The sequence below is a fragment of the Odocoileus virginianus genome, chromosome 4 (assembly GCF_023699985.2).
Source record: "Odocoileus virginianus isolate 20LAN1187 ecotype Illinois chromosome 4, Ovbor_1.2, whole genome shotgun sequence".
NCBI lineage: Eukaryota > Metazoa > Chordata > Mammalia > Artiodactyla > Cervidae > Odocoileus > Odocoileus virginianus.
In genome coordinates, this window is record NC_069677.1 from 12872008 (window position 1) to 13016186 (window position 144179).

At 41.1% G+C, this 144179-nt stretch overlaps 3 protein-coding genes across 10 annotated transcripts; 2 read left to right on the forward strand and 1 right to left on the reverse strand.

Moving 5' to 3' along the window:
* Positions 1 to 525: 525 nt before the first annotated feature.
* FYTTD1 (forty-two-three domain containing 1) lies at positions 526 to 31236 on the reverse strand. The gene is made up of 9 exons (XM_020893614.2): positions 31022 to 31236; positions 26543 to 26671; positions 19063 to 19211; positions 12911 to 13023; positions 9709 to 9805; positions 9245 to 9306; positions 7787 to 7861; positions 4560 to 4686; positions 526 to 2909 (listed from the first exon to the last, which is right to left on the reverse strand). The coding sequence occupies exons 1-9, from the start codon at positions 31125 to 31127 to the stop codon at positions 2811 to 2813; spliced, it is 957 nt and encodes a 318-aa protein (XP_020749273.1). The 5' UTR covers positions 31128 to 31236; the 3' UTR covers positions 526 to 2810.
* Positions 31237 to 31754: 518 nt separating this feature from the next.
* Positions 31755 to 92567, forward strand: RUBCN (rubicon autophagy regulator). Of its 7 annotated transcripts, none has more exons than XM_070466139.1 (22): positions 42512 to 42762; positions 55429 to 55582; positions 61859 to 61942; positions 64559 to 64718; positions 65579 to 65685; positions 66738 to 66891; positions 67530 to 68063; positions 69449 to 69493; positions 71595 to 71690; positions 72402 to 72517; positions 73445 to 73652; positions 74165 to 74269; positions 76312 to 76386; positions 82891 to 82951; positions 83817 to 83949; positions 84829 to 84974; positions 85552 to 85616; positions 86667 to 86905; positions 87429 to 87490; positions 87941 to 88094; positions 89420 to 89513; positions 89743 to 92567. In XM_070466139.1, the coding sequence occupies exons 1-22, from the start codon at positions 42698 to 42700 to the stop codon at positions 89919 to 89921; spliced, it is 3036 nt and encodes a 1011-aa protein (XP_070322240.1). In that variant the 5' UTR covers positions 42512 to 42697; the 3' UTR covers positions 89922 to 92567. The 7 variants fall into 7 exon arrangements, with proteins under 7 accessions (XP_070322239.1, XP_070322240.1, XP_070322234.1 ...); XM_070466137.1 differs by lacking the exon at positions 76312 to 76386 and adding an exon at positions 51427 to 51479 and having other exon boundaries at positions 42595 to 42762; XM_070466138.1 differs by lacking the exons at positions 42512 to 42762; positions 76312 to 76386 and adding an exon at positions 31755 to 31847.
* A 25775-nt stretch (positions 92568 to 118342) lies between these two features.
* Positions 118343 to 131650, forward strand: MUC20 (mucin 20, cell surface associated). 2 transcript variants are annotated; one of them, XR_011487133.1, is made up of 5 exons: positions 118343 to 118484; positions 124135 to 125529; positions 127859 to 127950; positions 130174 to 130416; positions 130685 to 131650. XR_011487133.1 is itself a non-coding variant. In XM_020893586.2 (4 exons), the coding sequence occupies exons 1-4, from the start codon at positions 118385 to 118387 to the stop codon at positions 130240 to 130242; spliced, it is 1656 nt and encodes a 551-aa protein (XP_020749245.2). In that variant the 5' UTR covers positions 118343 to 118384; the 3' UTR covers positions 130243 to 130533. The 2 variants fall into 2 exon arrangements, 1 of the variants encoding a protein (XP_020749245.2); XM_020893586.2 differs by lacking the exon at positions 130685 to 131650 and having other exon boundaries at positions 130174 to 130533.
* The last annotated feature ends 12529 nt before the right edge of the window (positions 131651 to 144179 follow it).

Sequence of the window (144179 nt, forward strand, 5' to 3'; positions counted from 1 at the left end):
ACCTAACTGGAATGAAAAGTGATGAAATCTCGTAACTATCACCAGCAGAGTGTATTTACCTACCATGTTACAAATGCTAAAGGATGGTATTACCATTTCTTAGATATCTGACAAGCCACACACCATTCCACTACTTTCTGTGGGTGTTCCATTCATGGAGAATTAAAGATCTAAGCTTAAAAAGTGACTGGAGCTGAGTATCACTCAGTGAGTATCACTGAATCAAGATGTAAAAAAAAAAAAAAAAAAAACCTGGATGATCTCTAAAGGTTCACTCAGTCTAATATATTGCATTCTAAGAAAATTTGATTCTCTATTCTAACTCCCCCTGACTAGTTCTTGTTGGAGCTATAAGTGAAGTGGTCAAAAGATAGTTAGTGGGATGTCAATATAAATTGATCTACCAATTTAATTGTTAGGCAGCTTTTCAAATCCTAAATGTTATAGTCACTACAAAGTTCTTTGTAACACAGAACAATCTAAAAACCACAACTCAATCTTTTTAGCTAAGAATAAATCATGAGAGACCTGTAATATTTTATTTGTTAAAAAGGAACAGCTTCAGAGCTAAAGGTAACTTTTCCAAAAAACACCAAAAAGTACAGTGTAAAGCATCTCCTCATTAAATACAAACGTTCATTTTGTGATGCACTGCATCAATGTTTTTTATACACCTTGATGCAAAGGGAAATTTAAGTTGCATCTTGTTTAAAAAAAAACTTTTAAGAACTGAAAAAGGATGACTACAACCACATTCTAAGAAAGGAAAAATTTCCTCCAAAAGAGCATATTCTTTTGTTTTTATACAACATGTTAGCACTCAAGAATTATAATTTGGCTGTAACAAAGGTAAGATTTTCTATTTAAAAAGAAAATGAAATTACAGATGCATGAAGAGCAAAAGTTTAATATACCAAAGACATTTTGTTTGATGCACTTAATATCAATATTTGGAGGGATTTTTAAGATTTAAAAAGAAGGCATTAATAATAGCTCTGTACAGTAATATTTAAAAGAACAAGAAAATGAAAACATCTTTATACCATATTTTCACAAACTGCTCTAAAGACAGCAAACTTGTGCTCAGTTCTTTTTCCTTTGTTTTAAAATAAGTTATCAATAATTCTAAACCAGTCTAAAATGTATTGTTCATGAGTCAAATCTAAGCATTCATACTTGCAAAAATGTTTTGCAATTAGTCCTTGGCCTACAGAGAGACTGGAGTTTACTTTCAAATTGTATGACTGGCTTCCAATAATCCCTTATCAGTAGACTTACAAGCAAAATACCAGATATTAAGGATCAGATTTAATTCTTTGGTATAAGCATGAAACTGTTATTGATAGCTTTCCGTGGCTAGCATAAACCAAGTAACCAAAGGACCATGAGAAACAACAATGAAGTCTAGTATACCCTGCAACGCAGGCAGGAGCCATAACAATGTCTTGTGTAACAGGGAAAATCAACACAAATAATACACTGCAGGGAAAACTAACACCTACTTAGAGGTTTTAACATTACAGCAAATCAAAAAGTTAAGCTTCAAAATGACCAAACTTGTAAACTGTAGTTTGAATATTTTGCTGCATTTTGGTATTATACCATAACTTAAAATTTACAGCCATCTGAGGACTTTCAGCACTAGCTTGGCACAACAAATTAACTCCTCCTAACCCTCCAGAGTATGAGGGGGGGAAATCCTTTTCTCACCACAAATGCCTGAACTTTACACAAGAAATCAGAAGCAAAGGTACAGAACAAGGTCATAATAATGTTAACTCTATTATAATTTTGCACTTTTTACCTTGTGACATGTACATTTTTTTAAGAGCTGTATGTATACTGTTCAACTTGGTAAACTTAAAATTTAACTTTTTCAAATAAGAAGTCCAGGACTTTATGGCTAATTCTCCTATCAAAATATCTATGGAACTCAATCCATTTTAATTATAATTATTCTAAATATCATCTGAAGAATACTTTGTGCACACTAGACTCAAAACTACACTAAATCCAAACAGTATACCTATGACCTAGATTTTAAAGTCTTCATCTCAGTTACCATCTTCCACCTGCTACTTTCTCTCCACACAAATTACCAGATTTTTACTCTGGACTTTCCTCCAATTAGGCTCTATCAGATAACTCTGTAAACACCCACTTACAACCTTTAAACACCAAAATTTTAAACAGAAGCTAATGCCTGGAGTCACATTTCTTGTTAAAAAAAAAGTTCAGCATTAAAGATTTACAACTCTGGAGGATTAACCTAATCTTATTTGAAAAATGAACCAAGTTCCAGATACCCCCATAAATCTTAAACCCCCAAACTGAAATTCTAATAATTTTTTATATCCCTAATGAAGAAAGTCAACTGCACTTATTACACCAACACTATTAAAGTAAAAGTGACAGCAACAAAGGGACCTACTTCAAATCTTGAAGACCAAGATTTACCACGGCAAGGTGTAAAAAATGAGCAAAGGTGATGAGATCCTAAATACCACTATCATAAAATAATCAATTTCTATCTTTCCACATTCTTTCTGCTGCATGAGGAATCAAAAAAGTCAAATACAGAATTGCTCTGTCTGGGCCAACCATGAAATCTTTAAGAACATATAGGTATATTCCCTGTTACTCTTTCAGGGCATTATTTATACATGTTTAAAAAAAACTTCAAAAATAAAATTAAGAGTTATTTAGCCTTATGAATATTTTGAAATAAAGTTTCTTGAATTTCTGTGATGAACTCTTCAAGCAATTATATTTTTAAGAGTCATCACTCAAAAGTTCCTTTGACATAGGATCTATCCCACGGTTACAAAGCGGCTTCCTCCTTTGTTGAAAGTGAGAGTGGCTCTTTGTTCCTTCAGGATCCCAAATCGTTCATTCAAAGTCATTCCTGTCTAGAGAAAACAAAACAAAACAAAAATTAACAACTTGACTGTAAGCTACATTTGCTTTGGAATAATAATGTGATCATAATGGTAATTCACAGCAACAATACCTAACATTTCCTGAATACTTATATATATATGAACTCATTTAAATTCTAACAAACACCCATACAAAATAGGTGAATTCAGTGAAGTTTAGAGAAGTTAGTTGTCTACTTGCAGGTCTAGAATTGAAACTGAGTCAGAATCCCTAAAATGGCAATGCCAAAGAATGTTCAAACTACCGCACAACTACGCTTGTCTCACATGTTCGCAAAGGAATGCTCAAAATCCTTCAAGCTAGGCTTCAATAGTATATGAATCGAGAATCTCCAGATGTTCAAGCCGGATTTGAAAAGGCAGAGGAACCAGAGATCAAACTGCCAACATCTACTGGATCATAAAAAAAACAAGGGAATTCCAGAAAAACATCTACTTCTGCTTCATTGACTACACTAACGCCTTTGTGTGGATCACAGCTAACTTTGAACATTCTTAAAGAGATGGGAATACCAGACTGAAAGGAAAGTAACAACTGACAAAATAAAAATAAGCAAAATAAATTTGGTCAAATTTCTGTCCATACAGAAAACTTTATCTTCACTCCACAGTTGACATTTTAAAATGTCACACATTCATGATAAAAATTCTCAGCAAATTACAAATAGAAGGGAACTTCCTCAATCTGATAAAAACAGCCTACTAACATCAAACTTAATGGTGAAAAACAATGCCTTCTCCTCAAGTCTGGAGACAAAGCAAGCAAACATGCTCTCAACATAGTACTGAATATTCTAGCCATCATAATGAAGAAAATAAAAAGATTTAAAGATTGGAAAGAAATTCAAAGAATGACATGATTGCTTACAAAGAAAATCCTAAGTAATTTATAAAATTATTAAAAGCAGAAAGTATATTTTAGCAAGATTACAAGGTTAATACAAAAACTGCCAAAACCATGGTGAGATACACCACTTGACATGCATCAGAATGTCTAAAATCATATGACAGATAATAACAAATGCTAGCAAGGACATGGAAAATTTCAGAACTCTCTTACATGTTGGAAGGAATGGTACTGCAGCTACTTCTCTGGAAAACAATTTGGTACTTCCCCAAAGGTTAAACCCAGAATTATAATATGATTAGCAATTCCATTCTTAGGTATTTACCAAGGAGAAATAAAATACACTCACACAAAAACATGAATGTATAGGTTTTTGTGTGAGCATATGTACATGAATGTTCAGAGGAACATTATCCACAATAGCCAAAGAATGGAAACAATCCAAATGTCCATCAATTGACAAATAAAATACAGTATATCCATATGGTGGAATGTTATTCAGGAATAAAAAGAAATAAAATATTGATATACACAATGGATAAACCACGAAAAAACTATGCTAAGTGAAAAAAGCTTCACATATTATATGATCCCATTACATGAAATGTCCAAAATAAGCAAATTCAGAGACAGAGAACAGATAGACCAGTAGTTTCCTAGGGATGAGTATAGTTAGGACATCCTATTTAATTCATTATACAACATTAGTTTTGTTAATTAAAATATTTTCCGTCAATGGCCCAGAGAAATACGGGGCGGGGGGGGGAATTTACCTGTTTTCCAACACTGTTTATGTCAAATTGTAGGGGGACACCTTTAGGAACTTTCTTTACATCAGATTGATCTCGTTTTGTCAAGAATGAGGGCACAGCAGTACGAGTTAATCGTGGTTTCTGAGTTCTATTAGGAAAAAATTAAAATAAGACCAGTTAAACAATGAAAAGAAGAGAAATAAATCACTTGGTTCATAAGACATCTTGACTTGTACACATGTTCAGCTATATGAAGGCTACTTTATTTACATTCTCAATAACCCTGCCAACCCAGTTCTTTTATTTTTTGAAGTATAGTTAATTTACAATTTTGTGTTTTTCAGGTATATAACATAGTGATTCAGTATTTTTACAGATATTTCATTATAGGTTGTTATATGATAACGGGTCTAATTCCCTATGCTATACAGTAAATCCTTGTTGCTTATCTATTTTATATATAGTAATTTGTATCTATTAATTCCATACACCTGATTTTTTCCTTCTGCTTCTCTGCCCTCTATGTAACCACAAGTTTGTTTTCTATGTCTGCAAGTGTGTTTCTGCTTTCTATATACATTCATTTGTATGATTTTTTAGATTCCATATATAAGTAATAGATAGTATTTGTCTTTCTCTGACTTATTTAACTAAGTATAACATTCTCTCAGTCCATCCATGTTGCTGCAAATAACAGTACTTCATTCTTTTTATAGCTGAGTAACATTCCATTGTATATACACATATATATGCATATATATATATATATGCCACATCTTATTTATCCATTCATCTCTTGATGTATACTTAGGTTGCTTCCATGTCTTGACTACTGTAAACAGTGCTGTTATGAAGAACACTGGGGTGCACATATCTTTGTGATTTAGTGTTTTTTCATTTTTTTCCAGATATACACCCAGGAGTGGAATTGGTAGTTCTATTTTTAAGAAACCTCTATCCTGTTTTCCACAGTGGATGAACCAAGTTACATTCTCACCAACAGTGTACATGGGTTCCCTTTTCTCCACGTCCTCTCTGACATTTATTATTTGTACACTTTTTGATGAGAGCTATTCTGACAGGTGAAGTGATACCTCATTGGGGTTCTGATTTGCATTTCTTTAACAATTAGTGGTGCTAAGCATCTTTTCATGTGCCTGCTAGCCATCTTTATGTCTTCTTTGGAAAAATGTCTGTTCATGTCTTCTTCCCACCTTTTGACTGAACTGTTTTCATATTGACTTGTATAAGCTGTTTGTATACTTTGGATTTTAACCCATTGTTGGTTACATCATTTGCAAATACTTTCTTGCATTCTGTAGGCTGTCTTCTGATTTTGTTGATGGTTTCCTTGGCTGTGTAAAAGCTTTAAAGTTTAATTAGGTGCCATTTATTTACTTTTGTTCTTATTTCTTTTGCCTTTGGATACTGATCCAAGAAAATACTGCTATGGTTTATGTCAGGGTGTGACCTCCCACCTTCTTTCTTTTTTTCTCAGAATTGCTTTGGTAATTTGGGGTCACCTGGAGTTCCATGTAAATTTTATCTGCTCTAGTTCTGTGAAAAATGTCCTGGGTATTTTGATAGGTATTGCATTAACTCTAGAGATTTCTCAGTAATATGGTCATCTTAATAATATTAATACTCCCAATCCAAGAGCATGGGATTATCTTTCCATTTCTTTGAATCATCTAAAATTTCCTTCATCAATGTCTTGCAGTTTTCAACATACAGGTCCCTTCACCTCCTTGGTTAAGTTTATTCCTAGGCATTGTGTAAACACAATTTTAAATGAGTTTTCTTTTTTACTTTCTCTTTCTGATATTTCATTATTAATATATAGAAACAGGTATTAACCTTGTATCCTGCAACCTTGCTGAATTAAAAAAAAAATACTTGGTTCTTGACAGACTAATCTAGAGACTAAAATTTATAAACTGCTCACAGGACACCTCTGTAAGTAGAACTACATACTTCTCAACAACTTGGAATGATTGGTCATTTCCAAGTCTTGATCTTCTACTAAAATAAAGCAACCTCTAAAATTTTAAAGAGACTTACCTGATGTTTTCATCTCAATTATTAAAATGGATGTATAGGTAAAACAAAAACTCTGTAAACCTAGGAATTTTTTTAAAAATTTTATTATTTTTAAAACATGTTCATCACAACTGACATAACTGATTTCATAACCTACTAATGGGTCATACATATTGACACAGACATTTTCCTCTGCTGTGTTAGCTTGAGTATGCCTGCATGAAGTTCCAAGAAACTAGCCAATCTGCTAGACCACTGGCTGACACGGGACTTTCATTTATAAGTACACAATGTAGATTTTCATTCCTGATACTTTTTGATGGCAAAAATTTAAGAGTGCCAGTTACAGTGTGGTCTAGTGAGGATCCAATGAGGTTTTTCCAAGGCTCGGTCAATTATCAGGTTGAATTTGATGATATGGTTTTAGAACTTTCTTGAAATGGATCCTTTACCTCCAGCCCAGTGCTACAAGTCTCACATCTTGCCTGTGAAATCAGGGTTCAGCTCACCACCCCCCACCCCCGCCCAGGCAATATCACTTCTGGGTTCAACCTAGGAAGTTTATAATGCAATAAATATAATGGAATGGTGAAGTTAATTAAGGTCATTTAAATAAGGGGCTTCCCTGGTAGCTCAGTGGTAAAGAATCCGCCTGCCAATGCAGGAGACTTGGGTTTGATCCCTGGGTCAAGAAGATCCCATGGAGAAGGAAAGAGCAACCCACTCCAGTATTCCTGCCTGGGAAATCCCATGGAGAGAGAAGCCTGGAGGCTATAGTCCATAGGGTCACAGACATGAATTAGCGACTAAACAACAAAAATAAAAGAATATACTATGATGTCTTTAAAAAGAAGGTGGATGTGTATGTAATGAAGTCCAAAACACGTAACTTTTTTAGTTGTTTTTGGCTTTTTTGTTTATTTGCTTGTTTGCTTTGGCCATGCTGTGTGGCTCATGGAATCCTAGTGTCCTGTCCAATCAGGGATTGAATCTGGGCCATAGCACTGAAAGTACTGAGTCCTAACCACTGAACCACCAAGGAATTCTCTACTTTTAACTTTATATTATTTCCACTTTGTATCACTTTTATCCTTGTCTCAGTTTATCCTAACTTGGACATCATACTCTTGAGCAGAGTCAAATATTTTTCTATTATCTTACATACTGAAGGTTATAATTTTTGCCAAAAAAAAAAAAAAAAGACTTACACTGGGCACTGCACTGCTCCTGGATTATCAATGGATACAGTCAAAATTCCTCCATTTGTGGTGGAAGTTCGCCACCTAGTTTCAAAAAACCAAAAATTTCATTAAAATGAAAGGTTTATAAATACTACCGTGTATTCTACATAAAACATATATTTTAAAGTAGCTATTACTTTTTCCAAGTTTTCAGATTATAGATACCTGGGCCCCAACATGATATAATTAATCAGCATATTGGTTATAAGAACTGGACACTTGAATTTATAAATATTTTTCTGTGTAACAGATATATGCACATTAAAAAATCAAATAATCCAGAAAAGCTTCTAATAAAAAGCAACAATCCTTTACTCCACTGTTCTCCCTTCCTGCTCCCCAGAAGCAGCACTTTTAACTTTTCCTGATTTTCTGCTTGTTACCTCCAGAGTTCACTAAACAAGATACTTAGGTAAGCAAGTATCTTGCTATGATAAGGATTCAGCTCATCACACTATCCTCTGGTTTCTCTTCCTACTTTGAAACATTTTGATGGCTGTATCACTATTTTACTTTCATTAATTTTAACACTTGAATTTCTTTTTCCAGTAGTATCTCTTGACATTTTCCCCTACCCCCTTTGTAAGAAAGGACAATAGTATTTCTAATTCCTTCCCTCCACCTCTTCATCCACGTTGTACCACCCATTTTCTATCAGCTTTACTTTTATATTTATGTAGGTCAAAATCTGACATTTACATTACACTGTTACCAAATTAAGTATCTTGTGCTTTTTTCTACAGGTTGATCCTCAAACTCCAGTGCAATAGAATACTATCAGCATGAAGTTCAAATAGTTGCCATTCTTATACTCCAACTGCTCAAAATCATGCCTATTCTAGATGGCATCATATCTGAACCATGATCATGTGATATATGCTTTGTTTTCTAAGAAGTAGCCATAATTTCAAATGATTTAGTTTTAAACTCTGGTCATACTGATGGAATGTTACAACTCACACTTGCAGTGCAATTCTAAGAGACAAAAATATATTCTTAAAATACCTTCATGGGGTAAGGAGAAAAAAAGCAGTATGTAAAAAGAAAACACTGTATTGTTTTTTAAAATTTATAAATATTCTAAAAGCTCTACTGGATTTTCTTCTACTTATTCCATGAACTGGTTCATTTGTATAAAGCAATTATAAAAAAATAAAGAGCTATTTCATTAAAATGGACTAAACAGGAAAAAAAATACAGAGTAATGCATTTGCTGCTAAAATGTGTAACACTGCCATGTGAAAATGCCAACTGTTTTGGAGGGAAAATCAACAAAAACAAAACAGAATTTACTTATTTCAGGCTCAATGGTTAATTCACTCTGGGTCTCATTTAATTTCTTTTTAACTGCCGCACAAAGTAATTTAGGTCACTACTATTCTGGGAGTTTTGAAATGACATCTTGAAAAACAAATTGAAACTTACTGACGAGTTCTCTTTGCTACTACATCGTCTAGCAGTTGTTCTGAGTTCAACTGGGCCTGAACCTGAAGGGGAAAAAAAAAGCAGTAGATCCCACAGAAAGCAGAGGATTTGAATCCAAAGAGCTGTCCTGTTCTGTAACTTTATAACCCTGTGTGGTAGGTTTGAATGCAGGAGAGGAGCATGTGCCTATTCTGATAATACCTCTTTCTTGGGGTTCCTGTATCAGAATAAGTAGTAAAAACAAATTTATTCCTAAATAACATGTTAAATTCTTATAAGACACTGCCATTGATGACAACAAAAGAGAAAAGAGGGGAAAAAAAATTAACCTAATGTCATGTTCTCCATATCCTAAACCCAAACCCTACCTTGATCATGGGTCATGTCTATAATTGATGATTACTAAAGGTGGATATTCAGGATCCTTTGTGTAAAAAGAAAACACTGTCAAGGGTTTTTTATACCTTCAGGCCTCTTCTGAAAAGAAAAGTTGCCTGTCGAGTGTCTTTCTGATGACTTAATTTATTTCCACTCCTGGTAAAATTATTTGGAATGTTATTTCTGCAACAACAACAAAAAAACACATGTACCATGAGAAGTCTGGGCCACTTAACAACTCTGAAACATCTTGAAATAATAAGCAAAAATAGTTAAATTCACAGGCTAAAAATCTGAGGTATGCTAAACACAAAGATTCAATTATATTGTTTACATGAAGCTATTGAGATCTGATTTACAGATATCATATAACAATCTGGTTAATTTTGGAGCTAATTTATCTTACAAATATTCAACTGTCTAAAAAGAATTAGTACAAAGAAAATCACACCTAGGTACATCACTGTCAAACTGTTAAAAACCAACAATCAAGAGAAAATATTGAAATATAACATATTCTCCAAATTTCTCTCCTTCACTCATATACATTGCTCTCCTTCACTCAGAATACATAGTAATATAAATAACACAAAAACTCATACTGTTCCACTGTTTGCTCTCTCCTGCACAGAATATTGTAACCTTAATTATGTTTGACTTTACTTTCACCAATTTCTTTCTAATTTCTATAGAAAGTTGGTAAAAGACAAATTTTCACACTTATCTGCTTATTTCTATACATAAATGTTTAACATGTCACCTCATCTTACCTCCAACCTTATACAGGTTCAAATGCATAATTTCCCTAGCCATTTCAATTAACAAGGGCTTATTAATGGCTCAGGTAATTGACAAATTCTTGAAAAGTTCCTCTTTTCCAAAAAAAAAAAGACTCCCAATTGATTCCCAAAACACAGAGATCATAGTTGAGTGAAGCTACAAATATAGCCATTCCACATACACAAAAACTTCGTTTTTTTTTTTGCTTTGAAATCTTCTATAAGAGATGAATAAATGGTATTTGTAACTGAAATAATAAAACTTCACAGCTTGTCAATTTCTACTTTATCCTTACTGAGAACAGAGTACCATAATCAGTTCAGTTCAGTTCAGTCGCTCAGTCATGTCTAACTCTTTGCGACTCCTTGGACTGCAGCACACCAGGCTTCCGTATCCATCACCAACTCCCGGAGTTTACTCAAAATCACGTCCATTAAGTCGGTGATGCCATCCAACCATCTCATCCTCTGACGATCCCTTCTCTTCCTGCCTTCAACCGTTCCCAGCATCAGGGTCTTTTCAAACGAATCAGTTCTTCACATCAGGTGGCCAAAATACTAGAGTTTCCTCTTCAGCATCAGTCCTTCCAATGAATATTCAGGACTGATTTCCTTTAGGATGGACTGGTTGGATCTCCTCGCTGTCCAAGGGACTCTCAAGAGTCTTCTCCAACACCATAGTTCAAAAGCATCAATTCTTTGGCACTCAGCTTTCTTTACAGTCCAACTCACATCCATACATGACTACTGGAAAAACCATAGCTTTGACAAGACTGAACTTTGTTGGCAAAGTAATGTCTCCGCTTTTTAATATGCTGTCTAGGTTGGTCATAACTTTTCTTCCAAGGAGCAAGCGTCTTTTAATTTCACAGCTGCAGTCACCACCTGCAGTGATTTTGGAGCCCCCCCAAAATAAAGTCTGTCACTGTTTCCATTGTTTCCTCGTCTATTTGCCATGAAGTGATGGAACCAGATGCCATGATCTTAGTTTCCTGAATGTTGAGTTTTAAGGCAACTTTTTCACTCTCCTCTTTCACTTTCATTAGGAGGCTCTTTAGTTCTTTGCTTTCTGCCATAGGGGTGGTGTCATCTGCATATCTGAGATTATGGATATTTCTCCCAGCAATCTTGATTCCAGCTTGTGCTTCATCCAGCCTGGCATTTTGCATGATGTACTCTGCATATAAGTTAAATAAGCAGGGTGACAATATACAGCCTTGACGTACTCCTTTTACTATCTGGAACCAGTCTGTTGTTCCATGTCCAGTTCTAACTGCTGCTTCTTGACCTGCATACAGATTTCTCAGGAGGCAGGTCACGTGGTCTGGTATTCCCATCTATTTAAGAATTTTCCATAGTTTGTTGTGATCCACACAAAGGCTTTGGCATAGTCAATAAAGCAGAAGTACCATAATAACAGGTCACATTTTAAACAATTGTCTTTTAAACATTTTAAATATCCTTAATTGGTAAAATACTTGTAAAGTTTACACTTTGGCCAGTTCGGTGGCATTCAGTGCATTCACGTGGTTGTACCATCTTTAGAAACGTTCACCTTCACAGACTAAACCTGTTCCCCTTCAACTCACTGCCCATCTCCGCCCAGCCCCTGGCTCCTACCCCTCTGCTGCCCATCTCTGTGAATCTGATTGCTCTGGGGACCTCACAGGAGTGGAATCACAGGACATACCCTTTTTAATTTAATATCAAAATAATTTCAGCTAGGGACTTCCCTGGTGGTCCAGTGGTTGAGAATCCACCTTTCAATGCAGGGGACACAGATTCAATCCCTGATCAGGGAACTAAGATCCACATACTCCAGGGTAACTAAGCCTGTGCACCACAACTGCTGAACCCACATGCCACAACTAGAGAGAAGCCCATGCACCACAATCAATGAATGATCCTGCATACCACAACTAAGACTGTACAGAGACCAATAAATTATTTATTTATTTATTTATTTACTTACTTACTTTTCACTTATTTTTATTAGTTGGAGGCTAATTACTTTACAATATTGTAGTGGTTTTTGCCACACATTGACATGAATCAGCCATGGATTTACATGTGAAATAATTTAAGCTTAAGAAGTATTCATGAAAAATCCTTTCAGATTTGCTTTTCCCACAAATAACATACACTATTCTATTAAGAGCCACTGAAGGTATATAACAAATTCAGTTTTCAGAATTTTGAGTAATTCTGGCTGAGGTGTTTTTACCAAAACAATCACCTTTTGCAGTTTTTTTCTATATGTCAAGGGAAACAGAGTGATGCTTTTCTTAAGAAGTCTATAATTAGTTAAATTCATCAACAACACGGGTTCTAAGAAATAAGGAAGCTGTAACTAAATGCTTCCATACTGAGTGTTCAAACAGACATCCCATGTCTTGAAAATGACCAGACAATTACAACATCATTGCAAATTCATTGCTTTGAACTCTCAGTATAATAAGTCCATCTTTATGAAGGATAATAGAATACTGTCTTATATTTGAGTACTTACTTTCTATTTAACTGGTTAGGTCTCTTGAGAGCTGCAACTGGTTTTCTCTGTACTTCATTTTGTCTCAGAAGGTTTGCCTTCCTTTTTAATGCTGGAAAATATCGTTCTATATTCTTTTAGAAAGCAAGAAACTATGTTAATTAGATTGCTTCATGCTCTATAACCTACTATATAAACATTTCTGAAGCAGAATGGAAAGGGACTGACCACTACTTAGATGTACAGATTAGAGAGACAGAGAAGCTAAAACAATTTGAATACTTCCAGTCTAAGTGACCAAAAAGATAACCACATTATACTTAAAATACTTGCAACAAAAGAAGAATTCAAACAGAAGAAAGAATTTTTTCTATTTTGGTATGTTCAGTTTGAAATACTCTGAGGGATACACAGGTGATGAGGAAACATGGCTTTGGAGATCAAGAGAAGAATCAGAGAGCCTGAAATGAAAATTTGGGAATCCTTCATTTAAATATGATTTTGATGTCAAGTGAAGGTATAAGAGAGCCAAGTTTCTGATGCAGTTGTAGCACCATAGTGCTGGCCAAGCAATCCCTGATGGTTTCCGTGACCTTGACTGGACTAAAGTTGACCTTTAGAGGTCAGAGGAGAAGTAGAAGAGATATGTTATCTCTCCTTTGTCTTTTGCTCTCTTAGAGGGTCCTAAGCAGTGTGGTTTGTGCTTCTATGATTCTACTGTTTTTAGTGAATTTGTGTTTTAAGCTTTGTTTGGTGTCTATTCATTTCTATGAGGTGTCTAAAGACTTTTGTGGGAACAAAATGTATTACAGTGCGCCCACAATCACTGTTTCCCTCCAGCATTTAGTCACTCTTCCTTTTAATTAGCTCCCTCCCAGGACCTCTGCAAACAGTCACTTGTTAGGGCATCCACCAAGTTTAAAAGACTGGTTAATTTCCAGACATGTCAGACTCAGCAGTGGCATAACTTGAGCTGTTTCACAAGAGGCTCTTAGACGCCTTGCAAATAGTTCTCTCAAATCTATCTTAACTAAAGACTTAATTCCTGCAGTGGGCACAGCCTAAACTCAATTGAGAATTCCATTATATAAAGAATTTGACAAGTTACAAAATGTTTACAGCAGCTCTGTTTCTTGAGGGCATTCAACAAATATCTATCAGGTATCTACAGTGGGACAGGTATAATATTAGTCAGATATACAAAGATATCTAAGTTATAGTCCTCATCTTCAAGTAATCCAGTCTAACAGACAGATGCATATTAATGGGTAATTATAATATACTGTGGTAAGTTATGTAATAGAATGATATGTGAAGTACAGTGATAACATTATAACACAGAGAGATTTGCATATGCACAAAGAGAAAGAGATACGAAAGAGGAAACTATGACTTTAGATTCTTGGAATGTAGAGGTATGTTTATGGTGGAGAAGAGGGGGTGAAGGTAACAGTGTGGAGTGCAGGTTTAAAGGTGGACATAGGCCAAATACAAATACTGCATATACTACCTTCCATGCTAAATAAAATCAACAATTTAGAATCCTTGAAAGATTTAAAACATATTATGTGATGTAAATCAGAGAAAGACAAATATATGGTATCATTTATATGTGGAATATAAAAAAATGATATAAATGAACTTATTTAAAAAAGAGAAATGGACTCACAAACATAGAAAACAAACTTCTGGTTATCAAATGGATAGCAAGTAAGGGGAAGAGAGATAAACGAAGAGTTTGGGATTAATATATACATCCTACGATATATAAAAAAGATAAGAAACAAGGATCTACTGTATGGCACAGGGAATTATAGTCGATATCTTGTAATAACCGATAATGAAAAATAATCTGAAAACATATACTTGAATCACTTGCTACACCTGAAATTAATACATTATAAATTAACTATATGTCAATACAAATAGTTTAAAAAAAAAGAGAGCTAATTTCCAAAACAAATGTGTGGGAAGGAAAAAAGGGAGGTTGTAATAGCAAAGAAACCTGAATAGAAAAACATAAATTTAAAAAATTCAATGTCATAGAAGATTAGCACATGAAATGTCCACTTTTTCTCTCTCCACAAAAATTCAGTCCATCATTAAAGCGTAATTCAGGTTTCCATATTTTCTACGAAGGCTTTTCAAAAGTCTTTGACAATATGAACTGTATCTTTTACTTAATCTAGATTCCCTTGTATTTTAAAAATATGAGCAGTGTCCCAAAGATACAGATTGAAAAGCACAAAAATTACAATAGTCTTTATTTTCATGAACATTTAGAAAAGAAGTAAATGTAAAAGCAGGAATAAAGAATATCAACCACACAGAAGAAATGCTATGAAATTAGACCAATGATAGCCCATTCCGAGCTTAATATTTTGTCTTTAATAAAAACACCAACGACCACTTTATAGGTAAATGTAAAAGTTCCTTCTATAATGTTACTGTCACATGTCATTTTCCTTCAAAATACCTGCCATATTATAATCATTTAGTTATTTGTGTGATAAATTATTTAATATTTATTTGAGTTCTCCATGAGGACAGGGATTTTCTATTGTTAATACAGAATCTCTAGCATCTAGGACATATTGAGTATTCAGTCAACATGAATTAAATGATGAATACATGGTCAAGAACTGTCAACAGTCCATTAATGTATTGGGAATTTGTGTTCATGAGTCTAAGGTTTGTATATGTGTACAAAAGTGTTTACAAAGAATATCTAGCAGTAGGTTTTCCCTACAGGATTTTGATATAAAAAATTATTCCTTGAGGGAAAGAAATTAAGATATTTAGTCTATCTGAATGTTGTTCTATTAAAGTAGTATTTTATTACTTAAGTATTAAAGTAATAAAATTTTAAGTGTACAGTTTGATGAATTTGGGTAAGTACATGTAATCAAGTAACCACATCATAACCAAGATATAAAACAGTATCCTAACCCTTAAATGTTTCCTAATGCCCCCTGCAATTTCCTTCCCTCACATGACTCTAACCTCAGGCAATGACTGATCTGTCACTATAGTTAGTTCAGCCTTTTATACAATTTTAAAGGAACAGGATCATAGTACATAATATTTTGTGTTTGAATTCTTCTGCTCAGCATGATGTTTTGAGATGTATCCACACTGTCTTTGCACATTAACATTTATTCCTATTTTACTGCTGAATTCCACAGTATGAAGATAAGGTATTTATAAACTATCAAAATCAGACAAATGATCAAAACTACCCATTAGCAGAAAGTAACTGATATTTATGCAGTTATTTTTTTATGTTTACAGAAGTACTAAATAGTTTAGTACTATTACTCCAGTTAAAAGTTCTATAAAACATAACATACCCTCAGTTTTAGGAAATTGTGAATCTAAAAGGAAAATTTTATAGAACTGACACTGACAAGGTAATATATTCCAGTCAAAAAATTCCTTAAGAACTTTCACTTGGCAGATACTTTAAGCTTTCTCTAAACAAAAGAAAAAAATTCATTCTTAGAGATGATCATTCCCTCCTAGCACAGTCATTTGCTCTCTTAGTAAATACTAGTAATATAAATGAGTATGCTATCTTTCCCACTTAGTAATTCACTTCATCTGTAAGAAAATGTACATTTTTGTTGAAATAAAATCTTACTATTTCATATAAACTGTGGAAAGGAAGAAAAAAGTAACAAAATCCCTAATTATGGTCAGGACTTTTTTTTAAGGTATAAAATTTCTAAGTATATTAAAGTATTGGGGTAATTCATTTAATGAATATAAAAGGATGGTGTAAGTTATTTATACATAAAAAGAAATTTCATAAATTGCTAGAAAATGATCTGCTTTACAAGTACCATGTCATTCCTGTTCAGATATTATTCAGATATTAATCTACATTCAGGTTGAGAAAAAGGTTCTTAAGAAACAGGAAATTTCAAACCATACCTTTTCCAAAATCTTTCAGTCTTTGAATAAAAACATCTTACCATTCAGTACATTATTCTATAATTTATAGAGCTTATAAGTATCCTATAATTTAACACCTTCAATTTTCACTATTTTTAAACAACTCCAAAGACTATACCACATGGTGTAATCTAAAATTTTTACTGGAGCAAGTTCTGTGATAAAGTTTTGTTTGTTTGTTTGTTTTTTTAGCCCCACCCTTACCCTGTGATAAAGTTTTAGAGATAGCTGTTGGTGATAGCAGAACTGAAAAGTTAAGGTGTAAAGAGAGTTGTGGTTAACCAGAATACACATTCTTAAGATATTTTAAGAAATGATTCATGTCCTGAATTTTTAAATTAAAATATGTATTACTTTCATAATCAGAGAAACCAAACAGGTTAAAAAATAGAAGAGTAGAACATTAAATTCCTTGGTGGCTCAGACTTACTAAGCATAAGAAATTAAAGAAAAACCATGTGTGAAACTATTTTAAGTAATGCTTTATTTGGCCAATTCGAAATTTACTACATTGAGATGTAAATAAAAAGCCAATTAAGATTTGAAAAGTAGTTAATTTACAGTGGGTAAATAATTACAACTCTAATTAAAAACATAAACTAGAGGAAAACAGTTATCTACCCAAGAGAAATGAAAACCTGTGTCCTTACAGACTTACAGGGATGTAAGCAACATTATTCACAATACCCAAAAAAGTGAAAACAATGAAAATGTTGTCCATCAACTGGTGAATGGATAAGCAAAATATAGTATATCAATATAATGGAATATTATTCAATAATAAAAAGAGATGAAGTACTGAGACTTGCTACAACATGATAAACCTCAAAAGTATACAGCTAACTGCCAGCCCACATACTACTGTATGATTCCATTTACAGGGATACCTTGGAGTTACTGGGGATTTGGTTCCAGACCACTGCAATAAAGTAAATACCACAAAAAACTGAGTCACAAGAATTTTTGGTTTCCCAGTACATATAAAAAATTATAGTTACACTATACTGTAGTCTGTAAGTGTGCCACATTATTATGCCTAAAAAAAGAATGTACATACCTTACTTTAAAAATACTTTATTGCTAAAAAATGCTAACCATCATCTCAGTTTTCTGTGAGTTGTGATCTTTTTTCAATAGTACCATCAAAGATTACTGATCACGATAATAAATACAATGGTGAAAGAGTTTAAAATATTGTGAGGATTACCAAAATGTGACACAGAGACACAAACTGAGCAAAGGCTGTTAAAAATAAGGCACGAACAGACTTGCTCAATGCAGGGTTGCCACAAATCTTCAGTTTGTAAAAAACGCAGTATCTGTGAAGCATAATAAAGTGAAGTGTAATAAAACAAGGTATGCCTCTATATGAAATGTGTGGGAAAGGCAAATTTATAATATATTTACAGCAAGTAGATTAGTGGTTGCTTGGGGGCATACGATGGGGTATGACTGTGAATGGACATGAGACTTCTCTTTAGAGTGATAGAAATGTTTTTCTAAAATTAATTATTGTGATGATTGTTCAACCCTAAATTTTCTAAAATTCACTGAACTGTACACTTAAATGAATTTTACAGCATAAAATTATACATCAATAACCTATTAAAAACTGCAGACACACTAATCTGTTAAAAACTGTATACACACGTGTGTGTATGGGGCACATTCACAGGAAAGTCAAGAACCTATAAAAAAAAAATTTATATTTGATAATGTGGAAGTTTAGGTATTCTTCATGAATAACAATCATTTTTATTTAATTATTAAATTTTTTATATAAGCCCCGAAGTACTACATTAAAAAACCAAAATATTCAAATAAAATGTTCTCTCAAGCTCATTCACAAAAATATTAGTACAAATAAAAGTTTCTTTTTTTTCCTTAGTTGAAATATAGTTGATTTACATATTGCATTAGTTTCAGGAGTACAGCAAAGTAATTCAGCTGTAAATATATATGTATGTTTCAGATTATTTTTATTATAGGTTATTATAAGATACTGAATATAGTTTCCTGTGACATAGAGTAAATCCTTGTTGCTTATCCATTTGTGTAGTAGCTTGTATCTGTTAATCCCATACTCCTATTTCATCCCTCTTCCCCCCATTCCCTTTGGTAACTGAAAGTTTGTTTTCTACATCTGAGTCTTATTTCTCTTTTGAATACAGGTTCATTTGTCCCAGAGTTTCTGATTCAGGATTAACCATGCTCCCTACCTTGTCACTTAGAGGTGGTCGATTCATAGGACTAACTCCTTTTCGAATTCCAGTTGCTTTCCTAGCTGCAAGGCCAGTGATAACTCCATAAGGACGTCTCTTCCCAGGCATAACTCTTCCTCTACGGCTCAGACTATTCTTACCAAAACCTGTAGAAGAGGGAAAAACAATCTAAGAATCAACTGAGTGGCCCACAGGTCACAGGATATTGTATTTCTTAAGTAGGGTGGAGGACATGAGAGTTTTTCATTTATTATTATATAATACTTCTTTTATTATTACTATATTTTATAAGCTGCACTGAAAAGGGTTCTGCTGCTGGTAATGGACTGCAAAGGACTAGAGGATCCTCACATTTCCTCCTAGCTATCTTCTCTTCAGAATTACTCTCAACAAAGAGAACAGTCTCAACTTTCCCTGTGCAGCTGCTAACCACATATGCTTCTTGAGTACTTGAAATATGACTAATCTGAATTTAGATGTAACAAAAGAATATATAATATTTCATTAATAATTTCATATTAATCATACATTATAAAGATATCTCAGATGTACTGGGTTAAATAAAATACATTATTAATAGGTGCCTCACACTTTATTTGGTGGCACTGATTTAGAGTGGAATCACTATCTCCTATTTACTTACTATGCTGCAATCTGGGTTCTTTGTTCTCAGTCTTACTGTATTCCAACTGCTTTTGCTAAAGTCTGCAGTAAACTCCAATGAATATTTTAATCTCTGCGGCACATGACACTACTGACTTCACTCTTCCATTATATATCTTACCTATTTAAACACTCATTTTCTAATTATGAAGAAGTAAACATGTTCAACTGCAGAAATCTTAAAAACATATACAGTATAAATAAGAATATAAAAGTCACCACCATTATTAGACCACCACTTAAAGATAACAACTATTAACATTTTACATGTTTCTAGTATTTTACTTATACACATATATTTCAAGTTAACACTTTTAGATTCAACTGTTTTTAAGCAACTCAAAAGACTGTATCGCATGAGGTAATTTACAATTTTGTAGTATCGTGGGCCCAGAAAGCAGACCAAGTCAATCTTCCAGCAAGCATATTTCACACTCAAAATACTACTTTGTAGTCTATGTTTACACTGTATTGTGAATATTGTGAACTACACTAGGTAACAACTGTGATATTGGCCATCCTTAATTCTAATGCCTTTAATATTCACACTAATCATTTCAGTTACTTCTAGCATTACTCTACCATAAATAACATTACAATAACACTATAGATAACACATTTTTATACACATCCATGATCATTTCTTCAGTATATAAATTTCCAAAGGCCAAAATGCTATATCAAAGAGTAAAGCAAATTCTTAAGGATTTTGATTCTTTCGGTAAAAAATCTCCTCCAGAGTGACTATATTTATGTATATTTCTAGGAACATAAGGTTGCCCATTTTCCCACATCACTGACTACTTTGACTATTATTCTTTTTAATCTTTATCACTTTATGTTTGAAAAAAAAAAATCACATTTGGTAGTTTACTAGCAATAATGAACACTTGCCACGTGTTTTTTTGTTTGTTTTTTTTTTACTATCTTTCATTCCCAAACAGCCATGTTCATAAATCAGTCTTTCAGGATCAAGTTCTAATTGCCTTTGATTTTTTTTTTCCTTTTGATGTTTTGATAGAAGAATTACTTTAAATTTATAATTAATTTTTCAAGGATTGATATCTTTACAGTATCCAGGAATGTGCTGTTTTTCCACTCATTCAAGTCTTCTTTGGTCACTAAATTGGCATGGTAAAGTTTGAAGCTTTTCCCCCCATAGGTCCTGTACAGTTCTCATTAAATTTATTACAGGTATTTCATATATATTATTAATCTCAAAAAAGATCCCTTTCTATTAATAATTTTCATACTGTCATTCCTGGGATTACAGAAAGCTACTGAGGTTTCAATGAATAGCTTCTAATCAGCTATCTCACTGAACTCACTTATTAGTTCTAACAGTTTTTCAAATTATTTTCTTGGGATTTCTGAGTGACAATCATATTACTCACAAATAATACCATCTTCTTCCTTCCAATAATTACACCTCGAATTCTTTTACTTCTTAATGCAATGGCCAGAAATTCCAAAGGACTATTCTAAGTAACAACTGTGACATTGGCTATTCTTAATTCTAATTTGGGGGGAATGTCTTTAGAATGGAATCCTGCATAATACTATACAGCTTCAATGTGATAACAGGTCTAACAACTTGCTTCACAGTCAAATTAAATAAACTTAAAATAGTTTACTGTAGGATATCTCAGGACTAATGTGTGTGATGAATCTCTTAAGTAATAATCATGTATATGTCATTCTCAAATATCTAATTCCATAATGCTTTTTGCAGTGTACCAATTTTGAGACCAGAATTCAACAAGGCAGTCAGAAAAACCTGTTATGATGGTTGAACCATTTAGAATTCATTGCCTTTACTGCCCCACTTTTGTTTCTGGAACACATATCTCTTACCGGTTGGCTTAATATGAAGCTTTGTCAGCAGAGGGTGCTGCAGGGACTCTAGAAGCTTTTCTTTCAAGTTCTAGTATGTGCAACTCAAGGTTTGTTTCTGTGGCATAGGACAGTCAGTGGCACTCATTATCCCTTCCCCCCAAGCTAAGACTATGGTGAGGCAAGAGAGGCACCTAAGGCACAAAATTTGAGAATGAATGACACCTTAAATTTTAGGCTCTAGGTATCTATCTAGATCTAGTCCTAGGTATCACTCTAACTTTGACCCTGCTCATCATCCTTCAGTAAAAACCCCCTCATCCCTACAGATCACTTCCCAGTGAATTCTATCTGCATGGCAATCAGTATGGTGGGGAATTAATGTAGATTTGTTCCTTTTCTGGGTGCTCTGCCTTAGGACTAAAAGTAATGATCTTATTACTTTTATAATCAGCAAAAAAAAAGCAATAGAGATACAACTTTTAAAAATATTAGGATCAAATTGTTGCTACTCTATGTGTGACTTCCTTCTAGAATTGCAACCAAATGAAGATCAAGCATGTTGGGGAAGCCTCTAGTTCAAATTAAATCTGTAACAACTTGCTATTTTTATTTGTATTAAATAATGAAGCATCTACTACTGTGCTAGGCACTGTTCTGAGAACTTGATGAAGCTGATGCTAACATCTCAATTTTGCAAGTAAAATAAGGCAAAAAATAGTGACTACCCAGACGTCATAGTTAGAAAATGGCAGAGCCATGATCTAAGTGCAAGTTTCTGTGGCTCAAAAAATTGAACACTTTTCCAAACAATTAAAGAATAATAAAAGGCATAATATAATCTGGTACATTTCCAAAGAGAAAAAAAAAAACCAGCTATAACAGAAAAGGCAGGCTCTGAGCTAGCTACAAAACACAAACGATGTGAATAAGGAATAAGGCAAACAGTGACAAGTACAATACAAAGACAGGCAACTACAGTGTACTGAGAGACAGTCTAGAGAAAAGGATAAGAAGTGAATGGATGTGGTAGGCACAAATAAGAGGGCTCTAAGTGGGGATAAAGACTATACTTGAACGGGAATTGAAGGGGTCATGGAATTCATGATTAGATTATATCAGTCTTGAAGCAGTATCTTATACTGAATGGAAGAAAGACAGAAGGCAGTGAAACCATTCTGGATGCCATTGCAACTCTAAAACATAACATGATAAGGGACTGGGAGAGGAACAAAGAAATCTGAATGTATTCCAAAAGAAAGAGTGAATCAGTAGAACAAACAAAGTTTAAAGAGAGCAGGAATCCATTATTATACCAAAGTTTGAGGCTTAGATGAGAAAGGCTCATGAAAAAAATCTCATTAACAAGAATAAAAAGAGGTGGAGAGAGAAGGATTGGGAATTTGGGATTAGCAGATACAAACTAGTGCATATAGGATAGATAAACAACAAGGTACACTATTATATAGCACAGAGAACTATATTCAATATCCTGGGATAAACCATAATAGAAAAGAATATGAAAAATATATATATATATATATATATATCACTGAGTCACTGTGCTGTACAGAAGAAATTAACACAATATTGTAAACCAACTATACTTCAATAAAATTTAAAAAACCACACAAATAAAAGAAGATTCTATTCCTAGGAGCTTTCTGACTATTACAGTCACTGTTCCCATTCTCATCACCTTTCTACAATCTCTTATTTCTTTTTCAACGGCTTCTCCTTTACCTTCTAACAAGCCTAGATCATCCCTTTCTTCTTCCTTTTCTACCTTTGAGCAAACTTCACTAGCAAACTTCTCAGTTTTAGCAACAGTTCTATTTCTCACCCTTTAATTGTCAAGTTTCATGCAATAGTCTTTTCTCAGTTTTCACTCATTTAGCCCCTTTAGAAAGTTCTCTTGTCTTTCCAGAGTACCTTCATTCTCATTACTTCAACTATTACCTCTATGAAGAGCCTTCCACATTTTAAGCTTCACCAGAGCAGCAGTTGAACACTAGTCATGTGTTAGAAGGACATATGGAACTTTAAAAATACCCAGATCCTACTTCTGCAGATTCTGGTTCAGTAGCAATGGACTGCAACCAGATATCAGTCTAATTTATAAAGCTCCATAGGTTCAACTAATGTTGAGAACTAAAACTAGACACAGGAATTTACATCTTTCTTTTGAATCTACAGCCCAATTCCTTCATGAATTTCTTTCACAGACATATCCAGTTGCCTAAATTAATTTCTGCAGTCAGATCACTTACAAGAAGATTTGAGGGATTTTCTAGAAAATATCATTATCACAAAGTGTATGCAATTGTATTACTGGCTCATTTTCAAATCAGCACACAAACTTTTCCCTGTCTCTTCTACATCTAAAAGAGACAGCATTCTCAACCTTTTTGGTCTCAGGACCTCTTCATCCTCTTAAAAAATTACTGAGGACCCCAAACAGCTTTTCTTTCATGAGTTTATGTTTACTGAAATTTAGCATACTATAAGGGTGGTATGCTGGTGGCTCAGTGGTAAAGAATCCGCCTGCCAATGCAGGAGATGAGGGCTCAATCCCTGGGTCTGGAAGATCCCCTGGAAAAGGAAATGGCAAACCGCTCTAATATTCTGGCTTGGGAAATCCCATGGACAAAGGAGATTGGTGGGCTACAGTCCATGGAGTTACCAAACTCCATGGACATGACTTAGGGACTAAAAATAACAACAAGAAGCCATACTACAAATGAAAACTAGAACATTTAATAATGATGCTATTTTAAAGCTCACTAAATGTAGGGCAAAAAACATTTTTTAATGAAAAACAATTATTATTTTCCTAAACAAAAAAATTTAATAAGAAGAAAGGCACTGATTTGCATTTTTGCAAATCTTTTTAGTGTGTGGCTTAATAGGAAATTTTCTGTTTCTGCATCCAATCTGTTTGATCACAAGCTGTGTAGATTTTGAAAAAGTCCACTGTACATTCATGAGAGAATAAGACTGAAAACACAATTAATGTCTTACTATTATTATAGAAAACTTTGACTGTTTACACCCCTTGAGTCCTGGGGATTCCCTAAGATCTCTGGACAACACATTGATAATCGCTGTTGTATAGTATTCCATCCCTGAAGAACATTTAGGTTGTTTGTACAAATATGCATTGAGTGACTAAATTACATTTTAGGAATAGAATTGGGAAAACTTTATTCTCTTATGTGTTCAGTCATCAAAAATAAATGATTATTTGCTAAGGGCTCTCTGCTTATTCTGTTACCTCAAGGTAACATTCTCACTGACATTACAATGTGGAAATCTGAATTTATCCAAACCAATCAGAGCTTAAGAAAATCCCGTATCTCTCTGAACATTCAGTGACAGGAGCAGCTGCTCTATTTTAGGCCCTGTCACATGGAAGTGGAGAACATACAAGCACAAATTCAATCTTAAAAGATCCTAAGGCGCTTGCAGATCTTTAGCTCAACGCTCAGATCATAATCTCTGTAAAAGGAAAGCTTTTCTGATCCTTTATGAACGAGATCCTATTTCACCTTATTGATTAAATCACCACTGATTATCTTAGCACAAAATGCCTATCTAAAATCCTATACTACAATCAGAACTTCTCTTATGATATTTCTCAACTCAAATGTTTTTCACCTTATCTCTGTCCCCAGAAGTTCCTTGAAGTAAGACTGCATCTTTACAAACCCCAACAAGCTAGTCAGTTCAGAGCATTTATCAGGTATTTAACAAACGATTAGCATAAACAAATATATTTCTGGCTTCTATGAACTCAAAAATTATTGTAATATAAATCATATTTAAATATGGAATGTTGAGTAACATAAGAAACCCCTAAACATAAATCACTGGAATTAAATATTAATTTTCTATAGCTAAATACCTGTCACAAGATTTATTCTCTTGAGTCCAGCTACCCAATAAAATTATTAGGAAAGAATAAATTTTTCTATACAGTCTAATTTTAGTTCTAGGTATATGTTGAGGATATGTTGGCATATCAGCTGTTAAATGTAGGATTAATTATGTTCAATTTATTGGCGATTACTTGTTATGTTTTTTTAATATATATAGGACAAAAATCAACTTAAGAATTAGTTTATCAAACATTTTATCACATGTGTAAAAAAGATCTTGAGTTTTAAAAATCTGAACAAATGTTTATTCTAAAATGCTGATGCAACTGCTAAAAAAGTTAATGAGTCACATTTAATTAATAGTATTCCCTTACTGCCTTAAGTTCATTTTGGAACAAGATGTTATAAATAAATAAGCTTCTAGATTACTAAAAATAACTGTATTTATGTAGAGTTCCAAGATAATGGACTACATCTAAAGCATTCAATTCCTCGTTACCTTTGGAGATTTTAACAAATCCTAAAGATGCTGGATAAGATAAGTAACCTAGAAATAATTTTCTATGCAAAATAGCAATCTCCATGTATTTAAAAGGTTTTCATATAAGAAAGGTAATTTGTTTCCTGTAACTCTATAGAATTAACAGGAAGGCATGATTTAATTCAAATTAAGAGAGTTTTCTAATAAACAGTGTCTCCAATAATGGAATAAGTTATCTTGTGAGGTGGTATGTTCTCCCATTGAATGTATTTAAGCTAGAGTAACACAGTCATCCATCAGACAGACTAACATCTAACTGTGAAGGAGACTGAGACTTTATGATATGTAAGATCCTTTACAAATCTATATCCCCCAAAATAATAAAGACTTTATATACTGAGTTTACTTTAAAATGACTTAATGTTTTTAAGACACACCAGTTAATCACCTATTTAAGGAAACATGAATTGCTACCAGATTGTAAGATTAAACAAAACCCCGAGAGAAGGAAAAACAAAAATCACTGATATATTTCCTCCATGTTTTAAGTATTTATCAAAGATAGCATACTACAAACCCATAAATAATTGGCACTTTATTAAAGCTTACTTGCAAAACTTACCAGAATTCTGTTGAATACCCCATCTTACTCTCATCCTGAACTGCCTGGCACCACTTTGCTGAAGTCTTCTATTTAACCTCGGGAAATTCTGCTTCTTTCCTTCCTTTCGATTCAACTTGATGATATCATCTGTGATAGACAAAATGTGATGATTATCTTCATTTTAACTTAATGACTCAATTACTCAGCCTCATTTTCTAGTTGACAGATTTCCTATGTCCCTAACTTCTTTTCAACTTTGGAAGCACTTCCTTAAAAGGATAATAATGCTAAGAACATAAAAGCTCAAATCAGACAATATATTTGGAGCAGTGAAGAAAGGTTTCATAGGAAAAGTTGAAGTCAACAGATGAAAACAGAGCTAGTAATTAATGAAATTTTCTATTATTCATAGTATTTTCCTAATAAATGTAAATAAGCAGAACCTGTTTACAAAAATTATCTGTATTTATCCTCTATAAACAAAGAAGTCCCCAGTTTTAAAGATGACCACCTTTCAATAAAACCATTGGCAATCAAATAATAAATCATTCATAAACTAAATTTCTAAGTTCATCTCAAATTAGCAAATCTTTACTGTGTATATATTATGGTGCAATGAATATATGTGGCAGGCTGTTCCGTAATAGAAACAAACAAAAGTAAAATATGACTACTCTCAATAAATTTAAAATTAGTGAAGGAAACAGACATGTAAATAATGAACACAAAAGACACATAAGTAAACAAGTACCATAATAAAGGTACAGTACAAAAAGAAAACACTACTGGTTCTCTGCTTGTTTAGCAAAGCAATTCAGGGTTACCTTATTTTTCTTTTTACACAGTTCTCTCTCTCTCTTTTTTTTTTTTTTGGTCATGCCAAGGGGCACATGGGATTGTGGGATCTAATTCCTGGACCAGGGATGGAAACCGTGCCCCAAGTGGAAGCTTGGAGTCCTAAGCACTGAACCTCTAGAGAATTCCCTCTGCACTGTTCTAAGTCTCATTATCTACAAAAACACTTTCAAACTGTCCCAAGGTAATTCACAAACAACACACTGCTCTAATATCACAAAAGAACAATGTGACGATAAGGAAACTAAATGTACTCCAGATCCTATTTATATATGTTAAAAGATTACTAGCAGACAAAAAATATACATTTAAGAAAATTCATGCAATTTCTCTAAAGTTCCAACTCCAATTCTGAATTGAAACTACAGCAAATAAACCAAAAAAATGAACACTGTCAACACGTCTAAATAAAATTACCAAAACTAACAAACCTGTTATTTTTTTCCAAACTGCTCTAAATACAAATAATTTAACAATTGTATCAATATAACCACAGTCTTTTCTAAAGTCAAAGAAGGATATATAGGGATCTTTTCGTATAAAGCACTACTCTATCTCACCCATCTTTCACATTTAAGACTTTAAATTACATTCAAACAAATAGTCATATAAAATAATTCAAATCTCAAGAAGAGATAAATCTTTCAGCTACAAAAAAATTCATCAAAGTTAAAGGCACTCAAAAAGTTTTTATAAAATACAAAGATTTCAGAGGCATGAACATGTTAAATTCTCAGTAAGCAGAAAGAAAATATAGTTAGAAAGCCACTACTTTCGAAGCACTACTTTCCTTTAACAAGGTGCTACTTATTCTTCATCAAAAGTCTGAAATCTCAGTCATGAGAGTATTCCCCCTCCAAAATTAATTTGGTCTGGGAACCACAAAACAAGAAAAGGCAGAGTATAATTCTGACTAACCAGGTTGATTTAAAAATAGGGCATTATAGAGTATAAACTAAAAATTAAAAGTAGCAAAGCATATCAAATATAAAATTATGTTTTATATTTAAACATTTTATTATCTAAATCCTCAAATTAAATGGAGCTACTATGACACACAAGATTCCACCAATCTAAAGAAGAAAATGGCTTTATCCTAATCAAGCAGAGACAGTAACTGAGTACTAATAAGATGGTTCTTAAAGCATGTATTCATTCAATTCTCACAATAATTCCATGAAGTAACTACTTTAATCCCCATTTTCAAATTAAGAAACTGAGTCACAATGAGGCCAGCTATTGATAACCTTGGTAGATAATTCTATGTGAACAGTCACATAAACCTGACAGAGCCACAGTTCGAAACAAAACAAAAAATTAAATTCTAAAACCTATGAAAGCCTGATAAAATGGGATATTCATTTTATCAGGGATAAAGTGGGATAGTCACAAAACATAATAATTACTTAAAATACCTGTCTCTTCATCACCTCTCTGTGAAATTCACTTGAAAAAAAAAGGCATCTGACAGAATGCTACATGTTCTTAAGGGAGAAAAGAGACCAAGTTCTAGTTTAGCTATCTATTGCATTTCATCTCTACCGTCAAAGAGAATTATTCCTCAGTTTTCTTCACTTGAACACCCTAATTACCAAACAAAATGCATACAAAAAACTTAGAAACTTAAGAAATATATTGGTTATGAAAACACACTTTTAATACTTTCTACATCTACAGCATGGTGCTCTGAAATACTGATTCCATCCTTAACCTGCTGTACAACTTGGGCAAGTTACTTAATCTCTCTAGGTTTCGTAAAACAGAAATAACAACAGTAGCTTATATAGTGTGTGTATGTTTGTAAATACGGTGCTTACAGTGTACCAGGTACTGTTCTGAGCAGTTTATCCATGCCTATTGACTCATTTAACACTTACAGCAACCCTCTGAGGTAGGGCCTCACCTTTTACAGATGAGGCACTAAGAAGCAATTTGCCCAAGATCAAATGGCTAATAAGTAAGTGGCAGAGACAGGATTTGAACTGAAACAGTTTGGGATTCCAGATTCCATGCTTTTCATCAAACAGTTATATACCTTATAGGGTTACCACTGGGATAATTTAACACACATAAAAACGCTTAGTCCAGTGCCTGGCAGGTAGTAGGCACTCTAAATATTTACTATACTTTTTCTCGGCCTTAGTTCAAAAGATTTCTCATGTCTTTAGAGGTCACTGCTGACTAGCACTAAGGCAAGACTATGATTTTCTGATGATCTGCTTAATTCATATCTTGGGTTCTAACTTATGGCAACAACAGACAGCAAGAGTTCTTGATGACTAAAAATCTTGCAAAAAAAAAAGAAACAACAAAAAAGAAAAATACCCTCCTTGGAAAAGTTACACTTCTGTATGCCCTGTGCTGTGCTTATTAGTCAGTTGCTCAGTCGTGTCCAACTCTTTGAAACCCCATGGACAGTATCCCGCCAAGCTCCTCTGTCCATGAGGATTCTCCAGGCAAGAATACTGGAGTGGGTTGCCCTGCCCTCCTTCAGGGGAATCTTTCCAACCCAGGAATCGAAAACCCAGAAAGCCCAAAGATACTGAAGTGGGTAGCCTATCCCTTATCCAGGGGAGCTTCCTGCCCCAGGAATCGAACCGGGGTCTCCTGCATTGCAGGTGGATTTTTTACCAGCTGAGGTACCAGGGAAGCCCCTCTGTATGTTCCAGAACTTTTCAAATATCCGAAAAATTGTAGGCCTCAGGCAGAGCTAACCATATCTAATGTCATAACCTAAATCCCGATAAAAACAGCATTACTTTTAAACCGATCAAGCCAAACAGACTAGTGCCTCCGTGGTGTTAGGTCTGAATTTTTAACAGAATCGCCCATCTTCCTGCTTTTTACCTACTTTGTCACCAAGCCACTCCAACTCTTCTAGGTCCTATCCTTTACTTGTCCCATCAACCCACATAAACCATCCTTGCTTTTCGCTTCGTTTTGTTCTAATTTGCTAACTTGAATGACTGAATGAGGAGAAAGTGCTTTTCTGGGCACCGCCTAATACATCACCATCCCATGAAGTCGTTTCTAAGGATCTTTTCTGTCAAGCGCCTCGCGGTGGCCTTGCCATCTGCCGCCCGTCAGAAATGGCCAACTCTAGGGGCTTCTTGACGCTTCTGTGCGACGCCAGGCACAGGCCCAAGCGCGCAAAACGCCCAACTAGCCCTTCTCTGGAACGACGGATTTAACCGAACCAGCCCGGCTCTCGAAGAACCTTCCTCAGAAAGGTTGGCTCCGTCCTATCCGTGCCCACCTCGATAACGCCCACACCGAACACGCCTGAGGTGAAACGCGCGGAGTTTTCCTCACAAAGAGCCGGGGTCACCCGCGAGTGTTAGCGCCCTTCTGAAGGGAAAGAGGGTCCGCACTCCTAGATCCCCCCAAAGTCCCAACCCAAAGCGCCCTCCGCCCCCTCAGACACAGTCCGGCTGAGGGGATCCCCGAAGCCCTCCGACTTGACCCTGACACCTGCGAGCTCTCCCCCGCCCCCACGTCCCAACCAGCCCTCGCTTGGTTCCGCCCACCCGCAAGAAAACTCCAGCGACAACTGCACCCAACCGCCCCTTCCCCCACAAACCACGGTATTTGGTTCCACCCACACCTCCTCCCACTCCAGCTCGGTCCGACTCGGCTCCTCACCTAAAGACATATCAATTTTGTCCAGGTTTTCATTGCTGCGGGCTTTCGGCGGCGCAGGCGGCGGGGTTGCGGTGGCTCCCATTAACCGGGTACTAAACCGGTTCATGGCTGGAGACGTCGAGAACAGTCAGACGAGAAGGCCAGAGGCTGAGGCCTGCCACCTCCCACTCACGCACGCAGACTATCCGCACCGCGAGAGCGCGCACGCGTGCTGACGGAGTCCGCGCCCCACCACGCGCGTCTGACGGCGGGGGGGGTGGGGGTGGGGTGGGGACCATAGAGACGAGCGGCCTGCGAGAGTGGCCCCACCCCCTTGCAGGGACTGGGTCCTAGCGCCCCTTGCTGGACAGGAGAAAACATTGCGCCCGCCGCTCTGGCTGCTAGTGAGAGCCGCCGTTTTAGCTGTTAGCCTTTCTGCCGGAATTATCCTGGACCGTGAACACCTCAGAATCACATGCCTTAAATGAGATCATGTTCTTCTGTGCCCTTCGAGTCCCCTCTGCTACAGAAAGGCCCCGTAAGCTTTGGTACACATGAACCTTTCACAGCCCCACTGCAATGCAGCCGCAGAGGCAGGGCCGACCCTGCGAGCGTGAATGGCAGAACTGCGCCTCAGCTCCCCTCTCCCTGGTCATCTCCACCTGCAGCATGCGGAATCGCCACGTCTGGACGCAAAGCAAAACCTGCACTGATAATCCTTGCGTCACGATACTAATAAAAGTAAATGCTAACGTTCCCCGTCTCTGTACCACTTCTCAGCCGGCACACTCAAAACATTTTGCACGGTACTAGCTACCTTAAAACCTCACCTTCCCTTGGGAGAGGGGTAAGTACGTCTGCTTATTTGGCTGCATTTTTCTCTAATTCACTTGCGTTGGGAATTGATAGGGGGATTAGATTTCTTTCTAAATCATCCCTATGGGAAAACTTCTTAATATTTGATGAACTTCTGCATAAGAACTTTTTTTCCCTATTTACAAAACGTGATATTCCCTCTCTTCTTACCTCCTTCTCCTCCAAAGTAACTGCGCTGCTTAAACTATCTAACACATTTGCATGTAAGAAAAAAAATCAGGGACAGGTATTCTGTTCATTTAGAAATCTCTGCCACCTTCCCCCTCTGCACTTCCTAAAATTTCTCTTTGCATAGAAACCAGCCAGTGATCTAAAGTGTCTCAAACCCACAATAGCCTGTACTTATTTTTTCCCCAAGACAAAAAATACAACCATAAGAGTAGAGTGAATCAGGTGAAGACACACCTGTGAAGGGATACAAGAAACTTAAATGGTGGAGGAAGGTTTGGACTCAAAAAGATCCAAGAACAATATTCAGCATGTCAAGGAGAATAACGTGTATGCTCCTAGCACAATGTGCTTGATTTTACTACTGTTCCACTCCGCAGCTACCACCTCTTTCCCAACTGCTAAGAACTAGGCAACTGGATTGTGGAGAAGTACAAGAGAGACCTAGGTTTTATTGAATGTTTTCACTCACTTCAGTCATTCACCTTGTGAACTTGGGAGAGTGTCTGGGCTTCATAATCATCTTCAAAACAAGAAGTAGTTATACTTGATATTTGTTAATCTTTATTATCTCTAAGATTCCTTACAGTTCTAAAATATTCTAAACACAAGACATTTTTCTACATACTATCCTTCTCCCACTAGAAATAACTTCTGCAATCACTACTTATTTGTAGGAGCAAACTACAGGGAGGAACATTGGATTAAGTTCTTAATTTTATGGAAGAAAATTAATGCATTTAGAGTATGGATACATTTTGTATTTCAGGCAATACAGGACAGATAATAAAAATCCCAAATGTGTAAAATTCTCCCCACACCAATTTATAAAGATTCCCTTTTATCCCGATCTTCTCCTCCAAACTGAAGCCCCATACCAAATCTCTTTAGCTCTAAAGGGAACATGCTCTGGGGTTTCATGAAGCAATCCTAGCTGTTGTGTTTCTCCAAGGGCTGAGGGTTTCAGAGTCTCAGAGCAATCACCCTGATTCCAAAGGGAAAAACAAGGAAACAAGAGGCATTGTAGTTAAGGGTAGATAGGCCACACACAAAGCCATACAAAACAAAAGAGCAACCTGAGACACATAGCAACAGTGAAGAGGAAGAAAAGCCAAGAAATCAAAACCGGTGCATGTCCAAGAAGTTGACCAGCCAGTTATACAGGGCTGGAGATAAAAAGTCAACCCTGCAATTTGCTGGGGCACAAGGGGCAGATGTTCATTTAATCATATATTCATTGAGCGGTGGCATTATAATAGGCCCGGAGGGTAAAATGCTGAGCAAGATAGATGTTGTCCCTATCTTCATGTAGCTTGCAAAGAAAAAACATTTTCTGAGCATGTACTGTGAACATTTGCTGAGCATGTGCTTTGACACTGAGTGGACAGCATTTGTCTTCAGTAGAGCAGTTAAGTCTTCAGACCTAAGTCAAAATAAACAGAATTTAAGCAGCTGCCCCTTTTGGAGGCTTAATTTCATACAATGTACATAAGACAATGTCTAGGATGGCCAGACAAAATACAGAACCAGTTCAATCTGATATTCAGGTAAACAATGAATAATTGTTTAGTAGAAGTTTTGCCCCGGGTTTCAGATAAAACAGCAATTTTTTTTTTTACCACAGAATATTGCAGTAATATTTAGGATATATTTATACTAAGCAATTATTTGTTGTTTATCTGAAATTAAAATTTAACTGGGAGTCTTATACTTTTATTGCTAATCTGGCAACCTTAACAACACCATACCTATTAACATGTGCTAGCTCTCTTTTCACAATGTGCATAGAGATCTATATTCTCTTCAAAGGTAAGCACAACTCATATATTTAACTCAGTTTTATTAGTTTGATATATATTTTAAGTCCCCTCCTTTTTTTAGCTTTATTGAGGCATAACTGACAGACAATAAAAGACATATTTAAAGTGTGCAGTTTGTAGACATGTGAAATATATACCTGTGAAAATACCACCATAATCAGGATAATAAATTGATCTATCATCTCCCAAAGATTTCCTGTGCACCTTTACAATCCCTCTCCCCAACCTCTACCTAAGCAACCATTGATATGTTTTCTGTCACTAAAGATTTGCATTTTTGGAATTTTATATAAGTGGAATCACATAGTATAAACTCTTTTTTATATCTGGATTGTTTACTCAGCATAATTGTTTCCAATCTGTATGCTTTTTATTATCTTTCTTGCATTATTACACTGACTGGGGACTCTAGTACCATGTTAAATAACAATGGAGAAAGTGGACATCTTTGACTCGTTCCCAACACCAAGGGGAAAGCGTTCAGTCTTTCACCATTAAGTATGATGTTAGATTTTTTTGTTGTTGTTGATGCCTTTTATCAGGTTGAGGAAGTTCCCTTCTACTCCCGGTTTGCTGAGAGTTTTAGTTATGAGTGAATGGTGAATTTTATCTAGTGCTTTTTCTGCATCTGAGATGACCAAATGGTTTTTCTTTCTAAGTTTATTAATATGGTAAATTATATTGGCTGCTTTTCAAATGTTAAACCACCCTTGCGTTTCTAGGATAAACCTACATGGTCATGGTGTCTTATCCTTTAAAAAAAAAAAATCTTTATTTTGGCTGCACTGAGTCTTCAGTGCTGCGAGTGTAGGCTACTCTTAGTGGCGGGGCACTGGCTCCTCATTGTGGCCGCTTCTCTTCTTGTGGAACACAGGCTCTAGGTGTGGGGCTCAATAGTTGGGGTGCTTGGGCTTAGTTGCTCTATGGCACGTGGGATCTCAGACCAGAGATTGAACCTATGTCCCCTGCCTTGGCAGGCAAATTCTTAACCACTGGACTACCAGGAAAGTGAAAGTGAAGTCGCTCAGTTGTGTCCGAGTCTTTTTAAACCCATGGATTGTAGCCTACCACACTCCTCTATACATGGGATTCTCCAGGCAAGAATACTGGAGTGGGTTGCCATTTCCTTCTCCAGAGGATCTTCCCGACCCAGGGATCGAATCCAGGTCTCCCACATTGCAGGCAAACGCTTTATCATCTGAGTTACAACTTCGTATCAGGGAAGTCCCTGTATTATCCTTTTTATATATTGTTAGGTTTAGTTTGCTAATACTTTGTTAAGGATATTGCTTCTTTTTTCATGAGTGATATTGATGTGTTTCCTTTTCTTGTAATGTCTTTGATTTTGGCATCAGCTCTTGCTTTTCAGAAGAGTACTTTTAGAATTCATGCTGCTGCTGCTGCTGCTGCTGCTGCTAAGTTGTTTCAGTCGTGTCCAACTCTGTGCGACCCCATAGATGGCAGCCCACCAGGCTCCTCTGTCCCTGGGATTCTCCAGGCAAGAACACTGGAGTGGGTTGCCATTTCCTTCTCCAATGCATGTATGCATGCTAAGTTGCTTCAATCGTGTCCGACTCTGTACGACCCTATGGACAGCAGCCCTCCAAGCTCCTCTGTCCACAAGACTCTCCAGGCAAGAATACTGGAGTGGGTTGCCATTTCCTTCTCTTTAGAATTCATATGTTGATGTAATTTGTATTATACTGGAATAAGGGAACTATTAATAGATATAGCTTGTATTCTATGTAGATATAGTATGTATTAGTTAGGTATGACTATTATTATTATACCTAACTCCTTGAGGCTTCTCAGGTGTTGCTAGTGGTAAAGAACCTTGCCAGTGCAGGAGACACAAGAGACATGGATTCGATCCCTGGGTGGGGAAGATTCCCTGGAGGAGGGCATGGCAACCACTCCAGTATTTTGCCTAGAGAATCCCATGGACAGAGGAGCCTGACAGGTTACAGTCCACAGGGTCACAAAGAGTCAGACATGATGAAGCAACTTAGCATGCACACAACTCCCTTAAGCTCTTGTATGTACGGTATGGTTTTCCTTCTCTTTCCTGCTCAGTTCTTTACATTACCCCCCTTTGCCAGTTTTCTGCTGCAGTCCCTTTTCTTTGCCACCTTGCCACAGCTTCCTTTTCTCTTTTGTATTGCCCTTTTCTTTTGTTCTAAGTGTTTCTAGCTGTTCTAGTCTTCTGCCTTTTAATCTCAGGATTTATTCATTCATTTATTCAGAATTTGAGTCCCTACTCTGAGCAACACACTCTGCCACACAGTACAGTGTTACAGCCGAGAACATGACAGGCAGGATAGCAGGCATGGATGGAGAAATTATTAGTCTCCAGTTCCCTGGTCATTAGTTTTCTCTGACTAGGTAACCTGCTTGGATAGATAGGGGAACTTGAAGGCGAATTCTTCCTGCACTCAGGGGTTGGAGCTCTAGCCTTCTCCTTATTAGGCCTTGTCTTCTCTGGGCAGGACAGGGGTTCTTTCAACCAAAGATTCTAGGTCAGTTCACTGAATGACTAATTGTGGAATTTTCTAAAGCTACACAAATTTACATAAATCACACAATTTCCCCCTAGTTACATAAGGATTGTTTCTTTTAAAAAATATTTCCTCAGTTTCCTCACTAGATAAATTGGTAGTCTAAGAAAGCTCTGGATAGCCAGGACTCTAGGCTTCACATACTGCTGGACAATCTCAGTAAGGTGCAGACAGCATGACTCTACAGAATGTATATCTAAGGATATTCTTTTATAAAACCATGCCAAAATGATCAAATTCAGGAAACTTAATATTGATGCAATTCTATTCTCTGACTATAGTCTATATTCTAAATTTTGCCAATTATCCTAATAAATAATTATCCTTTATAACAAGGATAATTCTATCTTCTATCTCCTTCCATCAGAAAAACTTTGTCACCCTTTCTTAGTCTTTTATGATATTTATGTTTTTGAAGGTTGAAGGCAATCAGTGCAAAGATTTTCCTTCAGTTTCATTTTCTTATTGCCACCGTATGATTAGCTTTGGTTATTCACTTTTGTAGGAAATACTATTAATACATAAGTGATGTGGGGTCCTTCTCAGTACTTAACATCAGGAGACACATGATGTTATTTTATCTTATTGGTGATCTCTGGTCACATGGTTAAGGTGATATCTGCCACATTTCTTCATTGTGAAGATACTCTTTTTCCCCTATATACAATGAATAAGTAATCTTTGAGGAGATGGTTTGAGACTGTGTAAATAGTCCGTTTCAGAACAAATTTTACTAACAGCTTTAGCATCCATTGATGATTCTTGCCTGAATCAATTATTATGATGGTGGCTACGAAATAGTGATGTTCTAACTCAGTCATTCCTCTACATTCATAAGTTGACATTCAACTGTGAAAAGAGCTTTTACCTCCCTGCTCCCTTTCTTCCTTCCTTTTTCTATTTATTTATCTATTTGCATACTTGCTTATATATACACATATAAGTTTCCATAGAAGTTCACAGATTCATCTCATGTTCAGTAACTCTCTTTTGAAAAGGAAAGGGGTGCAGAGTGTAAGGGTTGTGCTTACCTTTGAAAAGAATGTAGATATGTAAACATATCATGAATTAACTCATTTTGATGCTCCAATTGCTTTAGACTTGGCAAGTAGACAACATCCCTTAGCTTTTAAATTTTGAATATTTAAAAAAATGCTAAGAATAATTTTAGTGAATACAATAAAAACACAATATTCATTACTTTGATATTTGTTGAATATATTCAAGAAGACTATTTCTTAAAACCAAATTTTTTGGCAAATAGGTAACTGTAATAAGCTTTAAAAACCTGTTATTTGAATAAATGATTCTTGAGTGAATTTTGCTTTCTGCCAGTGGAGACATGTGTTCAATCCCTGGGTCAGGAAGATCCCCTGGAGAAGGAAATGGCAACTAACTCTGGTATTTCTGCCTGGGACATCCCATGGACAGAGGAGCCTGGCAGGCTAGATAGTCTATGGTAGTGCAAAAAAGTTGGACCCAATTTAGTGACTAAACAACAACAAATGGTACTCTAAGGCCAACTACCATTTGTATAAAAATTGCATCCTAGTAATCTTTAAAACAGATTAATCAGGATCAGTATAGTTCTTCAGATTTTTTGAACTTTAAAATATTAATCCAGCAAGCAGTTGCTAAGTAAGGTGTTAGTTGCTCAGTCATGTCCTAGTCTTTATGACCCCATGAACTGTAGCCCGCCAGGCTCCTCTGTCCATGGGACTCTCCAGGCAAGAATACTGGAGTCGGTTGCCGTTCCCTTCTCCAGGAAATAAGGCCATTATATTTATGTGACAGTTACTAAACCCTAGTGCTAGATATGCTTGCATATTTGACTTTTTGCATTTGAGTCTCAGATGTGATGCATAAAAAGTTGTTAATCATAATCCTTGGTTCATGGTATACTCTCATCATTTTCCATGCATGGCCCATTTTCATTTGGTTAGCTAATTATTTTAAATAACTTATTATAGTTAGTTATGGCTTCATAACTAATTAGATATTTTTGAAATTGTGTACCTACAAACCCATCACTCAAAACAAAAGCTAAAACAGACAATAACTCTATGACCTGGCAATTTCACTTCTAGGTATGTACCCAAGAGAAACCCTTGCTTATGTATAAGAGGTGACATATAAAAGAATATTCATAGCAGCACTGTTCACAATAGCAAAAACTTGGAAACAATCCAAATGCCTATCAGTGGAAGAAAGCATGAATAAACCAGTGCATTCACACAATGAACTATTATATTGCAGTCAGAATCAATGAACTATAGTGACACACATTTTAAACAAATCTTATCAATGTAATGTTAAGCAGAAAAAGCCCTCAAAGAATAAATATAGCTTAATATCATTTTTATAAAGTTAGAACACAAAAATTTTATGGATAAAGTCAAAGAAACTATTTAAAAAGAGAAGCAGTGGAATTATAAACAAGGAATTCAGAATATGGCTACCTGGGTTGAGGGAAAGCAGAAGGATGGGGTTGGGGAGTGGGCGCATGGCTAAAGGTTGTCATGTTTTTTAACTGACTGCTTTAAAGAACATAAGTGTAGGGAATTCCCCAGTGGTCCAGTGGTTGGGACTCCCCGCTATCACTTCACGGTGCCAGGTTCAACCCCTGGTTCCTGCGAGTTGTTCAGTGTGGACCAAAAAAAAAAAAAAAAAAAAAATGTAAACCCAGTTTTGGACATATGAGGAAATTCCTATTTTCTATAACTTTTACCACAATTTTAGCTCTAGAATTTCCTGATAACGCTCTTTCATGTAAATATATGTTAAAATCATGTGGCATTAATTTGGGATTATACCATATGCCAAGAAATGAAGTTCATACATTTGTAGAAATAGAAGGTTCTGAAACCCCAATGACCAATACTGCCCCTTTCTTAAAAAGTATAACCCTTTATAAGGAAGATATGAGAAAGTTTGAACAAATAGTATTTTTTATATAAATGGAAGTTGGTAATCACATTTTGCGTTAAAATTCTCTTCCCCTTTTAATTCACAAAAGTTTTCTCAAGTTTGAAAATTCCTAAAAGTCATGTATTATTTTTAATAGAGTAACTAGTCTTTATGTAGTTAAATTAGATCCCTCCCTAGCAGAGTAGTGCTGATTCTGTTGCCTTTCCATGGCTCTAATCCCAGCCTCCTTGTTTGCTACAGCTACTGCCCAAGTTTAGGCCTGGATTTGCAAACTAGTAACACAAAGGGTACATTTATCCTATGGGCTTTTTTTTTTTTTTTGGCTTGTGTATTATTTACCTTGGCTTCCTTGGTGGCATAGAGGTAAAGACTCCACCTGCAACGCTGAAGACCCAGGTTTCATCCTTGGGTTGGAAAGATCACCTGCAGAACAAAATGGCAACCCACTCCGGTATTCTTGCCTGAGAAATCCCAAGAAGAGAGGGCCCTTGAAGGCTATATAGTCCATGGGGTCACAAGAATAAGAGAAAGTTTGCAACTAACAAACAACTTTCACACTTAAAAAAAAAAATGTGGCCAATATTTTAAAAATTGGAAATTTTACTTAAAATGCAGATTCCAGTTTTACTAAAAACTCAGAATATTGTCAAACATTCAACTACAGCTGAGACTTTCCTTCTTGGAGGAGGTATGGACAGTCCAGTTCAGAGTTTCAGCCATTCTCCTACAACTGGCTCACTTCACTTACAGGCATTACCTGCTTGGTCTCTATAGGGACGTCCAACCTCTTCTCATATCCCTTCTTTTGCCCTTCCTACCAACATAGTACATACCCATTACTTCTTCACATTGTCAAAAAATAACTTTCTCAGTAGGTTTGATCAAATCACTTCTTGATTTGCTCATTGTTCTCAGGATAAAATCCAAACTCAGAATGGCTTCATGATTTTGTCTGCCTGCTCACTCACACCATTCTGTTCCTCACCTCTTCCCAGCTCTGATTACTACTCAGAATCAGCTGTTCCCAAACCAACTTCCTCATGTCTGTGCTTCCTCTCTTCACCTTCTCTTCCTTTCTCTAGGTTAAGTCATCAGTTCAGTTCAGTCGCTCAGTTGTGTCTGACTCTTTGCGACCCCACGAATCGCAGCACACCAGGCCTCCCTGTCCATCACCAACTCCCAGAGTTTACTCAAACTCAAGTTCATCAAGTCAGTGATGCCATCCAGCCATCGCATCCTCTGTCGTCCCCTTCTCCTCCTGCCCCCAATCCCTCCTAGCATCAGGGTCTTTTCCAATGAGTCAACACTTTGCATGAGGTGGCTAAAGTATTGGAGTTTCAGCTTCAGCATCAGTCCTTCCAATGAACACCCAGGACTGATCTCCTTTAGAATGGACTGGTTGGATCTCCTTGCAGTCCAAGGGACTCTCAAGAGTCTTCTCCAACACCAAAGTTCAAAAGCATCAATTCTTTGCACTCAGCTTTCTTCACAGCCCAACTCTCACATCCATACATGGCCACTGGAAAAACCATAGCCTTGACTAGACGGACCTTTGTTGGCAAAGTAATGTCTCTGCTTTTTAATATGCTATCTAGCTTGGTCATAACTTTCCTTCTAAGGAGTAAGCGTCTTTTAATTTCATGGCTGCAATCACCATCTGCAGTGATTTTGGAGCCCAAAAAAATAAAGTCTGACACTGCTTCCACTGTTTCCTCATCTATTTCCCATGAAGCGATGGGACCAGATGCCATGATCTTAGTTTTCTTAATGTTGAGCTTTAAGCCAACTTTTTCACTCTCCTCTTTGACGTTCATCAAGAGGCTTTTTAGTCCTCTTCACTTTCTGCCATAAGGGTGGTATCGTCTGCATATCTGAGGTTATTGATATTTCTCCTGGCAATCTTGATTCCAGCTTGTGCTTCTTCCAGCCCAGCATTTCTCATGATGTACTCTGCATATAAATTAAATAAGCAGGGTGACAATATACAGCCTTGACATACTCCTTTTCCTATTTGGAACCAGTCTGTTGTTTCATGTTCAGTTCTAACTGTTGCTTCCTGATCTGCATATAGGTTTCTCAAGAGGTGGGTCAGGTGGTCTGGTATTCCCATCTCTTTCAGAATTTTCCACAGTTTATTGTGATCCACACAGTCAAAGGCTTTGGCATAGTCAATAAAGCAGAAATAGATGTTTTTCTGGAACTCTCTTGCTTTTTCAATGATCCAGCGGATGTTGGTAATTTGATCTCTGGTTCCTCTGCCTTTTCTAAAACCAGCTTGAACATCTGGAGGTTCACAGTTCACATGTTGCTGAAGCCTGGCTTGGAGAATTTTAAGCATTACTTTACTAGCGGGAGATGAGTGCAATTGTGTGGTAGTTTGAGCATTCTTTGGGATTGCCTTTCTTTGGGATTGGAATGAAAACTGACCTTTTCCAGTCCTGTGGCCACTGCTGAGTTTTTCCAAATTTGCTGGCATATTGAGTGCAGTAGTTTCACAGCATCATCTTTCAGGATTTGAAATAGCTCAACTGGAATTCCATCACCTCCACTAGCTTTGTTCCTAGTGATGCTTTCTAAGGCCCACCTGATTTCCCATTCTAGGATGTCTGGTTCTAGGTGAGTGATCACACCATCGTGATTATCTGGGTCGTGAAGATCTTCTTTGTACAGTTCTTCTGTACATACTCATCCTTAAAAACTGCTCTGACATCAGTCCTCCAGGAAATCTTTCCCCAAAGCCTTTCCCTCCTGCTCTTCCTTGTGACACCAAAGCAACCTGAGCTCTTGAGTTGGTGAGTTCTTTATTAAAATTGTTGAGGACCCCAAACACCACCAACAGATGTTAAACCTGGGTAGGCTGAAGTGGGGTTAACCGTTCTTGGATTAAGTCCAGCGTTATTTTCGAGTCTGGGCCTCCGACCGAGTTTGGCCCCAAGGGTGAAGTGTGACAGGCGTGTTTAAGAGTCCACTCCAGTAGGAACTCTGGAGACTAGTGCAGCTTTGCTTTTCAGGCCCCTACTGCCCTTGAGGTGCACTAGGGAAAGCTAGGGGCCAGGGTCTGAAGTCCGCGGCAAGCGCAGCTTCGGCTTGGATAGGGCGGTGCATGCCGGTAGCGGCTGGGCCTTCGAAGTGCTTGCTGGGAGTTGTAGTTCACAGAGCCGGAAGTAGTGGGTGGCAGGGCTAGAAACCGCAGCTGAGGCAGCAATCAATGCTGCTGCCGTCACCCGGCCGTAGTGCATCACTCTGAGCCCACCCGCCGTGGTGCCTCCTTAATTCCCGAGGAGCTCTGGGAGCCCTGAGGGGCGAAGCGATCGGGACGCCTCTCTTAAGAGGCGACGTCGCAGCCCCGGATGCGGCCAGAGGGCGCGGGAATGGAGCTTGGCCGCTGCGAGGAGGGCTTGCCGGAGGAGAGCAGGTGGGCTGGGAAAGGTCGCGCGCGGACGGATGCGCTGAAGCCGGGAGAGGCTTGGGAAGGCTCAGAGAGCACGAGGAAACAGACAGGAGGACTACTGTTGTGGGCGACTTGTTTGGGAAGAAATTCTGAAAGGAGAGACGGGGAGGTTAGATAGGGCGGACGAGGGAACGGGCTTGGTGAGAGAGAAGGAGGGAGGATAGGGTATGTTGAGGGCGGGGGGCGGTGGAGGGCGTGCAGTAGTGGGTAAAATTCAGACCCAAGGCTGCTGCTGGGGAGGAGGTGGACATTGAGAGGTGCTGCAGTGAGATTTCATAGGCCAGAGTCTGTAGATAGCAGTAGGGGACAGGTGGGTGCCCCGACCGAAACTTGCGGTGACAGCAGTTCAGGTCAGTATTAAGGTTGAAGTAAGAATTTCTGGGAGCAAAGGTTAGGCGTTTTGAGTGGCCTAGAGAGAAGCTTAGGCAAAATGAGTGTGAGGAAGAAGGCGTGAAGGAGGGCCTGTGGATGAAAGTGGGCGATTGTAAAGGCAGTGGAATGGGAGTCAGGGCTTGCTAATGAGACTAGCAATTGCGTGTGTGCCCTTTGTCAATGCTGGATCCCTGTCAGACAGTGACAGGACCTCCCTGTATTAAAACCCGTCTCTCCTTACCCACATGGCAGCTGAGCGATTTCCCTTTTATTTATATGAAACTGCTATCGAGTTCATACCTTCTAGAAGTTAGAAAAGCTGAATGTTGGCTTGGACTCCAGCTGTACTTCTGTGTAGGTGTTGCTTCATTAATAACTCTGGTCTTAACCTCTTAAGAATCTGGAATGGACAGGATAGAGCAGGAATGTGGCTTAAAGAAGTCCTTGACTTTTAAAAACATTCAGATGTAGTTAGAGTCTCTGGAGCAGCTAGAATCCAAAGACTGGAATATTTACCTTTGAAAAAATGTCAACAGAGGAAAATTAATGAGATTTTGTACATGGGTGAAGACCTGGCTGTTTTAAAGAGTGACTCCTCTTCTATGTGCGCAGTTAGCCTGTGGCCTGCTGTACAAAACCTAGGATGACAGGACTTGGGGTTACTGCGAGATCTGTGAATGATGTGTTCAGTGAAACTGAAGAGCCTACTTCCCTTTTCCATGTTTCAGTTTCTGCTTATGTATATTTGGCTCTTTATTCTTCCTCCAGATGTCTGTGAAGTGCTTCTTGTAAAAAGTCCTACATACTTTCTAAACAAATTTTAGGATTATTTTTATTTTCCTCTATCAGTTCATGTGGGAGAGGCTAGGTTGGAAATTCAGATTTCCTCCCAGCTGAGTTATTTATTTATTTAATGTATTTAACAAATACTTATTTACTATATGCCAGGCATTGCTTAAGAGCCTTACAAGTGTTATTAAATCCTCATAAAAGCTGGGTGAGATAGGTACTATATTATCACCATTTGACAGGTGAGGAAGCTAAGACATAGGATAAATAATTTGCCAAGGTCATACAGTAAATCCTTGGTGGAACTGGGATTCAGGCAGGCTCTACTTCTAATATCTATGCTATGCTACCTCTCACTGTGCTAATATGCTGGGACAAAGAAATGTATAAGGTAATAAATTTTATAGCATTCTTTGCCTGTCGTTAACGTTCCTAAGGCTTCTCCTTTGCAGGTATCTTTTTCTATTATTCTTTCCATACTTGCTTCTTTACCAAGGAACTTTAGTCAAAACAATTTCAGCAGTGGGATTATCCCCATGAAATCACTCTTAATGTTAACATAGCCTACTCTCTGTTGGTGACTAGTTAACTTAGAATAATATATTTAGTGGGTCTTTGTGGCGCCAATGGCCTCTTTAGTTCTGGGTAGTCAAATGGTAAATAAAATACATGATTTGTGCCTGAGAATTGAGGCACTGCAAACCTGACCTTTCTTTGGCCAATAAAACACCCAATTCAGAAGACATCTTCTTGATGAGATGGCATCATTTTTTTTTTAGTATATGAAAGATAAAATAAAATTATATTCTGAAAGCAGTTGATGGAGTGAAATGTGCATAAGCTTTATAGCCAGGTAGAGCTGCATTTGAATTCTAGCTCTACTGCTTAACTTGACTTATCCAGCCTGAATGGGAAGAATGATGCCTTCCTGACTGGTGAGGATTCAGTAAGGTAATGTGCAAAAAGCTCCTCAGAGAGTGCTGATATATACTGAATGCAGAAAATGTCTACTTCCGTCCCCTCCCCAGTTTTCTTGAAATAAGATGAGTGTGTGCTCTTCCAGTTACTGATATTATTGCTTGTGCTTCCTCCTTCTATGGTTTCTCTATCCAAATTGAACAAACTGGGGACTGGGGTGTTGGCCCAGCATTTTTTTTTTTTTAATATTTATTTATTTGACTGCATCTGGTCTTAGTTGCGGCGTGTGGGATCTTTCCTTGTGATGCACAAGCTCTCTAGTTGTGGCACCTGAGCTCAGCAGTTGCAGCGCACAAGCTCGGTGGCATGTGGTATCTTAGTTCCCCAACCAGGGACAGAACTCAAGTCCCCTGCATTGCAAGGTGAATTCTTAACCACTGGACCACCAGGGAAGTCACTTGGCCCAGGTTTTAACTTCATCCTTGGAGTGGAATGTCATAGATTCCCCTATTGCTTTCCATCTAGCTAGTAATCACTAGAAAAATGCTTTAGTGCTTAGGGATGATACTTCACTTTTCCTAGACTTTCCTAAATACCAATTGTTTGGAGGGTGTCTGGTGAAACTACTGAACCGAAATAGGAATGGTTCTTCTATCATTGTTGTGTTACCCTCAGCTGAATTGGACTATGCCATCTCCTTCTGATCTTGGAATGCAACTACTTACAAAGTTTTCCCGGTTTAGTGATTCAGATAGTCAGAATTCAAGTAGTAAGATACTTTTTAGTATCTCCAGACTGAGCTCATTTCATTGACCAAAACCTGTTCCTCCTCTGTCCTCTTTCTCAGTTAATAGGGTTTTCCATTCAGTCAACCAAGCCAGAAACCTAAGTGAAATTTGATACTTCACTCTCCTTCATTTGCCATATCCAAGTAGTCCCTAGGTCCAGTGAGTTCTGTTTCTGATTTTTCTCCTGAAGCTTTTTTCCCCTCCATTTCCAAATATATTGGCTTATATTGTTTTAGGAATGGCCAAATGTAGGTGCTTAAACAAAAATTTGTCCCTGTCTGTGTGCTGTTTTTTCTGATGTGTCGGCTTCATTCTCAGCAGTTTTCTCTACAGGATAACCCTTGGCAACTTCAAGTTTAACAATCCATCCAAAAAGAAGGAAAAGAGCAATGCCAATAGGTATAGCAAAAGTGAAAAATTTTGGACTGACTTATGTTACTGTATTTGTTTTTTTTTTAATGTTACTGTTCTTGTAATCAGGGTATGAAATATGTTGCTCCATCAGGCCTAAGTTATATGCTCAACCTTGGATCCTGGCATAGGGTGATCCTTTCGTAGTACTTCATGGACCGGGTCAAGTGCCAGAGGGGTGATTTCCCTGTGAAAAATCAGTATTCTGATACCAAAAGAAAGAGGCATGAATTCTGGGCAGATGTAAACAAAATAAGACCTTTATTATTTCTCATTGTGGATTCTCCCAGTAGTCTCCTGACTAAGCTCCCAATCTGAACCCAGTCCCTCAATTCTGGATGGCCTCCACATTGCTACCAACATAATTTTTCCAGAAGCAAAGTTACTATAGTATTTTGCTCAGAAATGTTAAGTGATTCCTCACTGAAAGTAGAAAGTCAAAATTTTTTCTGATATTCAATATGAAGTTTCCAGTTACAAAACTATGATATTCACTCACTCTTACATCTCCTTCATCACCATTCTGATTCCTGCTCCTCTCCATCCCCTGCATTACCTCCTCCTTTGCCTGGAGAGCTCTTAGTCATCCTTTAAATAATGCTCCTTTAGAAGGCATCGTTGACCTGACCTGTTCCGTTTCTCACTATATAGCATTTTTTTTTTTTAATGAGTGCCTATTTCCCCCATTGCACTCTGAATACCCTGAGAGCTGAGGACTCTCCTTCTTTAACTATCATAAGCCTTGTGCCTAGCACAGTGCCTGGCATATAATTGGTATTCATTGAATATTTGCACAAGAAATGAAAACAGTAACAATTTGGTCATGCTTCTTATGGTCGGGCAGGTGTTATTGTTGCTATTGAAAGGGCCTCTTTTTTTTCCCCTTCCTCTTTATTCATTTTTCACATTTTCACGTTAATTTTCATTTTCTATTTCTTCCCGTTCTTTCCATTTTTCCTTTGACTATGCTCTGAAAGTTTATATAGCACTGATAGTAAAGCAAGTGGATCACATGATTTGCGGGCAGTCCATACTGCTAGTCCAATTATCTGTACACACCTCCACCCCACAGAAACATAACTCTGAAGCTTTGGGGAAAAATTTTATTGTCAGAACCCAGGAGCAGGAGGTGTATCAGCTGACAACAGGGACCATAAGCTGAAGCTTTTCTCAGTATCTACCATCCCCACAGCTGTTTCTGCTTTTTATAGCTACTTTATCACTTCTTCCATAAATGGAGTTTTTTTGTTTTTTATTTTGTTTTGTAATCTTTCCTTCATATACAACCTACCTTGGTGTTTATAGACCAGCTCTGTCCAACATGATAGCCACTGAGGTGATTTATGTCTAAATTAATTAAAATTAAATAAAAATTTAAAATTTTGGTTTTTTAGTCACACTGCACAGACTTCAAATGCTTAATGGTCACAGTGGCTAGTGGCTGCCATACGGGACAGCGTAGATACAGAACATTTTCAGCAACACAGAAAGTTCAGTTGCACAATGCTGCTGTGGATTTAAATCTGCGTTTTTTCAGGAATGAACTGCAGCATGCTTACATGTTTTTAGTTCCTCTGGATCGGGCTCACTTTGTAGTATAACCTCCAGTTGATTTGGAGGAGAGAAACTTTTTATCATAAGATACTTTTGAGAAAAAAGCAGTAAGAGTCATAATGCCATCCCTGTTCACCACCTTCACCTCTTCAATCACTTCAAGATTATGATTTTATTTTTGCCTCCTAACCTCCTAGAGAGTCCTTTGAGAGTTTTAAATTTTCCGAGGGTTCCCCCCCCAATTTATTCTACTTTTGTTATTTGTTCAATGTTTCATTGTTTTCTAATCAAAGAATATATTTATACTACGTCTACTTTTGAGAATCTGTTGACTTTTTGTGTGTGCCTTAGTACAAGGCCAGTTTCTATGACTGTTCTGTATGTCCTTTAAAAAAATGTTTCTCAGGATGTAGTTTTCCAGGTGTAATAGAACAACTTTATTAATCATAGATTATTCAGCTCTTCTAATCACTTTTTTACTTTTAGTTTTCATGATCTCCCATTACCATTGTTTTTTCTTTTATTTCCATTTTTCTTTTTCTTTTCTGCAGTTTTTGTTTTGTGTGTGTGTTGTTTTGCTTGATATGTTTTGAGCTCATGTTATTAGATACATAAGAACTGATGAGAGCTGTATCTTTGTTATTCCTTCTTTGTCTTTTCAAATATTCTTGCCTTGAGTTCAACCTAGATATTAATATAGTTTCCTCCTACTTTTTTGTTTGATTGGCTGTTTTAGTTGAAATAGTTCAGTTTATTCCATTGATACTTATTTTTATCTCATCTCGAGTCTTAATTCTGTCATTTTTCAAAACTGATTTTTATAATGTTCTCCTGCTGTTTTCTTTCCTTAGCAGTTTTTGAAATAGTTTAGTGTTAGTTCTCATGCTCATGCTCAGTCATGTTTATTCTTTGCAACCCCATGAACTTTAGCCCACCAGGCTCCTCTGTCCATGGAATTTTCCTGGTAAGAATACTAGAGTAGAGTGCCATTTCCTACTCCAGGGGATCTTCCTGATCCAGGGGTCAGGAGATTTGGCAGGTGGGTTCTTTACCACTAATGCCCTCTTGGAAGCACCAGTTTTAGTTCTAATGATGGTTATCTTTTACTTTAAAACTCCCTAAAACTGAGGTGACTGAGGCAGTATCTTCCCTCCTTTGCCTTTGCTATTGGAGTGCTGGTGTATGCACTGGTGTATCTTACTTGTAAAGCACTCTTCTCCTCAGACAACCTAAGATGTAACTGTAAGGTAATGAGTTTGGCTTTCTTATGTGACCCACAAAATGAACTCTGTTGTCTTTCATTCTATTCAGTAAGCAGATTTGAGCCTCCTGTATACAAGATCATCCAATATTGAGGAAGTCTTTCTGGCTATCTTGCTTCAGTGAGAGCACCATGAACATAAACAGGGCTTTGGAATCTGTGCTAAGGAGAGATTTGGCCCTGGTTTAAATGCAGTTAAGATATTCTTTGGACATTGAGCACTGTAACTAGTCCTAATTATGTCACAAGCTGTCCAATCCCAGAATTTTCTCTGAAGCAGAATGGGTAAGAAAGGTTTAGACTAGGTACCCCTTCTGATTAAAAAAATTGGGTTTGTTAGATTTATTCTAAGAATGCTTATTGTGGCAAATAGATGGAGGAACAATGGAAACAGCGAGAGACTTTATTTTGGAGGGCTCCAAAATCACTGCAGATGGTGACTGCAGCCATGAAATTAAAAGATGCTTGCTCCTTGGAAGAAAAACTATGATCAACCTAGACAGCATATTAAAAAGCAGAGACATTACCTTGCCAACAAAGGTCCATCTAGTCAAAGCTATGGTTTTTTCCAATAGTCACATATGAATGTGAGTTGGACTATAAAGACAGCTGAGCACCAAAGAATTGATGCTTTTGAACTGTGGTGTTAGAGAAGACTCTTGAGAGTCCCTTGGACTGCGAGGAGATCCAACCAGTCAATCCTAAAGGAGATCAGTCCTGAATATTCATTGGAAGGACTGATACTGAAGCTGAAACTCCAGTACTTTGGCCACCTGATGTGAAGAACTGACTCATTTGAAAAGACCCTGATGCTGGGAAAGATTGAAGGCAGGAGGAGAAGGGGACGACAGAGGATGAGATGGTTGGATGGCATCGCCAACTCAGTGGACATTAGTTTGAGCAAGGTCTGGGAGATAGTGAAGGACAGGGAAGCCTGGCATGCTTCAGTCCATGGGGGTTGCAAAAAGTTGGACACCAATTAGCAGCTGAACATTAACATTAGATTTATGCAATGGAAGTTCAAAGGAAAAGGAAAGTAATACTACTATTACCTGTTTGATGGTGGTACTTTCTGTAGATTATCCTTTATTAATCAGCTGTTCTATCTGTGTTACAGATAAGGGAACTGAAACTTAAGGAGTTTAGTGACTTGCACAGCTGTTTTGTGCAGAGCTAGGATTCACATTCAGGCTGGCCTGACTATGAAGCTTATTCTCTTTCCACTGAAGACATTTTCTGTCTGCGTATTAAAATAGAAAAGAAATAGAAAAAACATGGTCCTTTTCCTTAAGGAAATCAACCATATACCAGTAAATAATTTTTTTAAGGATTAATATTAGGAGGAATGATATAGTGACAGCATGTATTGTGGAGTTTCTAACAAAAAATTTGTAACAGGTCAGATTATTTAGAACTTCTTGGGGAAAGACTGAACTAGAGCTGAACCTTAATCCCTGATTGGGAGAAGAAGAGAATCATTCCAAGTCTCCATGAATAAAGTCATGGGAGTAGGCATGAGGTTAGCATGTTTGCAATTGAGTGTAGTAGAGACTGTCTTCAAACTGAGAAGTACTGAGCAGGATGGAGAATTTTTGAACTAAGGAGTTTGCATATCATTGGTGGTTAGGTTTCTGACATAAGGGATTTTCCTTCCTTTTGTTAAATCTACTCATTGTTAAAATTAAAGAAATCTGATGTCATTAAAATGTAGGATGATTAGTAAAGCATTTGTTGAGTAGGTATAAAGTTACACAGCTTGCCTTCTAGACATTAGGATTCCTAGACATTGAAGTTCCCTCCTAGACTTTGAGATTCTGCTATCAGCCACTAAAGGGATGGGACTACCAGCGGTTAGATTCTTCTAAGTGCATTAGCACTGAGAACTGTATAATAAATCAAGTGTGTTTTTTCTATAAGCATATTATTTATTTAAAAGCATCATATAAATATTTAACTACATACTCTACAAATTAAATACTATATAATTAAAAACAGAAAATATAGAGCCAGATAAGAAGAAAGTTAAATGCAAATTAAACATTGTAGTTTCTTGCTACGTCAGTGTTACAATACTAATTTCCCTAATTATGTTTTTCCCTGCTTTAAGAATGAATCCATTACTTCTTTCTAGGAAATGCTTTCTGGCATTAAAAGTCCTAGGTGCTTGCCTGACCACTGTCTGTCAGCATAAGACACCTTTGATACTTGAGTATTTAAAAAATCCTTTATGGTACTTTCCAGCTTCTTGTTTGCAAACTTGGTACATATTATTGACCTTTCATTAATTGCTAGCCTGATGGAAGGCAGAAATAGCTCCTCTCTTATCTACATTCCCCTTATGTAACCAAAAGTAAACACTGTTAACATATCACTATTTCTTTTAGTATATGTATGTTGAGATCACAAATATAATTTTACATTCTGCTTTTTATACTTTTACATACTTTCATTAGCTTTGGAAACTCTTCCTAATAATATGTTTTACTTGTTTCATGATGTCCCACACGTGGATGTCACATACTTCTCGAATTTCAGGGATCACATCATTATCTGACTTGGGACAGCCTGACCTTCAACTCTGTTCTCAGGTAGATACCACATTCCAATCCAGATGACTGGCATGCTGTAGATGGGATATGCTAATAAGTTGAAGCTGTTTCTTTTTACCACTAAAAAGAGCACTGAATGTAAAAGATATATCAATATATATTTCTTGCATTGAATGTCATTTTACAGTTGCACGGTACTCACTATTTACTATTGATTTCACTTATTTTTAGTGATTAGTTTTATATTGGTTTTATGGTATAACACTTCTTTAAAAAATGGCATTTATTTATAACTTTACTGTTTTAACCTGAGTGTCACTTTTAATTGTGATTTGGCATGCTTAAGACTAAGTTGGCATTTAGGGAAATGGTTTTTCTTGGGTATCCTTATTTGAGTTGCTTAAGTAATTCCTGTTACTTTTCAAAGAATGTAGTCAAAATCCTCCAAAAAGAAAATAGATAGAACTTTATTCTGCAGTTGGCTTTGCTGTTTGTTGATAAAAATAGTTCAAGTAGAGATGGATTATACTGTCCCTTGCCACTTGGGCCTAGTTCTTTCTTGACATAGGGTGAGATGCTTAGAAAGACTTGCTTTTAACTTATGGTGTTTAAAGAAGAACACTCTGTGGGATTTTCCTGGTGGTCCAGTGGTTAAGAATCCCCCTTGCAATGCAGGAGACTCAGGGAACTAAGATCCCTCATGTCTTGGGTCAACTAAGCCCTGCACACTGCAACTAAGACCCGATGCAGCCAAATAAATAAATATTTAAAAAAAAAAGAGCACTCTGTATACTTGCAGAAGTGGCTCTACAAAGGACTGCTTTGAGGCTCATCTAGTCCTTGCCTGTGCCTAGAGGAGGTTACATGTGAATGTAGGATACCATTCAAATAATTACTACCAAACAGGTTTAGCTTAGGAAAGACTGACCTCAGTTGCTAACAATCTGGGTCAACGATGAGGAGGAATATTTTACTTCCCATGGTGATCTATTGACATCTAAGATTCAAATATGAATGGATTAATCCAGCCACTATGTATGGGCTTCAGTTGAATTTAGTATTTTAACTCTCTGAAAATGAAAACAATATCATTAGGAAAAAGGATCCTAAAAAAGGCAAAGACACTAAAGAGACTGATTATGTAAATAAAAAAATTTTTTAAAGTTTACTTTTACCTCTACATGAGCATGTACCAAATATAGATGATTTGGTACATCTTAGAGTAAGAGCCACATTCTTCTGTAGCTTTGTTATCTCAGGGACACTTCATGTCGGGGAAGAGAAGTTCTTCAGTTCATCCAGAAGTTGTTAATAAATCTGAATGCTCAAGGTTTCTAGAGTTTCAGTGCTCTTTGTAAAATTTTGGGATCAAAGCCCTAGGATTTAGGGTACTTAGTGTCTACATGCAGGATTTATGATGATGCTCTTTGATGGTTAAACTAGTAAGATCAATACAGAATGAATCAGAACACAAATATGCAGAGTCACTTGAGGAACCAGACTGGCTCTCAGGCCTGCACAATTTGACTGTAACCTATTGGCATTGTGTCAGTCAGAACAGGCCAGATGAACCCTGAGGAAGCATAGGAGATGGAGAGTCACTGAAGCAGAAGTTGGCAGTCACTTGGCCTCTGTAATGGCAGTTTCTTACAGTACAACAATAAATGGCCTTTTAATGACCACCTCCGTCTTGTGTGCATCTTGTTACCTTGAAATATCTTTCAGAACTGGTTTAGAAATAGAACAGGGGAATGGCCAACAGGTACATGAGAAAGTGCTCCACAAGACCAGTCATGAGGGAAATGCAAATCAAAACCAGAGTGTCATCTCACACCTGTTAGAAGGGCAAAAGTCAAGAGACAACAAGTGTTGGTGAGGATGTGGAGATAAAGGGACCCTAGGGCATTGTTGGTGGGATTATAGACTGGGGCAACCACTCTGAAAAACTGTGTGGAGATCCCTCAGGATATTAAAGATAGAATTGGCATATGACCCAGCTGTTCTCCTTCTGAGTATATATATCCCAAGGAAACAAAATCACTATTTCTTAAAGATATCTGCATCCCCATTTTCATTGCAGTATTGTTTAAAATAGCCAAGACATGGAAACAACCTACTAACATGTTTCCTAACATGGAAACAAACACTGACAGATGAATTGATAAAGAAAATGCCACACAGACACACACATGGGAATATTATTCATAAGGAAATCTAGCCATTTTTAACAGCATGAGTGGTGGGCATTATGCTAAGTGAAATAAATCAGACAGAGAATGGTAAATAAGTATTATCTCACTTATATGTGAAATCCCCAAAACCCAAAGCCCATAGAAACAGAACAGATTGATTACTAGAGGCAGAGGATGAGGGAGTAGGGGAAATGGGTGAAATGGTCCAAAGGTACAAAGTTATAAGTCAGTTTTAGGGGCATAATATATAGCATGGTGACTGTAGTTAACAGTTCTGTATTGTGGTAATATATTTGAAACTTGCTAAAAGAGTAGATCTTAAAAGTTCTCATCACAAGGAACAAAAGTTATAACCATGAGGTGATAGATGTTCACTGAACTTATTGTGGTGATCATTTCAAAGTATATGCATATATAAAATCATTATGTTGTATGCCTTAAACTAATATAATGTTATATGTCAGTTATATCTTAGTAAAACTCAGTTGGGGGAGAAATAGATCAGAGGAGCCTGGTGACTCAAGTGTTTAATGACATAAGGTTAAAAAAACCTGATGTCTCCCCATTTGAATAAATTCTTGATCTTAAGGGCTCTAGAGTAGATCAGAGTGAGATCCATCTGGCTTTTCCTTTTTAGATAATACTTCTGTACCAGACCTAGCTTCATTCGTTTTATTTTGTCTGCCATTACTCTCTTCATCCACTTTTCAAAAATGGCTTAGAAAGTGTAGAAAATGTATGAGAAGTTAGTTTTGAGCACTGATTGAGTTAGAAAGGATTTCAATTCAGAACCCTCCTACCCTTGTAGCTATTTAAATGATACTAAAATGGTTATGGTAAAAGTCCCTTAAAGAAATTATAACCATCCCCAGGACTGTCCTTGAAGGGGAAAGAGTAGTGTTCTAACAAGATATGAAAAAACTAGGTAAAGTATATAGTGTAGCAGTTGGAGGCCCAAGAGGAGGAGTTTGATACCTCATCTCCTCATGTTTTCCTTATCCATTTGATTCTGTGCATCCAGTTCTTTTTATTCAGTTGCAGCCGGTTTTGAATTTTTATTGGGTAAGAATCTGTATTGAGAAAATGCTTGGAATCTGGGAGGAACCTTGAATACCATCTAGGGCAGCAATTTTTAGACTTTTCCACTGAAGTACTTCAGATGATCCAGGAGAATAAGCCAATAGTTGATTGACTGGGGGACGTGTCCTAAGTGGCTTAGTGCGAGCTTAGGACATTTTTGCCTCAATTTTAGCTTAAAAAATCATGGGAGAAAATCATGGGCCATTTTTATTCTTATCTGTAATATTTGTGTACAAATATATATACTTAGTACTGGAAATACAGTTAATAAAAAGTTGTTTTTTGACTTTTTGTTCAGGCAAAGGTTTCTGACTTTCAGCAAATGCCCTTCATCTCTTTATATAGTGCTCACATAATGTCATTGCCCAACTGAGCCACTGGGGAAGCCCAGAAATGGATCTTAATGGCTCACAAGCCAAGAAACACAGGGTATGGGCTACTTGTGTGAGGATAAAATGATAGTAGATGAAGACCACCTTACAGAGCACAATATGCTATGTAAATACAAGGGCTTTTTTTTTTTTTAAATTTTAAAATCTTAGTGTTCTTTACAGCTTCAGTCCTCTCAGAACTGGGTCTTACACCCAAGTAAAAAATTAATAGGGGAGAGAATGTTAGGATGCGGACAGGAGGCTTCTTATCTTAGACTTTCTGTGACACAGAATGATCGAGTACAACAAAGAAACTAACCATTGGTATAATTGATGGCCTTGCAGGAGGGAGCACTGGCAGTTGCTGGGTAATTTGAAGACTACTGTGGAGGGTTTAGTGTCAGCCAACAGCCCCAATGTCTGGTCCAAGTATGGTGGCCTGGAGCGGCTTTGCAGAGACATGCAGAGCATCCTCTATCATGGGCTCATCCATGACCAGGTATGTATACTGCTTCTTTTCTTTTTTTGCCAGATTGGCCAGATCCCTTGTTGAAAAGAAACATTTGCATTAAGTTGTTGGCAGAGAGAAGATGAAGGCAACTACCTGTGTGAGCCCTTGAGAACAGGACTGTGATATGATGATAATGAGGAGGAGAAGGACAATGTGGTGATAAATCATTAAGGTTTTCCTCTTAAGAGTATCCTAGGATATAGCTGAGAAATATTTACAGGATATTGTCGTTTATAGACTATCCTTTGAACATCATTTTGTAGATAACTGGTTGATGCTTATGAAAGATAGTTTTTAGTTATAGCTTATGTTTTTTTCTATATAAACTTTGTTGATGTTGAGTTTCTTTTCCTTATATCCTCAAACACTAATAAGCTTTGAGTATTAAAAATGAGTTAAATCTCAGTGGTTTCTGCTTCAATTCTCAATAGCTGTTACTCCATTTGCAGTTTTTAAATAAGGTTTGGTTCTGGGCAGAACTGTCAAGTGGGTCATTCGATCTGATCCTCCACTTTTTAAAAATCAGGCCTCATGTATATGTGCATAATTTGTGTTCCCAAACACTCATGCTCTTCCCTAGTCAGGGCCTAGTCTTCTTTCCTGAAAGCTTTTTCTGAGCCCGGCTTGTCTTTCTTTTTTAATCAGAGTTTATTCTCAACTAGCAGTCACACTGGGAAAAAATGAATTGATATTAAGATATTCATAGTTGATAGGATTTATTGCACTACCCTCCCTTCCAAAATAGTGTGTATTACCTCTAAACAAACTCTTTAAACCAGTTTTCTAGTAGAGTTTCAGAATTCACTGGAAAAGTTGGCTTAGGTTAGATTCTCTTTATTCAGAGTAAGTTCTGAAAGTAAGGCCCTCTTTCTAAAGAATTTTGAAGATATGAGGACAATTTCTTTTTTTTTTTCCCATTTATTTTTATTAGTTGGAGGCTAATTATTTTACAATATTGTAGTGGTTTTTGCCATACATTGACATGAATCAGCCATGGATTTACATGTGTTCCCCATCCCGATCCCCCCTCCCTGAGGACAATTTTTATCCTTTAAAGAGCTGAATTCTTCTCAATGGTCATCATTATTAAAACCTCACTCAAGGAGTTTGGATGCGACATTGTGTAGTAGACCGACAGACATCTTCAGAATCAGACAGAACCTGGATTGAAATTGCTCAGGTCCTTGGGGAAAAAAATGACAGTAGTAATAATTATGGATCTCTGAGTTAGACTGCTCTTATTTTAATCTCAGTTTCAACACTGTGTGGTACTGAGTAAGTTACATGACTGTTAGTACTTCTGTTTCTTCGTTTCTAAAATGAGGTGGTTACACTGGTATGTACCTCATAGGGTTGCTGTGAGAATTAAATGAGATAATACCTGAAAAACTTTAGAAAGTGTAAAAAGTTGTCTGTCAGTCTTAACTGTTAGGTGATGTTATCTTTTTTGAGCTTTTTCTCATCTGTTGAAATGATGATAGTATTATTTATGTCATAATGTTTGATAGAAAGATTAAATGAAACAGCATACAAATTGGCCTAACAGTTTTTAATACATAGGAAGTAATTAATAAATGTTCCTTTCACTTTTTTTTTAAGTTTCAAGTTGCATGTTGTCCTGTGGAAAAAAAATGTGAACATTGGAATTTATAGAACAAATAATTTGACCCACCACAATCTTGCTCTGCCCTTACCACTGTTGTTCTTGCTACTGAAGTTTAAGTAAGTTCGTGTTACCAAATCCAGTGCACATCTTCCCTCTAAACACTGTCTTGTGTTCTTCACTGTTGAACATCATCAGGCCTTGACTCATGTTGCATTATTATCTTCCAGTCTCATAGAGACCTCCTCCTATCCCTGCAACCACTCTTTCTTAGTTTCTTTCCCTGGAATTTTCTTCCTCTCAGATTTTCAGTTCAGTTCAGTTGCTCAGTCGTGTCCAACTCTTTGCGAACCCATGGACTGCAGCATGCCAGGCTTCCCTGTCCATCACCAACTCCCAGAGCTTACTCAAACTCATGTCCATTGAGTCACTGATGCCATCCAGCCATCTCATTCCCTGTGGTTCCCTTCTCCTTCCACCTCCAGTCTTTCCCAGCATCAGGGTCTTTTCAGTGAGTCAGTTCTTTGCATCAGGTGACCTAAATATTGGAGTTTCAGCTTCAGCATCAGTCCTTCAAATGAATATTCAGGACTGATCTCCTTTAGGATGGACTGGTTGGATCTCCTTGCAGTCCAAAAGACTCTTCAAGAGTTTTCTCCAACACCACAGTTCAAAAGCATCAATTCTTTGGCACTCAGCTTTCTTTTTAGTTTAACTCTCATATCCATACATGACTACTAAAGTAATGTCTCTGCTTTTTAATATGCTGTCTAGGTTGGTCATAGCTTTTCTTCCAAGGAGCAAGCATCTTTTAATTTCATGGCTGCAGTCACCATCTTCAGTGATTTTGGAGCCCCCCAAAATAAAGTCTGTCACTGTTTCTATTGTTTCCCCATCTATTTGCCATGAACTGATGGGACTGGATGCCATTATCTTAGTTTTCTGAATGTTGAGTTTTAAGGCAACTTTTTCACTCTCCTCTTTCACCTTCATTAGGAGGCTCTTTAGTTCTTTGCTTTCTGCCATAAGGGTGGTGTAATCTGCATATCTGAGGTTATTGATATTTCTCCCAACAATCATGATTCCAGCTTTGCTTCATCCACCCCAGCATTTCTCGTGATGCACTCTGCATAGAAGTTAAATAAGCAGGGTGACAATATACAGCCTTGACGTACTCCTTTCCCGATTTGGAACCAGTCTGTTGTTCCATGTCCAGTTCTAACTGTTGCTTCTTGACCTACATACAGATTTTTTAGGAGGTAGGTCAGGTGGTCTGGTATTCCTATCTCTTTAAGAATTTTCAGTTTATTGTGATCCACACAGTCAAGGCTTTAGCGTAGTTAATACAGTGGAAGTAGATGTTTTTGTGGAACTCTCTTGCTTTTTTGATGACCCAGTGGATGTTGGCAATTTGATCTCTGGTTTCTCTGCCTTTTCTAAAACCAGCTTGAACATCTGGAAGTTCACAGTTCACGTACTGTTGAAGCCTGGCTTGGAGAATTTTGAGCGTTACTTTAGTTTTTAATAGAGTCCAGTCCGACATCCTTATCTCCTCTTACTTTGTACATTTTTCTGAAAGAGTCTCATTCACTTGCATTGTTTTAACTATCACCTGTACACTAACAATCCCCAGCTCAGACCTCTCTGCTGAATTTTAGATCCACAAGACTACCTATCTGCTGTACATTATCATCTGGCTGGCTGTCCTACAGGCCAAGCACAGCATGACCCAAAACAAACTTATCTTCTCTCATAAGATTGCCCTTCCTCCTGATATTTAAAATACTAGTCGGTGGCATTGCCACCTCCTCAGTCTCCCAAAGCCAGGGTTGGGAACTGCACCACCAGGTTTTATAGAAACCCAATACAGATTTCCCAGACTGAGGACCTACCAGATTAGAGGCACCATCATTTAGTCATTCACATACTTGCATCTTGATAGTAAAAAAGTTCTTTTCTTGGGTCTGTTACTAATTTTGCATCATCATCTGGAGTAATCATTTTACTGTAATCACAAGACAGTTTTACCATCTGTGCCAGAAAGAGAAAATGTGTCATGATGAAATAGTGAAGTGAAATTCCTGAGTGAAAGATACTTGGTAAATGCAACACAATGTTATTGTTATGAATAAGTAATAAGATCTGTGAAGGCACTTGGTCACCAGAATGAACACTATTATAGTGTATGGCACCTACAAAATAGCAATAATATTAGTCAGTGGAAGCAGGGCAAACCAGACAGCTCTATCACACACATACATTCAGCAACTACAGGCTCAAGTGAGAAGAATTAAATACAAAAGAGCCTTACCACCTTCACCGCTGCTCTGTTCTGCCTTGTAAAGATCTAAAAATTAAAGTCTGTGTCAAGGACTTGTTTTTTCCCTCTCATTTCCTCCCTAAAGATTAAGGCTTTCAAAGGCTTCTAGCTGCTGTGTCATCAGGAAGCTATTCTGGGTGTTGTGCCCTTGGAGGGGGAAGGGATACATGATTCACGCTGGGCATATCTCTTTTGTGCTTTCCTAGGGATGAGTTATGGAATGTGAACTGTGTTTTTTTTAATCGTTCCGGGCCTTAGGATGCTATAACATCATAACCCTATTCTTGAAGGGATCTCATTTTCCTTGACATCCTGCATCTGGACTACCTTTTAGTCTTTCCGCAAGGCACAGTGTATTTGATAACCCCTTTTCTGCTGCTTGGAAATGTGGAGATGCTTAACCCCCGAGATCTCTTAGCTGACTATAAGTGCAAAGATCCCCTCTTTTCCACCACTAAGAAGAAACCTGCAGTTGGCGATATAGATGTCCCAATTTAAAAATAACAACAATAATAGAAAAGACCTCTTGTGTATGTGTATGTATATATTTGGCTGTACTCTGCGGCATGTGGGATCTTAGTTCTCTGACCAGGAATCAAACCTGTGCCTCCTGCTTTGGGATCATGGACTTAACCATTGGACCACCAGGGAAGTCACTGTTTATTTCTTTTCTGAATATGTAAATAACATATGTGTTTTTATTTGCTGAAAATTTAAAAATTATCGAAGAGTTTAGAAGAAAGTAAGTTATTACCCTGTAGATAAGGGCAGTCCTGATCATAAATCCGACTGTATTTGCGCAGAACAGAGGAGTAATCCTGTCCCTTTCTGTCTTAAATCCTCATGCTTGCTTTTCTTCCTTACCAGTAACTGTCCTCTGTGTCATTTCCTCCCTTCTCCCCAGAATAGGGTACTTTCATCTTCATTAAAAACGTGTGGCAGATAGATATCTTTTCTCCTCAATTCTTTTATTTTATTTTTTTTTTCTTTCCTCCTCAATTATTTTCTTAACAGTGTCTATGAATTTGTCTGCTGCTTCTTGGTCAGCAGCAGCTGCTTCTCCAAACCTCTTTCTAAAAATTTTAAACCATCCTTTGCAGGCATTAAATTCTCTAGCTTTAGATCCTCCACCATTTTTGCTTTCAGTTGTCACATGATGACTTTGCTTTTTCTTGAATCATATTAGAGTCTTTAGGTATGTCTTCCCTATAGCAATCCTGTACCAACATAAAAGCTGAGTTTTCAATATGTGATTAAAGTTATTTCTCAAAAAGTACAAGATTTTTGTGCCTGCTGGAGTAGCTATAGCAACAGCTTCACAAATTTCCTTTTCTTTTTTTACCATAGTCCTTATACTGGATTCATTTATCTTGAAATCATGGGTAACTGCACCTGTAGGCCTCAATCTGTGGTGTAGATTCGACTTTTTCTTATAATGCCATGACTTTGCTTCTTGGAAGCACTCCCAACATTGCTAGTGGCACTTTGTCTGGGTCCCAGAGTGTTATTCACAATCTTTGCTATTACATTAAACACAATGGAAAATACATGAGAACTGGGAGAGGTCACTTTTTACTGCAGTATATATTTTACTGAAGAGCTGAATAGCTCGTACAGATATGATTAGTGTCACATGGCATTTTGAGTGGACACTTGCAACATTTGAGCTCACAACAATAACAGGAGGTGGCTGCAAAATTATTATAGTAGTATATAATTGCATAAAATTAACTGTGCAATTATGATTTGATGTTCTTCTATATGTTTGTTTACATTGCTCTTGACTGCAAATGGCACCATGTATGGCTCCTAAGTGTTTGTGTGTGTAAGTTTTCATAAACGTTAACTTTTTATAATAGGTGTGTATATATTTTATGGTAGTAAATTATAAAGTAGGCTAGCATTTACATATATTTTATGGATTCATGAGATATCTAACTTTCCTAATTTTTTTCAATTTTTCCAAGCTATGCAGTTCATCTATGAGTTGTTTTCAAATTGTTACAAACCTTCAAAATTTTTTTCCAATATATTTATTGAAAAAATTCCACATAGAAGAGGACCCACACAGTTCAAACCTGTGTTGTTCAAGGGGTCGACTGTATAACCTTCTATATCATATGCATATATTACCTCCTTAAAAGAACAATTAGAATAGTTTTTAACAATTGACCTTTAAAAGGGTGACTATCTGTATGTGTTCCTTTGACTGCTGTTGAGAACCTTTATTGTGGCAAGGGAAGGTTAGGCTTTTCTTTTTCCTCTCTTTGAATATGGATATAAGAACTGGATGTGGTCCAAAATGGTAATGATTTGTTTACCTTATGTGTTCCTGAAATAGGTGTGTTGCCGCCAGACTGATTACTGGCAGTTTGTGAAAGACATTCGCTGGCTCAGTCCCCACTCAGCCCTTCATGTGGAGAAGGTAAGAAGTAAAGGCAACCACAAGGCTTTATTGTTTGATGTTCTGTATGCAGAGTCTCCTAGGCTAGAGGGATGGCATATGGCAAGTTTCCTATTAACCAAGAAGAGGAAATTATCCCTGTCGGACTGATTTGGAAAGGAAGATGCTTTAAAAAATAAGCCTTGTACACTCCTTGCTCTAGGCCACTTTCCCTCCTCTAGGGAAGGGGTATAAAGTTTTGTTATTTTCAAAAGATTTGCAAATATGGGACCAGAATGAAGCTTCTTAGAATCCAGAGCAAATGGCAAGAAGTTTTCTGAATGGTTAGGGGTAAGTAGGACTGATATGTGGTAACCATTTAAGAAGAAGAGGATACACCAAATACAAAAAAATGTGAGGTTCCTGGAGACCAGTGTCAAATGGAACCTAACACATTCCCAACAACTTTAGCTTCTGTTGTAGCCCTCTACTCTCCTGTTCTCTCAGCTCAGTATAGTAGCCCTGGTTCCCAGCCAGGGACAGAGCTCCAGGAGGTTAGGTAACTTGGCCAGAGTTACAAGACTAGTTCCAGAGCAATCACTGCCAAATATATATGTTTATTTATTTAACCCTGGGTTGTAGAAATTTTCAAGCATAGTCAAAATTAGATTAGTGAAATGAGCCCAAAATATCCATCACCCATCTCCAGTACTTACTGATTCATGACCAGTCTTGTTTCATGTGTATCACACTTACTGCCAGGTTCATTGCTGAGGAGATGTCTGGGAAAGTACTTTATTTTTAAATGATCAGGGAACCAAATTACAGGGTGGTCACTCTGGCTATTTTTTCTGAGAAAAGACCAGAGCACAGTGATTTTCTTACATGGATTTTTTTTTTTGGGTCCTTATCACTTTATTTTTCCCACCAAACCCCGTTCTCTTTCTTTTCTTAAATGTGTTTCTATAATCATTTCCTCTTAGAATCTACCTGAAAGTGCCATCCATACTTTTTTTTTTCCCCTCTGATTGTGGGCTATGAAACCTTGCTTGTAGAAATAGCCAGTAGGAGTATGTTTCAAATAGAGAATGCTGTGGTGAGAGCCAGAAAGAGGTGCTCAGGTGGTTTTTCTTTGGTAAAGAATCTTTGGGGGCATTTTTCCTAGATTTCTTACCCCAGGTTTTTCTTGCCTTCTTTTCTGGTTGTTGTTGTTCAGTCACTAAGTCATGTCCAACTCTTTGTGACCCTATGGACTACAGCACACAGGCTTCCCTGTCCTTCACCATCTCCTGGAGCTTGCTCAAACTCATGTCCATTGAGTCAGTGATGCCATCCAACCATCTCATCCTCTCTCGTCCCCTTCTCCTCCCACCTTCAGTCTTTTCCAGCATCAGGGTCTTTTCCAATAAGTCAGTTCTTCCCATCAGATGGCCAAAGTATTGGCGCTTCAGCTTCAGCATCAGTCCTTTCAAAGAATATTCAGGACTGATTTCCTTTAGGATTCACTGGTTGGATCTCCTTGCAGTCCAAGAGACTCTCAAGAGTCTTCTCCAACACCACAGTTCAAAAGCATCAATTTTTCGGCACTCAGCTTTCTTTATTGTCCAACTCTCACATCCGTATATGACTACTGGAAAAACTATAGCTTTGACTAGACGGACCTTTGTTGGCCAAGTGATGTCTCTGCTTTTTAATATGATGTCTAGGTTGGTCATAACTTTTCTTCCAAGGAGCAAGCATCTTTTAATTTCATGGCTGCAGTCACCATCTACAGTGATTTTGGAGCCCAAGAAAATAAAGTCTGTTACTGTTTCCATTGTTTCCCCCATCTATTTGCCATTAAGTGATGGGACTGGATGCCATTATATTCATTTTTTGAATGTTGAGTTTTAAGTCAGCTTTCTTCCTCTCCTTTCTCACCTTCATCAAGAGGCTCTTTAGTTCTTCTTCACTTTCTGCCATAAGGGTGGTGTCATCTGCTTATCTGAGGTTATTGATATTTTTCCCAACCATCTTGATTCTAGCTTGTGCTTCATCCAGCAGAGGGATCGGGTGGAGAGGGAGGTGGGAGGGGGGACTGGGATGGGGAATACATGTAAATCCATGGCTAATTCATATCAATGTATAACAAAAACTACTGTAATGATGTAAAGTAATTAGACTCCAACTAATAAAAATTTAAAAAAAAAAAAAATAAGCAGGGTGACAGTGTGCAGCCTTAATGTACTCCTTTCCTAATTTGGAACCAGTCCATTGTTCCATGTCCAGTTCTAACTGTTGCTTCTTGACCTGCATACCTGAAATAGAAGACTCTATGAAAGAACCCAGGGTGTCAAGTTCATTTTTCCTCTGAATATCCCAGAATACATGCCTCTTTGGAGTTAGAACATAAAGAGACAGATGTAGCAGCTTTGTCCTCTCCTGGAGCTGCATATTATATCTTAACTGCTTAGTCCCTTTCCAGTGGTCCACACCAGCAGCAGGGCCATTAATCTCTTCCCTACTTCTCCTTCCTCTACAACATCTAGATGCTAGCTGGAGGGCAAATACCTCTGATTAACTCCTCTGACCTTGCTCAGTTTAGTTTTCCTGTCATTAGCCTCAACCTCGTTGGATTGATCAGGATGTATATTTTGACTCATGCTTCTTTGCTCCCAGTTTATCAACTTGCATGAGAACGGCCAGAGCAGCCCGGATGGCGTGAGTGAGCGTGCCGTGGCTGAGCTGTGGCTGCAGCACAGCCTGCAGTGCCACTGCCTCTCAGCCCAGCTCCGACCTCTGCTGGGGGACAGACAGTACATCAGAAAATTCTACACAGGTAGGTAGAGGTCACCTCTCCAGGGTTGCTGCATGGACTTCCTCATTCTCCTCCACTTTACTCTTCTTTATAGACCCACTCTTACCCTGGGGTCACATACTTTTACTTGATTTCACAGAGATTCTAATCAGAAACATGTATCCAGTCTTCTCTCTAACGTCTTGTGTAAAACACAGTCACGCTTTATGCTAAGGTATTTCCCCACTCTTATACACACAGATCAATAAGAATAACTTACTATCGGGGGGTAGGAAGGGAGAATGGGGACTCAGAGTGTCTTAATGTGGACAGAGTTTCAGTTTAGGAAGGTGATGGGGAGAGAGATGATGGTGAGAGTTGCACAACAATGTGAATGTACTTAGTGTCACTGGCCTGTATAGTTAAACATGGTTAAATAGTAAGTTTTATATTATGTGGCTTTTACCACAATAGACAGCATTAATAAAAGAATCTATACTATTTACTGAGAGTTTTCTATGTTCTAGTCAGTGTTATCTATATTTTATACATACATACCTAACAGTAACTCTGAGAGTTGGGTATTAATACCCCTATTTTCTAATCAGAAAAGCAGAGCTCAAAGGAGGTCAGGTGATTGGCCAGAGTCACCCAAAGCCAGAGATTACATCTGGGTCTTTCTGATTTTTGCAGCCTCTTGTCATAGCCTCTTTGCTATCCTGCACATGACCTAGCCTCTTCTGTACTTTATTTGTCCCTGGTTTCCCTCTATCCACAGCGATATGATTCTCCTTATCTTTGCCTTTTCCCTCTCTCCTTCCCTGACCTTCTCCCGGGGCCATATAGGGAGGCTGAAATTCTCCCTAAGGGGCTCCGTCACTGCAGCAGTTTTTTCTCCCCAGATACTGCTTTCCTGCTAAGTGACGCCCACGTCACGGCCATGCTTCAGTGCCTGGAAGCAGTGGAACAGAACAACCCTCGCCTGCTGGCTCAGATTGATGCTTCTATGGTAAAGGGGGAAAGGAATTATCTGTGTCTGTTTTCTGGCCTCCTACACCTCACCATGATGCAACCCTGTGTAGCAAACTACTTCACTTAGGCAATTATGAACTGAAAGGCTCTCATTAAAAACAAACAGAAAACTTAGAAAAAGGAGAGGCGGTACCATTAAGTATCTGTTGAAGTAAAAAGCCTATTTGTAAGTAAACTTAAGTCTATTTGCGGAGGGAGTTGTCTGTTTTCTTTTTTTTTAATCCTTAAAAAAATCTTTAGTTTGAGTAAGCACCTCCTGAAGGGCAGGCTTGATAAAATGGCGGAGGGATGATTGTGAATCAAGCTGACTGTAGATAGAGCATCAGATGTAGTGTGGCCTAATGTTACGTAGGATCATTTTTTCCAAGGAAATTTTGTTATTTTGTGTTGCTTATTTTTCATTCTCCAGGTCACTCATCCCATCACTAATATCAGTGCCTCAGCTAGAATGGAATCACAAGCCCTCTTTCTTTTGTGGAGGGATCCCCTATCTCTCCTGGTTTTAAAATTTTGATTCTTGCTTGCCACCTATGGAATATTCTCTACATGCCAGTCATGGTGCTATGCACAATGCATGTATCATCTCATTTAATCCTCACAACTCTGTAAAGTAGACATTAATCTCATTTTATAAAGGAGGCAAAAAAAATAAAATAAAGGAGGCCACTGAGGGACAGAGTAGATAAATCATTTGCCCAGAGTTTGGACCAAATAACTTGTGATAGGGCCTGGCTTTGAGCCCCAGTGTATCTGACTTCTGACTCCTCGTGCATAGACTTAAGCCCTTTGCTGTATTGCCTTCACGGTAAAGCACTCCTGGTCTAATCACCGAGGATTCCAGCTGCAGAAGCCATGATGTTTGCCAGGACTTTGAGCTTTCAAAGTTGTGTGCTGTGGTAGAGGGTACCTGTGCTGTCTCTACAGGCCCTGGCTGCAGTTCAGTTTCTGCCAGTGTTTCTATAATACTGTGCCCTTCCTCTGAGGGCCACTATCCTTGATTCTGACACTTTTTTTTTTTTTTTTTAATAGTTTGCCAGAAAGCATGAGAGCCCACTCCTGGTGACAAAGAGCCAGAGCCTGACAGCTCTGCCTGGTTCCGCATACACCCCTTCAACCAACAGTGCTCAGCATTCCTACTTTGGGTCCTTCTCCAGTCTCCACCACCTCCCCCACCACAGCTTAGGTATGGGAGCAGTGAGGGATTGTGAAGACATATATCTCCAACCTTGGAAAACGGAGGACATAGTGGTTGCTTACCCACTGGCTATGATAGAGCCTCTGGTCAGTGCAGTTTGTCACACTTCATGTCTCAGTATGGAAGTCTTAAAGAGGAATATAGCAACTAGCCTAAGATAATTCCGTAGAATCATTAAAGTAACAGAGGAAAGAGATGTTTTTAGTTTCCCCTGGGTTTCTAATCCACATCGCCAAGAAGGCATTTCAATAATAATAGCTAACATTTCTTCAGTGCCTGCCACATGTCAGGCTCTGTTGTCATCAATTTGTTTATATTATCTCATTTAATCCTCAAAACAGTCCTACGAGGTGGGTGTTATTATTATTGCTCATTGAGCATTATTATTGCTCATGGGGAATGCATACTGGTAAGCAAAGAAGCCACTGTCTCAAGAGTTCATGCTTTTGGCCTAGCTGCTTCTCAGTAAATTTTACTTACTTTGAATGACTTAACCTTTTCTGAGGTGACATCATATGTCCTGGGCATCCCCATTTAGGGAGTTCAGTCCTTAGCTTCGGAGTTCATACATGCCAGCTCAAAAGCTCCCAGCTCACCTTTCCCTTCCCTTTCTTTTCATATCCTAGAAAGAAGATCTACTTCCTTTTCACTCTCTGGCCCACCCCGAAAACCTCAAGAAACCAGAGGGCATGTCTCAGCAGCAGAGGATCAAACTGTCCTAGACCCTCTACTTCCAATCACTGCATTAGCCAAGGACTCCCCCACGACCCCCAATGAGATGAGCTCCAGCACTTTGACCAGCCCCTTGGAAGCATCCTGGGTCAGCAGCCAGAATGACTCCCCGAGTGATGCCAGCGAGGGGCCTGAGTACCTGGCCATCGGCAACCAGGACCCCCGGGGCCGGACCACCAGCTGTCAGAGTCACAGCAGCAATACCGACAGCAGCAGCTCCAATTTGTTCTCCTCCAGCAGCTCCCAGAAGCCAGAGTCTGCTGCTGCTTCTCTAGGGGACCAGGAGGGAGGTGGGCAGAGCCAGTTGTCCAGTATCCTTCGCAGATCTAGCTTCTCAGAGGGGCAAACGCTCACTGTCACCGGAGGAACAAAGAAGAGCCATACTCGCTCCCATTCGGACACCAACATTGCCTCCAGAGGAGGCCCAGGTAATGATAACCACCAACCGCGTGTCAGTAAGGCGGCCTCCGAAATTTCCAGTGGAAGGGAGATTTTTTCTTAAGGGTCTTCAAGTGGCAGGAAGAGAAGTTATTTTTCTGAAGATTATAAAGAGTATCCTGCTTGTAGTGGAAAAGAGAAGTTTTTAATATAATGTGGATACCTAAATCCAAAATCTCTCTGGGGATACTTACGTTTGTTCCTTTATACATTGCTAAATAGTAAGTGTTTTCTTGGATTCTTTCATAATTTTTTAGCATCAGAGGATAGTGTGACTAATCACAGTCTAAGTTTTAAATGTGTCTCTCAGACAGAGGGGAAGTACTAATGAGCTTTAAAAATAATCCTGTTAAATTCTTTCCCTGAGAAGTTTGGTCAGAATATAATAACAATAAGAGAGAGGCAAAATGATACTAGGATTCCCTGATTAACACTAGAGATGTAGTGAGTGTTGGGTGATGGGACCTAGTAAACAAGTAGGTGGGCTGACCGCTGCATCAGTAATTGAGGCTGAAAGGCAGTCGGGTAAGGAGGCCTTGGCTCCTGGGACCACCCTCACACAAATACCAGCTGGTAGCAGAGAGCACCCCAGGCACGGCCAAGGTGGGTGTCGCTGCTTTTGCTGTTTCCCTGCCACATCTTTCCTAGGTTGTTTGTGTCTGGCAGTCTTTGGTTGGGTTTCATTTGTAAGAACATCTCCATAAAAGCAAGTGGAACATGGACCTTGGTGCTCAAATCCAGTTCTGGGTGGAAAAGCTTTGGAAATAAAATATCAAAATAAAGCAGAAAAATTAAGAGCATAAAAGGAAGATATTCTTTACAACTAGAGCTGCTGTTGATTTCTGGTTTATAATTTCTAAAAGGTGAGAGCTAAGGCCCTCATCTGAAACTTCTGAATTGCAAACTTTCGTCTCTGTTTTCCCCTCAAGAATGTGGGTTGGCTCATTGGAACTGGTTCAGAAACCAAGAAACCTCCAATTCAAAGTCTGTCTTCCCACTAGCCTTCTTAGATGTGAAGAGTGCACAGGTTAGACCCTTACTTTGCATCTCCTGGAGCAGATGTGGTGTCTGCTGTACTCCAGGTTGCTGGCCTTTGAGCATGTAAAACTCCCCTCTCCCCATTCTTGAATCTATGTGGATTCCAGAAACCACAGTAACCTGCATTGGAAAAGGGAGCCAGAGAAAACCTAAGCAGAAGGGTCTGAGGGAGTATGGGTCCTGTGCAGCTTCTCATATGTGTCATCCCTCCATCTGTACTATAGGGTTCCCTTGCAGGAGTTACACCTCCACCTTTGCTGGATAAAAAGACACTCTTTTTCTCACTCTCTGTTCTCGTTTTCTTGACTCTCCTCTGCACCTGTCTGTCTACATACAGGAGGCCCCAGGAATATCACCATTATAGTTGAAGATCCCATTGCAGGTTTGGGAGCCAGTCCTCCTCCTTTCTGTCCACCACCCCCTGCCTCCTTTTGCTCCTCTGTGACCATCTTGCTTAGTGCAGAACTTCCTTTTCCATTCTGGTGTCAATCAAGCCTGGCTAGTCTGGTCCTGTTGTGATGCTTGGACCTGGTCGTAAAATGATACCAATATTTTATGTGATATATTTTCTGCTTATGACTTCCAAATGCCTCACTCCTTCTCTCAGCAGCTTTTGGGAGGTAGAATTCTTACTAGTCAATCCTGTATTGCCTAGAGGTGAAACTGAGGCCTGCTATTTGTTAAGATACCATGATGAATCAATGGCAGAATTTTTCTTATAACTGAGTACTTATTATGACTTACTTTATTTTCCTTGAATTAACACCAGAATATGTTTTCTCCTCTTTCTGTGGTCTTGGATGTGAGTGCATGTTTTTGACTCGCCTGGACTCCCCTGTTTCCTTTTTCTTTTATTTGTCTTCCTTCTCCTGTAAATTCCACCTCCTCCAGCCCTACCCCTTCATTCCAGCGATCGAAATAGATTTTTCTAGTGACTTAAGTCTGTGTCTTTGGTTTTCACAGTGGTATTCAAACTGCATGTGTGTTCCATTCTGGGTACATAATGCATGGAGATACTGATGCTGGAATGTGTCTGCAAGGCAGAGTGGTGAGGGTGAACTGAAAATGATGAGTGGCTAAAGATACTGAGTATGTTAGCATGGCAAAGAGGTTAAAGAGAGACAAGCCTGCAAGACTTTTGTTTAGAAGAGCATTGCCCTTAAGGAGATGAGAAACTGTGAGACGACAGATTTCAAGTCATTGTGAGGAAGTTCTGAGAATTAGAGCTGATCAGTTGAATGGTCAGCATCAGGAGGTAGTGAGGTCAGTGAGCAAAGCTGGACAGCCTTTTCATATGCAGCTTCTCACACGTGTCATCCTTCCCTCTGACTAGGGTTTTCCTGGTGAATGACCAGGATGCTGGTACTGGAGTGTGTGTTGTGCCCTGAGTTTGACTCGGGACCGCCGAGGTTGTCTCTGAGTCATGATTTCTCACCATGACATCACGGTGACTGCTGGTGTGTAGTGAGGAGCAGAGCCCACTGCCAAGGCCACCAGGGGAACACAGAGTTATTGTTTACCATGTAGGAGCGTTTTTTGTGAGAGGAGCAGTTGACAAATTGGCACCATCTGTCAGGGAAATGGGTTGGATGCTGCTCATTCATTCATTCTCCCAGTGCGTCCTGCTCTTTTCCCAGGCACCCACCTGCTTTTCTGCTTGCTAGTCCTTCTGTGGTGCTGGGAAATTTTGTGTTTCCCTTTGGAGAAGATCAGGTTCCATTTCCTGCGAACTGTGCCTGCTGCTGTTCCTCCCTTTTCAGTTCTCAATGTTCCTTGAAAACTTCTACCCAGACACTTCTACCTTGCAACCTTCTTTTGAAACCCCTCCCTTCCTTCTCCAGGAAGGCTGAGTCCACAGTCCTGGGGCTGAGCCCCTTGGTTATAGGGCCATCATCCTTGGCTTCTGTAGCATTGTTTTGATGCTTCTTCTGAGGGTATTGCTGGGTGTTATTTTGTTGTTCTGCCAGTTCAAAAATAGGTTAAATTTGTAAGTATGACAAATTTATATTTCAGGTTCAAGAGAGGCCATATCCTAGTATTTTTTTAGTGACTTTAATCCTTCTGATATTGTTCTAAAGTCTAGTGTCAAGGATAAGAAAAACTGCAATGTGTTTGTGAGGACTGTTTTCTAAACTGGTTTATCAAGAGGGCAGAAATTGGCTGATATTCCTGAAACACTTGGTAAGAAGATGGAAGAGGAGAGAACCGATCATGAATCCATGTTGATTTCTTTTTCGCCTTTGTGTTGCTGCCTTTCAGGTCTCGTTTGCTCTCTTTTCTCCTTAGAATACACTGACTTCCCACCTCCCTCCCTCCGTGTGGTCCTGCATTCTTGGATTGTGTCCTGTTGGTGTGCCACCTCTCTCCTGTCCGGGAGGGCGTGGGGAATGGGAGCAGTTAGATATTGAAACTCCAAGGTTGGGAATATATGTGTTGCTCACCTCGTATGTGTGTTTTTACTCCCTGGTGGCCACTGACACTAGAATCCTGCAGTGATAAGTCGAAGTTGAGAGGCCCCTTGTCCTACTCTGGTCAAAGCAGTGAAGTCAGCACACGCAGCTCTCTGTACATGGAGTATGGTAAGTGAGCACTAGGAAGGCCAGGCTGCAGTCGTGTCTTTGCTCTGCTCCCCCCGTGCCTGCCACACTCTGAGCTGTGGCTCATCTTAGCTGTGTGGAGGGCGCACACCATACAGTCTCACCCTCCTCTTCATCATTTTCAACCCCTGTGCTAGAAATCACATGGCCCCGCCATTTTTTCTTGCTCCTCTCTGCTGTAGGAGTCCCACCGTCTCATGCTGTGAGTGTTATCACCGTGAATGTCTGGTGAGCCAGCTACAGTGGCTCTCTGAGTGGGTGAGAGAGACCTTGAAAAGAGGCCTTTGAGTGTCTGAGCCTAATGACCAGAAGATAAACTCCACATTGAAATTATCCATAGGAAGAAGACATTTGTTTCCTTGTCTGACTCGCAGCACAGGTTTTTTTTTTTTTTTTTTTTTTTTGTGGGTAGGAGGATGCCTAAGTCATCTTTAAATTTAGGTGGTCAAAGGGTGGTCTCCAGGCTCTCCCTGTTTATTCCACCATTCTCTAACCTAGGCGCTTAGTGCTTTGGGATTCTGAGATTCGGAGAAACTCCTTTAGAAGGTAGACATCTTTCTAACCTATTATTGGGAGAGACTTGTGAGCATCTTTAGCATTAAAATCATCAGATCTCTCAAAGAAGCTTGGCTGTAAAGAAAATTTGCTTTTCCAAGCCAGGGCTTTTGACATCCACACTCCATTTTCCCACAGAGGGCAGTCAGTACCTGTGTTCAGGAGAAGGCATGTTCCGAAGACCATCAGAAGGACAGTCCCTTATCAGCTACCTATCTGAGCAAGACTTCGGCAGCTGTGCAGACCTGGAAAAGGTGAGGACACTAAAGAGCCACTGAAAGGCATTGCCATGAAGGCAATGGCACCCCACTCCAGCACTCTTGCCTGAAAAATCCCATGGATGGAGGAGCCTGGTGGGCTGCAGTACATGGGGTCGCTAAGAGTCGGACACGACTGAGTGATTTCACTTTCACTTTTCACTTTCATGCATTGGAGAAGGAAATGGCAACCCACTCCAGTGTTCTTGCCTGGAGAATCCCAGGGACAGGGGAGCCTGGTGGGCTGCCGTCTATGGGGTTGGACAGAGTCAGACACGACTGAAGCGACTTAGCAGAAGCAGCAGGGAGATCCGGCCAGAGGGGTATGGTGCAATTTGTCCTAAACAGGTTTTGGGTGCACAGCTATAACGTGTGTAGACTACAGTACAGAGAAGTCACCATAAAGATAAGCTCAACAAGTTCTATCCTTGGATAACTCTTCAGGGAGCTTATGCTCCTCACTGAGTCCAAAAATATTACTGATCTTGCCTTAAAAGCTCCCTTGGGCATAGAAACATTGAATTTTAGTCACATGACCTTGACCCTGGAACCTTAGATAAAGACTGTCCCTGAAATCGGCTTCTCTATTTTGTTCTAAGGCTCAGATATGTAATAAATAAAATGTCCCTGTAGCATTTTATGGGCTTCCCAGGTGATACTATTGGTAAAGAACCTGCCTGCCAGTTTAGGAAAAACTTAACCTCTCTGTCATATTTTTATGTGAAAAGTGGGACAGGAAGGCTGGGCATGGTCAGATACAAGAGCAAAGAGAACCTGGAGCAGATTTTCTGGCCATCAGCTTTCTTTCCAGTGGCAGCGTGCATTTCCCCTGGGTGTTTCGAATGAAAGCAGTGCACATCTTGGAAGTTCTTTCCAAGAGACCAGTCACTGAGGTGTCCCCTTGTTGGCACTCTCCTTCCCCAGGAGAATGCCCACTTTAGCATATCAGAGTCTTTGATCGCTGCCATCGAGCTGATGAAGTGCAACATGATGAGCCAGTGCCTAGAAGAGGAGGAAGGGGAGGAGGACAGTGACAGGGAGATCCAGGAACTGAAGCAGAAGATCCGCCTTCGTCGCCAGCAGATCCGCACCAAGAACCTGCTCCCCGGGTACCAGGAGATGGAGCATGGAAGTGAGTGAGGCTGTGAATGCCTGTTCCTACCCCTTCAGGGTTTCTGGATAAGACATGGTACCTCGTGGGCTTCCTTTTCTGTCTTTATATGTTCATGTGAGATGTTATACCCAAGCCAAGGGTTCCTCTGCTGTCAGAAAGATTTCCTGTATTGTTTTGATTTTTTTTTTTTTCTACTAGACTGGAGTCCTGGAGTTCATCTATGTTCTTCCTCAGACATAGCTTCCAAAAAATAGGTTTCTGATATGAGGAGAACTGAGGCCACTGGTTGCAGATTCCCTTTCCAGAGAGCAGTATTTCCTGCTTATGTGAAACTTTTAAGGGGATCAAACAAGAAAGGGAAACTAGAGCTGGTTTCCATTTCCCCAGCATAACTGCCAGTTAAGCTTCTGTTCACTTTTTTATTGAAGTCCTACCAGTTTGCTTTTACTGTGACCCCAGAAAGTGTCAGACACCTCTTTCTGTGCTCTTCATTACTGTTTTTTTTTTTTTTTTTTTTTTAACGTTAACAGGCTTTCGGCTCACTTCCAGCAGCTCCCAGTTCAGTTCACGTGATTCAGCACAGTTCTCTGACTCTGGCTCTGCTGATGATGAGGTTGATGAATTTGAAATCCAAGGTATGATTTAACACTTTTCAAGGGAGCTTTCATTAACTCTTTCAATTTGGATTCATAGATGAGAAGCTTTCCCTAAATAGGGAGTCTTCAGTATGGTTCTTTATGGAATGTTGTCAGCTGTTGTAAGGGATAACTTCTCTTGCTAAAAAAACAAAACCTATTTAACATTTAAGCAGAAACAAACACTGAAAGGAAGTGTTCCAGTAGAGTGGGCTGGCTGTTGATGTCACCCTGGAGTTTCTTCCTCAATTTCACCTTTCTCTCAAACTCTTGCTCTAATTCCACCTCCTAGCAGTCCAAAGCTGGCCCACACCTACATGAAATTAGAATCCTATTCTCTTGTGCCCCATAATACAAATGAAATTGTTTTGAAGTGTTTAAAAGGAGCTTTATTATAATCATAAAAGAAAAGGAAAAAAAAGAGTCCCTGGCAGGGAAAAAGCAAACTGGAGGGAAAATGTCAAGTTTTTTTTTTTTTCAAAGTGGAGCTTTATTTTCTGTCCTACCCATGTTAATTTGCATAGCAGAATCACAGATTCTTATGAGCTTCTGCTTAGAGAAGGGGAGGGGCTCTTATCTGGAAAGACAGTTGTGTTAAATCAGGTTGACCCATGATTAGTAGGTTAAGCCATGCCTGAAAAATCATAAATTTCTTCATCTTTCTATCAGTGTAACCAACAAATGAACAAACAGAAAACCAAACAGTTCAGGGACGTAAGCTCTCACCCTATGACTGGAACCAAGAGTAATTTTCTTATAGAGGTGAATTGTGTCTGTGGATCTCCATTGTAACATGATGATGAATAGATCTTTTATTGCATGAGGCTCTGACTTCCTGTTTATACCAATTTCGAGAACCCATTCAGCTCCAGGTATGGTAGCTGGGTTTCTTCCCCATTCAGAAATAGTTTTTACATATATTTTTCCAGGTCTTTGGGAAGTCTTCCTTCTTTTTTCTCCTTAATGCATCTGGTTTCTCTTTATAACAGTTAGTCACTTAAAACTTTTTTTTTGGTATGTGGTTTTCCAACAATTCTCCACTTCTCTATACGCCAACTGAATGGCCTACATTTCAGTTCTGACACTAACTCCTGGGGTTAACACAGAGCCCACAGATCTAGGGTTCAATGCCATGGGACAGCTCCATCTTTAGATGCTATCTGCCAGTAGGGTCACCAGGCTGCCTGTACTTCTCTGTGACCAACTGGAAACCCGAGGGTTCCTACAACTCCCCACTCAGTTTTGATAATTCAGTAGAATGACTCATAGAACTCGGAGAAGCACTCTATGATTATAGTTTATTATAAAGGATACAAATGAGTAGTCACCTGAAGGGAAGGTTCATAGGGCAAGGTCCCAAAGTGTCTTCAGCTCAGGAACCTCTGTCTCCATGGAGTCAGGGTGTGCCACTCTCCCAGTACCTCGACCTGTTCACCAACCAGGAAGCTCTCCCAAACCTCATCATTATCAAGGTTCATTAAGTAAGCATGAATGATTAAATCATTGGCCATTGGTGGCTGAGTTCCTGCTGCTGCTAAGTCACTTCAGTCGTGTCTGACTCGTGAGTTCCTGAGGTGGGGCTAAAAGTTCTAATCTTCTAATTACCTTTTTCTTCTGGCAACCAGCCCCTTCCTGAAGCTGTCTAGGTGGCCCCATGAGTCATCTGATTAACTTAAACTCAGATTTAATGGAAAAGGGCTCATTATGAATAATAGACATTCCTATCACTTAGGAAATTTCAAAGTTTCTAAGAGCTCTATGCCAGAAACTGAACAGAGACCAATATACATATATATAAATATATATATATTTAATATATATGTATAATATGTAACAATAATAGCAGTATAATATATAACAATTTATATATACATATATAAATCCTAACTGTGGATGTAGATTTCTAAAAACAGTGTCAGCTAGCATTTGGAGCAAAAGTCAAGTCCTGATTCCAGGAACATGTGGTATAGAACTGTCATTCTCATGAATTTACTTCCTGTCTGAATACTAAAGGGCCCCCTTTTATAATCATTATTACACAGATGGTAGTGAAGGATCTAACCTGACTCACATGTCAAAGAATGGACTCTCAGTGTCAGTGGCCTCGCTGTTTTCAGGTAGCCTGTGTTAGAAGCGTGGGTGTGCTCATACATGCATGTATGTGAATGTTTGCACTAGCTTTTGTACATACCTGTGACTTGTCAGTGTTATGAGAACCAAACGGTCTAGAGAACTGTCTGGAGAAAACTGAACTTAAGCCAACCAGGAATGATTCACTTCTTTTCATTTTTTAAAAATTTTTATTGGAGATAGTTGATTTAAAAGCATTGTGTTAGTTTCTTCTGTACAGCAGAGTGAATCAGCTATACATATACATATAGCCACTCTTTTTTAGATTGTTTTCCCATACAGGTTATTACAGAATACTGAGTTCACTGTGCTGCGTGATAGGGCCTTATTAGTTACCTATTTTATATATAGTACTATATATGTGTCAGTCTCAACCTCCCAGTTACCTCTACCTCTACCCTTTTCCTCCCAGTTACCATAAGTTTGTTTTCTACATACCTGTGACTCTGTCTCTGTTTTATAAATACTTTCATTTGTACCATTTTTTCAAGTACTCCTTTTCTTCTTCCTCCTGACTCCAGCAAGCCTCCTCTCTGAGATGTCCTTGTTGATCCTTCTCTATAGAGATTCTTTTAGATTAATGGTCATTGTGGCTGATGGAGGTAGTGGACAATGTAGAAAGAAGTGGTCAGGTGAAGAAATTATAATTCAAACCGATAGCTAAGTTACTGACACACATTTAGACAGCAGAAGTCAGACAGAATGGTATAGAAGAAGCTTAGGGTCTTTAGAGTTTTGAATTCGCAGAGCCAACTTTCAGGAAGCTACCTCTTCTGCTACCTTGTTTACAATGAGGACTTACTGCTGCAAATGTTTGGTCTTAGTAACTGCTTTATGATTCAAACAAGTAGACTTTCTGTAGATGGGGTTAACCGAAAACAAATAGTAGTTGTCTGTTCAAAGTGGCTTTAAAACACACAAACAACAAAATTCAGGCTTTTATTAATTAATAGTTAATTATTTTATTAATTTAAAATTTTAATTAGCAGTTTAATAGCCACTTGAGTTTGAAATAACTGTATGTATAAGATTAAATTAAGATTTAGAGAAATAAAAGTAATTAGGTACCTTTTACTTCTAAACTGTTAAAATTTATTCTAACATAGTCTTACTTGAGAAGTAACAATCCTAAGTCACATTTTATTATTTTTTTGGCCACGCCTTGTGGCTTGTGGCATCTTAGTTACCTGACAGGGATGGCACTTAAGCCCCAGCAGTGAAAATTCTGAGTCCTAACCCCTGGACTGCCAGGGAATTCCCCTAACTCACTTTTAAACTGATTTCTGGGACTTCCCTGGCGGTCAAGTGGTTAAGATTTCACGTGGTTTCAATCCCTGGTTGGGGATGGTTGAGGAACTAGGACCCCACATGCTGGGTGACAAAAAGAACCAAAAATCAAACCAAAAAAAGTGGTTTCTGATATGTTTATAACCACAGTCCTTTGCATGTGCATACTGTCAGCTACTTCTTAATTAGGGCATATTCAATCTGCTTTAACCATAAAGCATACATTTATTTGGGCTTCCTAGCATCCTTTCTTCCCCCATTTTGGGCGCTTTAAAGTATTTTTTATAAACCAAGAATATGAAGTATTTTTCAACTAAAATACTAGTTTTTCTTGTGACCCACCATCCCACACATTTTGAGGGCTTGGTGGGAAAGCAAGTGTCTCCAAAGTAGTGATTTAACTTTCTACACACAGATTCCCGATTATGAAAGCATAATTTTCAGTTCATTTTTCTCTGCTCTAGGTTTCCTTATTGCTTTCTGTCTCTCTTATTTGTTTCTGATCTGTACGCAAGTTTATCACTAGTACAAAAGTCTTTCTAAAAAGTGTCAGTATAGTTCTCATTAGCAGTCTTTCTGATCATGTCTAGAGGTTTCTTTTTGATTACGTTGGGTAATATATGCTACTGAAGGGTCTCTTTGGACTCTATCAAAGGAAGGTTACTTAAGCATCATACTGTAGACATAATCTATGATAAATACTCTGCATAATTATGATACTTTGATTAAAATGATCACTTCCTTAGATCCTATTTCAGCAAGTAGACCTTATGGAGCCAGAAGTGTTTGTGAAGGAAATAGATTTGAAAGTTACTTCTTCCTTGCAGTAAAGTGGATATAAACTTGTAATCATAGAAAGCTTAGTATTCATTAACACCTATTCCATTTTTAAAAAACAATCTTACTAAGGAATAATTACTTATCAAAATCCACTCACTTTAGGTGTACAACTAAGTTTTAGTAAATGTACCAAGTTGTCAGCCACCACCGTATTCTAGTTTTAGAACATTTCCATCATCCTCAGTAAGATCCCTCTCATGCCCATTTATAGTTAATTTACCATTTATAGTTAATTTACATTTGCACCCCAAGCCCCGGTCCACCACTAATCTATCTATATAGAGTTGCCTTTTCTGGACATTTGTATAAATGCAGTCATACAGTATGTGATCTTTTGTGTCTGGCTTCTTTCACTTCATCTGTTTCTTCTGATGGTATTTGCCAAATTGATACAATATCTTTCACAGGCTCCTGATCCCAGTTAATTTTCTCAATTTCTTTGGTTTTTCGGGTTTTGTAGTTCCGTTTTTTCCTTCCTTCTTCCTTTTCCACTGCAACTTCATCAGTTCTTCTTTAATCTTCCTTTTTCTAGAATTTTTGTCTTCCACATAGATGTACCTAGTCAGGGTCCATTCAGGAGACAGACACCACATGACAATTTGAATAGGGAAAATTTAATATAAAGAATCATTAACTCTAGTGAGCGATTGAAGTAATGGGAGACTGGCTCATAAGGAGTAAAGAGAACTTTAAAGAATACAGGAATAGCAGATATAAGCAGTAGTCACCATCTCTAGGGCCGAAGTAGAGGCCACAGGGAGGGAATGTAGAAGAGGGCCATACCCCCAAGTCTGAGGTCCAGGCCTCCTTGCTCATTGGATGGTGGAGAAGTTCTCAGAAGCTGCAGAGCTGCCCTGAGAGTGTCAAGTGATGTTGTTCATGAAAGCTGCCATGCCACCCGCCCTCACCAGGAAACCATTATCTGGGGTGCTGGGGGAGGCTGCCCCCAGGGAGTGTTGCTCCTCAGAACTCAAGGGGTGTTAGGGGAAGGGGAAGTGGTTCATGGGAGGTTCCAGGCCTGCAGCACCTGCTCTGAAGCTTTCCCAGGAGGTGCAAGGGAAGCCATTTATGGAAAATACCACCGGTGGCACTCTGCTGCACAGCCTCTGAAGCCCTGCTTACCCTGGGGAGGCACGTGCACTCTAGGAGTCTGCTTAGGGGAGCGCACCGAAGCCGCGAAGCCCCTCCCTCCTCCAGTGTTCCTCCGGCGCCCTCTGCTGGCAGAGCTTCACAGCTGGCAAAAGATGAGTGTTTTCAAGCCCAACCCCATTATCACAGAGCAGACAAAAAGAAGGGCAGGTTTGGAGCCGAGAGGCAACGAAGAAGTTCATGAACTATATTTTTGGCAAGTTTAAAAATTATATCCAATTCAAGGTAATCGGTTGCTCCTCCCCACCTTCCCTCTTTTAATAATTGTTTTTCTCCTTCTAAGACAAGAGTAATTGTGGTTGTCCGTTTTAAAGTGTTTCCTCTTCAATCAGCAGTTGCAGAAAATTCATTAGAATTGGATTTCTGAATGTTGGGTATCCCCTTATCTGCTGAAAGGAAAACAGGTTGAAACCCACCATCAGATTGGCCAGGAAATTCTGACGTTGACTCTCTTCTTGTGCCTTGCTTGTTTTATTTAAAAATGTGCAGATTTTGCCAGGGTACAGGATTTTAAGCAGTTCTTCCCTGATCATTCCAATGCCCGTGTCTGGACATACAAAAATTCTTCTTGTAACATGTCATTATTTTGTTGTTTGTTTTTATATTGTTGAACTTACCCAGTCCATAATAATAGCTTTATCCTATCTAAAGCATCAGAAACCCTTGAAATCATTAAAGAATTGATCAATTCTCCTTAAATAATTGATAAAACATTTCATAATTATGTTAGCTTCCATTTGGAAGGAGAGCTTCTCAGACTTCTTTCTAAAGTGCTCTCATTTGGGGTACATTTAACTCATTCAGTTGAGTAGCTTTCTTTTCTCTCTGTACTCCTTAATTATCTTAGACCCTGATCTACTTTTACCCAGATCTTCAGCTAGTGTTCCAGCCACACTAAGCTAATCATCTGCTTGAATTGACTGGAGAGTGAGCAGGATGCAGCAGAGGCTTAGTAACCACAAGGCTTTCATGGCACTGACCAGTGACAGGTGTGATGTCCCTTTGGTATCAGGCACTGCCTCTCTCTCTCCACTCTTGGGGTAAGATCCTCACTTCCAAACTTGTGTAACCTTCTGCACTCTTGGAAATATTCATGATTAGCTAGGATATTACTGTACCTCTAGTAAAAATGAAGAAACAGGATTAAGTATGACTTCACTTTATTTTTCAAAGAAGGAAGACTTTTTTTCTCTCAAAGAATGTGAGGATAAAGAAATGCTAAATAGATTTTATGAAGACAGTGGTTTTCAGCAACCATGAATTGTCTACCACCTCTCCTTTCTGGCATGCCATGTTTTCTTTAGTAGCCTGGCCCTCAGTAATCACTGTTAGCTCTTTACTCAAGGATATCTAAGATTTTCTCTTCTTTTTCCTTTTCTATCCTAAACAGGCTGAAATTTGCTTTTTGCTTTGAGCCAATTATTTAGGAAATATTTTTTTAAAACCTATCGTGTACAAAGCTCTTTGAGGGTTTTAAGGACAAGGCAAGACTTATGTACAATCCAAGGCAGTTTAGTGTTACTCAGATCAGTGTTGCAAACCCAGTGGTCTATCAAGGTCTGCTATTACCTAGAATTTTTTTCCCTCCAATAGCACTATTTAGAGGGCTTCCTTGATAGCTCAATTGGTAAAGAATCTGCCTGCAATGCAGGAGACCCTGATCCAGTTCCTGGGTCGGGAAGATCTGCTGGAGAAGGGATAGGCTACCCACTCCAGTATTCTTGGGCTTTGTTTAGAATGAAATACAGCACTATTTAGAATGGAATACAGACTAGCAGTATCTTGGGAACTGGATTTGAGTGGTGCAAATTCAGAGTATATGATATACATGAACTTACTTGTTAAATAAAATAGGATTTATTATTTACTAGTCAAAGATTTTGTTGCTGTCTTAAGTTTTTCTATGCTTAAAGAGCATATGAAAGCTGAGAACTTTCAGTTTTCCTCTCTTCTACTTATAGCTTTGAAGCCTGGCCCTCAAGGCCAGGAATATTATTTGAGTATATGCTTGTATACAGAGCACTGTATTAAGTGTTTGGGGGCTAAACAGAAGAATTAGACATGATCTCATTTCCTCACAAGGAGATATTATAGGCTAGTGATCCATACAAATATATATGTGTACAGAGGAAACATGAAGAACAATTGAGCAACTCAAGTGCAGAGTGATGTCATTTAAGCCTGGTGCTCTATTTAGGGGCTTAAATGCAGTAGATTGGTCATTGTGTAGGTTTAATTAGGAAAAGGTCTTTTCATGAGGCATCAAAGGAAGTGAGGGATGAGACTTATCAGAACAGTCCTATTTCCATGACTTGAACAGGCTCTATCTGCCTTTCTTGAACCTGAATGCTATATTTCCTTCTCTCTATTAAAATTATTTGGGTAGATGAGATCTCTAGAGATTCAATCATATCATTATTAGAAACCCTCTTCAAAATTCTTTATTGTAAATAGGCTTTGGAAAGTCTGCCTTAGATTCCCATGACTGTGTTTGCAAATTTTATAGTAAAGATCATGTTGAATAGCTCCACGAAAATGTGTTGTTTACCAGGCATCTCCAGGGAGTTGCCAAGCCATAGGGAAGTTCTTTTCTTCCCTGTGCCACCAGACAGGAAGGGAGTCTTTCCATGAAACTTTATTAAGGACATGGAAGACTTCTCACATTCAGGGATGATACCAATAGCAGTCAGATGTTAGAAGCAAAGTTTCAATTCCATGTACATTTAATGAGTAAGCTCTGTGGTCTAAATTCTGTGTTGGGTACTGATTCTGACATTAAAAAAGAGCTCGATAGAGTTCTTACTTCTGAGAGTTTATCATTTAAGAGGGCTTGAGGTTTAGACGATTAGAGAGAAATTGGAGTAATTTGTCACTGCTTATACAGAGTGTGTCCCTGCTTGCCTTAGAATGCTTCATTTCTCCTTCACTGCTTTGCACCAAATCAGAGTTTGTGTTTCCACCTGGATTTGTAGCCACTTTGACCTTCTCAGTGCTGTGTGTAATGTCACTAATTCAGCCTGGTGTGACTTGAACAGAGCCAAACTATAAATCGTCTGTAGAGCTTCACCTGGACTCTGCTCCTTATCCTGCATAGAATGTGGCACCTTGCTGCCGCCCTGAATGCTTAGCTGGCAGTAGCTTGGATTGGTGTCCATTATTATCCTTACCTCCTCCCTTTCCATTTCCTGTCCCCCTTAACTGTTGTTTCCATTTAGATGCTGACATCAGAAGGAGCACGCCCTCCCACAGCAAATCCTTCATTTCCTCTCAGTCCTTGTAAGTAGTTTTTTCTTTTTTTTTAAATAAAACTTTGGGATATGTGGAGAGACAAACCCAGTTCTTGGCATACGGATGGGGTGGCGTCATCTGAATCCACAAAGAGGCAAGGTTAATGTGACCAGCCTGCCTGGTAGTGGTGAGCCAGAGAAAGAGAAGATTATGGGTTCAAACAGGGTAGGGTCTGGTGGAAGCAAAGCTTTCAATGTGGATTGTTCCTTCTCTGATAAGTCTGATTATATCAGAGACCCCGAGAAGATGAGGTCTCGAAAGAGAGAACAGTGATCATGATATCTGACTCTGAAATCAAATTGAACAGGTTCCCCATAGTAGACTTAGCTAGAGGAGATAAAAGCTGACATGGGAGCAACAATAGTCTTTAGAGTCCACAGAGCAGTTTGACTCTCTCAACTTTGTAAACAGGTGTTGTCATTCCCATTTTGCAGTTAAAGAAATTGAAGTTTAGGGCTTCCCTGGAGGTCCAGTGGTTAAGACTCCATGCTTCCAATGCACAGGGCATGGGTTCGATCCCTGGTCAGGAAACTTAAGATCCCACATGCTGTGTGGTGTGGCCTCCAAAAAAGAAAAGTTTAGAGAAAGGATTTGACATAGAATTCTTAAACAGCATTGTCATGAATGCTAGTAAATGGTACCTGAGCCTAAGTCTTAGAACTCTGTGTGGACCATTGTGTTTTCCACTGTACACACAAGTCTGAAAATGATGAGAAAGAAAGCTCTGCGGCCTGGGGTGGCTGTGAGTGTTCTTTCAGCCCGGACATCACTGTGTAAGGTGTCGGGTCCTACAGGGAGGGCTCCCGTCCTCCTGCCTTCCCTGCTCAGAGTTCCTTGACTCTCTCCACTTCAGCTCTCACTGCCTCCTGCACTCCACGTCTGCTGAGGCTGTGGCCATGGGGCTCCTGAAGCAGTTTGAGGGGATGCAGCTCCCCGCCGCCTCGGAGCTGGAGTGGCTTGTTCCAGAGCATGATGCCCCTCAGAAGGTCGGTTCTTCAGCTCTTCTTCTCTACCCACTGCCCAGCCCCAGGAGGCTGTGAGCCTTCCTGATGTTGTTCTCCTTTGTCATCCATCCACTGTTTAGCATGAATGTATGTGTTTCCTTCCTAACTCGTAGAAGCCCTTCACTGCAAATGTGTGGAATGAATAAATGAAGGCATGTGTGCATGCTTGTCTTGGGCTTCCCACGGTTACACTAGTGGTAAAGAACCCACCTGCCAATACAGAAGACATAAGAGACACAAGTTCGATCCCTGGGTTAGGAAGATCCCCTCAAGGAGGGCATGGCAACCCGCTCCAGTATTCTTACCTGGAGAATCCCATGGACAGAGGAGCCTGGCAGGCTGCAGTCCATAGGGTCTTAAAGAGTCAAGACATGACTGAAGCGACTTAATTCATGTGCATGCCTGCCTACGTGCCTGTGCATGTAGGTGGCAGCTCCTTCACTGTCGTTACCCCACATGACTGTTCACTAGACCTGGGGGCAGCACACCTGAGCTGTGACCACCTTGAGACACTGGAAGAGTATCTTAAAGAACTGAAAAAAGGTTCTTCTTTGCTCTACAGTTGAATAAGACATGAAGCACCTTGGCATACCAAGAAGCCCAGGGTGGGTTTAGGGACAGCATTAGCGAGAGGTGCCACCAACTGCGATGTTGTTTCTATTCCTTTTGATTCTTGAAACCCAAGGCCCTCACTTCTAATAGCCTGGTCCCTTATTTATTTTGAGGCCAAGTTCCCATGAAGCCCTTGCTTAGGTGTTTCTGAAAAGTCTTTCATTAATTGTGTTTCTGTCGTGGCCAGAAGGGTCAGTGTGTGTTCCCCAGACTGACCATGGAAGACCACTCTGTGCTCTTCTCCTGCAGCTCCTGCCCATCCCTGACTCACTGCCCATCTCCCCAGATGACGGGCAGCACGCTGACATCTACAAGCTGCGTATCCGCGTGCGCGGCAACCTGGAGTGGGCGCCACCCCGGCCACAGATAATTTTTAATGTTCATCCAGCCCCAACGTGAGTAGTCAGGGGCTGTGCCCTTTGGAAAACATACTTTCCCTGTGGATTGTCAGAACTGTCTCCTTACCCTCTTCTCTCTACCTGCAGCTCTACCTCCCACACAGTTCTAAAAGACCAAAGGAGAGGATTATCCTTCTTGTCTGCAAGTTTTACTCTTAGACCTCCCATTCTTTCCCAGAGCTAACTGGAAAAGAGGTCATTTATCACTGGTCTCCCAACCTGTTGCCTCCCTCCCAATAGTTTTATGAGCTGTTTTTTTCCCCCTTCTCTTAAGATGGATGGATGCTTTGCTTTCCTTTTCTCTCCTCTTTATTTGTCATCTCTTACATTTGTACAGAAAGTGTGGTTCATTATTGGGGAGAGTCACTGCCTAGGCCTAAATTCTAACCTTGCCATCCTTGCTTTGAATTGGCTGTCCCAATAGGCTTGTTTTGTTCAACTCTTAAAAAAAAAATAGGTGAATTTCCCTCCCTTCCCAGCTTCCGGGAGCCCTGTGTTTGCGTCCTCACCCTGTACGTCTCAGAGCCCTCATACAGCTGGTATCTGCCAACCCCTCTCCTTCCCCTTCCTTCAGGAGGAAAATCGCTGTGGCCAAGCAGAATTACCGCTGCGCAGGCTGCGGCATTCGGACTGATCCTGGTGAGTGTCTTCTCTGACCCTCATGCTGCCTTCAAGGACTTCATCCTCTCACACACGTGGGCAAGGGAGCTGGTCAGAGAGGCAGTTAGAGGAGGTAACAGCACAGACCTGGGGAAAGGAAAAGAAGGGGCCTGGAAGAGGGAAGGGGTAGTACCAGGCAAGAACACAGGTAATCAGAGGAAAATGGTTTCTAGAAACCCATTACTAGAGAAAATTGTGTACAGTAAGTCCCCTACGTAGAAGCCTTCGAGTTGTGAACTTTCAAAGGTGTAAACACATGTTCACATGTCCAAGCACGGAAGTTAGTGTGTCTGGTATACATTGTCACATGCGTGCATGCTCTACAAGTGGTCTGCTTCTGGGTGCTTTACTGTTCAGTACTGTATAGAGTGAGTTTCCCTGGTGACTCAGCAGCAAAGACTCGGACTGCCAATGCAGGAGACTCGGACTCAATCCTTGGGTTGGGAAGATCCCCTAGAGAAGGGAATGGCAACTCACTCCAGTATTCTTGCCTGGGAAATCCCATGGACAGAGGAGCCTGGTGGGTAAGTGAGTGGGGTCACAAAGAGTTGGATGTGACTGAGCAACTAAAGAGCAACAACTGTATAGAGTACAGTAGTACAGTGTCTTTACTTCAAGCCCAGGATGTCCAGAAGCAAGCGTAAAAGCAGCAGTATATAGCTGATTATGTTAGTTGGATACCTTGGCTAACTTTGTTGAGCTTATGAACAAGCTGAACTTATGAATGTACTCTCAGAATGGAACTTGTTTGTATGTAGGGGACTTACTGTACTTTCAGCCAGGTTCTTAGAGACTGGATCTTCCCAATTTGGCAGCATTTGTTTCCTCAGTGGCCTCCAGTCTGGGACGCGGAAACCACAGGCCTCACTGTATGGGTTTCTGCTAGCTTTGGGAACTCAGACAGAGGTGGTTGGAGTCCACTGACCAGCCCTCCCTCCTTCTAATTCAAAAGAAACAGCAAGGCTACCTCACCAGCTTTTAGTTGGGAAAGCCACCTCTAACCTTTTGACCTTCTGTTATTTTTTTCAGATTACATCAAGCGGCTACGGTACTGTGAGTACTTGGGCAAGTACTTCTGTCAGTGCTGCCACGAGAATGCCCAGATGGTTATCCCCAGCCGCATTCTGCGCAAGTGGGATTTCAGCAAGTACTACGTCAGCAATTTCTCCAAGGACCTGCTCATTAAGATCTGGAATGACCCTCTCTTCAATGTGCAGGACATCAACAGTGCCCTCTATAGGAAGGTCAAGCTGCTCAATCACGTCCGGGTAAGACCCTCGGAAAGGTCACAGCACAGATTACCCTCTGTTCTTAGAGGTTTCCCAAGATCACCACAATCCTCTCTGTTGCCATGCAGAGCTGTAACCATCTTATCATTCTCGCTCTCTCTATGCACTTTCTCTTGCCATCTCCAAAGCGTCTAGTTAGTCTCAAACCTGGCAAGGCAGCTCTAGAGTTATAGATAGCACTTGATGGCAAAAGCAGGATTTCTCCCCTTCACTGAAAATATCAAGTGAACAGAGAAGAGGGTATCAGGCCAAAAAGTTTGGATTCTGGATTTTTCAGCGGCTCCCAGCTATGTATGTGATTTGGGCAGACCTAGCAGAGGGCCTTCCCTGACTGGGGGTCACTTTGAGCATATTGTTGAGCGTATAGAGAAAGTCCCGGCTTTGGTTACTGCATGCAAGCCTTCTAGACCTTCAGGGTTTAAAGGCACTTTCTTTCTAATGGTTGTTTCCCTCTCTTTCATACCCCCTCCAACACCCACCCTCACAACACCCTTCTCTTCAGTTGCTGCGAATCCAGCTCTATCACATGAAGAACATGTTCAAGACCTGCCGACTGGCCAAAGAGTAAGTCTTGATGGAGGCCACAGCCCTCTGGGTCAGTCAGTGTCTCTGGAAGAAACGTGTTCCAGCAGTTGGCCCTTGTTATGTGAAGCAGGATAGTAGGGGGATCATGCAGAAAATTCTAGAAATAGTAAACTAAGAAGCTTAGAGCAGTAACTGTGTATCCTTCGATCTGGAAGGGGAACTCTGGTTATTTCATCCAGGGTCAGCCCACCACTCTTGGCAAGCTGACCTGAGTCACTCTGCAGAAGGGTGTAGAAGTCACTTCACCCTCCAGATGCCTGGTTGTGGGGAGGGTTGGGGTAGCCTGGGTGGGCTGGGTGTTACCCACCCTTATTATCTCTAGGACCCTTCTCATCCCTAACCAGCTTCTGGATAGAAATCCTTCTTCTCTGATGGGCCACACAGAGCATTCATTCTCTGCTTCTGCCCACTTCCCCTCATTTTCTGCAGGCTTCTGGATGCCTTTGACACCGTTCCAGGCCACCTGACGGAGGATCTCCACCTGTACTCGTTGAATGACCTGACTGCCACCAGGAAGGGGGAGCTGGGGCCCCGGCTTGCTGAGCTCACCAGGGCGGGGGCTGCCCATGTAGAGCGATGTGTGGTAAGAAACTCTTGCTCTAGTATGCCACAGGGCCCTTGCTTACAGATGTGAAGAGGAGCATGGGTCCAGGGTTCATGCTGTTGAGTTCCAGGAATTGAGTTGGCCTGTTAACACTGTGAGAGAAACTGCACAGGCTTGCTCTCCCCTGGGTTGATAAACAGCTAAATCATCCAGATCTAAGGAATCTAGAATTAGAAGAGGATGTGGTGTTGGCATTTGTCCTGGGAAACGGGCAGGACTAAGTGGGTCTTCACTAAAGAGCTGCCATGATGTGGAAGGAGGACCCTGATTAGACTTGGAGAAGGACAGGGTCTTAGCTGAGCATTTTTAGTCACTATGACCACAGAAAATACCACGGGAAGATCCCCTGGAGAAGGGAATGGCAATTCACTCCAGTATTCTTGCCTGGAGAATGCCATGAGCAGAGGAGCCTGGTGGGCTGCAGTCCATGGGGTGGCAAGAATCGGACACAACTTAGCAACTAAACCACCACCACCACCACTGTGTAAACTTAAATATTCTGTAGATGCAAGTTATTATTGTTCCTGATCTATCCAACATACCAGAAATTCCATTTTTAGAATTCCCTGTCTTAGACTATGTCCAGGCTGTGTTCCTGTGTCCCAGAATTAGAGCTTAAAATGGGGCACATGTAGAGCTCCTGTCTATCAGGGGAAATTGGAAAGACTTCACTATAATGTGGCCCGAGACTGGATATTATTTTGGAAAACTGTCCTCGCCTTAACAGTTCATCTTAATTGGTTGTGGTTCCCATTTCAAAATAAAATTATTACCCACACTGAAACTTTTACTTTAAGAAGCCCTTTGTGGCCCCATTCCTTCCTTCTTGTCATCTCTTTTGAGAACCACTCTTGTGACTGGAGTTTCTCAAACTTGTGCCTTTCTTGTCTCCATCTTAAAACTTGGTCCAACACTGCCCAGCCTGGGCCCAGTTTGGCTGTCATGCTAAGTCCAGCTCCAGTCTCTTTCCTGAAGGTGGGAGAACACTTTGGAGCCCCTCGCGCATGTGTGCTCAGTTGCTCCAGTCATATTCAACTCTTTGAGACCCCATGGGATTTTCCCAGCAAGAATACTAGAGTGGGTTGCCATGCCCTCCTCCAGGGGACCTTCCCGACCCAGGCATTGCACCCGTTTCTCCTGTGTCTCCTGCACTGCAGGTGGATTCTTTACCACTGAGCCACCAGGGAAGCCCTTGGAGCCCCTCAAGTCTTTATATTTTGCTCCTCGCCCCGCTTGTATTCACCCTCTTGGCCAGTTCCTGGTGAATTTTTCCTCCTTTTGCTGCCTGTTTGTTTCTTTCCTAGCTCTGCCAAGCCAAGGGCTTCATCTGTGAGTTCTGCCAGAATGAGGATGACATCATCTTCCCCTTTGAGCTCCACAAGTGCCGGATCTGTGAAGGTGAGAGCTGGTGCCCAGCATGGGGTCGGCCATCAAGATAGAGCACAGGGCTTATTCATTTCCCGTCAGCTGCCCCTATTAACAGAAGCTGGGTTTGGTTCAGCAGCGCCCTGTGTCTCACCACAGGTACACTAAGCCATGGTGGTGAGAAGAGTCCTGGCAGTGACTTGCTTCCAGCCTGAGATGACACAGATTGTTCTTTTCTCTCTCCCCTTCCCAACCTGAACAGAGTGTAAAGCGTGCTACCATAAAACTTGCTTCAAGTCTGGGAGCTGTCCCCGCTGTGAGCGGCTGCAGGCCCGGAGGGAGCTGCTGGCCAAGCAGAGCCTGGAGTCCTACATGTCAGACTATGAGGAGGAACCCACTGAGGCCTTGGCCCTGGAGGCCACCGACCTGGAGACCACCTGAGAAAGCACCAAACGTGCTCTTTCTAGGGACGAGGGTCACATAGTGCGGAACTGAGCCACCCTCCTAAGGACTTTCCCCACTTGGTTTTATTTTTTTTTTAACTATTATCTTCATTATTAATTTTTATGACCTGTCTAATGTCCATATATTCAACCTTACATAGGTTGGTGGGGTCCAGTCTATTGTGACAATTTGCAGGTACCAAGCATTTCCATCAGAACTGACACATGGGTCCCTAAGTGAAGCTTCCAGTGCCTCTGTTAGGGGAGTGGACAGTGAGACCCAGTTCTTTCGATACCCATGGCCTTCTCCACTTGGACCAGATCTGGTTTCAGCTGCATCTCAAGAATCATTTCCAGTTTTATTTTGCTTTAATTTTGGAGCTTCTGAGCCAGGCCTTTCTCAGCGAACTCACTTCTCCTTTGCTGCTGAAACAGGAGGGTGGAGTTTTCTCTCTTCCAGTCCTGGAACAGGGTCAGACCCTGAGGAGAAGCATCAGAGAATGGGACTGCGTCATGGGCATTCTTATGTAGGTGCTTCTGAGGCCATAAAAACAGTGTTACTGCTACCTTGGACTCTTCAGACACCTCAAAGAGGCGGTCATAACTTTCTTGTATTGTAAGAGGCAGTCATAACTTTCTTGTATTGTAGGCAAAGATGATATCACAGGCTGACTTTCTCTATCTACCCTGGGAGACTTGACACCAAGACCAGAATTGATGCTTAGACCAGGACTATTTCAAGCATAAGTGAGGCCACAACTGTTGTATAAGGAGCATTTGTTCAGGCAGAGGAGCTGTTGGCTTCCTCTTGGGTGATAAGGTCCCTTTTAGCCAACATAGCTCTGGTGCAGGTTTGACCTTTCAAGCTCAGACAAGTCCCTGGTGCCATCTTAAATTGAGGACAGAAGCCCCATCCAGCATCTCATCCGTGGGTCTCTTGCCACTGTGTCCTCTGTTAGGAGGTCACTGCAGTTCTGAGCAGAAGCCTGGCCCAACTCTGTGCTCTTCCTTCCCTCCTGCAGTGGGGCTGGGACCCTCCCCAGTGGCTCCTGGCTTAGTTTCTTACGTCAAAGTTGAGGTGAAAGCTTCCTGCTATTAGTGGTGTTAAAAGACTTGATAGTTTGTGGCTGTGAGCATGAATGTTCCTGTGTTCTTATGATAACAAGAACCTTTATGCCAATTATGCACTTAACTCTTTAGCCTGGTGATGGTAGTATATGCAGTCATCCTTATTACTAATTTTAACACAGAACCACACCCTTTTTTAATGTGTGTTTTGATGGGAGAAGTTTTTGAAGGGACCATATATATGTTTGTGGTATTCTTTAAGTTGCTGTAGCTCCTGACCTGTATGTAACGCACTGGTCAGGGTCACAGCTCCAAGGGTCGGCAGCTCTGTGAACTAAAGCCCACAGCATTTTAGTTCTGGGACTGACTTCTTCCTGGGTACCTGTCTTTCCATAGTTGGTTGCTAGTAGGAAAAAAAAACCTGCTGTGGGCGCTGCCCCAGGAAGCTGAACAGAAAGTTGCATGTGGTTGGTGGAAGCTGCTGAGTGTCTGAGTTGGAGGCAACCAGGAATGTCACTGGAAGTAGTAGGGGCAATAAAGTAAGAGAGCTGAGGCTCCACCAGGACAGGAGGGAGTGGGAAGAAGCTGATGTCTGGCGTTCGTCCCTCTGCCTCAGACTTGGGATCTGAAGGCCACGTCAGGCTGGAAGACCCTGAGGCTGTTCTCCCTTCAGTTCATGGCAGGGGCAAAGGGGCTGTGAAAGCCAAGGCCTCCAGCCCAGCCCAGTGTTGAAGGGCAGACTAGAAATTCCCTGGTCCATCAAGGAGCTTCGGAGTGACCTTGTGAAACTCTAGTCTCGCTGAGAATTAGGCCTCAGATTCAGACTAAGGTGTTTGTGAAAATGGTGAGCTCTACTTCCAGTTCTGGTTTAAATAAAAAATCCAGCTCCTTACTCCAAGTCACTACACTGGAGGAGAGATGTCCTCTCGTTACTGTCGTATGTGTTTCATGTAGCATAGGATGAAAGGATGGAAGATGCTGACACTTTCTAAAGCTGAGCTCAGCAATCTCACGTGCTCCTGGGTTTTCACTTTTTTTTTTTCCTCCAGCTCCCCAACCCCATCCCTCTAAGTTGCCTATCTGTTTTAGTGACCCTGACATTGCTCTCCTCACTGTCCAGATACCCATTTATTTATTTATTTGAGAGTTGGGGGAGAGAGGAAAGAGGATGGGGTGTTTTGAAAGCACTTTGCAACATATCAGTATCTGAAAATCCCCGCTGTTGTGGGGAGAAGCTTTGAATGCACTGCAGAGAGTTCCTTCTGAGAGAAATAGGAGGGAAGACGTGTTCTTTTCTATAAATAAAGGGAAAAAAAGTTTGCTTGCAAGGTGGAGACAAGATTCAAGGCATAGCAGAAGAGTGGAAGGCAGATATTTTCCACTTAAATGAGGCTGTTATTAATTCTCTCTACCAAGGCTTTAGCGCTTTTGTTGAATTCACATAAAAGGAGCAAGAGTCTAAATAGAGATGTGCTCGTGTGTGTACAACTCGTGTTCCAAACTGAGTTTCTACTTGCTGTAATTCATACACAGCCTAACATTTCATTGTCATCTTTAATAAACTAAGGAAATGAAATTCTGCTTTTTATTTGCCTATCTTGACTATCAGGAAATGGTATTGAGTGTCCACTGTAAAGTGGACATGTCGGAAAATTCAGGAAATTTCTGTTATGATGCAAAGAAAACTGGACCTTACAAGTTAGGAAAAGTGGGTTGGAATGCTTTGTCACTGATTAGCCACGTAACCTTGAGCAGAACAATTCACCATCCTAGATGTCTATGTCTTTGTGTATAAAGTAGTTTGTAGCACTTTACAATGCATGGGGTGTGCCCGCTACTGGTCCCCTTGGTATAACGGCCCCTTGATTCGAAGTAAATCTTCCTCTCCACAGTCTTGAGTTGTCTTAGGTGCTTCAGTCCCCACTTCTGTGAACAACCCTCTCTGAGTTTCTCTTTCATGCTTCTGGCCTGTTGGAGCTCCAGTTATACCCTGCAGCTTTTGTGAACATTTCCCCTTCCGTGTCCTTTGGTCAGCTCCAGCCAGTATGTCTAAAGCCAATGTAAATATCATATTTCCTCAAACTAACCGTTAGTCACCCTGGTTTGAAAATTAATTTCCTCCTCTCTGAGTCAGGTGGCATTTCTCAGTAGGAAAGCAGTGTCTCCTCACCACCTGTTGTCACATTGTGGTGATTTTTCTCTTTAAAATAAATCTCGTTCCTTTTCTACCACTAGCACACAAATTCAGGTTCTTATCTTAAATCTCAACCCTTATCCAGCCATGCCAGCCTCTCCCTATTTAATCATCCATCAAATATTTGGGTACCTACTGCTTCCTGGTTTCTGTATTGGGTTCAGGGGTTATCACAGGGACTGAAACAGACATAGGCCATCCCTCTTCAGGCACTTCGAGTCTTGTCGGGGAGACAGACATTGCCCAGAGTTACCAAAATGAATGTGTAATTATGAGCTGTAATAAATAAGAGCTGTGAAGAAAAAGGGTAGATGCTGTTAAAAAAAAAAATAACAAGGGGACCTCATTTAGACTGGCAAGAACTAAGGCCCCTGAGAAGGTGATGCTTTAACCAAGACCCCCAAAATGAGACTCAAGAGTAGGGAGAAAAGGGCTCCAGACTGGGACTAGCATATATGATGGTCCTAAGATAGAAGAAGTTTGGGCAAGAAACTTCAAAAAGGACCTACTATGAATTTCAGGTTTTATTGTATTGGGCACCAAAGATTTAAAATTTTATTCTAAGAACATTGGAAAGTTACTGAAGAGTTTCAATCAGAGGAGTGACTGATCTGGTTAAAAATATCAGAGTCCACTTTTGCAGAAAATAGAGCAAAACAAGAGCAGAAGCTGTGGATATCCCAGGGAGATGGGAGAGAAGGAAATATTCCAGTCTAGACTGGAATATGACATAACATTGTCACTGTCATCTCACCAAACCCTCTAAAAAACAAGATAGATTCTAAATGCTTTGTTTTCACTCTGACATTTTGAAATAGGGAGTAAAAACTGGGGGTGGGTGATGTGGATAGGGCAAGATATTAGAAAAATATTGGTATACATTACAGAATCCAAGGAAAATTAGCAACCAAGACTAGAAAGGGTAGAGACCGGAGCAGCTCTGGAACCTCAAATGCAGGATTTGCAGACCCCTTGAGCCTGTGTTGGGGACTCCCTATTGAGGATTGGGGGTGTACCACAAAGGGGAACTGTGAGCCAGGCAGTCATCCTTTGTGGCACTATGTTATGCATCATTTTCTGTGGCCCCAAATGTGTGTAGGTTTACTTTACCCTCTAATGGTATAAAGAGAGGGCTTAATTTTTATAGCACCCTGGTTAAAGCGAGACCCAGCCCAACTTCCTTTTTCCTTGGAACGTTTGACTTAGAGGATGGGAGCAATGGATCACCATGCCCACCATATCCTGCTGGCTCTTCTGCCAGTGTCCTCTCCCACTTCTAATCTCCAGGGTATCAAGCTGCTTATAAAACTTTAGTGAAGCAGCTGCCAGGTGGCCCAGGCATTCCCATTGTGAGCTTGATGTTCCTGGGATCAAAGATGAATGTGATTAAAAAGGAAAGAGAATCTACTTAGAGCTACTATTCTAGGAGCGTGGAGAACACAAGGGTGTGCTTTATTTTTCACAGAACTAGAACAAATAATTTCACAATTTGTATGGAAATACAAAAAACCTTCGAATAGCCAAAGTAATCTTGCAAAAGAAGAATGGAACTGGAGGAATCAACCTGCCTGACTTCAGACTATACTACAAAGCCACAGTCATCAAGACAGTATGGTACTGGCACAAAGACAGAAATATAGATCAATGGAACAGAATAGAAAGCCCAGAGATAAATCCACGAACCTATGGTCACCTTATCTTCAACAAAGGAGGCAAGGATATACAATGGAAAAAGGACAACCTCTTTAACAAGTGATGCTGGGAAAACTGGTCAACCACTTGTAAAAGAATGAAACTAGAACACTTTCTAACACCATACACAAAAATAAACTCAAAATGGATTAAAGATCTAAATGTAAGACCAGAAACTATAAAACTCCTAGAGGAGAACATAAGCAAAACACTCTCCGACATAAATCACAGCAGGATCCTCTATGACCCACATCCCAGAATTTTAGAAACAAAAGCAAAAATAAACAAATGGGACCTAATGAAACTTAAAAGCTTTTGCACAACAAAGGAAACTATAAGCAAGGTGAAAAGACAGCCCTCAGATTGGGAGAAAATAATAGCAAATGAAGCAACAGACAAAGGATTAATCTCAAAAATATACAAGCAACTCCTCCAGCTCAACTCCAGAAAAATAAATGACCCAATCAAAAAATGGGCCAAAGAACTAAACAGACATTTCTCCAAGGAAGACATACGGATGGCTAAAAAACACATGAAAAGATGCTCAACATCACTCATTATCAGAGAAATGCAAATCAAAACCACAATGAGGTACCATTACACGCCAGTCAGGATGGCTGCTATCCAAAAGTCTACAAGCAATAAATGCTGGAGAGGGTGTGGAGAAAAGGGAACCCTCTTACACTGTTGGTTGGAATGCAAACTAGTACAGCCACTATGGAAAACAGTGTGGAGATTTCTTAAAAAACTGGAAATAGAACTGCCATATGACCCAGCAATACCACTTCTAGGCATATACACCAAGGAAACCAGATCTGAAAGAGACACGTGCACCCCAATGTTTATCGCAGCACTGTTTATAATTGCCAGGACATGGAAGCAACCTAGATGCCCATCAGCAGATGAATGGATGAGGAAGCTGTGGTACATATACACCATGGAATATTACTCAGCCGTTAAAAAGAATTCATTTGAATCAGTTCTAATGAGATGGGTGAAACTGGAGCCCATTATACAGAGCGAAGTAAGCCAGAAAGATAAAGACCATTACAGTATACTAACACATATATATGGAATTTAGAAAGATGGCAACGATAACCCTATATGCAAAAAAAGAAAAAGAGACTCAGATGTATAGAACAGACTTGTGGACTCTATGGGAGAACCCGGGGGTGGGATGTTTCAAGAGAACAGCATTGAAACATGTATAGCTAGGGTGAAACAGATCACCAGCCCAGGTTGGATGCATGAGACAAGTGCTCAGGCCTGGTGCACTGGGAGGACCCAGAGGGATGGGGTGGAGAGGGAGGTGGGAGGGGGGACCGGGATGGGGAATACATGTAAATCCATGGCTGGTTCAATGTATGGCAAAAACCACTGAAATGCTGTGGGGTGGTTAGCCTCCAACTAATAAAAATAAATGGAAAAAGAAAAAAAACAAAAAAAAAACAAAAATAAACTCAAAATGGATTAAAGATCTAAATGTAAGACCAGAAACTATAAAACTCCTAGAGGAGAACATAAGCAAAACACTCTCCGACATAAATCACAGCAGGATCCTCTATGACCCACATCCCAGAATTTTACAAACAAAAGCAAAAATAAACAAATGGGACCTAATGAAACTTAAAAGCTTTTGCACAACAAAGGAAACTATAAGCAAGGTGAAAAGACAGCCCTCAGATTGGGAGAAAATAATAGCAAACGAAGCAACAGACAAAGGATTAATCTCAAAAATATACAAGCAACTCCTCCAGCTCAACTCCAGAAAAATAAATGACCCAATCAAATAATGGGCCAAAGAACTAAACAGACATTTCTCCAAAGAAGACATACAGATGGCTAAAAAACACATGAAAAGATGCTCAACATCACTCATTATCAGAGAAATGCAAATCAAAACCACAATGAGGTACCATTACACACCAGTCAGGATGGCTGCTATCCAAAAGTCTACAAGCAATAAATGCTGGAGAGGGTGTGGAGAAAAGGGAACCCTCTTACACTGTTGGTGGGAATGCAAACTAGTACAGCTGCTATGGAAAACAGTATGGAGATTTCTTAAAAAGCTGGAAATAGAACTGCCATATGACCCAGCAATCCCACTTCTGGGCATACATACCAAGGAAACCAGATCTGAAAGAGACACGTACACCCCAATGTTCATCGCAGCACTGTTTATAATAGCCAGGACATGGAAGCAACCTAGATGCCCATCAGCAGATGAATGGATAAGGAAGCTGTGGTACATATACACCATGGAATACTACTCAGCCATTAAAAAGAATTCATTTGAATCAGTTCTAATGAGATGGATGAAACTGGAGCCCATTATACAGAGTGAAGTAAGCCAGAAAGATAAAGACCATTACAGTATACTAACACATATATATGGAATTTAGAAAGATGCTAATGATAACCCTATATGCAAAACAGAAAAAGAGACACAGATGTACAGAACAGACTTTTGGACTCTATGGAAGAAGACGAGGGTGGGATGTTTCAAGAGAACAGCATCGAAACATATATATTATCTAGGGTGAAACAGATCACCAGCCCAGGTTGGATGCATGAGACAAGCGCTCGGGCCTGGTACACTGGGAAGACCCAGAGGGATCGGGTAGAGAGGGAGGTGAGAGGGGGGATCGGAATGGGGAATACATGTAAATCCATGGCTGATTCTTGTCAATGTATGACAAAAACCACTACAATATTGTGAAGTAATTAGCCTCCAACTAATAAAAATAAATGGAAAAAAAAGAATCCGAAGAAAGAAATTCAGCCCAGACGCCAACAATAGATCTCTCCACACCAAGGTCTGAAAGAAAAGTTGTGTATGTTTCCCTTAACCACTGGAAGCCCTTAGCCACTGAGCTCACCAAAAGAAAGTTCTGACAACGCAAAAGCAGAAATGAAGCCTGCAGAGGGGAAAGGGAATGATAGAGCCCCCACCCCCGCCTTTCTTTCCCTCCCTCGCTCGCTCTCTCTTTCTTGGTTACTTAATAATATTTAAATGTACTTTTCTAATACATTCACATGATTAAAATCCACAGAAAAGAATACAGTGAAATCTCCCCCATTTTTGTAGCTATGTGTCCAGTTTCTGCCTCATCCCATTGATGTGACTTTTATTTTTATCCATAGTTTCTTTATGCAAACACAAGCAAATTATACATATATATGTAATTATATATATAAAATTCTTCACACTTCTTTTAAAACTAGTATACTGTATACAAATTTCTGTGCCTTGTTTTTTTCTCCCCCTAATAGTGTACCTTAGAGAATTTCCTACATCACTACAACAAAAGTTTTTTATTCTTTTTTTTAGCATCCATTGGGGTCACGACTGAGCAACTTTCACTCACTCACTCATACATTTTCCATTGTATGAGTGGAATATAATTGATTCAACCATTTATCTATTGAGAGACATTTAAGTTGTTTTCAATCTTTTATTAATACAAATGATGCTGCCATGAAAACCTGGTCCTGTGTCATTCACATGGGTGCAGGCATATCTGTCAGGTAAATTCTCCAAAGAGGAATGACTGGCACAAAAGATTTGTGCATTTGTAATTTTGATAAATATTGCCAATTGCCCTCCATGGTGGGAATAAGGAGATTGGAGCAGTGGGAAGGAAGAAAGCATTACTGTGGGGTCTTATTCCCCTACCTAAAACTCACCAACAGCTCTCTCCCCACAAGGTAAAGTTTGGTTTCTTCTGCTGGCACATAAAGGACCTTTAATCCATGACCACACTTCAGCTTCGTAGCCTGAGCTCCTGCCATTCCCTGAACTATTAGCTGTTTCCAAAATACACTTTCATCTGTCCTCTATTGAGAGCTCACTCAGCCGCATCACAGTGTCCCCTGCCTGCATGCTACTCTACCCACCCACTGTGAGCCCTTGGCACTTTCTTTCAACCTCCTGTTAGAGCACTTGTCACACAATGTTGTTATTTAGTACTTTTCCAAATAGAACAAATAAACAAGTTACTGAATGGAATGAATGAATGTAAGGAATTGCCTGTTCTATGTTGAGGCAAGCAGACATGAAGTGCCGCTTCAAGGATCTTTCCTGACAAGGATCACCTTTGCCACAGCAATGGTCTTTCCTGTCCTCTTTAATCACCCTGAGCTCAGCAGCATTTCCTCTGCAAAATCCCAGTGCTATCCCCCAAAACGCCACACATGGCCTTCCAAATTAAGCCAGAAGAACCTACACTGAGGTCTTAGACGGAGGAGACCCTAACAGGATCAGCCCACATTTGGGTCCTATAGTCAGACAAATGTGATCAGTTTTCCCCTTTGCCACACAGATCTCTGTAATGACTGTTCTCTGTCTACCTCTTTACTACCAGCAGGAGTAGGTCTGATTTGTTCCAACCAAAGAGCCTGAACTCGCCCAAATCTGAGATGACTATAAAGCCAGCTGACCCTGGGGCTTTCTAGTCTCTCTGCACTACTTGTCTTTAAGGTGTCCTTGCTGGTTTTCCCCAGCTCAGGGATCCCTGGGGGACTCTACTACAGACAAGTTCTGTGGGTGCCCACCCCTCAGAGTCTATGTGGGTTCAACTACTCCTAATAGTTGGGTTCACACAAATAGACATGACTTTTCCTGGAGAGTGAGAGAACCACTGGGGAAACAGTCTGTCTTTGAATGTTTTCCCTCTCTGCCTGTCAGTGGGAACAAGAACTAACAAGAACCAACAGAAGGACATTGTAGGACAGGGGATGGGATTGTTCTGACCTTGTGTCTGATTACCTCCCCTCTTGCTCTCTTATCTCTTCTCGTGCCAGCAAATATCTGCAATGATTGCTTTCCCAAATCTTGAAGTGATGAAAATGTCTTCATCTCCCTTCTCCTCCCTCAACTTTGTCTGCAACTGTTTCTGTTTTGTTTTGTTCAACAGTCATTATCAGAGTGGATAACATTCCAAATGTCCTTCACTCACTTTATTATTAAACTGCCAGCTTTTTCTTTCCAGGAGATATGATGATATTTATATGCCCTAAAAATATACTAGGTATTTAAAAATTGTTATGTCTATAAGGTAAGCTGAGAGAAGAATGCTGAAGATATGCAAAAGACTGCTGAAGTTGATAGAATATCCAAATGTTTTCCAACCAGAGATAGAAAAATAGCTACAGTACAAAATTTTTACTTGTTCTGAGGTTCTTTGTTTATTGTTACAAACTAGATGTGATTCACAGGAAGCCAAAACTTGATTTTCAGCAAGTTCTCAAGCTTCTCTTTATGTGTTTAGTCGCTCAATCGTGTCTGACCCTCTATGACCCTATGGACTGTAGCTCTCCAGGATCCTTTGTCCATGGAATTCTCCAGGCAAGAATACTGGAGTGGGTTGCCATGCTCTCCTCCAGGGGATCTTCCTGACCAAAGGATCAAACCCACATCTCCTGCCGGTGGATTCTTTACCACTGAGCCACCTGAGAAGCCCTAAGCATCTCTTCCCAATATTTAACTTAGACTTGAGATCTTCACAGGCCAAGAGTGAGAAAACTATTCAACAGGGGAGGGGAAAGGGGCCACTGCAGCCCAGCAATCATTCATTTATATATTCATTCATCTATCCATCCATTCCCTTGCTTTCTCCATGATTCAATGAATGCTGGCACTTTGATCTCTGATTTCTCAACCTTTTCTAAACCCAGCTTGTACATCTGGAAATTCTCAGTTCACATACTGCTGAAGCCTAGCTTAAAGGATTTTGGAGTCACCTTACTTTTCACATTTTCCCATAGTATATAGTCTTCTCAAATCTCTATGTCTCAACCTCCTCCTGTTCTGTCAGCGTTCCTGTGGTGTAGACAACTTATACCAGCTAAGGGGTAATGAAGCTGCCCTGCTAATTTTCCAGGCTGATGGGTCCTCCCAGGGGCATTTCTGAATTCCTCTACTACATTTGGTTTAAAGACCACTGGAGTGAACCAGGAGACCAAGCTCTACACCTCAGCTCTATAATAACTGAGCTGTGTGAACTCGGTTACCTCTTGTCTTCTCTGGGCCTTATAAGATAAGATAGAACCTTATCTATATAAAATGGGCTGGTCAGACCAGATGATCTCCATAGTCCCTGACAGCAATCACTCTGGTTTCTCTGATTCTGCTCTTCCCAAAGCCTGGAAACACCAGGAGATAGGAAATTGCTTTTTGCCACATTACCTCTGCTTGGGCAAGCTATTCCAAGCATTTGGGACACCTGTGCCCCTGTCTTGGTGCCACACCCCTGCCCTCTGCCAGTGACGGCCCAGGTGTCAGCAGGCTCCTCCCGGTGGGGATGCCAAATGACCTGACTGGCCTTGGTCCCTGAAACACTCTCTCTGCTTGATGCCTGCAACCATGGGGCTGGTTCTCCTCCTACTACTATGGTTGAGCCCTGTGGCCTCAAACGAGGGAGACAGGTGAGGAGCCAGCTAGCAGGTCAAAGGGACCTGGCCTCTAGTCTCATTTTTATTTATTCATTCATTTACTTAACCATCTTTGTCCCTGGCATGATCCTTCTATGTTTGCCAGTTTATTAATGAAATAATTCATTTATTCAGACATTTACTAAGCATCTACCAGTGCTTAAGGTGGCTTCTCTATGTACCACATCCATATTTATAAGGTGTCTTTGGGTGATTCGCTTGGGAAGGCCTATGTTGGTTGGAGAGTCCAGAGGAATGTCTAGAAGAGGTTCCTATGAGTGGAGGCAGCACAAAGCTCTAGAATGTGCCCTGTTGGAGGGCTAGGAGTGAAGGTGGTGTGACAAGCCCGGACCTGGATTCATAGGCAGACTCACTGGGTACCAACCCATTTGGTTTGCTAAAATATTGCTGGAAATGCAGTGGGATGGAGAAAGCTATATCTGGCAGAATATCTTTTGGGAGAAAACTGGGTATCATTGGTAGGAATACTTTTTGCAAGGATGGGCGCCTTAAGGTGTGCTTAAGTAACAAAAGACGTGTTAATACGCTGCTTGTAAAAACTGTAAAGAGGGGAGGAGGCTGCCTCACGCCCCCTTTCCACACCTTTCCCTGGCCGTGCTTACCCTCTTCTCTATAAAACTGCTAAACATATTTAAAGAATATTATTCTGAAGGGCTGCAAACTATTAGCACTGGGTTCTTCACCCACCTTGCTTGAGGCTCTTCCTGGCCCCTCAGCTTGTCATTTCTACAAGCCCCTTCGTCTGAAGCCAATGGGATGGTCACAGAGGAGTCCCTGAGCTGTCGCCTCCCCCCAGAAAGCTGTTTCCTGATGGGTGCACTGCCTCTCCGCCAACCCCGCAGCCCTCTCCTCTTACCTGTGGTGCGGCACTTACCACGCAGTGTGACGATGTTCTGGTTACCTGTAGTGTGATGCCTCTCCTTTCACTAGTATGAGCTCCTGGAAGGTGTTTCTCTGGACTGTTCGGTGGGACAGGGCAGTGGCATGTACCTCCATGATCCACCATGGTACCCGGCTCCGAGAGTCACTCAACAGAATAAAAGGCATAAATGAGTGAATGAATGAGTGCTTGGTCACCGAGGGGTGGACTTCCTTTCCCTTATTGTGCTGTCATTTTTCTGATGAGACTGGTCAGTGCTATTAGGAACTGCAAATCTGTGCTGACATTTGGATGCCCCTGGGAACTCAAGTGTGAGCCCAAGCTCAACTCAGATCTTTTAAACTAAATATAAATTACTTGATAATGAAACTACAGAGATGCATTTTCTGCCTTTGATGAGCTGGTAGGACGACAGATACACACTTGCGGAAAAAAGATGGTAACAATGATTGAGACAGGGATTAATGCTATGTTAATGTTAACATAATGAAATCAATAGATTTTAAGGGTAGAAGGAAATACTTAAACCCTACATCCCAGCTAGGGGGAAATTTGTTCATTAAATTTGATAGTGTAACGAACCCAGTGGACCTATTGGCTAGCTTGAAAATTATCAACACTTTGCCCAAATTCTTATCTACCATGTTAAAATAATATAACCACAATACCTTATTAGAGCTGAAATAACACCTATCAGTGTTCGTATTTCTCCAACTATCAAAAAGATCTTTTTGCAATTGGCTTATTTGAATCAGGATCTAAACAAGGTCTATACATTACATTTAGTTGTTATATTCTTAAGTCTCTTTAAATCTATACCAGCCCTTTTTCTTTTTTATGTTGTTTATTTGTTGAAGAAACCACGCCATTTGTCTTGTAGATAGCCCTGCATTCTGGATTTGTCTGATCAGATACTTGTGGGTGCTCCTCTGTCCCTTGCATTACCTGAAATTCTGTAGTTAAGGTTCATATCTTTTGGTAAGAATGTTCTGTAGGTGAGGCTGTGTGCTTCCTCCTGTATCGTGAAGGAGACAGGCAATGTCTGGTCGTCTCACTTTTACTGGTGTTAAACTTCATCAGACAGGTGCATTCATATGTAGGTCCGTTAAAAAAAGGTCTCCCTCGATTTTCTCTAATGATTCTAACTTACAGTGATGACTGTCACCTAGCTCCATTTTTTTTCATTAGTGAAAGGGGCTTGGGAATTGACAAATGGTGATTTTCTACTTCTGCCATTCCTTCTGCATTTGTTAGCTGGAGTTCTTCCATAAAGAAGACCTTTCCCTCTTCAAACTATTTGGTTTGTGTGGAAAAACTGGATCAATGAGTCTTCATTTATCACTTTTGAAATAATGAGCTAGTTCCTTAGCAACCCTGGGAAGACTGAATTTAATTGTGACCTTGAAGGATAAGAATGTTTTCTTCTAGTTGTTGTGAGAGGGAAGGGCCTTCCAAGCAGAGGAAGCAGCTTGAACAAAGGCTCAAAAGCAGTAGTATGCAGTGTGTTTAGAGAGTGGCAGAGGGCAGTGGCCAGTGCAACAGGAAGCTTTTTGAAGGAGAACCTTGTGCTTGGATGTTGTGGGGGAAACAGGGAAAAAGTCAGGATTGCTAGTTCCTCTCTCAGCTCTATCACCCACTCAAGCAAGACCCTAAGAACATGGCTTTTCCATTTTGAGATCAGTGTCTTTCAAACTTCTCTGGCCATAATCCACATTAAGAAATATATTTCACCCTGTGATCCAGTACTTAAATACATGTATGTAAAAGAAAAATTTTCAAAAAGAACCCCAAGAAACTTACACTTACATATATAATATATGTGGATGTTTCCTATTCTATTCTATTTCACTCCACTCCATTCCATTCCATCCCATCCCAAACTGTTAAAATAAATGTTGATATCACCAGACCACTGACTTGCTCTCTGACTCCCACATGGGCTATGTTCCTCATTTGTATGGTCCCTGGGATTGCTCATATCTTTGAAATGAGTGATTTAAAAAAAAAATTTGTTTTGGCAGCTCTAGGTCTTCATTGCAGCACACGTGCTTCTCTAGTTGTCTTGCATGAGCCCTATAGTGCGTGGGCTCAGTTGTTAAGGCACTTGGGCTTAGTTGTAGCATGTGAGATCTTAGTTCCCCAACCAGGGAACGAACCTGGGCCCCCTGCATTGGGAGCATGGAGTTTTATTCACTAGACCACCAGGGAAGTCCCTCCTGGTCCAATCTTTTGATTGATGCCTGGTCTTGGTGACAACCTGACCCTGAACCAGGCACTCAGGAGGGGGGCTGGTATAAGAAAGGAAATTGATCACTAGCAGGAGGCTCCTGACCAGAACATGAGGCAGAAGCCAGACCAAATTCAAGAGGTCACCACTCCAGCCCCTCCTACCATCACCTTGAGAGTGGGTTGGTCTTCGGCTCCCTTTTCACCAGACACCTACCTGCTGGCCTCTGTTTCCACAACAGGGTGGGTTAGCCACACCTGGCCCACATCCTCTCTGTGGCTTGCTCCCTGTTGATCTTGTCAGCTCTGGAATGTCCTCCAGCTTATCCCTAAACAAAGTCCCAGGCAAGTGCAAACCTAACAGGAGGCAAATGAGAAGGTCAAGGGAAAGGGAAAACAACTTGAGAGTTCTGGGCATGAGAGCACCTGGGGCACCTTTCGACCTGAGCCAGACTCACCAGGTTACTTGGGCCATGGTCCCCACCTGCCAGCGCCTTGTCTTCCTTGTGTCTCACAGAAGATAATCCCCCTCATCTTGTAGTGGATAAGCATGTGTTCATGTGCTCTGCTGCTGAGTCATGTCTGACTCTGAGATCCCATGGACTGGAGCCCACCAGGCTCCTCTGTCCATGCAATTTTCCAGTCTAGAATACTGGAGTGAGTTGCCATTTCCTTCTCTAGTGGATCTTCCCATCCCAGGGATTGAACTGGCATCTCCTGTGTCAGTGGGTGAATTCTTTACCACTGTGATAATAATTGCATTGAACACCTTGGGGAATTAGTAGGAACTGGGGTTGGTGGAACTGTTTTGTGAACAGGGACCTTGGAGACCTTCTTCTAACGGTGTGGGTTTTTTCTCTGTCCCTCTTGTCACAACTCTTCTGTTGTTTTCTCTATTGCCTCTCTTTTCCTTGCTGTCACTCCTGTCACTCTTGTTTTGTCACTCTTCTCTCTTAGTCTCTTTTTAGTAACAACTTTATTGAGATATAATTCACATAATGTGAAAGACATCCTTTTAAAATATGCAATTCAATGGTTTGTAGCGTATTCACAGAGTGGTGCAACCTACACTGTTACCTAAGTTTAGAACATTTCATCACGTTCCAAAGAAATGCTGTATCATTGACAATCACCCATCTATTACCTACACCTCCCACCCCTGGCTACCATTAATCTACTTTCTGTCTCTATGGATTTGCCTATTCCAGGCATTTCACATAAACAGACTCGTACAACCTGTGACATTCTGCGGCTGACTTCTTTCATTTAGTATCATATTTTCAAGGTACCTCTATGCTGTAGCATATATCAGCATTTCATTCATTTTTATGGCTGAATAGCATCCCATTGTGTAGAAATACTGTGTTTTATCTGTTCATCAGTTGAACATTTGAATTATTTCCACTTTTTGGCCATTATGAATAATGCTTCTCTGAACATTTTTGGACAGATTTTTATGTGAACATATATTTTCAGTTCTTTTCAGTATATACCCAGAAGTGGATTTGCTGGGTCATTTGGTAACTCTACATTTAACATTCTGAGAAACTGCCAAACAGTTTTGCAAAGTAGCTGCACCATTTTACATTTCTACTAGCAATGTAAGGGGTTCCAATTTTTCCACATCCTTACCAATACTCGTTTTCTGTCTTTTTCATTTTAACCTAATGGTGGTGAAGTGGTAACTCATCGTGATTCAAATTTTCATTTTCCTGATAATTATGTGCTTATAGGACATTTGTGTATCCTCTTCAGGTGTATCTTTTGTTCATTTAAAAAATTTTTATTTATTTTTAATTGAAGTTCAGTTTAGTCGCTCAATTGTGTCCGACTCTTTGAGACCCCATGGACTGGAGCACACCAGGCTACCCTGTCCATCTCCAACTCCAGGAGCTTGCTCAAACTCATGTCCATCTAGTTGGTGATGCCATCTAACCATCTCATCCTCTGTCGTCCCCTTCTCCTCCTGCCTTCGCTCTTTCCAAGCATCGGGGTCTTTTCCAGTGAGTTGGTTCTACCCATCAGGTAGCTAAAGTATTGGAGCTTCAGCATCAGTCCATCCAATGGATATTCAGGACTGATTTCCTTTAGGACTGACTGATTTGATCTCCTTGGAGTCCAAGGAACTCTCAAGAGTCTTCAACACCACAGCTCAAAAGCATCAATTCTTTGGCACTCAGCTTTCTTTATGGTCCAACTCTCACATCCATACATGACTAGTGGAAAAACTATAGCTTTGACTAGACAGGCCTTTGTTGGTAAAGTAATGTCTCTGCTTTTCAATATGATGTCTAGGTTTGTCATAGCTTTTCTTCCAAGGAGAAAGCATCTTTTAATTTCATAGCTGCAGTCACCATCTGCAGTGATTTTGGAGCCCAAGAAAATAAAGTATGTCATTGTTCTGATTGTTTCCCCATCTATTTGAAGTGATGGAACCAGATGCCATGATTTTTGTTTTTTTAATGTTGAGCTTTAAGCCAGCTTTTTTCATTCTCCTCTTTCACCTTCATCAAGAGGCTCTTTAGTTCCATAATGGTGTAATCTGCATATCTGAGGTTATTGATAGTTCTCCTGGGAATCTCGATTCCAGCTTGTGCATCATCAAGCCAGGCATTTCTCATGATGTAATCTGCTTGTAAGTTAAATAAGACGGATGACAATATACAGCCTTGACATACTCCTTTCCCAATTTGGAAGCAGTCCGTTTTTCCATGTCTGGTTTTAACTGTTGCTTCCGGACCTGCATACAGATTTCTCAGGAGGCAGGTAAGGTGGTCTGGTATTTCCATCTCTAAGAATTTTCCACATTTTGTTGTCATCCACACAGTCAAAGGCTTTAGCGTAGTCAATGGAGTAGAAGCAGATGTTTTTCTGCAATTCTCTTGCTTTTTCTATGATCCAGTGGAATTTGGCAATTTGATCTCTGGTTCCTCTTCCTTTTCTAAATCCAGCTTGGACATCTGGACGTTCTCGGCTCACATACTGTTGAAGCATAATTCAAGTACATAATTCATTTACTGTTGAAGGATTATTGCTTTACAATATTGTGTTGGTTTCTGCCATACATCAATATGAATCAGCCATAGGTATACATGTGTCCCCTCCCTCTTGAGCCTCTATCCTTTGTTCATTTTTAAATTGGGTTATTTGTCTTTGTTGTTATAGAGTTTGTGAGAATTCTTACATACTCTGAATAAAATTCTCTTATCACCTATGTTATTTGCAGATGCTTTCTCATCCCATGGGTTGTCTTTTCACTTTTTTGATAGTATCATTAGAAGAACAAAGCTTCTAAATTTTGATTAAGTCTACTTTATTCTTTCTTTTGTCACTGTGGTTTTGGTAGAATTCTCCAGGCAAGAATACTGGAGTGGATTGCCATTGCCTTCTCCAGGGGATCTTCCTGATCCAGGGTCAAACCTGGCTGGGTCTCTTGCGTTGCAAGTGGATTCTTTACCATCTGAGCCACCAGGAAAGTCCACATCTGAGAAACTACTGCTTAATCCAAGGTCATGACAATATGCAGAGTTTTATAGTTTTAGCTCTTACATTTAGGTCTGTGATCCATGTTAAGTTAATATTTGTATATGGTTCGAGGTAGAGGTCCAAATTCATTCTTTTGCAGATGAATATCCAGTGTTCCAGCACTATTTGTTAAATCTATTTCTTTAAAAAAATTTTTTATTGATTGATTTTTGGCTGGGCTGGGTCTTCATTGCTACCCTGGCTTTCCTCTCACTGTGGTGAGTGGTGGCTGCTCTCTAGCTGTGGTGCACAGGCTTCTCATTGCGGTGGCTCCGCTTGCCGCGGAGCACCGGCCCTAGGGTGCACGGGCTGCCGTAGCTGTGACTCCCCAGCTCCAGAGCACAGGCTCAATAGTTGTGGCACATGGGCTTAGTTGTTCCACTGCATGTGGATCTTCCCAGACCAGGGATTGAACCTGTGTCTCCTGCACCGGCAGGTGAATTCTTTACCACTGAGCCATCAGGGAAGCCCAATCTGTCTCTTTTTAACATCCCTTTTTCTCCAGGCAGCTGCTTCCAATCCCAGCCCCTCTGCTGCCTTGGAATGGATCACCACTGCAGGAGAGGAAGCTGCTACTGTGATGAATTCTGCCTTGTGGTACCAAACTGCTGCCCAGACCGCTATGCCCTCTGCAAGCCCAGGAATGCACAGGCAGGCTCCTTTCCATCCCCAGGAGAGCTAGAGGCTGTGACTGACAAGGCAAGCCCCTTGCCTGTATTTCAGGCCAAGGCCAGGCTGTGGACTGGGTGATTCCTAAGGTCCCTGACATTCCCAAGATCCTGACATTTTGTCCATTTCATATCAAAAGGGCCTACACATTCCTCCCAGGTTTCTTTGCCCACTGTCCCTTGCTACCTGCTACTCTTCCCTGAGCCACTTTTCAGGGTCCCACAAGGAGAGGTTCAGCTGTTGGTGGTTGGGGAACAGGGTGGGGAAATAAGGGTGGCTGGGCTCCCCTTAACGGTCCTCGCTTCTCCTTCAGTATAGATGCCTCTTGACCTGTCCTGTGTAGACTTCTGAGGGCAGACAGGAAGGGGTGGGAGGCAGGGATGAGGACAGGAGCTTTCACCACGTTTTCTCAGCTCCTCAAACTACCAGCATGATGCTGCAGGTGGTGCTGAGGATGGAGAACCCATCCAGGGCTGTCAGAAGCAATGTAGACTGGATGCAGAGCATGTGAGTGCCCTGGAGATGCCCCTAGAAGGGGTGGCCAGCAAGCTGCTACTGCCTCCCTGGCCTCCAGGACCCAAAGTTAAGGAGCAATTACCAAAGTGGGCAAAGGGCCTGAGGTGGGTGGAGCACCATGGCAACCACGGGGTTATGGTAGAAGCCAGGGTTCCTGCCTGTGAACACTGACACTAAATTTCATATGATTCTCATGTGTCAGGGAATACCATTATTCTTTTGACTTTTTTCAACCATTTGAAAATGTAAAAAAAAAAAAAAATTCTTAACTTGTGATTTATAAAAAAAACCAGAAAGACAGATTTGGTCCATAGGCTGCGGTTTGCTGTTCTCTGCCTTAAATCATCCTCTGTCCTTTATTTTCCTTTTGAGTATTGGCTTCAGCCCTGATCTGTCCAGCTCTGCCCAGCATTGGAGGAAAGCTCTTGGCCCCCACCCTGGCATGTTACAGCATTGGGCAGAAAGAAAGGCAGCCAGGACAATGGAAAGAGGTTGGACAGGTCCATCTGAATCCAGATAGACCTGGGTTCAGAGCCTGGCTAAACTTCAGCCTTCAGCCTTCTTAACTTTTCTGAGCCTTCCTTTCCCCATTTGTATCCTAGAGCTTGCCTTGTAGGGTTCTTGTGCAAAGGTCTGGTTCTTGGCAGATGAATAAGAGAGCGCTGTTATTTGGGGAAACGTAATGGAACAGGCCTTCACTTACTGCTCACTCAGGTCCGGCAGCTTCTCCAAACCAACCTCCTAGGGCTGCCCCTCTTGATCACCATGAAGGGACTCAAGAAGAGAGCCTGATACCTACCTGGAGCTCCTCCCCTACCCTCTACCAACAGGGCCCTGGAGCAGAGCTCAGCCTCCTGCCCTGGGCCTGCCAGGGCTACAACACGGGCCCAGTGGTGCTACAGTTCTCCACCTACCACCCTGTGTATCTCCCCATTGGTTCAACCAGAGGAAACCTGTTGTTGTCCTGCTGCTAAGTCGCTTCAGTCGTGTCCGACTCTGTGTGACCCCAGAGATGGCAGCCCATCAAGGCTCCCCCGTCCCTGGGATTCTCCAGGCAAGAACACCGGAGTGGGTTGACATTTCCTCCAATGCGTGAAAGTGAAAAGTGAAAGTGAAGTCGCTCAGTTGTGTCCGACTCTTTGCAACCCCATGGACTGCAGCCCACTGGGCTCCTCCGTCCATGGGATTTTCCAGGCAAGAGTACTGGAGTGGGGTGCCATTGCTTTCTCTGCTGTTGTCCTAAACATGTTTAAATGTGCATAAAATCAGTCAAACAAGTTATAAAACAGAAATTTGGCTCACGATGTTTATGGTTTTGTGATGGTTACAGTAAATATAGTAAATATATGTCTTGAAAGTAGGAAGTAAAAGCCTAGTGGTGCTGTGACTGAATAATTCTTGCCTCTCTCCTCAGTATTCCTTCCTGGGCTCTGTAGTACTGCCTATGAGTCCTGACATAGCCTGCCTGAGGCCTGTGACCTCTTGCCCACCCCCTTCTCTTCCCACGGGGCCAAAAGTGGCAGGGGACCTTCCTCTGGTGTGCTGGGAGCGGCCTCCTTGGGGTCTCCTTGAGCAGGATTTCAGAGCACTAGGAAAAATGATGCCACTGGCTTTGGGGTCCACTGAAACCATCTTTTCCTCCCAGACTTGCTTTTCTTCCTGCTCTGTGCACAGTGCCCTTCTTTCCGGCCTCCTGGACTCCAAACCTCAGGAGCATTTTTCATGTCTCTATGCTCTGGATTTCTTCTGCAAGGTGCCAAGTATTTTGAGTTCACATCTGCCCCCTTCATATCCCACTGCCCAAGTCCTAGGTCACAGCCCCTTACTGGTCCTCTTGCCCTTACTGGTCTCAGCCCACATTGTACCACATCGTACCCACACAAAGCAGAGCTCTGCTGTTGCCAGTACCCCTCACTCAGAAACCACCCCTGGTCTCCCACTCTCTAGAATAAGGCTAACTTCCCATGTGTGGGGGCTTCCCTGGTGGCTCAGATAGTAAAGCGTCTGCCTGCAATGCAGGAGACCTAGGTACAGTCCCTGGGTCGGGAAGATCCCCTGGAGAAGGAAATGGCAACCCACTCCAGTATTCTTGCCTGGAGAATCCCATGGATGGAGGAGCCTGGAAGGCTACAGTCCATGGGGTCACAAAGAGTCAGACATGACTGACTGACTTCACTTTCACTTTCCCATGCGTGGCCTGCTGAGTCCTCCTCTCCATGGACTCAAGGCACATTTCTGGCCTTATCTCCTGCTGGTCCCTCTCTCACACCTTGATTCCAGCTAAACAGAATGACTGGTCATCCCCATCCAAGGCTTACTCTAGACCTTTGCTAATCTGAACACTGGCTTCTAGTAAATGATAATAGCATAGGAGGCCCTGTCAGCACAGAACCTTGTTATTGGCTAGTGGGTCTGTTTTAGCTCAGTTTCTCCGAAAGCAGAGTCTGAATGAGTTACTTAGGGACCTGATCCCGAGGAGTGGGGAAAGAGGAAATGGCACAGAGAAGGGAGAGCCGGTTAAAGAGGTATTAACTAGTTGGCCCCTGCTATGGCTGACGGCTGCTCCATCCTTGGGAACTTCCAAGAAGCGTGTTTGAGAATCATCTGTCCCAGCAATGAAACAGGGAACATCTGTCTGTGGGCCCCCATTCCCCTTGGTTTGTGAGTTGCTCCCCAGGGCCCAATTCTCCCAGTTCTTCACTGCTGTATGTGAGGGCTGAGCTTCCAGAAGCATCCCAAGCCTCAGTATCAGGGAGGTCCTGGAACAGAGGCCAGTTGGCACGTGGCAAGGCTCTGCCTGCTCACTGCTGGGAAGCTGGTCCCTGCAGCAGTGGCTGGAATAGGCAGCAAGGCAAAGAGGACTTGAAATGGTGCCTGAAAGCTGTCCCACATCCTGGCTCTATGGAGCACATGCTTTATGCCTTAGTTCTTCCAGCCACAGATGTTTTTTCCTCCCCAAGGATGCAGGAACCTGAAGGAGAGACAGCCCTAGACCCTGTTTGGGGTCCCACACCTCCAGAGCTTGAGACCTCCCTTCCTTGCCAGGAAGAGTTTTTCAGGGCAAGGCTCCGTGGAATGTGACCTCTCCAGTGGGGATCAGGCTGTGGGCCTCATAGAGAGCCCAACAATGCTGATTTGCAGGCTTTTTCTCCTTTCTTGAGTCAGTGCTCGTTCCTTCCTAATGCCCAGAAACTCCATCTCCTTATTTCCTGTCTCTCCTACATTATCCCCCACCCCAACCAGGGTCCCCACAGATGTTCCAATACTGACACAGGTTCCTCATTAGTTGAGTGTACAGGTGGTGCACATGGGCATGATTTCTACCCAGGCCTCCATCATTCCTCCCTGTGTCCGTCTAGTATCTTTCCTGTGAAAGCCATTTCCCTGGCAGTGGCATACAACCTGGGCAAAGCCCTGAGAAAGCAGAGGGCTTCCTGTAATGTAGGTAGAAATCACAATGAGAAATTCATGTCCACAAAAATGTCTAAAATTAAAAGGACCAGTGGTACCAGTGTTGATGAAAACATGGAGACTGGAACGCTCATATGTTGCTGGTATAGTATGAGTGAGCACAGTTAATTTAGAAAACTGTTTGATGCTGTATACTAAAGCTAGACACGTGACCCAGCAATTTCACTCCTGGGTGTATGTATACATACCTGAGACATATACAAGATTATTGATAGTGATATTACTCAGAATAGTGAAAGACTAGAAATAACCCAAAAGTCCATCAATAGAAAAATTAATTGTGGTATATTTCTACAATGGATACTACCTAAAAACGAAAAAAGAATGAACCACTGTTATATACAACAACATGGGTGAATTTCCCAGGCATAATGTTAAGAAACCAGATGCAAGAAATTATGTATGCATAGTCCCATTTATACGAAGTTCAAAAATAGGCAGAAATAGTTTTCAGTGATAGAGGTGAGAAGGGTGGTCTTTGGAGAGATATTGACTGGAAATGGACACAAGGAGCCTACTGAGATGTTGACAACATCCTATATCTGATCTGAGTAGTGAATGCATCCTGGGTGTTCAGTTCAGTTCAGTCACTCATGTCCAACTCTTTGCAACCCCATGGATTGAGCACACCAGGCTTCCCTGTCCTTCACTATCTCCTGAAGTTTGCTCAAACTCATGTCCATTGAGTCGGTGATGCCATCCAACCATCTCATACTCTGTCACTCCCTTCTCCTCCTACCCTTAATGTTTCCCAACATCAAGGTCTTTTCCAATGAGTCAGCTCTTCACATCAGGTGGCCAAAGTTATTGGAGCTTCAGCATCAGTCCTTCCGAAGAATATACAGGATTGATTTCCTTTAGGATTGAGTGGTTTGATCTCCTTGCTTTTCAAGGGACTCTCAAGAGTCTTCTCCGGCACTGCAGTTTGAAAGCATCAGTTGTTTGGCATTCAGCCTTCTTTATGGTCCAACTCTCACATCCATACTTGACCACTGGAAAAACTGTGGCTTTGACTATATGGACCTTTGTTGGCAAAGGAATGTCTCTGCCTTTTAATATGACGTCTAGGTTTGTCATAGCTTTCCTTTCATGGAGAAAGCATGTTTTAATTTCATGATTGCAGTCACTGTCCACCGTGATTTTGGAGCCCAAGAAAATAAAGTCTGTCACTATTTCCATTTTTTCCCCCATCTATTTGCCATGAAGTGATGGGACTGAATGACGTGATCTTAGTTTTTTGAATGCTGAGTTTTAAGAATTCACCAAACTGTATACACTTGAGATTGGTGGAGCTAACTCTATGTGGGCTGTACCCTAATAAAATAAATGAAGGAAGAGAGGGCTCCCCAGAAACAGAGGTTTCCGTGCTATAACCCAAGGAAATTGGGGTTAGGGTATGGAGGGGTCTGTTCTCAGGGCTTTGCAAACTTAGATGCTTCCTCCCACTTCTCTTTATCTACACACTTGGTACCTGTGGAGACTCACTCAGACCCACAGAGTTGGTATAAAGATTAATATTTAAAAAATTCATTTATTTGGCTATACTGAGTCAGGATCTTAAGTTTTGGAACTCTTAGTTGCAGGGATTTACTCCCCTGACCAGGGGTCGAACCTTGGGCCCCTGCATTGGGAATTTGGAGTTTTAGTCACTAGACCACCAGGGAAGTCCCATAAAGATTATTTGAAAGAGGAAACATTTGACCTATAGATGATGCAGAAATAAATGTTATCTGAACTTCTCTTATCTGACTAAAGCAGAGCCTTCTAAAAATACAGCTGCCATTAATCCCTGTCCAAGGGATTTTCCAGCTAATTTCAGCTGCCATGGAGACAGGCCGCCAATAATATCTTCCATGTTTTCCCACAGAAGTGCTAAGCTCTGTGCCTTTGTTAAGGGCGGTGTAGAAACCTTTATCTCTGGTTATTCAGTGAGTTACTCTTTACTGAACAGCTCCATGGTGCATGTGTAAGTAAACTTTATCTCTTCTCCTGTTCATCTCTCTTTTCTCAGTTAGCTGGCCTCCAGTCACTGGACCCAGGTTGGAAGAGGAAAAAGGTTTGCCTCCCAACAAACACAGAACTTGTTTTCTGTGGCCTGTGGGGCTATGCTATAGTTCAGTGGCCTAGCAGATCTAGAACCTTATATTTCAAGGACGTTTTACTGGGTTAACTCTTTTATCAGACCCTTTGCAGGCCAGTGCTCAGGCTTTAGTGGATACCCTTGTCTTGAGTTGAATTCATCCCTAAAATGTGCACTGGCTTATTGAGGGGGAGGGAGTTCTAAATATTCTTGATGAGAAAGCCAGACCCAAATGACAACTCCATCCTTCCATTGGTTCAGGTTGAGAAATCTGTAGTTTTCTTGACTTCTCTCTTCCTTTGACAGCCCACATCAATCTAGCAAGAAATCACATCAGCTCTACTTTCAAAACATATCCAGGAAAAAAAAATAAAACATATCCAGAATCTGATTGACTCTCACTACCTCCTCTGACACCATCATGGTCAGAGCCACCCTCGTCTTTCACCTGGATTAGGACAAAGCCTTCTAACTCCCAGTTTCTGTTTCAGCACAGGGCTGCCAGAGTGGTCCTTCCAAATCCCAAGTCAGATTTCATCACTCCACAGCTCAAAACTCCCCAGGGGCTGCTCCCAGCTCATTCAGAGACCACCCCCCAAGGCTGGCAAGGCCCTTTATCACCCATGGCTTATCACCCTGCTCCCCTGACCCCCAACTCTGCTCTCTCATGAGGCTCCAGCCACATGGGCTCTTTGCTGTTTCTTGATCTAGGTCCTGCCTTAGTCTCTGGATCTTTATGAGTTCTGCTGTTTGGAGTGTTCTTCCCCATGTATCCACTTGACTGACTTTCTCACCAACTTGGAGTCATGGCTCAGATCCCATGGTGTTATTTAATACTGCAACCTGCCCCTCATCTCTGCATGCCACACATACCAGGTTCTTCTTACCTATCTTTTCCCTCCTTTTCCCCATAACATTCATAATATTCCATAATACTCATCCCTATACCATTCACTTACTTATTATGTTTATCGTTTGAACTCTCTTGGTTCACCAAGGAGTTAGTTCCACAAGGGCAGGGATCTGTTTTACTCAGTGACGTATCCTGGGTGCCTAGAACAGTGTCTGACATCTAGTAAGGTGCTCCACATATGTTTGCTAAATTAATAAAACTAGCCTCCTATGCTCATTCAGAGTTAGACCTGAATTGGGCTGAACAAAATGTTCAGGAGCTTTCTTGTTAAAACTATTATGGCCTCAAGGTCAACAGTCATGTGTCCAGCCTTGGAAATTCCCCCAGGTACAGAGGAAGATGGACTGACAAAATTCAGCAAAACCCAGGAAAGCATTCAGTCAGGCTTCCCTTATAGTAGATTCCTGGTTAGATCCCATCATAGGCAACTGGGCTGGAGATGAGCTGTTGATTACTAGATGATGAAAAGAAAAAGGAAATGGAGAAGGAAATTCCATGGTGGTGGGGTGAAAAGGGCACCTGGAGTACCTCGGTCTGTAGTTTAAGCCACCAGCTGCTGGAATGAGGAAGTCTCTTTCCTCACTGGGGTGGGGCAGACAGGTGGGTCAGGAGGAGAGGGAGGTGGCAGAAAGTAGCATATTCTTGCTGAATTTCTCCTCTGTGTTTTCAAGGGCGAAACTTCACACTAAATCACTCACTCATTACTATGTGCATGCTCAGTCACTCAGTTGAGTCTGACTCTTTGAGACACCATGGACTGCAGACCGCTAGACTCATTACTAGATCTGATCAAACAGAATTCAGGTCTTTGCTGTGGCCCCAGGGCCTCCTAAACTCCCCCAAGGGGAAATTCATTCTCCCATTTTATAAAGTGAAGGACTGAGGTTGAGCAGGATGGTGGAAGGGCTCAACCTAGCAGGACAACTCGACAGATTAACAGTGTGGTTGGAACAGGGGTCCAGGATTCCTGATCCCAAATGCTGGGTTGAGTCTCAGACAGACCCCCTTGGTCTCCTCTCATTTAGTCTTCCTGCCCAACCCCCTCACCCCAACCCCATGCCCTAGAATGACTTCCTTCTCCTTCCAGGCCACAGAGCCCTTTATCCCAACATGGGGGAGGTTCTGTTTTTAGTTTATTTTTAACAATCTTTTGGCCATGCTTCATGGCATGTGGGATCTTATTCCCCAGTCATGGATCCAACCCAAATGCTCTGCATTGTAACTGAGAAGTCTTAACCACTGGACTGCCAGGGAAGTCCCCAGGGTGAAATTCTAGAAGGCAGTGTCTTACATGAAGCAGAACCTCAGCCATCATGGCCAAGATGACCTCAGAGGCCATGACAGAGGCCCAGAGAAGCCAAATAACTTGTCCAAGATCACATAGCCCCTAGGCCATAATTAAGGAAGGAGCTGGAAACAGAACATAGACCTTCTGGATTCCACTTTAAAGTTCCTTCCAGCCATGAGATTTTTGTGATTTCTTGATGCTTGTCCAACAAGCTTTCCTCTGCTCTAGAACTGCTTTCTCCACAAAACTCTGACCCTGAGACCCCCAAGGTCCCTTGTCTGGCCTCTGGCTATGGCCATAACAGCCTACGTCCTGGGCCCTTCGAGGGGATAAGATTCTTCACTGGGACATTTGGAAATATATTCTGTAGCCTCATTCCCCTTCTTGTGGCCAAATCCCCAAACTTCCCTCAGTCATTACCTTCAGTGTCCCCCCCTCCCAGGTCTGGGGACTCAGACCGGCACACATACCGTTTCCCTTCTTCGAGGTGTACTCTCCCTGCCCTGCACCTACTGGCTGGCCCAGGACATGATCCTGCCTCTGGCTGGGATGTAGGATCCCAGGATGTAAAGACAGAAGGATGTTAGGGATCAGAGTCCTTCCCCACACTAGAGAGTTGTCTCCTGCAAACCTCAGGGGGCTGTTCCTCCTATGACTTGAGGATCTGAGTGGACAACAGGGTTTGTTTATTGAGTCCTTAAAATGTATGTGTTTTCAATAAGCACCAAGTATGTAGGTGCTATGTTAGAGCCTTTTTATTGCATGTGATCCTCAAAAAACAGCCCAGTAATTTAAGGATTAGGCCCATTTTACAGATCAGGAGGTTGAGGTTCAGAAAGCTCTTTAGTTTGCCCTTGACCATAGAGGTATTAGGGCTTCCTTGAGGCTCAGCTGGTAAAGAATCTGCCTGCAACGCAGGAGACCTGGGTTCGATCCCTGGGTTGGGAAGATCCCCTGGAGAAAGGAAAGGCTATCCACTCCAGTATTCCAGCCTGGAGAATTCCATGGACTGTATAGTCCATGGGGTCTTAAAGAGTCGGATACTATTGAGCGAGACTTTCATTTTCACATTCATAGAGGTAATAAATCCAGAATTAGGAATAAAACCCATGTCTCTCTAACTAGAAGTCAAAGTCCCGTGCACAAGGCGGGGAGAGGGGAAAGCTTGTGGGAAGGGGGAGCATGTATGAAACACTTTCTGCCATGGTTTCCCTGGTTGCAGGAACCAGGGTGTGAATATCACAGTGGAAAGGATTCCATATCTTCAAAATTTAGGTAGGAGGAGTCAGTGGGCAAGTGGGGCAGGAGGGTTGGCTCCTTGTCAGTCCTGACACGCAACCTGCCAGCTCTCAGCTGTGCACTTGAGATCACCTGGCTGCATCCTGGAAACTAGCCAGTCACACCTAGGCAGGTGGCCCGCCCATCCTCCGCAGGTTGAGGAAGCAGGAAAAGGCGGCAGTGAGAGGAGTGGGCAGAGCTGCTGGCAATGGTGGCTGGAGTCCCAGCTATGATGAGCTTTCTCTGGTGCCTGGCTCTGCCCCTTTTCTTCTACTGCTGGGAGGCTGGGGCCCCCAGGAGCTCTGCAGGTAAGGAGGCGAGAGGCTGCCTGTGGGCTTCTCTCCTGACTCTGGGTGGGAGTTTCTATACCACAGCTCTTTGTGGGTGTAAGTAGCTCTCTTGGGTTAGTTACAATCAATCAAAAAGCTATACAGCCTTCCCAGGTGGTGCTAGTGGCAAAGAACCCGCCTGCCAATGCAGGAGACATAAGAGATGTGGGTCAGACTCTCTGAGTCAGGAAGATCTCCTGGAGGAGGGCATGGTAACCCACTCCAGTATTCTTGCCTGGAGAATCCCATGTACAGAGGAGCTTGGTGGGCTTCAGTCCCTAGGGTTGCAAAGAGATGGACATGACTGAAGCGACTGAGCATGCATAAAACTATACTCAAAGTATTGCGTGCGTGTGTTCTTAGTTGTATCTGGCTTTTTGTGACCCCATGGACTCCTCTGTCCATAGGATTATCCTGGCAAGAATACTAGGGTGGGTTGCCATTTCCTTCTCCAGGACATCTTCTCAACCCAGGGATCGAACCCACATCTCCTTCGGCTCCTACCTTGGCAGATGGATTCTTACCACTGAACCACCTGGGAAGTCCCACTTGAAGTATGACTGTTATTGATAAAGAATACACAATGGCAAAGGGTCAGCTTAAAAGCATGTGACGCTGCAGTCTATGCAAATGTGAGGTTGCTATGGGTTTCTTTTTATGCCCTTGAGGGTGTGAGTATGTGTGGAGGGAAGAATAGGGAGTCAGGGGGTGCAGGCTGGTGACAAATCTGATTAAAGCCAAAGAATGTAGCTTGACAAGATTCTTCCTCCTTCAAGTTAATGTTTTAGCACAGATTTCCTTTAAAAGTCCATTAAATTTTTAAAAATTTTATATTGGAGTATAGTTGATTGAGAATGTTGTGATAGCTTCAGGTGCATAGCAAAATGACTCAGTTATACATATACATGTATCCGTTCTCCCCAAGCCCCCCTCCCATCCAAGCTGTCACATGACTTTGATCAGAGTTCCCTGTGTTATACAATAGGTGCTTGTTGTAAAAACCTGTTTTTGTTCGAAAAGTCACAGATGGCTTGTGGAGGGTGGATTCTGAGAGAGGCAGGGCTTTTATGAAAGAAAAGAATGAACACTGACTGACCTGTAATAGAAATAGTGCCAAGCTTGTCACATGCATTATCTTTTGTAAAAATAGACTGTATTTTTTAGAGCAGTTTTAGGTTCACAGCAAAACTGAGCAGAAAGTACAAAGATTTCTAAAGAGGCCTTGTCTCCCACCTTCTCACCACCCCCTCCATTATCAACATCTCTCACCAGAAATATACATGTGTTACAACTGAGAAATCTACAGTGACACATCATTATCACACATTGTCTTTCGAAACTTAATTTTTTAAGAGCAGTTTTAGTTTCACAGCAAAATGGAGAGGAAGGTACAGAGATTTTGCATATACCCCTGTCACTAGCTTTTTAATTCTCACAATAACCTTGTGAGAGATACATTCTCACCCTCATTTATCCCCTGCCCCCCAAGTGGGGAGCCCAAGTGAGGCTTCTAACCAGCATAAAGTAACTCTGCAGAGCCAGGAGTTTATTCCACACATCATGCCTAACCATTGGACAGCACTGCCTCCTGCACTCATTATCTCCCAGGCGTGTGCTTCACATTTAATGTAGTGTTTCCAACCAAGTGAAATAGGTCCCTCAAGCTCCACTGTACAGATGGGACAACACAGGCATGGAGCCGGGAGACTTGGCCGGGTCACAAGTTTGGTAAGCGGCAAGCAAACAGAGGAGAGGGGACTGGAATTCTGGGTCCAAAGTCCACATGCTTTCCTCTCCCCAAGTTTGATTTGAGGAATGGTTCAGGAGAGCTGCAGCACTCTAGAGCTATCAAGGGCCAGGATGGGCTTTACTCTGTTTGAGAAGACCCTGGGCAAGTAAGAGAGTTGGGTTGGGGGTTGTAAGAGCCCCAAAGGCGAACAGGCGATGGGTTTGGGAAGCCTGAGGAGGTTCCACAGCAGGATAACACCACTGGGCTCCCAAAAAAGGAAGAAAATGTGTCAGGGGAAGTCAGCATCAGACCCCATGGTTGGGTTTCAGGCTGTGTGGGCTGCCGCAGAGAAGCGCTGCCTCCAGCTGTGGGGACTGAGGAGCCTCAGAGAAACTGAAGTGAGGAGAAGCAAGTAGATTCCTGCAAAAGTGTGAGGTGTGTGTGTAGGTAGACAACACTGAATGGGCAATGAGAACGAGGGCCATGACCACATAATCAGCATGTGGGTACAGCCTGAAACTCTCGCTGTATGAAAGTAGGTTGTGTGATTTCAGGCGGCTCCTTGAGAGGCCATGGTCGGGGAGAGATGCTTAATACTCCCAGAAGGCTTGGGAATGGAAGCCGTACTCCCCTTCCTCTCTGGTGCTTACCCCCATGACAAGGCAGGTAGGAAACGCTCACTGGTAGGAGACAGTCAGGATTTGCACCAGTAAATCATCAGACTCCAGCCAGCAGGCAACACAGCTATGACTAGAGCGCAGTCTCTTGCTTCTTAGCCCAGTGTTCCGTCATCATCCAGTGGGAGACACAAGAGGACAAGCCAAGAGCCTCTTCTGATATCCTCGATAGAGATGACCAAATGGCCCTGGCCTTCCCGTGGGTTCTTGGGTACTTCTGGGACAGTAGGTCTCAGAAAAGGCCATCTTAAACCATCAGAACCCTCCAAAAGTGTGCATATGCTTTTATCATTTCCTTCCAAGAGTAGGGTTACCAGATAAAACACATGGCAAACTTGAATTTCAGGTAATGACTTTTTCAGTATGTCTTAAATATTACATGTACAGGAGGTGGTGAACAAAACTATCCCCAAGAAAAAGAAATGCAAAAAGGCAAACTGGTTGTCTGACGAGGCCTTACAAATAGCTGAGAAAAGAACAGAAGCAAAAGGCAAAGGAGAAAAGGAAAGATATACCTATCTGAATGTAGAGTTCCAAAGAATAGCAAGGAGAGATAAGAAAGCCTTCCTAAGTGAACAATGCAAAGAAATAGAGGAAAACAATAGAATGGGAAAGACTAGAGATCTCTTTAAGAAAATTAGAGATACCATGGAAACATTTCATGCAAACATGGGCACAATAAAGGACAGAAATGGTATGGATCTAACAGAAACAGAAGATATTAAGAAGAGGTGGCAAGAATACACAGAAGAACTATACAAAAAAGATCTTAATGACCCAGATAACCACAATGGTGTGATCACTGACCTAGAGCCAGACATCTTGGAGTGCGAAATCAAGTGGGCCTTAGGAAGCATCACTACAAACAAAGCTAGTAGAGATGATGGAATTTCAGCTGAGCTATTTCAAATCTTTAAAGATGATGCTGTGAAAGTGCTGCACTCACTATGCCAGCAAATTTGGAAAACTTGGCAGTGGCCATAAGACTGGAAAAGGTCAGTTTTCATTCCAGTCCCAAAGAAGGGCAATACCAAAGAATGTTCAAACTACCACACAATTGCACTCCTTTCACACGCTAGCAAAGTAATGCTCAAAATTCTAAGCTAGGCTTCAACAGTAAGTGAATCATGAACTCCCAGATGTTCAATCTGGATTTAGAAAAGGAAGAGGAACCAGAGATCAAATTGCCAACATCCATTGGAGCATAGAAAAGCAACAGAATTCCAGAAAAACATCTATTTCTGCTCCATTGATTATGCTAAAGCCTTTAACTGTGTGGATTACAACAAACTGTGGAAAATTCTTAAAGAGATAGGAATACCAGACCACCTTACCTGCCTCCTGAGAAACCTGTATGCAGGTCAGGAAGCAACAGTTAGAACCAGACATGGAACAACAGACTGGTTCAAAATTGGGAAAGGAGTATGTCAAAGCTGTATATTGTCATCCTGCTTATTTAACTTTTATGCAGAATACATCATACGAAATGCCAGGCTGCATGAAGTACAAGCTGGAATCAAGATTCCCGGGAGGACTATCAATAACCTCAGATATTCAGATTACACCACCCTCATGGCAGAAAGTGAAGAGGAATTAAAGAGTCTCTTGATGAAGGTGAAAGAGGAGAGTGAAAAAGCTGGTTTAAAAACTCAACATTCAAAAAATGAAGATCATGGCATCCAGTCCCATTGCCTTATGGCAAATAGATAGGGAAACAATGGAAACAGTGACAGACTTTATTTTCTTGAGCTCCAAAATCACTGCAGATTGTGACCGCAGCCACGAAATTAAAAGGTGCTTCTCCTTGAAAGAAAAGCTGTGACAAGCCTAGACAATACATTAAAGAGCAGAGATATTACTTTGCCTACCAAGGTCTGTATAGTCAAAGTTTTGGTTTTTCCAGTTGTCACGTATGGATGTGAGAGACCATAAAGAAGGCTGTGTGCCAAAGAACTGATGCTTTTGAACTGTGGTGTTGGAGAAGACTCTTGAGAGGACTGCAAGAAGATCAAACCAGTCAATCATAAAGGAAATCAACCCTGAATATTCATTGGAAGGACTGTGATGCTGAAGCTCCAATACTTTGGCCACCTAATGCAAAGAGCCAACTCATTAGAAAGGGCCCTGATGCTGGGAAAGATTGAAGCATCACTGACTAAATGGATGTAAGTTTGAACGAGCTCTGGGAGATGGTTAAGGACAGGGAAGCCTGGCGTGCCGCAGTCCATGGGGTCAAAAAGAGTCAGACAGAACTGAGGGACTGAACAACAACAAATATTACATATTACAAATACACATACTAAAAAATATTTATCATTAGCATTATTCTTTATTTCTCTGACAAATTTAACTGGGCAGCTTGTATTTTTATTTGCTAAATTTGGCAACTCTCCTCAAGAGATCGGAGAAGGAAATGGCAACCCACTCCAGTGTTCTTGCCTGGAGAATCCCAGGGATGGAGGAGCCTGGTGGGCTGCCATCTATGGAGTCACACAGATTCGGACAAGATTGAAGCGACTTAGCAGCAGCAGCCTCAAGAGATACCTCGGCCCCTCCCCCTCGACAGACAGGAGAGGCATCTATCAGCTCATAAATAATCCTGCTGCAGCCTCCCCTGGGGAACAAATGGCTGCTGGCCCTCCACTCCCGTGACCTCAGAGGGTCATTCAAGCGAGCAGAGAAGTTCTGCCCTATGGAGTTGTTGTTCAGTCACTAAATTGTGTCTGACTCTTTGTGACCCCATGGACTACAACATGCCAGGCATCTCTTTCCTCCACTACTCCTGAAGTTTGCTCCAAAAAATCGATAGGAAGGTGACAAGGATTCTTTCAGAAAGTTCTGAGAGTTGTGGTTCCTGCTCGACAGTTCTTGGCTCATTTGGATCTTCTGATTTTCTTTGCTCCCTCTTGAATTGGGATCCTGGCCCACACATTCACTTTGATGACTTCAGACCAATAAGCTTCTCGATTTGGGGGCTAGCTTGCCTCAAGTGGTCCATCAGAGGCAAGGGCAATCAGCCGGGGCAATCCCAGTTCCATGGCTGCTACATGGGGCTGCCTTCCCAATATTGCCTCCTCTTCCTTGAAAATATAGTTGAAAAATAAGGTCAAATGATCCCTCCTCCCTGCTTCCTCCCAGTAGTGCCCAGGGGTAAATCTAAGAGCCTGTGTCAAGTCAGTGCCCTGGGATCCACAGCTCACAGAGTTGCTTTTACCCAACACAGGCCCCAGTGGATCAGGCCACACAGAAGTGGCCGCTGTGACTCCGGAGGTCTGGACAAGCTCAGAGGAAGTCTTTCAGGCTACTGACCTCACTGATCCCTCTGCGCCAAACCACTCCTCTTGGGAAACTCAAACCCTGAGCACCCAGACCTCTGACAGGACCTTCATCAGAGGCAGCACCGTTTCAGAAGCAGAGACCAGGGAAGACAAGACCATGGCTCTCATGACAAGAAAGCCTTCCAAGTTCATGGCTGTGATCACTGCTCCCATGGCAACATCATCCTCAAGTGGCAGCCCCATGGGACGTGTAAGGACCACTGTCATAGGCAGTGAGCTCTGGAAAGGTGTCTTTGAGAACCTTTGCACTTTTGACAGCTCTGAAGAAGCAAAGAGAATCTTGAAATTCACTTACATTTCTGAAGAAGCTGAGGCCCTATCCTCAGAGAGCAGTGCCTCCTCTGACAGCTCAGTTCCAGCCGTCACCACCTCACAAGCCCTGTCAGCAGACATCACTGCTCTGACTAAAGCCTTGGTTACCTGCATCACCAACATCAAGGTGATCAACTGCAGAGTTATGGAAACAGAACCAACTGCCGCCATCCCTGGGACCTCACACATAGATCACAGCTCCACAGGAGGACAGGCTCTGACCACCCCTGTGAGGTCAGCCTTGCCTGACTCCACTGAAACAAAACCACACCTTACCAGGAACACAACCTTTGTTGAGACCTGGACAATAGCCCACGCCACAGAATCAGTCACACCTGCTGTCACAGTCATCCTCAGTAGCACCTCAGAAAAGGAAATGACAGCAGCCAAGGCCACTACCCCAAGTGGAACCTTGGTGACAGTCAGCAAGAACCTCTTGGAAGAAAGCTCAGCCCTCTCTGCTGAGACAACAAGCGACACCAGTATCTCAGAGATAATTACAGTCTTCACAGAGGATGCGACAACAGTAAGCAAAGTGACTTCCCCTGCTGGGTTCTCAGCTATGGTCTACAGCTTCTCCGAAGAAACCTCCACCACGAGTTCCACCTCCTCAGAGACTTCTACCACACACAGCACATTCAGTGGGCCCATTCCCACCATTAGCAGGAGCTCTCTTCCTTCTTTCCATCTGCCTATGGTCGACAGCATCCCAGAAACAAGTGTTATCTCAGCCAAGACCACAGCCTCAGCCAACAGCAGCCCCACAGCCTCAGCTGACAGCACCCCAGAAACAAGTGTCTCCTCAACCAAGATCACAGCCTCAACCAGTAGTAGCTCAGAAACAAGTGTCACCTCAGCCAAGACCACAGACTCAGCGAAGACCTTGAAAACAGCCAGCGCAGGTGGAGGGAAGCCCTCAACAACCCCAGCCACCACTGCTCGGACAAAGTGGACAGATATTACTCCAGGTGAGTGGCTCCCCCGCGTGTAATCTTTGGGAATTTGGAGTTTGGCTTCTGCATGTTTAAGGAGATGGGGGAAAGGAAAAATGAATCTGGAGGCTTCTTCTGAGCCCTGTCTCACATGTCACCTTTTCATGATGTTCTAGTAACAAAACCAGTAACAAGCAGAATTAAGGTAGGGTATGGAGAAAATTCAGCACCGGAAGTGTGGAGAAATGGTTTGGGATCTTGTCTTTGCCCTGAGTGATGTAGGACAGGTCCCGGCCCAGGTTCCTTCCCCTCTGAGCCTCAGTTTCACCTCCAGTACCTGGAGGGGGTTGCAGTGAAGTCCTTTCCAGTTCTGTCATTCCATGAGGTTAACTGTTGACTAACTACTGTGCACCAGGGAGGGGCCAAATTTTATCTAAAAGACACAGTCCTCATGCTCTGAAAGCCTCTGGTTCAGTCAGAGCCACACCAAGTGGAAATTGGGAGAGTTTAGCTCGCAGGATGCACTTTATGGAATTGGTAACGTAAATGGTGGGGGCTTCCCAGGTGTCAAGCAGAAGAAGCAGGTTCAATTCCCGGGTTGGGAAGATCCCCTGGAGAAGGAAATGCAACCCACTCCAGTATTCTTTCCTGGGACATCCCACAGACAGAGGAGGCTGTCGGGCTACAGTCCATGGGGTTGCAAAGAGTCGGACCTGACAGCAGTTAAACAGCACTTGCAAGTGTAAATGGTGACTTAAAAATCAGTCAATAAATTGGACAAAGATTTGGGAGTTGAAAGCTACATCTTGAGACAACTTCTTTAGGGAAGAAGCCCCTTGTCAGCAGTCAGCCCAGCTTCTGGTCAGCCTGGAGACTTCACCTCCACTTCCCATCATCTTTCCTCATGCCTCATCCCAGCAATATCCTCTGCTTGCCAGGCTTTTTTGGGAAGGTGAAATAAAAATATTAATCACAATCACCTTACTGAATATCTTTTGAATTTCAGGCAGAGGTGATATAAAAACATTTCACAGCCAGTAAGCATGGCAGCAGCTGACGGTTCTCTCTGATGGCAGGCTTTGCATGTTATTTCCCCTAACTAAACCTTCAAAACCATTTTATGGAGTGGGTGTTCTTACTCTAACTGACAAGTGATAAAATACATTTAAAGACTGTTAAAAAAGTAGCAGTGGAATTCCAAATGAAAGTCAGCTTGATTCCACAACTCAGAGTCTCCTGTTGTGCTTTTATTTTAAAAGTTTAAAGTATTAATATTTTTCTTTTAAAAAGATTTCATTTATTATGTGTTGATTAGATGATACATTGACATGATTTAAATTTCAGTAAGTACATAGATTACATCTTAGATGTCTTTCTGCTATTGCTGTCCCCTTATTACCCAATTTGCCTTTCATACGTATCTGATGGTATCACTTTGTTGTGAATCCTCTTCTGGACATGCAATATGCACATGGAAGCGTAAAAAGGAAGAGGGAAGATATCTTTATATTATAGCAATATAATATAGATATTGATACTGTATCATATAGCTATAGACAATATCTATCTTCTTTTTTAGGCAAATGGAACATATGATAAACACAGATCTCTTGATACAAAGCTATTTTTTGGTATGGCTTCTCAGTATTTTGTTTCACCATAATTTCTTTAACCAGTGTTTTCTGGATGGACATTTAGGTCATTTCCAGTATTTTGTTATCATGAACAAAAAGTGCTGCAGTAAATAATAATTTTTCAGTTGTGTTATTTACTGTAGGATAAACTTTTAGAAGTGCAATTCCTGGATTAATTCCAATAGTAATCTGATAGGAAGAATTGACTAAAAGGTGGCAGGTAAAGCTTAAGGCTCAAGGAAAGAATGAAGTTGTCTACAAAGCCTTTAAGTCAGGAAGGCTGGATTGAAAGGCAGCTGCCACCTTAGCGCTGGACGAACTGGCCGAGCACATCCCCTTAAGAGACCTGCTTCTCTGCGGCCTTTCTCTGGTTGGCCCCATTCCCAATAGCTTCACCCAGGGCCCCCAGGCCTTCAGAACATTCTAGATTCACTTTCATTTCTCCTTCCTCACACTACTCTTTTGACTTCTCCACATGTGGAAGGGGCCTTTACTCTTCATTTTCTTCCCTCTTGTTGGGAAGACATTATGATGGGTCCAATTACTGGAGAGAAGGAATCCTCTCTTTGCAGTGAAGAGAGGGAACACTCTGTGTGAACACAGACACACTTATACATGAGAGTAAGCGCACATCTACAGAGCAGGGACAGAAGCTGGGGACCACAGTTCACATCTTGATTCTGGAAATGACTTACCCATGCTTTTGTCTTCTCATGGTTCTCAACTTGCAGGCGCAGATGGAGGTTTCCTCCTCCTGAGGCTGAGCGTTTCCTCCCTTGAAGACCTCACTGACCCCAGAGTGGCAGAGAGGCTGATGCATCAGGTGAGCAGGCACTCTTTGTGCTGGGGAGTGAAGGAAAGCAAGAGGTTCTTGGAGATGCTGGGGAAGATCTGCAGGATACAGAAGAGCTGCTGCTACATTAGGGAGGGTCTAGTTTCTTGTGGAGTGTTAGGAATGAAATCTAAGAATCTCTCCCTGGCTTTGTTTCTGCCTGTTTTTTCTGAGTACTAAATTCCCCTCTCTGCTATATATATATATATATATATATATATATATATAAAAATTCTTTCCATCATCCCAATTTCCTTAGGCCCTAGGAAGATCAGGCTTTCTGGTCCCTGGGAGAAGGTTAATGTTGTTAATGGACAGATAGTCAGGACTTTAGTTGCATGTGGCAGCAACCCAGTACATCGGAGCTTATTTAAAAGGCAGGGAATTGGCTGAAAAACCTAGAAGTGGCTGTCCAGCTTCAGGTCTGGCTGGATCCAGAAGCTCAAACAGGATCATCAGGATTTTCTTTTTCTTTTCCCCTCTTAGCTCTGCTCCCTTCATTCCCCAGAGTCTTTCATATGTAAGGAAAGGCAGTTGTGACAGTGCCAGATTCACAGGGCACTTATCTCTCCCAAGTGCCTCCTAAGGAAGGACTGATCTCATGGACGCAGAAGGGCTACCACAACTGACAGCCTGACCTGAACCACATGGAATGGAATGGAAAAGAAATAGGGATGCTAGACAGAAGGGGGAAAAAATCATAGATGTATGCTCTAGATGGACATCAAGATTGTATTTGTAGAAGCTGGGAAAATTATCCTAAAACCCAGATCCTTGGACAAAGCTTCTAGTGCTGGAATTCTGGGATTACAGTTTGGGGGGATGGTGTGAGTCACTGGAAGGTTAGAATGAGTCAGCTCAGCCTAACTCTTATGTCCACATCTTGCTGCCAAGGAATGATGGGAAGAGGGAATATTTGGGCTCAATAGGTCTGTTAGTGGAAGGAGGGACTTAGGACTCCCATAAGAAAGTCTCTGAACATGGCTTCCCTGGTGGTCTTTGGTGAAAAATCTGCCTGCCAATGGAGGAGATGCAGGTTCGAACCCTGGGTGGCGAAGATCCCCTGGATAAGGAAACAGCAACCCACTCCAGTATTCTTGCCTGGAAAATCCCATGGACTGAGGAGCCTGGCAGGCTACAGTCCATGGGGTCTCAGAAGAGTCAGACATGACTTAGCAACTAAACAATGAACACAGCATGGGGTTTTGAAGAGGGGCAGCCAAATAAATGACAGATTCCCAGGGTGTGATAATCCAAGTAGCAAGTGTTAATCCAGCCAGAGCTATGTCAGATTTGAACCCTTCAAACTGGAAACTATTTCAGAGTCAGAAAGAAGGTGTGGAGATAGGAGCAGATCAGCTGAGGTGTAGGAACTAGGCTATGCAGCTGTTGGGTATCAGTTCCTGTTGTGAGCTGGTTACTGGTGAAAGCTCAGAGCTCAAACAAGAAGCTCTGCAGTTAGGTAGATCTGAGTATGAGCTCCAGTTCCTAATTGTGTGAACTTCTGTAAGTTACTCCATATTACTTTCCTCCCTTGTAAAATGAGGCTAGTACTACCTGCTTTATGGGGCTTCCCTGATGACTCAGCAGTAAAGAATCCCTCTGCAATGCAGCAGACACCAGAGATGAAGGTTCAATCCCTGGGATGGGAAGATCCCCTGGAGGAGGAAATGGCAGCCCACTCCAGTACTCTTGTCTGAAAGATTGTATGGAAACAGGAGCCTGGTGGGCTACAGTCCAAAGGTTTGCAAACAGCTGGACATTACTGAGCACACACACACATGTGTGTACACACACCCCCCCACACACACACATAACCTGTTTTATAAGGTTTTTTGTTGTTCAATCGCTAAATCGTGTCCAACTCTCTTGCGACCTCCTGGGCTATAGCTCACCAGGCTTCTCTGTCCATAGGATTTTCCCGGGCAAGAATACTGGAGTGGGTTGCCATTCCCTTCTTCAAGATTTCTTCCTGAACTAGGGATGGAATTGCGTCTCCTGCATTGACAGGCAGGAGATCCCAGAGAAGTCCCTGCTTTATAAGGTTACTGTGGGATTTAAATGGTAGGAATGACAGCCTATGTCCAGCCTGCAAGAAGCTCAGGAAGCGCTACTGGCCTCTTCACACGTCCTCTGTCCCTTCCTGTCCTTGGCCTGTGGTGAGCTCGCAGGCCACAAGGGCTGGAAGTACCACCTTCTCCTTTTGCCTAACAGCTCAGCCATAAACTGGACGTGCTTACGTTTCCTGTCCAAGTCTCCCTGCTGCATGTCAGGAGTGGCTGAAGAACACCAGCTGCAACTAGGCACAGTTGCATGCGGAAGGGAGCAGTGCTGCCTATGACCTGGGCCCCACCACGTCTGGAGCCATGTTACTGTGCAGAGATGTACCTGGAAGGTTCCCATGTAGATCAGCAGATCACGGCCTTACCCAGACCCAGTAGTGGGACCCTGGCTCACGTATGCCTGGGGGTAGTGTGTAGGGAGGAGGTGGGGTCTGCCCCTTGTTGCAGAGATGACCTTGGGCTTCCCCTGGCATGTGTGCTGTGCTTCAGTAAAGAGTGAGCTGATCACCCACCTTTCACCTATTGTGTGCTTGCATCCTGCATTAAAAGTATACTTGGTGTGGCTCAGGGATAACTGTATATGGTACAGGAATTTTGTGCACCTTCACCACTACCTCCCTCCTTCATGCTCGTCTGGTTCTTGGCTTGAACTTTGATTACAGTGCTGGCCCTGGAACCTGCTGAACTGCGAAGTCCTTCAGAGCAGGAACCACATCTATTTATCTCAGGATTCCTTGAACCTAGCAGAACACCTGGCCTGGAATAGGATCACAGAGAATGCTTGGTAAATTGACTTGAATTTTAAGTTTTCGACACAAGCAGTGCTCAATCATTCCTCCCCCATAACTTGCAAGGCATATTGTCTTTTAAAAATTAAATGTGGACTTCTTTTCCATTATAGAGGCAAAACTTGCTTTTAAAGCTTAGAGAAATTCAAAAGGACCGAGGAAGGAGAAAAAAGAAATGAGAAGAGGAGGGGAGGAGAAAGAAAGAAACATCTAAAATCCACCTCTAGTTGTCTGGAGTTGTCTAGTTGTATCTAACAAAACCATTGTTAATGTACACGTTCAGTCTCTCCACATGCATGGTTCTAAGTGGATCGCCACCAAGGGGCACCTTACATTCAATATTTCCAAGATTGAAAGTACTCAGCTTACCCCTAAACCTGCTCTGCCTGCATCTTCCTCATCTCAGTTCAGTTCAGTCGCTCAGTCGTGTCCGACTCTCTGCAACCCCATGAATCGCAGCACGCCAGGCCTCCCTGTCCATCACCAACTCCCAGAGTTTACTCAAATTCATGCCCATTGAGTCGGTGATGCCATCCAGCCATTTCATCCTCTGTCATCCCCTTCTCCTCCTGCCCCAATCCCTCCCAGCATCAGGGTCTTTTCCAATGAGTCAACTCTTCCCATGAGGTGGCCAAAGTATTGGAGTTTCAGCTTCAGCATCAGTCCTTTCAATGAACACCCAGGACTGATCTCCTTTAGGATGGACTGGTTGGATCTCGTTGCAGTCCAAGGGACTCTCAAGAGTCTTCTCCAACACCACAGTTCAAAAGCATCAATTCTTTGGTGCTCAGCTTTCTTCACAGTCCAACTCTCATATCCATACATGACCACTGAAAAAACCATAGCCTTGACTAGACGGACCTTTGTTGGCAAAGTAATGTCTCTGCTTTTTAATATGCTATCTAGGTGGGTCATAACTTTCCTTCCAAGGAGTAAGTGTCTTTTAATTTCATGGCTGCAATCACCATCTGCAGTGATTTTGGAGCCCCCAAAAATAAAGTCTGACACTGTTTCCACTGTCTTCCCATCTATTTCCCATGAAGTGATGGGATCAGATGCCATGATCTTAGTTTTCTGAATGTTAAGCTTTAAGCCAACTTTTTCACTCTCCTCTTTCACTTTCATCAAGAGGCTTTTCAGTTCCTCTTCACTCTCTGCCATAAGGGTGGTGTCATCTGCATATCTGAGATTATTGATATTTCTCCCAGCAATCTTAATTCCAGCCTGTGCTTCATCCAACCCGGCGTTTCTCATGATGTACTCTGCATATAAGTTAAATAAGCAGGGTGACAATATACAGCCTTGGCGTACTCCTTTTCCTATTTGGAACCAGTCTGTTGTTCCATGTCCAGTTCTAACTGTTGCTTCCTGACCTGCATACAGGTTTCTCAAGAGGCAGGTCAGGTGGTCTGGTATTCCCATCTCTTTCAGAATTTTCCACAGTTTATTGTGATCCACACAGTCAAAGGCTTTGGCGTAGTCAATAAAGCAGAAATAGATGTTTTTCTGGGCTGCGACGGACCGCGCAGAAGCACAGAAGCGTGGCCGTGAGGAGCCACCCCTTGCCCAAGGTCAGGGGTAGCGACCGAGAGCGCCAGGCTGCGACAGCGCAGGAGCGGCGGCGGAGAGGAGCTTCCCCGCGTCCGAGGTCAGGGGCTGCGACCGAGAGGAGCTACCCCACCTCCGAGGTCAGGGGCGGTGGCCAAGAGGAGCTACCCCACCTCCAAGGAGCGGCTGCTGCCCAGTGCAGGAGGGCTGAGAGGAGCTACTCCACGTTCAAGGTCAGGAGGGGCAGCCCTGAGAAGATACCCTTCCTCCAAGGTAAGGAGCAGCGGCTGCGTTTTGCTGGAGCAGCCGTGAAGAGATACCCCACGTCTGAGGTAAGAGAAACCCAAGTTAAGACGGTAGGTGCTGCGAGAGGGCCTCAGAGGGCAGACACACTAAAGCCATAATCACAGAAAACTAGCCAATCTGATCACAGGACCACAGCCTTGTCTAACTCAATGAAACTAAGCCATGCCGTGTGGGGCCACCCAAGACAGTCAGGTCATGGTGGAGAGGTCTGTCAGAATGTGGTCCACTGGAGAAGGGAATGGCAAACCACTTCAGTATTCTTGCCTTGAGAACCCCATGAACAGTATGAGAAGGCAAAATGATAGGATACTGAAAGAGGAACTCCCCAGGTTGGTAGGTGCCCAATATGCTACTGGAGATCAGTGGAGAAATAACTCCAGAAAGATGAAGGGATGGAGCCAAAGCAAAAACAAATATCCAGTTGTGGATGGGACTGGTGATAGAAGCAAGGTCCGATGCTGTAAAGAGCAATATTCCTCATCTCAGTTAATGTCAATTGTAAGGAACTCTTTCTTATTTCTCTGGGTTTGTCTTTTCACATTATATATCTGGTTCACGAGGAAATTCTGTTGGCTCTAGTGTCATCAAAATGTGCTCAGCATGTGATCCCATCTCCACTGCTCTCACCCTTGTCCAAGTTGCCATCATCTCTCACCTGGTTGGCTAGTATCTTCCTAACAGGTCTCCCTGTCTCTACCTTTACCCTTCACCCCTTGTTTAGTCCTGGAACATCAGCCAGAGCTGTCCTTATATAACGTAAGGCAGACTGTCACTCCTTTGCTCTAAATCTTCACATGTCATTCACAGAAGAAGCCATATTCTTACAGTGGCTTGCAAAACTGTACGTGAGCTGCACACTTCCTCCAGCCTCTTGAACTTGCTCACTGCACATGAGTCCCGCGGACTTATTTGTTTTTCCTCAAATGTGTCAGGTCCTAATGCATGCTCAGTCTGCTTAGAATGCTTCTCCTCCAGACATTCATGTGGTTAACTCCTCCACCTCCTCCACCTTCTTAGTGGATCTAACTGACCACTCTCCTCTGCTTTTTCTCTGTAACACTGATCACAACCTGATATAATACATACTTTATTTGTCTTGCTTATTATTTTTTCTTCACCTAGAATGAAGAGTTTATACATTGCAGTACCCCTGTGTCTAAGACAGTGCCTGGCACATAAAAGGCTCTCAGTAAATATTTGTTAAGTAAAAGAAGGAAATATAACAACTAGGATATGACTCTGAGTAAGGGGAGTATGTGTATTTAATTGGCCCACTTCCTTTTGCAGAGTGGAGTTTTACAAAGCAGATTGGACAAAATAATGTAAACTTTCATTTCAGTGTATTTGTTCAACACCAACAACAGAAGGAAGACCATGTTGTGTGTCTTGGGGAATTCAAAGATGTCTCTTCCCACATGGATTAAAGTTAGTAGGGAGAGGAAAACTATTCATGCTTAGAAGCCCAGTCCATCCAGTACCTCCTCATGGTGGCTTTCCTCAAATTCCCTAAAGAGGAGTTAGTTTCTTAGTCTCTTCATTTCTTCTTAATACTTAACATGCTATGTCATGATTTATTTATTTACAGTTTTGTTAAATCAGGACAAAGCACCATATAGTACCCATCTCTGTAGCCACAGAACCTAGCACAGAGCCATGGAGAGCACTTATATATTTGCTGAATGACTTAGGTGATGGGCCATGTGAGCAGATGACCTTGAAATATGAGCACTGGGCTTTAAAAGGTAAGAAAATGGCATTCAGGGTTGAAGTAATAGAATGTATATTTAATTTCTTAAATTTGACAAATGTAATGATATATATTTTTTTAAAAAGGTATGATTAAGCTACACTATAGTTAGGTATGAATGGAGAGCAGCTTATTTAACACTGCTGTTACATAAATCCAATTTTAAAATAGTTTTTTTCCTTTCTTTGATACCTTTATTTGAAACAGATGATACCTATTAAAGTGGATAATTTATCTTAATTGGTACATATAAGGACATACATGTACATACAGTGGTGATTTCTAATATCGGAAGCCAAAAATATCTGTAGAATATGGGCTACACCAACTATTGATAGAAGTATTTAGGAATTAAGGTGTAAGAGTTTAATTGTGCTTCTCTGTGTGTGTGTGTGAAAGAAAGAGGAAGAGGGAGGGAGAGAGAACTATTGGAGATGACCAAAGTTAGCTGAAGTAATGTTACCAAACCAGCAAGAACCAGCAGTGCCCGGAGAAAATTCTCCAATTATTTAAGATTCAAAGGTGTGTATATGTGAGATGAAGATGCCACATATTTCATAAAGACAAAGGTGGGTGGGAACTAAACAAGACAGCCTGTTTAAAGTCACCCATGACTCAGCGTAGACTCAGAAGGCAAAAATGCAAGGCCACGATGAGGACAACAGCAGGTGGAACTTTTCTGATGATAGACTTTAACTGAAGCCTCTGCCTCGGCCTGTCCTTCCTTCATCCCTTGTGAGGGGGACCAGCCACCAGTCAGCAGAAAGCAGTGAATGGTAACTAATCCCATGGATGCACCCCCAATTCCAATGAGTGGGCTTGTTTTTGGTATCAATAAATAAGTACATTGGTATATCCTGTTGGTGATCATATATGCATCACCCTGCTCATTAAAATCTGCTTTCCTCGGGCCCACAGGGAGGTTTTCGAAGGTTCCTTGACAGCAGGGAAGGCTGGGCAGGGTTATCTGTGTCCAAACCTCTCCCCAAACAGCTTCCTTTGACCCCCAATCCCCACTGAGAGTGTCTCAGCTGCCTGCCACCAACCAGAGGTGGGGATGAGTGGTCTGCTTCTTCTTCTCTGCTTGCAACCCTGAAGAAAAACCCATCAGTTCTTCATTTCAGGTGTATAAGTGACAGAATCACAGAGCCAGGAAGTTGATGGAAACATGCAGCTGTGTCCTTGATCTAAGCCTGTTCTTCCCAGGTGCCATCCTCCTTTGCCATGACACCCTCTCTCTACATGCATAGCATCCCAGCCGTTTTGACCAGGTTGCCAGGTAAAATATAGGACAACCAGTTAAAGTAGAATTTCAGATAAGCAATGAATGCTTTTTAAAATATATGGATGTCCCAAATAGTTCCTAGGCATTTTATGCTGAAATTTTATTTGTAAATAATTCAGATTTAACTGGGCTTCCTGTAATTTTATTGCTCAATCTGGCAACCCTACTTTTAATGCCTCCTCTCCTACCAGTGTCCCCACTTCTTCCCTTTTCCCAGTCTGTGAATTTCCTTCTGCTGTGGCAAGCCCCCAACCTTCTCTTAAGCTTTGGACAGTGCTGCTGCTTCTGATAGGATCATCCATCACGCACTTTCTGTCTTTCTGCTCCCTCTTCCTCTCTCAGTGGAAGAAGAAGTTTGGTGTCTGAACATGGCTGAGAGGAGGAAAGACTAGGTCTAGGTGCCTTGCTCCCTATTTCCACTTTGCTTTTGTTTTATCAAGTTTCCTCTTAGCAGGTTTGATGACACAAAGTAGCTATAACAATCATGTCTTGATGTATTTAAAATGAATAGCAGCAAGGATATCACATGGAACTCTGCTCAATGTTATGTGGCAGTCCTGATGGGAGGGGAGTTTGGGGGAGAATGGATACATGTATATGTATGGCTGAGTTCACTATTCACCTGAAACTATCGCAACATTGCTTGTTAGTCAGCTATACCTCATTACAAAATAAAAAGTTGAAAAAGGCAAAGAAAAAAAAAAAGAAAGAAACTACTAACCCAAAGGGCTTTTCAAGTGCCCCTAGTGGTAAAGAATGCAGGAGACATAAGATCAGATTCAATCCCTGGGTTGGGAAGATCCCCTGGAGGAGGGCATGGCAACCCCCCCAGCATTCTTTCCTGCAGAATCCCATGGACAGAGGAGCTTGGCAGGGCTGCGGTCCATGGGGTTGAAAAGAGTCGGACACGACTGAAGCAACTTAGCACGCAACCCAAAGATTGCTATGGGATAGATTCTGTCAAAAGTGGCAGTGACAGACACACTGGAAAATGCTGTGCTGTTTCTTTAATGTTTACGTGGCCTCGGAGATTTCAAAAGAAATGTTTTATGCATAAAATAACATCATAAAAGAAAAGCCTGCTACTTGACAGTTTCCCTTTAATGGAAAGATTTTTTCACGCCCATAAACATTTGATGTCTGCATCTGTTAGGGAGAAAAGGAGAGTATGACTTCCCTTTTGGATGTAGAGTCGAGATTCACAGAGATCATGAAAGTGAAAGTTGCTCAGTTGTGTCTGACTCTTTGCAACCCCATGAACTACACAATTCATGGAATTCTCCAGGCCAGAATACTGGAGCAGGTAGCCTTTCCCTTCTCCAGGGGATCTAACCCAGGGATCAAGCCCAGGTCTCCTGAATTGCAGGTGGATTCTTTACCAGCTGAGCCATAAGAGAAGCCCAAGAATACTGGAGTGGGTAGCAGAGATCATATAACTTGCTTAATGAAGATAGCAAAAATGCTATAGTTTCCCTGATTAAATTAGCACTCCACTGAAATTTAAAGCTTTATCTAACTGTTTCAGGTATGTTTCTTTTTATGTGGCTCTGGGTGTGTGTTTATATTTTAATTCTAGGGATTGGCTTGTTGTTATCATTTTGAAAAGTCCAGTGGTTCCTAGATTAGGTCCTCTTGCCTGGAAAATCCCATGGACAGAGGAGCCTGGTAGGCTGCATTCTATGAGGTCGCTAAGAGTCAGACACGACTGAGTGACTTCACTTTCACTTTCATTTTCCTAGATTAAATGAAACAGATTTTTCCAGGGAGTGGGGGCGGGGAGGGGAAACAAAACAACAAAACAATCATGCCTTGCACAACATTGGTCAATCCATTGGTCAAGGGTCCTCACTGGGTTTAGGATGAAATGTAACTTTTGTACCTGAAGCTAAAGGAGAGCCTTCCTTCTCTCTCTGTGTGCCCCTGCCCCCAACCCACCTCAAGTCACATTATAAAGTCCTCATCGCATAGCTTGGGACTGACTGCAGTCGTCAGGGCATCGCAGTCTCACCAGTCCATTACGCTTAAATCATCCTTCCCTCTTTGTTTTACATTCCCTTCTTTCTAACAGCTGGATAATGCCCACCCCCAACCCGTTTCTCTTCTGTATGCGCTTAATTCTTTTATTTGAATTTTTACTGGTTTTTAGTTAATAAATTTTATTTTTTAGAGTAGTTTTATGTTCATAGTAAAAATGAGCCAAAAGTACAGAGAATTCCCATATAGGCCCTTCCCCCAACACCTTACAATCTCCCCCACCATTGACATCCTCCATCAGAGTGCATTTGTTACAATCAGTGAACCTATGATGACATATTATTAGCACCCAAAGTCCATTGTTGATGTTAACGTTCATTCCTGGTGTTGTATATTTTATGGGTTTTGACAAATGTATTATAACATGCATTTGCCATCACAGTGATGTAGAGTAATCTTCCTGCCCTAAATATCCTCTGTGCTCTGCTGATTCATCCTTCCCTCCTTCTTAAGACCCTGGACACCACCGATTTTATTTTTACCAATGCCATAGTTTTGCCTTATCCAGAATGTCATATATTTGGAATCATAGAGTACGTAAACTTTCCTTCATGTCTTCTCATGGCTTAATAGCTTATATCTTTTTAGTGCTGAATAGCATTTCATTGTCTCAAGTATCATAGTTCATTTATCTATTCATATACCATTTCGTAGACTGTGGCCATGAAATTAAAAGATGCTTGCTCCTTGGAAGAAAAGCTATGACCAACCTAGACAGCATATTAAAAAGCAGAGACATTACTTTACCAACAAAGGTCTGTCTAGTCAAAGCTATGGGTTTTTTCAGTAGTTATGTATGGATGTGAGAGTTGGAATATAAAGAAAGCTGAGTGCCAAAGAACTGATGCATTTGAACTGTGGTATTGGAGAAGACTCTTGAGAGTCCCTTGGACTCCAAGGAGATCCAACCAGTCCATCCTAAAAGAAATCAGTCTTGGATATTCATTGGAAAGACTGATGCTGAAGCTGAAACTCCAATATTTTGGCCAGCTGATGCAAGGAACTGACTCATTTGAAAAGACCCTGATGCTGGGAAAGATTGAGGGCAGGAGGAGAAGGGGACGACAGAGGATGAGATGGTTGGATGGCATCACCAACTAGATGGACGTGAGTTTGAGCAAGCTCCGGGAGTTGGTGATGGACAGGGAAGCGTGGTGTGTTGCAGTCCATGGGGTCACAAAGAGTCAGACACAACTGAGTGACTGAACTGAACTGAACTGAACTGATACCAAAAGACAATTTTGTGGCTTCCAAATTTTGTAATTATGAATAAAGTTACCATAAATGTACATGTATAGGTTTTTGTAGTGGATGTAAGTTTTCAGTTCATTTGGGTAAATACCAAGGAGTGCAGCTGCTTGATCATATGGTGAGAGTATGTTTAGTTCTGTAAAAAACTGTCAAACTGTCTTACAAGGTGGCTGCACAATTTTGCCATTCCCTGAAGCAGTGAATGAGAATCCTTTTGCTCCACATCCTTACAGCATTTGGTGTTGTCAGTGTTCTGGATCTTGGCCATTCTCATAGGTGTGTGTTGTTTAGTCGCTCAGCCATGTCTGACTCTTTTGTGACCCCATGGACTATAGCCTGCCAGGCTCCTCTGTCCATGGGATTTCCCAGGTGAGAATACTGGAATGGGTTGCCATTTCCTTCTCCAGGGGATCTTTCCAACCCAGGGATCAAACCCACATCTTCTGCATTGGCAGTAGGATTCTTTGCCACTGAGCCACCAGGGAAGCCTCTCATGTGTAGTGGAATCTTATTGTCTTAATTTACAGTTTTCTGATGATGTGTGATGTTGAACATCTTTTCATAGCTTATTTGCCATCCATGTATTTTATTCAGTGAGGTCTATGCTCAGGTCTTTTGCCTATTTTTTAATCAGATTATTTTCTTGTTCCTGAGTTTTAAGAGTTCTTTGTATATTTTGGATAACAGTTATTTATCAGATGTTATCTTTTGAAATCTTTTGCCCAGTCTGTGGCTTACCTTCTCATTCTTTTGATATTGTCACAGAAGTTTTTAATTTTAATGAAGTCCAGCTTATCAATTCTTTCTTTCATGGATCATGCCTTTGGTGTTGTACCTGAAAAGTCATTACCATACTCAAAGTCATCTAGGTTTTCTCCTATGTTAACTTCTAGGAGTTTTATAGCTCTGTGTTTTACATTATGTCTTGAACCATTTTGAGTTAATTTTTGTCAAGGGTGTAAAGTCTGTGTCTAGATTCATATTTTTGCACGTGAATGTTCAGTTGTTCCAGTACCATTTGTCTGAAAAGCTATCCTGTTTCATTGTGTTGCCTTTGCTCCTTAGTCAAAGATCAGTTGACTATATTCATGTGAGTCTATTTGTGGGGTTTTTTATTCTGTTCCATTGATTTGTTTGTCTGTTCCTTTAATAATAGCACACTGTCTTGATTACTGTAGTTTATAAAGTACTTAGCTTAAAAGTCTCCAAGTTGAGTAATATAGGTCCTCTGTTCTTGTCCTTCAATATTGAATGGGCTATTCTAGGTCTTTTGCTTCTCCACAGAAACTTTAGAATCAGTTTGTCATTATCTATAGAAAATCTTGCTGGGGTTTTGACTGGGATTGCATTGAATCTATAGATTGAGCTGGAAGAGCTATTAATAACTTCTAGACAATATTGAGTCTTCCGATCCATGGACATGGAGTATCTCTCCATTTATTTGGTTCTATGATAGCTTTCATCAGTTTTTATAGTTTTCCATATATAGATGTTGTACATATTTTATTGGGCTTCCCTACTGGCTCAGTAATAAAGAATCTGCCTGTCAATGCAGGAGATGTGGGTTCCATCCCTGGGTTGGGAGGATTCATTGGAGAAGGAAATGACAACCCACTCCAGTATTCTTGCCTGGGACATCCCATGGACAGAGGAGCCTGGTGAGCTACAGACTATGAGGTCACAAAAGAGTCAGACATTACTCAATGACTAAAACAACAACATATTTAGTTAGATTTATACCTAAGTATTTAATTCTATTGGTTGCTAATGTACATGGTAATGTGCTTTTAATTTCAAATTTTGTTTGTTCATTGTTGGTATAAAGGAAAATAATTGACTTTTGTGCATCTTGTATCCTACAATCTTGTTATAGTTGTTTAATAGTTTTATAAGATTTTTAAAAAATTCTTTCAAATTTTCTACATAGACAATCATGTCATTTATGAACAATGATAGCTTCATTTCTTCCTTCCCAATTATTTTTTGTGTGTGTCTTACTGAATTAGGACTTCCAGTGCAAGTTGAAAAGTAGTGGTAAGAGGGTGACAGTTCAGTTCAGTTGCTCAGTCATGTCCAACTTTTTTCAACCCCATGGACAGCAGCACACCAGGTTTCCGTGTCCATCACTAACTCCTGGAGCTTGCTCAAACTCATGTCCATCTAGTTGGTGATGCCATCCAACCATCTCATCCTTTGTCATCCCCTTCTCCTCCTGCCCTCAATCTTTCCCAGCATCAGGGTCTTTTCAAATGAGTCAGTTCCTTGCATCAGCTGGCCAAAATATTGGAGTTTCAGCTTCAGCATCAGTCTTTCCAATGAATATTCAGGACTGATTTCTTTTAGGATGGACTGGTTGGATCTCCTTGGAGTCCAAGGGACTCTCAAGAGTCTTCTCCAATACCACAGTTCAAATGCATCAGTTCTTTGGCACTCAGCTTTCTTTATATTCCAACTCTCACATCCATACATGACTACTGAAAAAACCCATAGCTTTGACTAGACAGACCTTTGTTGGTAAAGTAATGTCTCTGCTTTTTAATATGCTGTCTAGGTTGGTCATAGCTTTTCTTCCAAGGAGCAAGCATCTTTTATTTTCATGGTTGCAGTCACCATCTGCCGTGATTTTGGACATTCTTGCCTTAGAGGCAAGAGAAGCTAGAGGGGGACATCCTTGTCTTATTTCTGATCTTAGCTGGAAAGTTTTGAGTTTCTCAGCATTAAGTTTGATGTTAGCTGTAGGATTTTTTGGAGAGAAAGAGAAAGAAGGTTTTATCAAGCTAAGGAAGTTCCCCTCTATTCCTTGTCTGCTGAGAATTTTGGTCATAAAATTGTGTTATGCTGTGTGCTGCACTGTGCTAAGTCACTTCAGTTGTGTCCGACTCTGTGAGACCCCATGGACTGTAGCCCACTAGGTTCCTCTGTCCATGGGATTCTCCAGGCAAGAATACTGGAGTGGGTTGCCCTGCCCTCCTCCAGTGGATCTTCCCAACCCAGGGATGGATCCCGCACCTCTTATGCCTCCTGTGTTGGCAGGCGGGTTCTTTACCAGTTGAGCCACTTGGGAAGTCCTTAAAAAGGTGGTGAATTTTGTTGAATGCTTTTTCTGCATCTATGAATACAATCATATGATTTCTTTCTCAGTCTTCTGACATGATAAATTACATTAATTTATTTAAAAATGCTGAACCAACCTTGCAGACCTGGGATAAATGCCACTCAGTTGTGGTGTATAATACTTTTATTCATAGTTGGATTTGATTTGCTAATATTTTGTTGAGAATTTTACATATCTATATTTATGAGAGATTAATGTATAGTTTTTTCTTCTGATGTGTTTCTGGTTTTATTATTAGGAAAATGCTGATCTTACAGAATTAGTTAGGAAGATTTCCTCTGCTTCAGTCTTCTGAAAGATTATAGAGTTGGTAGAATTTCTTCCTGAAAAGTTAAATAGAATTCACCAGTGAACCCATTTGAGCTATGTGCTTAATTCTTTTTTTTTTTTTTTTTTTTGTTGACTGCACCATGCAACATGCAGGATCTTAGTTCCCCAATCAGGGATTGAATCCATGCCCCTTCTAGTGGAGGTAGCAGAAGTGCAAAGTCCTAACCACTGGACTACTAGGAAATTTCAGTGTGCTTAATTCTTGACACATGAATGCTGTGATTAAACAAATGTGACTCTATGTGGAGACTTGATTACACTATGGGGCATTTGAAGGTAAAACAACAGCCTTGTATGTATTGACAGGAGCTTCATCTGCTGGGAGAAGTCAAAAGCAGTTTGGAGCCTCTGCTCAGATCAGAGATCAAGTTTCTCTGGGAACTTCCTTCAACATCACCCACACACATCTACAAATCTGAGCTTGAACATCAAGTTTGTATCATGTGACCACCTTTTATACCCTATGGCTACACTTGATTGGATCAGGGATGGACAACTGACATAAGCTGGACCAATCAGATTCTCTCTCTCTTCATGGGTTTGGGATAAGAAAAGTCAACTACCTAGTCTCTGCATAGAGTTGGAACTGAGGTGCTCTAGACGCAGGAGGTGGGGACCAGTTGTTGCTGGAGTTGTTCTACCAGATATGGATGAAATTTTGCCTGCTAAGAGAGAAGGATGGGGTGGAAATTGATCAGGTTCCTGGGAACAAGCAGAATAAAGCTAAGGAATATGGGATGGGGCAGCTCAAAAGCTCTGACTGGGGCCCAGGAAAGGACAGAGAAAGCACATCATGGGTTGGGGACCCTAGATCTAAGAATGGAGTGGCTACTGGAAAGAGAGCTGTCATGATTCAGTCCTTCCTCCAGGGAACACAGTCAGCAGCAGACCAACAAGGCAGGGAGGTGTCCTCGGAGAGAGTTGGGGATACTCCTTGTTGGGATATCGTCACCATCCTCCTCAGAGAGCCAGGTGTTGGCTTGTGTTGTGGGGAGGGGAAGAAAGTGATGTGGAGGCTGAAGAAAAGATCCAAGTCTGGGCTGGAGCAACCCAACTTCCCAACATGGAGTAACTGAGGGCTGAAGGAGGACTGAGTCCAACTGACCTCGGCTCCCTCCACCCTCCGTGTCAAGGCCTTCAGCCACCAGAGGAAAATCATGAATGAAATCCGTGACTTTGGAGACACAAAAAGCCAGAGGGATTTTATTTAAATAGGCTTTAATTAGAAGTGAACTGGAGAGTTTTGTATGCAAATATATTTTGGTTTTTAATTTAGAGCCATCACCTCATCAACTCTGATATGTGACTTCTGTGTTTCTGTAGGTCTCTCTGTGGCTAGGTCTGGTGAGAACCCATCTATTTATATAGTAGATCTTTATGACCTCTTCTTGTCAGCCTCTGTGTCTTCTGTACTAACAAGGTGTGGTCTTGACTTTATTATTCATTCCCATTAATCATTCTTCTTGAAGAATAATGAATCGTCACCAGTCATCTTCCTTTTTCCAGTATCCCAAAAGCATGATGCCTGAAAGTGTGTGCAGGTGAAACTGGGGTGGGTCCGGAGGTATCCTTGGCCACAGCTGCCCGTGTTCGTGTTCGACGCGAGGCCTCAGCTCTCGGAGTCCAGCGGGTAGGAGAAACGGGCCCAGGAGCAGCCCCAGAAGCGCAGGACCACAAACACCGCGACCCCCAGCAGCAAGACGGCACCCAAGGTCCCAAAGAGAATCCCGAAGAAGGCTCGGAATTTTATGCT

Bases quoted from the DNA above. Each gene is read 5' to 3' on its own strand.
- FYTTD1 (XM_020893614.2), bottom strand. From the start codon at position 31,127: ATGAACCGGTTTAGTACCCGGTTAATGGGAGCCACCGCAACCCCGCCG. The intron at 26,672-31,021 runs GTGAGGAGCCGA...TGTCTATCACAG, and splicing joins CAAAATTGATATGTCTTTAG to ATGATATCATCAAGTTGAAT. The intron at 19,212-26,542 runs GTAAGTTTTGCA...CCTCTTCTACAG, and splicing joins GGGTATTCAACAGAATTCTG to GTTTTGGTAAGAATAGTCTG.
- RUBCN (XM_070466139.1), top strand. From the start codon at position 42,698: ATGCGGCCAGAGGGCGCGGGAATGGAGCTTGGCCGCTGCGAGGAGGGC. The intron at 42,763-55,428 runs GTGGGCTGGGAA...ATGGCCTTGCAG, and splicing joins GGCTTGCCGGAGGAGAGCAG to GAGGGAGCACTGGCAGTTGC. The intron at 86,906-87,428 runs GTAAGACCCTCG...CCTTCTCTTCAG, and splicing joins AGCTGCTCAATCACGTCCGG to TTGCTGCGAATCCAGCTCTA.
- MUC20 (XM_020893586.2), top strand. From the start codon at position 118,385: ATGGTGGCTGGAGTCCCAGCTATGATGAGCTTTCTCTGGTGCCTGGCT. The intron at 118,485-124,134 runs GTAAGGAGGCGA...TACCCAACACAG, and splicing joins GGCCCCCAGGAGCTCTGCAG to GCCCCAGTGGATCAGGCCAC. The intron at 125,530-127,858 runs GTGAGTGGCTCC...CTCAACTTGCAG, and splicing joins GTGGACAGATATTACTCCAG to GCGCAGATGGAGGTTTCCTC.